The sequence below is a fragment of the Crassostrea angulata genome, chromosome 6 (assembly GCF_025612915.1).
Source record: "Crassostrea angulata isolate pt1a10 chromosome 6, ASM2561291v2, whole genome shotgun sequence".
Taxonomy (NCBI): domain Eukaryota; kingdom Metazoa; phylum Mollusca; class Bivalvia; order Ostreida; family Ostreidae; genus Magallana; species Magallana angulata.
Window position 1 is genome coordinate 49,940,477 of NC_069116.1, and position 135,277 is coordinate 50,075,753.

Below are 135,277 nucleotides of genomic sequence, written 5' to 3' on the forward strand. Positions count from 1 at the left end.
AGATTTACTACGGCTTCGTCCGTCCTCCCCTTCGTATTGATCGCCGGGCTGGCAAACCAAGGAACCAACACAACTCCGAGCTATGTCAAGCATGCAAAGAAGGTCTTTGTCGAGAGGAATGGACATTCACATGACCTAGATTAACCAGTTAGAAAGACGCTTATAATCAACACAAGGGCCCCGCTCCGGCGGGAAATTTGAAAAAAACCCTGAATCAGAGATCATTTTTTTAGTTAATATATATATTTTACACTATGATTTATATGTTTGTTGTTTATAAAATCTGAACGTCTGACGCCATAGGCGATATGAATCCATGCATAGTGTTGTGTTGCAATCAGTCTTATTATTATAGTTCAATTTAGAACAGCGTCTCAGATGATTTAGGAAGGAAACTACTGAATCAACTATATTTTGTCATGTAACATTACCATGAACAAAACTGTTGAGAATTGATTTCATTTTAACAGTTACTTTTTATCGCAATTCCTTATGCATCACATCTGAATGCAATGTCACAATTATTATATATCTTTGCAACCTGTAAATGCAAAGTTATTTTTAAAGTGCTATTTTTATATGGCTAAAACTTTTTACCTGTAAAAAAAATAAAGAACTAAAGCCTTAATTGATGTATGTATATGCTATATAATGTGTTCCTGGTATATTTTATCGATATATTTTTGAATCTGTGTATAATTGTTAATATTTTTGTTCCTTTTAGCTAAGTGTCCACTTAAAGGTTATTTCTGCATAGCAGCTTATTGTTTTGTCTTGATATTTGTTTTTGGTGAAAGTTTTTCTTCTTTTTCAATTATGATTGAATCACCCTTCTCAATTAAAAAAATAATACACTTTTGCTTTCTGTAGATTAATAGAATTATTGTTTTTCATTTCTAGGTATTAGGTTTCTTCATTAATTTGATTATTTCCTCCGTTTGATTTTGTCATTTTCATGTACATTTAATAGTTCACATTCCATAATTTTATTTGTCTCACTAAATTAATATGTACTTTGTATCATCTTGTTTATAAGGGCTAAATTATTTCTATAAATGATGTCCCAGCGGAGAAAAGGTTTCTCCAATCAAATCACGTGATAGGACCGGCAGTGATGATACCGAAATAGTATTTATTAATTCGTCTTCCACAAATTCTATCAACCTGTCATAATATACACTGTATTTTTATTTTAAAAATATTTTGAATAAAATTATAAAAACTTTTGAGATTTTCTTGTGATTTTATTATTCATCCAATGAGAGATATAATTTACTATAATTTACTAAAATTCAGTTTCGCAATAAAAAAAAAACCCTGCATTTTTGATTGTCCACAGGACAACAAACGGAATGTTGAGCATTCGGACACACTTTAAGTTTCCATACAATTAATATTACCAAAGAAATGATTAAATTCTATAATCGTGGCTGTTTTTCCCTGAAATGGTAAGGATTAACAGTAAATTATCACAGTTGACCCCTTTACATAAGACGTACGTCGGCAACGCTCGAGTTTGCCTTGTACGCTCGTGAAATCGTAGCTATGGCATGAAGGAATATAGTCCGGCTCAATTTGAGCTGAAATGTGATTCGAAAACACTATATAAACAATAAGAGATAAGACAAACACTATACACCTGATTGATCATGCTTGCCTCGACAAGAGAGACAAACACAAGAAATGAAAGGACCATTTTAAAACTCTGTAATGTCTATTTTTAACTACCACCATTTTTTTCTATTTGAATATTACAAAATCAATCAGAGACTATGAATTTACGAACTATGGCGTTATACATGTGAACTGTTTAAATAAACTGTTTGAGCAGAACTGCATCTAGAAAAAAATATTGTCTGTCTGGCTTTAAGCGAGAGAGAACCCTAACTTGACGGATAAAAGATATATTTTATGCATATGAACTTTAATAATTTATTTTACGTAGTTAAGAATATACAATCTAATTATACGAAAAATTCCGTGCTTCCATATTTGCTAATTAATTTCAAACAAGTTTCCTGAAAGTATACATGTACATGTACATGTTCTATACCGGGTAAATTTTGGAGAGCAGTGAGGATTGTTCTACTAACTATCAAGTACATGTACCTGACTTACATTGTACCCTCCCTTACATCCTTGGCCTCCGGACCACGGCTGATACTGTTCCTGTTTACTACATGTACTAGTATATGCATGCCACCGAAAAGTGGATGTAGAGTGTAAAACGTTTATTTAACACATGAACTTGTGGACAGGGCCGTCTTTCGTCCCTCCTTTTAAAGCAAAATGTTTGTAAGAGAGTTTTCTCATGATTTACTATTAATATTAAAGCGAACGCAGATCTAGTATTTTCCTCCAAGGAGAGGGAATCACCCCCTCCTCTTTTTAACTTGCAAATTCGGAGCGCACGTATGATGTGAAGTCGAGACCTGGGAGTCTACAATCAATGTTACCAAGTAAGAGAAAACTGGACAATTTTACAAAAAAAGACATTTTTAAAATATCCCCAGTGTCATTTTCTCATTCATGTCCACTGTAGTTGATTTTCACCCAGAATTATGCATGGGTTGCATAAATAGAGCTCATGGATCTTTAGGTCAAGATCTTGTAAATGAAAGGTGCCTACAGGTTTATAAGATTTAATATATGAATTCTTTTAATGATGCTTCATAACAGTAGCTTTGTTTGATAGGGTGTACCGGGGCCTTTATGTTTGGTAAACACAATGAAAAGTCATGTTTTAAACTGTCATTTTCAATGAAATATGAAGGAAATAAGGAACAAATTTCGGAGTTTTGCCCATTTAAGACTTATAAAATGATGTTAAATAGAATATAGGGATTACTTTTTTCATAATTAATATATAATGTCAAGAAATTATTTACTTTTCTAGGGGTAAAAGATTTTTCAAATCAATTATGACGTCATAATGGTTCTAGCACCAAAAATACACTCTGGAATCATTTACTAGATCTTGACCTTAATATGTACATGTAAGTCCTGTTTTGATTCTCTGTAACGCATTTTTTGCTACGGACCTTTTCAGCATTTCTAAATTAAAGTCTAAACAACTATACCTGTTGGTAAATCTAAATTATGTTGTAGTTGCTATTGTCTGTTTTAGAACTTAACTAAGAAAGATAACCCTGAAAAGATGAATATAATAAGTGACATAATATGCTAAATTTGATTCAGCATCATTTTCTTTTATATAGATACTTCTTGAATACAAAATCATTATCTATATATGTTTCGAATGTCTTTAATTCAAATGATTTTACAAGCGAAGGATTTTTTCTATTGTTGAGAGCAGGGTCCCTGTGTATAATTCAATACTCCCCTACAACAGAAAAACATACAATCATATATACTAGGCAATTTGAAATGAAATTAAGATATCTGGTATACATACATTTACTGACTAACATTTTTAAATTTTCAATGAGTTAATTATTCATGGACTTATCGACAATTAAAAAAAAGTTTATTAGTAAAAGACATGTATCAAGGAGGCTGCGTGGTTAAACATTACATGTACCCGTCAGGTCTACAAAATTAATGAACAATGAATTTTTTAAAAATACCCATTCAAAAAATCCTTATAATTTAGCTTAAATTTTTTTAATTTTTCAATATCTTAATTCAAAGGTCTTCTTTTAAAAAAGATTAATTAAGTCTAAAAACGGCCATGATCATCCAGCCCCTTTAAGTGATTAGCCCGACCTGCACTCCGCCAGACATTTGTTTGCGTATGTGACACCGTTCTCTCCACACACGGGCCTCAGGATCTTGGGACATTTACAGAGGCGGACGCACTTCCCCTCGTGTTTGATATCCACCCCTCTGGAGAAAAATTTTTTTTAGTTCAACATTGGTTTTGAGAACGAGGTGAATTTATACATCTGGCTTATTACATGTAAATGTAGCCATTCAAATCACGTGTTACACCAGGTACAAGAGACAGAGAAAAAAATTAGAATTGTATTATTTTTTACAAAAAAAAAACATACCAGGCATAGGAGAGTCAGACGGGAGTAGTATTCAAAATTTTGTTGTCTCTTACAAAAGATCAAACCGTACACACGCTATAGCTTTGTTTGAACCAAAAATCTAATGGAGTTTGAATGTCGCTGCTTTTTAAGGTGATGTTATACTGAAAATTTAAAACGGGTTTTCATTGCGTCAGAATATGTTTGATGCGTCGTGATTCAATCCTTGGTAATATGTGTCTTGGGCGCTATCTTTTGAAGAAAACTATAGACTTCTTACAGTAACTGTTGCATTTGTAGTTTTAAGGATTACGTTTACTCAAGAGCGAAAAAAGTCCACTAATAGGAACGAAAAACTTCTTATTGTTCATTGTAACCCTACTATTGTAGTGCTATTTTTTTCACTTTCAATTAACTAGGTCAATGACCTACTTTTTATGCTAGTGACCTCTAAATGTTTATTGTTGTGGACTATATATGATATGGGCCTAAAATGGCCCCCTAAAATGAACATCATCATTTTACTGTAATTCTTTGATTTTTCAGTTCAGATATATATGTGATGTGTTTAAATAACATTCATTTTGATTCAAGTGCCCACAATATAGAAATATGGCATCGTAAAGACAACCTTTTCCCGCCATTTTTGCATTTTTAGCATAAAACAGCTTGTTTTCAAGCAGTTTTTCTTTCAGAAAACATAGAGCGCATGCTTGAACAAACAAAATATTTTAATCAGAGATGTATCTAGCCAAGACTAATAAGTGACAAAAATTTTTATCTTGTTCAAGCATGCTTTCTATGTTTCCCTTTCGTAAAAAGATAAGAAAAATGTCAATTTGATTGAATTCTAAAAATAGCGTTACTTCTGACGTCATATACTGCCAGTGAGTGCAAATAAATCAAATAAATATATGAAAAATATATTTTATATCAACTCTTCTAAAAAATAAGTTAACTTTTTAATGTACCCGAAACACTTAAAAAATGGCGAATTATGGGGGCCAATTTTAACTCATATCGTATATAGTTCTTTGTCAAAATTGTCCACCCTTTCCAATGTTTTCTTTATTTGGCAATTATAAGAAATAATAAAACAATTTGTTGGTTGGAAAATAATAAAATACGAATAGCTTTTCTAAATTCATATTTCAATGACTCATAGTTTAGATTTAATTTAGTCCGAATTTCCTCTATCAATTTTCAAAATTCTACCGATTTTTGATACCAAAAAACCTAACTAATAGGAGCTCCAAACCATTAGTTGCAAAAAACTTTCTATATTGTCTGTATTCTGTTGATATTAACATTACATAAGGTCAATGATCAAGTTTTTGAGATATTCTATCTTGATTAAATTTGATGTAATTTAAATACCCCCCCCCCCCATTGCATGCCAGACAAAGATATAAAATTATATACGATATAATACAACCAATAATATGTAAAATGATATGAAAAAAAAATAGAAAATTTTTGCAATTGCATTGCTACAGAAGTTTTAAGATGAAAAAATTCGTACGAATTTCCTCTGTTTCAATTTTCATCCATCTTTGTCGTAGCATATCTTCCTCAAATAAACAAAACATGGAAAATAATATTTATATTAGTAAATAACATTGCTATTTTAAATTTGTGCTTTTAAAACAACTTTTGACCATAGGTATTGAACTTTTTTTTTGAAATCTCAAACCCTGAGAAAACGTAATCCTTAATAGGGGTTTAAAACTTGACTTTATCTTTAGGAATGTGTCCCCGTTTTGTACTTTGATTACTTCAAAATGAAGCTATCCTTATATTGAAGAAATAAATTCAATCTAATGATATTTTATCACAGAAAGCCAATATATTGATAGCGTAAGGAATCGGGGTGTTTTATTTTTAGATTGACCATCAAAGAAAAACAACCATTCTTTGCAAGGAGTGGAATAGTCAATATTTTTATTAATTTTTTTAATGGAATTAGTAATATTTAAGACTTTTCCCATGACTTAGAAAAGAAAGTGTTATATTATATTTGTATCTTTTTCTAAATTGTTTCAATGAACCATATGGATTTTTTCTGTATAGCTTTCATACTGTCGTTACAACAATAAAGTGTTTCCCAGGAAAGGTAAGATAAAAATTGGTAAAATCAAAAAGTTGCTGTATGTCATTGGAACTGTCGCATTTGTATGAAACAACATAAAATACATAATTCATTGCATTGTTTAAAAATTCGAACTTAAGCTGGTTACATACGCCATTTCTGCTTCACATTTGTTTTTGTAGGTTTGATCGTCCTGCCCACAAACCGGTCGGTCTTCTGACGAACAAGGACCATCCATTGCTGCCACTGTGAGGGTCACAGCCAACAGCAAACACAGGGCTTGGTAACAGTCCATTGCTTTAAATAAACGTGAAATGCAATAACCAAATACCCATGAATTTCACATCACATTGATATCCAGAAATATCAGTCTTTTTACCCTTTTGTGCTTCGACGCTGTTACTGTCTAATGTTGAATCAGAGAGGACAGTTCCACGCAGACTGCTATTGTTTTATAGGCTTTTTGTATGAGTTGCATTGTGTGATGTTTTATTATTGAATTGATTTACAAAACAAATTGCTGGCCATACCAAAATCATCACACAATCTAGAATGAACTCCAGGATACAGTGTTATTTCCCTGTATGAAGTGTAACGTAACAGTTGGTGGAACTCCATCTCTGATTGCCGTAGAACTCACGCTACCAAACAGTAATCACAAATCTATTGGATTTCGCTGGTGTTATGTTGAATAAGAGCATGCTTATGTCTCTTTCATGTCATGGTCATCTATAGTTACTGAGTTTTCTAAATCTAAATAATTCATTTAGTGACTGCATATGCTGTCACTTATGTCGTAGATGATGTTTGAAGATGTAATCTGTCTACATTAGCCAAGAATGACTCTTTGTCACTCAAACTTTGACATAGCTGCTTAATTATGTAGTAACCTAATCTACTGAAAATCAGAGAGAGAGAGAGAGAGAGAGAGAGAGAGACTTTGCATTTTGCAGCGAAACTATTTAATAAAAAGATAATCACTAATTTCATTCACATGTTATACTATGGTTGTACAATCATGTTACCCTTCGAGTAACATTTCTTTATTCGGAAAATAATGTCATATTGGGATATGAAAAACATCGAAAAATACATTACAAAGCATGTCCATGACAATGACTTTCTAACCTTGTTAACAAACATATCTTGACAAAAAAGGTCTTTGGGTTTAATTTATTAAAACAATTTTCCATGTATTTAAAAGCGCAAACCAGAAGGCTGTCATCAATCAGTTCTTCTTTCTGAAAAAAAAAATCCAAAAAAAAGTTTTCATTCCCGTTAATATCTGGGGAACTTGTAGAATGGCTCAAACAAATTAAGATTGCAAAAGCTTAGTATTTTCTTTTTCATTTTTGGTGGTTTTAAAATAATTTATTCCTTTATTCCTGTGTATGTACTTACTACATGGTCCTGGGAAGAACATTACCCCTCTGAAATACAGTATAGATCATAGCAAATGATAGCAATGCTTAATGATAAAATATCGGTATCTGTACAAATGTATAACTTAAGAAGGCTGTAATATAAAATATAGCTACTATATAATATAACAAATACACACATTATATAGAATGTGGATGTGTACGTTTTTTAATGAACATCATTTTAAATGAACTTATCCAAAATGCTCACGCGTGCATAGACTGGTTTAATCATTGTATGTATTTTGACATAAAAATGTTTGAAGTACTCACGCGCATTCGGCGAGGCATTTGTTATCGTAGGTCACTTTGTTCACTCCGCATACAGGTTTCATAATCTTTGGACAAGGGCATTTTTTGCACTCTCCTGGTTTAGCGATCGGAACCCCTCTAGATGAGAGAAAATGTTAATTTAATTGGTTCAAATCTATTATGTCATATTTTTGCAATTTCTTTTTTAAAGGAATTTTGTGATGGTTTTAATATCACGCCTTTGGCATAGAAGGTAAAGACATGATTTTAAGTTAAATTTTGCACTGGACTGTTAAGTTCTTTAGTTTATTTATTCAGAAGTTAAGAGGCTGGGCGGTCAACACATTACCCATTAGATTTGCTTTAAAATTTTAAATATGATATTAAATTTGATCATTTAAACAATAAAATGCTTTCTTTGTTGATTCATTCGGGAAATGAAGATAGCGACATTGCAGAAAAAATACATAACCCGCTAACGCGGGTTTTGTAATTTTTTTTCTGCAATAACCGCTTCCTTCATAACCCGAATGATTCATCAAAGAAAGCATTTTATTGTTTGAATTAACATCTTTCTTTTAGCTAATTGATAATGAAAAGTAAGTAAAATTCACTGTTAATGTACGTAAGTACGTTAGCTAAAAGAAACAGCCAAATCGTGACTGAGTCTGACAACATCATGATTATTTCGCGCAGTCCGTGATTTTCCTAGGTCGTTGTAGGTTTGGACCAATCGACAAGCAAGGCGTGCCGATATCTATCCTGTCATTTTCTTGTCAGTTTCAGCCGCTGTAGATTTCGACCAATTGAGAAACGGGGCGTGTAGATTTCAGTCTGGCTGTTTCTATAGAGCTATGAATTAACTATAAGTTTCCGTAAGAAATAGAGGGAATCTTACTTTGTGGATGTAAATATAGAACTATTAACTATTGAAAAAAAAAAACTTCCAAACATTTAAGATTTAAATTTTTTAATCTTTTTTTAAGATTTTCCTATACAAGTATCTTAATACATACTTCTTTATCTAAAGGAGATTAACATGGACAAAAATTACTACGACTATCTAGCCCTGTAATCAGTAAAATCAATCGTATTATTTTCTTAAACTACGTATATATAAGAATGGAAACGGCCGATCTTTATTGAGTTTGGAATCTGCATGTCTCCATTGTTATTGTTGATAGAAGATATGCACATTTAAAATTATGAGGTTTATTTTTGTTTTAAAAATTAGTTACTTCTTTTCTGATGTCAGATGTATATTTCTATCATTTAACATACGTACACCAAGTTTATGTCTTATCCATTTGCTTTTCCAAATTCATGATAATATAATTTAATTCTGGTTGTAACGCGCTTTCTGATTGGCTAAAAAATTATTTTATATCGTATAAAGAATGTTGCCTACGTCATAGTAAGACTAACGTCAAAAACGTATCAATACGCCTGACGTTACGTTTGAATTTTGTACAATTTTACATCATTTTAAAGGTCAAATGACCGTTTTTATCTACAGTGAAGAGTAAAAAAATTAAATTATAAGCAATGAATTCAATATTTATTAGTTTTATACGATATAAAATGGTTTGAAACAGTTTACGCTTTTTTATAAACCGCTTCGCGGTTTATAAAGCGTAAACTGCCCCAAACCATTTTATATCGTATAAAACAAATAAATATTGAATTCATTCCTTAAGTATTTAATTACGTTTTATGGAAAAACAGTTTCAGTGTAATATATAATGTTTGGCTTATTAATCCCATCTCGTTTAAAACTCCATTAAAAAAAATAAGAAACATATAAAAATATTGAAATTGATCATGAGTAAGACAATAATATGCCTCAAACCTCAAAATGATTATTGTACTCTATTTTTCAATTTTGAATCTTTAATTATTAATATTGCTTATATATATATTATATTATTATATATATATTATTATATATATATATATATATATATATATATATATATATATATATATATATATATATATATATATATATATATATCAACATACTTAGCTTTAGCCATACACACGTTGCCGTAGGTTTTGTTGTCGACTCCACATACGGGCTTCCAGTCAGTAGTGCAGACTTGAGGTCTTGGGGGGCTCCTAGCGTCACACAGTGCGACGGCGGCCAACACAGCTCCAACGATTATCAGTCCGGTCTTCATATCTGTCAAAACGGAAGAATGGAGCAAGAGTCATAACTAGCGTGTTGTCATTACTGCTGTTGAAATAGTAACACTGATTTGTACCGGCATAATTTTCGCTACTATGCTGTTTGAAATTTGCGAAATTTTCTTGCTTACGAATAAGATTTTGCATTGAATTTTTACTGCAATTGAAACATAAGATTTCCTACCTGTATACACTTGTGTGAACGAACAATTGTGTGCTACATGTTTACAAACTGTCCATATTTATAGGGGATATATCCCATTACGTGATTTTGTTCATAATTGTCCAACTACTGCCCAAGGCTAATAATTGAGGGTCATTTTGTGACATCTGGAAATATTATAATTATTATTAAGCTTTACAGCTGCTGTTTTCGTCAATGAATGAGAATCATTTTTCATTTTAGAGTAGAGTTTATTTATAGGCGTGTATCATATGCAGACCTATTTACATGTATGTATCTAAACATGCTTATTTCACAGATTTGAACCAGAAGATGGCGGTCAAGGGAAATATCTATTATCTCAGAGAAAACCAAGACGGGATCTATTTTATTTTCAAAAGTCACTTAACTTTTTGAAAATGATATTACTTTACTAATGCAGATTATATTATAGCATTAAAGCTATACACGCGATAAAAAAACCCCTAAGTGTTGGGCTGTAAAGTAGGATTGCATGAATTGAGAAAAATGTTGAGTCATGAGTAATAATACTCTTCACAAAGTACTGCATACTAAATCATTGTAATTATACATTTCCCTCCTCTTACATTATATTGCAATTCATATGTTTGTTTAAAACAATTCAAATATTATTAAGATGCTGACCCTCCACTAATCTAAAATTAGCTCTCAACGCCACTTGATAAATTAATAATAAAAAAGAGGAATTTCTTTCCAGGCAGGAAATTTAAAACTAATATTGTATTTCTTTTTAAGGGGGATGTGTGGCCATTTTGTACATTTGAGGATAAGATTTTAAACATTTCTAGAACTGGCTTGTTTCTCCCCAAAACTTACCAAAACTGTTGCCAAAAGATATAAATGCAATAGATATGAGATTGTTTTGTATGCAAATTATGCATACAGGAACAGGACATTGCCTTTTTAAATCACCTAAAACAGCAGTCGAACTGCGCAGCTACAGACTTATTTTGAAGATTTAAAAATCTAAAAAAAATATGAAGAGGGTTCACTGGTGTCCTATCTAAAGAGTAATAGGAAAATCGTAAATCAAGTACAGTCGTTTTACTGGTAACGAATATTTGCTAGTAACGAATAATTTTTAGAAAAATTATTGGTGAAAGACGAAGTTAAGTTTCAAAAAATCCTAGCTAGGTAATTATAAAACAGAAATAAATATTCTATCAGTGTGTGAAGTTGTTTGACATTTGCACGATTATTTACCGTATTGTTTACAGATTAAAAAGGGGACCCAGATATATTTACATCTACCATGTATAATTTCCTCTTTTTTCTTACGGAAAATACAGTCAATTCATAGGTCTATAGAAACAGCCAAACTGAAATTGACACACCCCATTTATCGATTGGTCGAAATCTACAGCGGCTGAAAGTGACAGGACTGAAATTGACACGCCCTGTTTATCGATTGGTCTGAATCTACAGCGACCTAAGTAAACTCACGGACTGCACGAAATAATCATGATGATGCCAGACTCAAAGTCTCACAAGAGACGATTTGGCTGTTTCATTTAGCTAACGTACTTATGTACATTAACAGTAATTTAGTGAATTGTACTAACTTTTCATAATCAATTTATTAATTAGTTAATGAAAGATGTTAATATAAACAATAAAATGCTTTCTTTGATGATTCATGCGGGTTATGAAGGTAGCGATCATTGCAGGAAAAATTAACATAACCCGCTAACGCGGGTAATGTATTTTCCCTGCAATGTCACTACCTTCATATCCCGAATGAATCACCAAAGAAAGCATTTTATTGTTTAAATGAGCTGCCGGAAGTGCAAGGCAGAAAAAAACGAAAGTGTGAAAACAATTAAGCCTAACTAAGAAAATAAGTTTGTTATTGGCACCTATCTAGTGGATCATTATCAATTATGATCCATTTAATAAGATTATGCATAATATCAAATAATTATTGCGCTTTGAATGAAATTACGACTTCAAATAGAACCATAGGTAGTTTTCCTAGTAACGGTTCATTGCGATAGAAGCATCATTTGGCTGATAAATAAAACAAGATTATATTGCTGTTTTATCGACTTCAAAAAAGCATTTGATACTGTAGAGCGTCTTAAACTTTGGCAAAAACTTGATATGTATGGTATCAGAGGAAAGTTATTAAATGTTATACGTTCTATGTATGAAAATATGAAATCCTGTATTAAGACACCAAGAATGTTATCTGATGTTTTTGAAAACTCACTTGGTCTTCTTCAAGGGGAGGTATTGTCCCCCATTCTTTTCTCATTTTATTTTAATGATTCAGAAATGGAGTTCATTAAGAATTGTAATGTCCCTTTGCAAGTACAAGAGTTAAATCTTTTTACGTTAATGTATGCTGATGACATGGTGTGTTTTGCAAAATCTGTACATGAACTTCAACTAATGTTGAACACGTTGTATGATTACACTTTAAAATGGGACTTGGCCATTAATACGGATAAAACAAAAGTTGTAGTATTTAGAAATGGAGGTAAAATCCATGAAAACGAAAAATGGCATATACATACTGACCATATAGAAGTTGTAGATAAATTTATGTACCTTGGTGTTTTATTGAACTATAATGGGAATTTTAATGTAACACAAAAACAATTAGCCAGTCAAGGTAGAAAAGCAATGTTTTGTCTAAGATCTAAGGTTAGTCAATTGAATTTAAATGTGGAAACTATGTTCTCTCTTTTTGACACTTATGTAAGTAGTATATTGAATTACGGATGTGAAGTCTGGGGAAACCACAGTGCGGGTGACATTGAGAAAATACATTTAGAATTCATAAAAAATGTTCTGTGTGTTAGAAAAAATACAAATACGTCTATGGTGTATTTTGAAACTGGCAGGTTGCCTTTGAGGATTGTACGCTATTTTCGGATTTTTAAGTTTTGGTTTAAATTATTACAAAGTAAAAATTGCATTTTGAGGTCATGTTATGATAAAATGTTAGAAGAGTGTGAACACAAATTGAAAAATGTATCAAACTGGGTGTCAAAGATCAAAGACAAATTGTTTGAAATTGGTTAAGGCTACATCTGGGCTGACCAACACAAAATATGTTATAAAAGCCATTTTTTACTTATTAAGCAAAGAATAATTGATACTTTTGTGCAAACTCTTTTTGCAGATATGAATAGTTCATCTAGATGTATGTTATATAAATATATTATTGACCATTTTTCACTGCAATATTATTTGGTGAAACCCATTCCTTGTATTTACAAAAAACAACTCAGTAAAATCAGAATGTCACATGATTTATCCATAGAAAGTGGACGCCACAGAAATATTGTGCGAAATAACAGAATATGTGAATTTTGTAGATCCGAAATTGAAGATGAATATCACTTTGTCTTAATATGTCCACGATACAACAATTAAGAGCCAAATATATAAAAAATTACTATTGGAAAAAACCATCAATGTATAAATTTATACAGCTATTATGTGTAAACAATGTTAGAGAACTCTGTAACTTAGGAAAATTCTTGCATCATGCCTTCAAACTACATGTTGACTAATATACTATTTTTATAACAATTGTTGTAATTAAATTGATGTGTTGAATTGACATTCTCCAATGCTATCATCACTGTATTACATATGTATTGCTATTACCATTTGTTAGTAAATCCATGCAATGTGCTGCACATATTAATTATAAAAATTTCATATGCAATAAGATGTATGTCTTACGCAATTAAGAAAGTTGAAAGGCTGGATATACAAAACAAAGGCAAATGACAGTTACTTATCATCAATTACTATTATAGAGTGTTTCTATGAAAATTCAATTTCATAAAGTAACGCAAATAAAAATTCTGCAAGTCCAGTTACAATTTGACTGTAAAACGGTATGACAAAAATAACGATCATATTATTTGTTTAAAAGACATATTCCCACATTTATTTTTCCTTCTTCATTTATAAGTCTATTAACACGTACCTCTAGTATATTTTTGAAATTAATTCGCCTCAAAATATTCGGTCATAAGTAATATAGGGCACTTGATTCGATACAGGAAAACGAATTCTAAACTAGGAAAATGGAGGGGGTATTGAAATTACTATCTCCATAATTCATCCTTTATATTTTCGGAAGTTTAATACTACAGTTTAGAAGGACAAAGGTACCTGATTTAAACAAAAAATAAAAACATTTGGAATTCCGTTGATATTAGTCGCATGCACGACGAAACCGCATACTGGTTCGTTACCGGTAAAACGACTGTACAGTGATATTGAAAAAACGAGCTGGCCATACAATATTTTCTCCAATGGTATGTTAAAAATCTGAAAGGGTTTCATCACTAACCCTATAATCACTTCATTATAAAAAAAATTACTTTGCCAAACATTCAATTATCATAAACTTTAAAATAAGCATAAGGTGTGGGATTATTTTCTCGCACCGATGTTCTAAATTGTCATACATGTATTGTTTTTGATAAACATTACTAACGTATTTTATTTTTACATCATGTTTGCTTAAAAGCACATGCAATTGAAGACAGTTAAAAATTTTATACATTGATCTCCAAAATCAATTTATATTAATCAATTTCGGAAATCATAAATCGTTTCTGGCACAGCACAATGTTCCAGATAAGTAATAAATTTGACGCATACATAAAAAGAACAAGGCAAAGCGATGCAGTTCATAGTATATTTGGATAATAACAATATTCCCAGTTGTTCTTTATTTGCAAATTTTCAACTACACATGCTTCTGAGAAAAAAAAAATTTTTAATCGAAAAACAGCTTATCAAGTTAGCTGAGAATGCATTTGGGTTCTTTTATAAATTGCTCCCATTTTAGCTTAAAACAACTACTTGTTATAAATTATGTATATTAAAGTATTAATTATTTCGACGAAACCCTGAACAATTATTCTTCGTCACCAGTTACTATATTTGGATACGTGTTTTGTCTATGATTAAATTTGGGAAACATTTTAAGCAATTGCTTAGCGGTTTGTTAAAGTACCCGTTTTTGTCATCTGTCAATGCGGTATCAATCTGGCATAAACCTTTCAAAATACGCTTCAAAATAAAATGCATCCACGATAATTATTTACCAACATCTTTACAAATCGTTTATCTGCCATCACTTTCAATTATTTCCTTGGCTTTTAGACATTTGCCTTTTCCTGTTACAGTCACAGGTCGTCGAGGTTTTGCTGCAACTTTGACGGACTTTGAATGTTGTTTCTTCCCTACGAACTGTCTCATAAGATGCATGTACTTTATCAGACCCATTAACTTTCCCCGATCACCCGATTCAATAAAAATCTTCATCACCGAATAACAGAGTTTTGTAAACTACATATAGATTCAATTATAGTATATTGTATTTTCAGGTGAGTAAAAGTATGATTTAGTACTATCAACATACTCGGCTCTTGCCAAACATGCGTTGACGTGGGTTCTGTTGTCGACCCCACACACGGGGTCCCAGTCTGCTGTGCAGGGTTCAAGTATTGGGAAGGCCCATTGCCTCGCTGAAGGCGACCGCAGTCAACACTACTCCAACGATTATCAGTTCGCCCCTCATTTCTGTCAAACCGGAAGAATGGAGCAAGAGACATAGCTTCTGTTGAACAAAACTGCAGCTTGAATAATGAAACTAGTTCGCGGCGGATACTTTTTGCGACTATATGAGGTACGGTAGTCGCAATCTTTGCTAAATTGTCTCGCCTGCAAATAAATTTTGGTTTACGGTATGTTTATATTCAAAGTTAGCATTAAAGGTTGTATGGGACACTTCCATGTTGTTTTTCGGAAAAAAAACATTAAAAAAAAATATGTAATTATATAAGTACATGTAGTTTATTTCCCAAAATCGTCACCTATCTCCGTAGCGCAGCGGGTTAGAAGGTTTACATCAAACCTGTAAGTGATGAATTCGAATCCTGCTGGAGGTTTTACAATTTTTAACCCTCTAAATATTTTTAAAAGCTTTTTTTTTTTTTGGTTAAATATTGTTCAATTTGAAAAATCTAAACCGGTTAAAGTATTTCTTAGATCCTGATTATTATAGGCAGATGTCCCATACCATTTTACCGCGAAAGCGGTTCTACAATGTCATAATTTCAATTACTTTTGTTTGTAAATTCAATTTTTAATTGAAATTTCATTTTGTTACTAGGAAACATAAGAACTCTTCCCCGTATACACCCAGTGTGAACGAATGTTTGGTACATGTATATATATGTTAGCTAGCCGTCCATTATAAGGAATATATCCCATTGTACGCGTTTAATCTTTGATTGCACGATGTCTTTAATGGTTTTTAATTGGGGGTTATAAATTTATATATGATCATTCTAAGAGGTGTCGTAAGTTGGGACAGCTTCGAGAAACTCTCTTATGACTAAGATGTGTCCTAAGATATATCTCGGATACGTCTCAGTCTGAAGATAGCTTCATGGACATTGCCCTCTGTTTATTCTCGAGCGTCTCCGTAGAATTTTGCAGTAAAATTCCATGGAGTCTCCTAAGTGCATGAATAGTTATACGATATTTTGACTGTTAAGACTTAACAATATCGAATATTATAATTATAATGAGGCATAAAGGAGTCTACTTTATGATTTTAAGGATGTTGAATGTTCAACAAATTAACCATCAGATCTACCTTTTTAAGATATGCATTTGTTTAGCTTTAACTATTATTTAGTAAATAAATAGTCAACATATTTCACTGTATGTTTTAAGTCATGGTTCTTTCTTTATTCTAATATTGAGCTTGTAATAAAAATGTATTGATAACAGGTTTTTTTTTTAAGAATAAGCGAAATGTTTTTCTCGAACATCTAACAAAACAAACTAATGGTACATATTAATTTTTATTTGTATCATGTTGCATATATAAGTATTTTACATTCACACTTGTACATACTACATGTAAATCTTAAAAATATTGCTGCTTGATGAGTCATCGTTCTCCATTGTCAAATGCGGAAAAATTCCAACTTTTTGCAATATTGTTATCTGGTTCCTGGAACGACAAAAATATGTTTATGATGAATGCCATGGCTTCAGACTTAAATACACGATTAAAAAATAAAACGTTTAAATTTTTTTCCTTTGCGAGAAAAATGTGGTCTTTTTTTTCAAAAACGTTTTCCTATGAGGTCTTTTTTTAAACTTAAGCAGCGTGCAATTAATATATTATGTTCATATGAATATATTTTTTATAAAAAGAAAGACCATTTGATAATGTCAGAAAATATGAGCAAATGTATTGACTTGAAAAAAAAGGAACTCTGTTGGATTTTTGCAAATGAATTTCTAATTATTTACAACACGTCTCAAAATGATACATACCGCACGATCCGGGCCTAAAGCCGACCAAACTACAAATATAAAAGTACAATTTATCTCATCTGTGTTTATTCTTGTACAGATTTTAACATATAACGCGAAACTGTTCTTTTTTTTTACACAGTCTTATTTTTAATGTCTTATTTCCTATAATGTGATCTGACTCATGAACGTGCTGCATTTGTAAAATGTAGCGAGTTATATCTGGGGGAAAAAATCACATCGTGTAAATAGGTCTGTAAGAAACATTAATTGTACATTTTTTTGTTTTATTAACTTACTCGCATTTAGCTAAACATGCGTTGTCATATGTGACACCATTGGAACCACAGACTGGATGCATGTTTTCTGGACATGCGCATTTGCACTTCCCTTTGTGTGCCACTCCCACGCCCCTAAAAAGGAATTGTATAACGTCTTTAATTGTCCGTTGGTGCTGTGTTTTACTCTAATGTTCCCTGGCTGATATATTTTACTAGATTGATTTTATTAGATTTCCTTAGTTTCAAATGATAAAATCATGCTAATAAAGCGTTTTCATTTTAAACATGGCGCGGGACTGCTTCAACAGATGTAAACTCGCTCGTATACATGGTCAAACTTCAAAACCTGATAGGGGAAATTTGATACAACGTTTAACAAATCAGATACAGTAAATGAGTGATAACTCTGTCATTTCTATGATATATCGCATAACCTTTTGATTCTCGGGAGCTCCATTGGGACAAATGGTTATACGATATACTTGCATGTATTATATACACATGCACTCGTTCCTTAGTATATATGTAAATTATAGAACTCTTCTTCTCCAGATTTATAAAGTCTGAAAATTACCACGAACGATTATCTAGCCCTCTTCATTACAAAAAAATTGTTTTGTTTATTCAAAATGTTTGTACATATACTGTATGTAAAAAAATAAATTGATTATATTTTCACTTTGTCGGTACATTGACTGTACTTACGCCGAGCGAGCCAGACACTCATTGTCATACGTCCTGTCGTTTCGTCCACACACAGGGCTATAATCCGCTGTACACGCAATCTGTTCCGAACAGACCATCGTCCTTACGACAACCAAAACCACTGCCAAAAACACTGCCATTCCTCTAGGCACCATCGTTAGATATGGTGGATGTTAAACTTATCAAATAATGTAAATTCCTAGAGACATGAAAATAAACATGCCCGACATCAAAATAAAATTACTTCCTCGAATTTTTTTTTTTTTTTTACATCTAGGCTTTAATAGATATTTTTGAAGTATCTGAATATACATATGAACAAACCTTTTCCAACTGCAGACGAGAGTCTCTGTGCACTGCGCGTTTACATCATATTTTGGTCATGTAGTCCTGAATAATTGTCTGTAATTATACATTTGAACTAATTTTATCATTATAGAAGTTGATTTCAATTTGACCCACATATCTCACTGTTATGCCACTGACAATGTAAACGCAATAGTTAATGTTCAGCCGTTGACATTTGGTGATGTCGACTTATCTAAATTGATATCTGGAAATGATCATCATTCAAGCCTGCGATTTGTCAACAGTATGTGTAGATCTATTGGCTGATCACCCATTATAGATTTAATTTGATATTATATAGGACTTTCTCAAACAAAAAACACCAATATATCCTATATTGAGTTGATTGTAATACGTACAACTATTGTATAGATATTGTAGATATGTGTATATACTAATATATTGTAAAACATGCAACTGTTGTATTTACCAGCATGCCTTGTTTTATCGCGATCCTGATCCAATAACTTGTTCACCAGTAAATGGGTTGTTATGATAGCTACTCTAGAGCTGGGAATTTTACAATATAAATATCAAATATGTGTTATAAAACATATCAAATTAAAATCTTTCACAGGTCATCGCAAACCACATTTCTTGCAGGGTTTTTATGTAAGCATCGGCACCGTGTTTTAAATGAATATTGTCATCAATAATATTATTTGATTTCAATAATTTATATTAAAATTCAGTCGGTACAAATACAGTTTGCGTTTAAAAAATAATAATGACTAAATGTACATACATAATATTTTTGATTAGCAGTAGCATGCAAATCAATAGTTTATAATTTCTCTATATTATTTAGTAAGATGTGACAATCTATGCAACACTTCACATATTCTGAATATAATAAAGTACATCTATTTTAAGCGTGCGGTCATCTAACTCAATAAATTGATTTGTGTTTCCGAGACCAAAAGTTGTTTGTACCCTGATTTCAATGACTTAAAAGAAATACAATGTTAAAACCTACACAACCACTATACAACCTAACACTGCAGGTATGTAGCTCCCGGTCTGAAAAAATTCGCAAGGACGACCCAGGTCGTCTATTCGAATTTTTTTTAGACCGGGAGCTACAGACCTGTATCTATGTACAACCTTTTCCTGAACTTATTAGCCGAATGAAGGGAACTTTAGGGATGATAAGTTCGTGCAGATTATATAAAATAAAATTAGTTGATCTCGATTCTATTGATAATAAGTCTACTACATGTAACTCAACTCTATTACACAGAACCTTCTTTCAGTTGACGCAGATGCTGACGGCCCGAGGTTCTCAAAATTAAATTATCATTATTACATTTTAATTGACCTATTATCTACATGTATGAATGTCATATATTTGTGGTCCATCACCAACATGCAGCTGTGGTTTAATGGTAAATAAAGGTATCAAAGTGGGCATCGACAGGTGCGAGCCAGCGTATTTAGTCATTTACTTAAAATAAACAAATTATCGTTAATTTTCATCGAATATGACGGTTCCACTTATGTAAATGGAAAATGTAATGTTAACAAAATTAAACACAGCATGTTACCTTTATAAATATAAGCATCAGATATACAATTCGGCATTGCTACTATATGTACTTGAGCTTAGATATACATGTATATTTATAGTTTGGCATATTAGTTTTGTATTTGGTTGCTTTATAATGAAATACAGTTTAGTTTTTGATGAAGAAAATAAACTTTGGCAAGTCAATCCGCATGCGCATTTCCAGATTTTTTTTCCGAGGGAGGGGGGGGGGGTAGGGGGTCCGAGCATATTTTTGGTAATCTTACTACTAGCTACTAGTATGTAAATTTAAGAAATTTGAATTTTCCGAGGAAGGGAGGGGGGCCGGACCCGACCCCCCCCCCCCCGACCCCTACTCCTTCTACATTCTCTTATCTTGTTGCAGAGGTACTTTTCTGAATTAAGCTTATATTCACTAAATTCGGTACATGTAAAATCTTCACAAATTTCGCTCGCTTCGGATATAAAATATCTTCAAAAGACACACTGAAATACAAACAAACGCTCTAGTACGAAAGCCCAGAAGGTTCATTCGAAATACGATCGATAGATTTGGACAAAGTACATTGACCAGCTGAAGAAATAAATATATCTTAATGCATTCGTGTATTTTAAAGTATTTTAAATGTGAGGCGGAGCTTTTAAAAGTCTACAGAGATTTAATATAAACAGTGTACCCCCACCAAAAATTTATATCTCCCGTGAAAATGTTTTTTTTCTTCGGTATGAAAAAAATCTATAAGAGTACATAAATCAAAGATAAAGTACATGCAAATAGAAAGAAAAAGCCAGAATTTTTTTTTCTTATGCCAATACTGGGGTCTGTATTTTACATCATCCTTTATCGTGAACGTACGTCCCATTGCTTATCTCTACTAAAATTTACCCCCCCCCCCCCACCCTAGCCATCCACCCCCCCCCCCCCCCGCAAATTAAAAAAAAACCCAAAAAAAAATACACACAAAAAAAAAAACAACAATCGAAGCATACAACAAACATATTTCATTTTTGCGAGAAGGGTACAGTTAGCTCTATTTATAGCAACCTTTCTGTTTGTGTATACATGTAGGTTAGATGGTCCATCTCTCTCTCTCTCTCTCTCTCTCTCTCTCTCTCTCTCCTCTCTCTCTCTCTCTCTCTCTCTCTCTCTCTCTCTCTCTCTCTCTCTCTCTCTCTCTCTCTCTCTCTCTCTTATTCAGTGCAAATACAAAACTTTAATTTGCCGACGACAAACGGACAAATGTTTAATTTTTATATATGGTTAACGTAATTTTAAATTCTAGGAGTCTGACGAATCAGATGGGGATCCAAAAATGTAGAAAAAAAAATTAAATAACATGCTTTGAGACTTGTTTTACTTTGGAAGCTGTAGTGTATTTGGAAAGCAAACTTTCTTTTCATATCAATATATTTACATCTACCGAGTATGATATACAACTGTATCCTCTTTTTCTTACTTTAGTTAATTCTTATCTCTATAGAAACTAACAGGACTGATATCGACACGCCCCGTTTATTGATTGGTCGAAACATACAGCGACTGAAACTGACAGGATATTGACAGGACTGAAGTCTACACGCCCCGTTTATCGATTGGTTGAAACCTACAGAGACCCGAGAAAAATCACGAACTGCACGCAATTATCATGATAATACCAGACTCAAATTCCCATAGAAGATGATTTGGCTGTTTCTTTTATCTAACTTACCAATTAACATTAACAGTAATATAGTTAATTTAACTTACTTTTTACAATCAATTTATAAATTTAAAAAAAAGGTGTAAAAATAAAGAATAATATGATTTCTTTGATGATTCATGCGGGGTATGAAGATAGCGATCATAGCACAAAAAAAACTATTATATTGACGGATTTTGTTAACAAAACTCATTATTATAGAGTTCTTATATGATAATTCACATATTCATCGACGTTTATTTAATATGAGATAACGTGTCTTTTATTTGTAAGTCAGAGATTGTTGGGATTATATTTCTAGTTTGGTGACGCTGGAATACAGGATTCATATGTATTATTTGATTGGTTGATTTAGATATAAAATCTTGAATTTCGAATTTCGAATGAGCTTTCTGGGCTTTTGTACTCTAGCTTTATCCTTTAACATGATATCTAGTCGTATGAAAGTCGTAAAAATAAACTGATAATCAAGGTTTTCTGCATTTTATTGCTTTGCATGAATTGAAAACATTACCTTTTTCCTAAATCTATTACTATATATAATACGTTTCAAAATTCTACAGCTAAAAAGCAATCATCATGCTAATATTCATTCCTGCGCTATATTTGATAGTGTTTAGACCAAAGTTTAAGCATTCGAAAATTGATTTTCAGATCGCGTTTTGGCTTTGTTGTTGTTACAGAAGGGGTGTCAACAGTGGTATCTTTGGACTGCGGCTGAAAGTTACGGGAGATAACTCTGCCGTTGAGGGGTTGAACTGGCCGGAAGTTGTTGATAAGGTAGTGCTCGCTGTCCGGTTGTTGGTCTTCGTGAAGAGCCCGGAACATTTGTAACTGAAAAAAAAATGTAGTTTTAATGCTGAATGAAAGAAGTCAGATTACAATCATGACTTACACGAGACTGGTTGTTTTTTGTATAACAGTACTATAAACTAAAGTTGTCAATTTTAAAAATTGCATAATTGAGCTGAGTGTTGTTTATTTTGGAGGGTTGGCGCCTTGCGGATACATGTGTATTTCAATATTAACCAATCTGTCGTTTTTAAACTTGATACAATTTTCTAAACGTCTATAGTTTGGGATAAAAATTGTAATAACTGATTAATTCTTATGTCCCACCTGTTGCTCAGAAATTGGAACTGGGTGATGAAACACTGTCCAGATAACACTCTGAAAGCAAGGGGGAGTGGTCAAACTACCGGAGTACCGGAAGTAGTGGGATTCTATGTAGTCGTCGTGGATCGGCAGCAGCTGACCAAGGTTAACTCCGGACAGAACGACGGACGACCCTAATCAAAGACACAAATAAATTATAGCAATGATACAGACACAGAGCAGCTAGCTACACCGCTATTTTCTACACAAAGACACCGAATCAGAGCTACATTAGTATTATCTTAACAGATGTATGCATACTGGAACCGACACGGAGCTACATAGGAGTTGCCTATAGAGAGCTATACCGGTATCATTTAAACGAGCTACACCGGTTATTACATAAACAGAGCTACACATGAAACCGACACGGAGCTACGCCGTATATATTTACCAAAACAGATTAATGTTATCAAAATGGAGCTATTTTACCAAACATATTATCATTACCAAAATCATTAAAGAAGACAGCATCACTAAATTAGAGAAAATACTGAGAGAGTCCAATGTGGCCAAAAGATAATAATATTACCGACAGAAAGTTTCACTAGATATCACATTAACAAAATGATACTTGACCGAGTAGTACCCTGGATAGTATCTTGACAGAACCAACTTTGACAAACACGTAATCGAGGTATCACCAAAACAAAGCCAATACTAGTATATCACCGGAAGGGAATCTGTGCCAATAAATATGATTAAAGAGGACTGGATGGCCGTACACAATTTATTGGTCTTTTTTTAAAAGATATCTGTATTACATGTATGAAAATGCTACAATTTTAAAGCTAGAGTACCAGTATATGAATTTTTTTCATCCAAATACTAGTACTGTACACAAGGCTATTTTCGCCCTTTCCACTTGCGAACAGTTTTGCCCCGTCTTGATTTCGCTCTGACAAAGTTGTGTTTTAAAGGAGATAATTTGAGTTCATGCAATTCGCCCAGTCTTAAAGTTGCCTAGCTGCAGGTCTGTAGCTTCCGGTCTTCCTGGACGACCTGGGAGCTACAGTGCCTCCCATAGTAAAAAACTGCAATTTACAGCGCACAAAAAAATTCTGAGGTCGAATGGCATGTTTAAGAGATAGTCTGAGGCAATTAAAGTGAGGATATCATTAGTAAATTGCATGAAAATGGTACTTACTGTTATATCAGAATTTGTGTGAGAATAAGGTTAATCAGTCCAAAACTAGCGCAATTTTTTGTGCGCCGTAAATTGCAGTTTTTTACTATGGGAGGCACTGTAGCTCCCAGGTCGTCCATCCGAATTTTTTCAGACCGGGAGCTACAGACCTGCAGCTAAAAGTCGCCCAAATACAAGGATGATGAAAGGGCAAAAATAAAACAGGGCGAATATTTCCCTGTATACAGTGATCGATCATATCTGAAAATGTAAGGTAGATGATCTGATGACTAAGCTGACCACACAGCTTCCTTAAAATAAAACAAAGTACTACAGAATTCAATGTTCACAGATGAAAAAATATACATTATTTATGGTATAAACAATTCAAGGAACTCGTAAAAAAGGCAAAAAGGCTCAAGCCATTTCTCACCATGTGTCTTAACATGGCTCAGCTGTTCAATGAGAGGCAATAAGGCGTCATTGTCTTTAGTTGCCACCTGCAATATAGGTTTAAACAAACTGTTAATGCATTCACATAAAGAAGCTAAAAAATAAAGGATTTAGACTTCAATTAACTCACCTCAAACCAGAACCCCAGCACGGCCAAACCGTCCCTTTCCTTGGAGGCCGCATTTGAGAGGTCACCATACTTCTCATTGTAATTAACGATGTGGAGCTGAAGAAGAAAAAATCATAATAAATCAAACGCTATCACGAAACCATGCCATACAAGATAAATAAGAATGATTTATGATTTTTCAATTTTATAATTCTTCAACTGTTGCCTTCCTATACCGAAAGAAAACAGCTATATACTACATTAAGGCATGAGTATACAAGTAGAAGTGACTAATCAACGGTATTTGAATAATCACATATTTCATTTTCTATTCATTACTTTGTGACTAGTAAATCAATGGTTTTTTACTGGTCAGTCAATGACCTCCGACTTATGTACATCAATGATTTGTGACTAGTCAATCAATGATGTGTGACTTATTATTCAATGATTTGGACAAGTCAATTAATAATCTGTAAATAAATAAAAATGATTTGATCTGTAACCATTCAATCAATTAACGATCTGTGGCTAGTGATCAATGATACGTGACTAGTCAATCAATGATTTGTGACTAGTCAATCAATGAATTGTGACTAGTCAATCAATGATATGTGACTAGTCAATCAATGATATGTGACTAGTCAATCAATGATATGTAACTACATGTAGTCAATCAATGATATGTAATTAGTCATATGAATTGTGAGAAAATGATCATCTTTTGTCACTCACAAATGTTTTGAATCAGATAAATTTAGCAACATATCTGTTTGTAATGATCCTTTATACTAAGTACATGTATTAACTTAAATTGAAAAGATATCCGTGCAATTTGGATTTGGTTTGGATTTGAATGCTCTGAATTTGGATCAGGCAATCAAAGTTGTCAAGAGATGGTAAAATTGGTTTTGTCAATATTTTGATTTGACATGAAAGTACACTATGGAAGATATCTTTTGAAGCAAAGATTTCTTAAATTATAATGGTAATCAACCATTATAATGGGGAAAACATAAAAATAACCGATACGGCACTGAATCTCGTAAATGAATCCAAAAGCATGCAATGATTCAAAAAATGTGTTAGAAGATAAAGTAATTGCCTCCAGGGGATATCGGCGTCCATTCAAGGTGTGTTCCGAGCCCCCACTGTTACTGCGGCCCCAGTGGAAGTGGAACTGAGCGGTCCGGAACCTTCCCGGAAGTCCCCCGCCTTCCACGAACAGCTCCCCGCTCGTCACCTTGATCACGGCTATAACAGACAGAACACTGCCGGGGAAAAGTTTAATGTTGCGTGTACATGAAAAATAAATCAACAAATTTACCATCAACCTTGTGGTTTTATTGGAAGGGGTTTTAATTATTTTTTAAGACTTTAGCGACAATGCAAAACCTCAAATAACTTTTCAAAATAACACATATTTAGTTTTGTTACCTCTTCTAAAAGGTTTAACATTCGGATCTATTAATACCCACACAGCTGAAAATAATTCTTATTTTTTCTACCTGTATGTCCATTGTTTACAAGGGTAAGTCCATAACTGCTGACGTCATCAAAGCCAGTGAAGCGAAATGGTACCAGTTGTGAGTCATAATGCATGTCCTCCACCTGAGGGAAGTCGATCGGAGACTGGCGATCCTTACTACATATTGGGTAGTCTTCATACCAGTGCGAGGTCCCTGACAATTTATATTATGATGATTATTTTGACTGATAACTTATCATAATAATGTGCGCAATGGTTTCTAAAACGTGTTCGAATAGATTTTGAGTTTCTTAGTCAAAACGAATGAGCGTGGCACTCTAAGCTTGCTTGCTGGTTGGATAATTTGCAAGGATTTCAATATACTCATAGCATGGCAGAAAATGAGGTAGAATATGGTGACATTGAGCTGATAGAATGTTGCATAATATAATATTTTGTATATGAAATAAAAGAGGCGCTCGCGAACAGCTCTCCTTAAGTTTTTAATTATACTTGTTGTTTATTCATGTAGCACCTTATTGTTTAATATTTGGACGAACGAAGTAAAGGGAGTTTATAAATTCATAAATTTACAAATTGATTAAACACTTCAAATCGCGTTATACAAGAAATGAAATGCTCTTAATGGAATTTGATATACTTTGGATTTTTAATTGTGACACTATTTTTTCTTACCGTGATCTCCAAAATAATGCCATTCAACTGAAAAAAAAATGATATTGCTTAAAATAAATGAAATTAAAGCAAAAAGATCAAATAATTCTTATACGCTGCTTAATGACTAATGATGCAAGCTTAAACATTTTACGATCGATCTGGTTCACTGCATGCTCAAATCATTTCGTAAATTTACTAAAATCATAAAACCACTAGTATTTGAATACACTTGAATAAAACTAAAACAAAAAAGGGGGGTTGACAAAATAAGCGTACTCCAATATTTCAAAAAATATTGATGATAAAAGAAAGGGGATAAGAAGAGGATGTGAAAATAGGAAAGTAAATAGGATATATGCATAAATACACAGTTTTAGTGGCTATTGTCAAGTTACAGTAATCAATTACATATACTGTAGAGAATACGCTATAGCTAGTACTGTTTCAGTTGTGTTCTTTCTGTTTACTTATACAGCGTGGCATCAAGTTCATTGTTTACATTTGCCAAGAAACTGAACACCATTATAATATTTACCCTATACGAAAAAAACCTGAACAATTATATTGTACATAAAGAGATGAATTATTATGAATTACTTTTATATTAAAGTTTTTTTTTTATAATTGTATAATAATTAAAACATTACTTTATTAGGACTAAAATTTATCATAATTTTTTTTTCAAAAATTATCAGCAAAGCTTATAATAAAATAAATAACAAATTATGTTATGAAAATAGCACAGACTATGAGACACATTAAAATACTCGTATATATAACTCATTTCATGTACTGTGGAATCATTACAATTCGTGGTGGCTCAATTTTCTTGGTATTCGTGGGTAACCCATGCCCACGAATTTACATCCTCAACGAAATCTAATTTTAAAAGGTTTAGATTACCTACAGAAACTGAAATCTGACTCATCTTCGAAATCACATCCCCATGAATAAGCAAAAAATCTAAAATCCACGAAAATTGGCCCAACGAAATTAAATGTTTCCACAGTATTCACTTTTGTGTCTTAATGCATGCTTTAAAACTTTTGATAAAAATACAATTAGATATTATAAATTTTAGAATCTGATTACCTGCTCTTGTAAAGAGAATAGCCGAGAATAAATACAGCCAACTAAGCATCCCTCTGGATTCCAGGACAGCACTAAGTAAATCAAACTGAGGCCCTCCGATCTAACCAAAAACCAGCATCCACCCCCTTTTATATAAGTACGTTTTCTACAGGGGCGGGGCATTTTCATTGCTGTTTGCGACCTTCAATCTTTTTTTACCCTGTCAATATATTGACAATCACACACCAACGACCTTTTTTAAAGGACATGTATGAAAAAACGCTTACGCATTACTTCTGAAGCATCTCTTTTTTATTGAACTTTTTTTTAGATGAGTGTAAATCGGATTCTGTAAATTTGAAAAAAATAAAAACATTATAAAAAATTTCAATAAACAGATTATGTTAAGGTAGTAAGGGACATATGTCAATATTAAGGTAGATTAAAGTACATTACAATCAAAATACAATCATCGATTTAGAAACTAAAATTTTACAATATCTGACCAAAGATAAAAATTACCAGTGAGATTCAAACCCATGACTTACAGATTCGTAGTGAATGCTTTAACCCATTGCGCTGCGCTGTTAGGTAACAATTTTGAGAAAGAAAATATCTGTAAAATTGTACTTGATTTTATTGTTTATTTCGATAGGAAGTACGACACAATATGTAGGTGTCCCATACAACTTGATTTTATTGTTTATTTCGATAGGAAGTACGACACAATATGTAGGTGTCCCATACAACCTTAAGTTGAATGAAATGATTAAACTAGATCGGGTTACATGTGTTTTTCTAGATGTTCTTGGTCATCATTGAGTTGAACAAGTTATTTTATCTCTTTGGTTGTAACTGGCAACATATAGAGAATATAACAAATATATACAATTTACACTGTAGCTGGGTTGATGCAATATGTAGAAGAATATAATGGACTTCATTGTGAGTAAATATATGTACTGTTTGTTGCTTACTTACTTATCCTATACGTGCCTCGGAGGACATATATAAGAGGACGTGTAAGAAAAGACAACGACGGTCGCTGGCCACCTCTTTGTACTGGTTGTACCAGTGGTTCCACTGGTGGGTCTCTACCCGTTGTCGTTGTTGTTGTTTGATTAGTGTACTATGTAGTGGTGCTGAAGTCTCCGTTTATGACTGATCGATTGATTTATGCAAGTAGATAGATTATTGCGTTGACTTTTCGGTCGTAAGATTTCATTCGTTGACTTGTCTCAACTTCAAATTGCTCTGATCTCTCTCTCTCTCTCTCTCTCTCTCTCTCTCTCTCTCTCTCTCTCTCTCTCTCTCTCTCTCTTGTATATATAAATACATTAACATATTAGCTTACATTCCAATAAAGCACAAAGAAAGCAAAATATGAGCTGCAATTCTCATGACGGCAAATTTCTTGTAAAATTGTAATATAATCCTTGAACGACGATAAAGTATGCATATACTTCTGTTAATCATGGTTTTGTGAGAAAAGCTATTTAGAGGTCCTGTTAAAAGCAGGATTACATTATTGTTATCCTGCACAAATCATTGACTTGCTATATTTATGTATATATATTCCTCAGTATAGAGAAATATTTCATTTTATGATAATCTTTTCTAAGTTACAAACACGTAGGATTGTCTTAATAATAGGTTTTTACAGAAAATAGTTTGTTTTTTTTTAAAAAAGGACAGCTCACATTGCACCTGTATTTCATCTACAAAAATCTCATTAACAAACATCTGGTTCACAAACATCTCATTCAAATATTGTCATTGTAAAATAAATGGCTTCATTTAAATTTTAAAAACGGTTACATCTATTTACACGCTGTAGTAAATTATAACTAATTATGCAGTATGTGTGGTATTAGACGATGTACATTTATCAAATGAAAGAGGACTCAAGCAAACGTTCAAGTAGTTTTTAAGAGTTTCATCCGCTCATAGTTACCATGGACACAAACATGTGAAACCCAAGGACGCTCCAATATTAAGAAATTCATATATATCTTTATTTGAACACATATTTTGCATTTCTAGCTACTGATTATAAAACCATTTATATATACTATACATTTTTTTACTCAAAATTGATATGTTAAATAAGTTTTTCAAGATGATATAAGTATTTATACAATCATAACCCCCCCCCCCCTCGTGCGTTCTGTTTTTCGGAAACGACCCCCATCCTACATCACCGTTACCTCTGAACAGATAATACCCCGATTACCCCTAATATTATTTAGAATTGGTTTTTTTGCATTTACAAGGATGATCATTTGTTCGACTGTTTCAATTGTCTGTAACCCAAAGCAAGTCGTTTATTTTACAGTTCATGCATGCATATTCTGAGCATGTGGTTACCCTGAATTTGAAATCTGCCAAATAGTTTCGAAGTGTTTGAGACAATTAGACGCATACGTGTATATAGAGCACCCGGACCAAGGACCAACAGAAAGTTTGACTTCGCGGTCTTCCGTGCGGTATATATGTTTTGGAAATTCTTTTTATAAATATCTACAAGAAGCATGACCTTAATTTTTCCCGTTTCCGATGCGGAGAAAATCGACTACCCCCCCCCCCCCCCCCCCCATACTTTTTGTCGACTCCCCCGCGTTAGGGGTTGTATAAGATGATAAAGGGTAGTTCGATGGAAACTCCATATTCTTGATAGTTTTTCTCAAAATGTTTAAAAGTGTTTAGATTATCATTAGTTTGTATCATTTTCACTGTATAAGCGTGTAAAATTCAAGAACGTTCCAAAAATAAGATAAACAATATCAATGGCAATTCGAGAAAAAAAAATCATATTCTTGTTAAATACTTTGTAAAATGTCTAAAAGTAGGATTTTTGTATCATTTTTGTTTTGTAAACATTTAAATTCAAGGACGTTCAAAAATAGGAAATTGAACAATGTAAAGGGCAATTTGAGGAAAAACATCCGAATTTTTGTTAAAGTTTTCGCAAAATGTCTAAAATTATTTTGTATTATTTTCACTTTGATCAATGCCCGAAAATCCAAGCATTTATCTAGAACGTTTTTCAATAGAAACACATTTTCTAGGAGTATTGTCCTCATTTATATTTTAAAATCATACACAAAAATATAAGCCTAAAAGCTTAACTTTTTAAATGTATATCTATAAATGTATTTTTTAGAGTGGAGTGATTGCTTTGATTTCATACTATGCCTCGCTAGTCACCATATACTATCTTGTCGGGTAAACATCCAACTTAACAAAGGTTGTATCATATACACTACCCACAAACAGCTTTACTCCTTCACCCCCATTAATTTATCAGCGCTACATCAACAGCTAAGTGGTATCAATGCTTCCGTATAATGATATATAATCCCCCTTTGTACAGTTGCGCGAATCAAACTTTCCACAACACTGTTCATACGATCTAAACAGAGGGTTTAAGGTTCACCGTCAGGTCTTGGGGATACATCGCAAGGGTGGTATTGTCAACAGTTTGATATTGTCAACTTTTTACTGAATTTTTTGCACTATGATGATCAGAATAAATATGCTTGATGCATGATGTTCGTTATACTGTGAATATGAAATGATCTGCAAACTCAGCCATTAGTGCATATTTTAAGAACATCTTTAATCAAATAAATTCATTTCTATTCCATTAAATGCTTTTTGAATGTGCATTTAATTTAGGACATAAATTTTATCATTTGCCTATTTTTCACAAATTAACACTACTCGTTTAATAATTAAATCTTCAAAAAGATAGAGATCTACATTTAGCTACGGACCCCCCCCCCCCCCCCACCACCACCACCTTTTAGATGTACGTTCATTCGACAATCCTCGTTGATGGTTGATCCTTGTTTTCATTTTTAAAAGTCAGCTACAGCATGACTTGATGTTTGAACTTCCTCAACATGACAATATATTTCACAAAATATTTCCCCGGTGTCTTAAAAAACATTCTCATTGTCTTTGAATTACATTCCTTGCTGTATTTCTTCTTTAATATCTAGCTTCCACAAAATTTCAATATTTTAGCATCTCGTTAAAAAAAAAAATATCTTTAGGAGTTTGTTGTTTTCATTACTGATCCACGAGTGGGTCATGGTCATCTCCCTTTTGGGCATATCGTGGCTAAACAAACTTGAATCTAAACTTAGAAAGGAAAGAAAGCTAAACTATTAAAGTTTTCATTTAATTTACAAGATGTTTGGTTATTAAAAAGTATGTAAAAACTATTCCCCCATTTTTAACCGATTTCGAACACATGCGCGGATCTAGAGGGGGTTGGGATGGATGGGTCCGACCCCCCCCCCCCCTGGAAAAATAAAATATTTCTTTATTGAATATATATATTAAATTACCGAAAATATGCCTCGGAACACCCCACCCCATCCCTACCTCAATCCCGGGCAAACTAAACATATCCTCTTGGAAGGGGAATGACCTTCATCTAAACGGAAGTTTGGTCTTTGGATGTCTAGACTTATACGTTTTAACAAAATGGCATCCATTTAATTTTTGACTGTATGTTATAAGACCTATTAAGTGCAACAACTGATCTTTAATCGATGCCCTGTTACAACGCACTTTAAAAAAATTATGCACTTTGAATTTTTTTTTGAAGTGCGTTAATTTTGGGACCAAGTCAACGAGCTTTGGAAAAAAAAATATTTTTTTTCAAATGCGTTGATATCGTCGATATTAACGCACTTTGAAAAAACATTGTTCAGGGTAAAGTCGAATAATATATAATTTTAGATACAATGAATAATTGTTTTAGCCTTGTGTAGCTTAATGGGATATATTTTAGAAAGAATCCACAGTCCACTGCATTCTCAGCTAACAAGATAAACATTTTCTCGATTAAAATTTCTTTTCTCTTTTCACATAAGCTTACGTAGTTTGAAAATTTACATAAAGAACAACTCGGGAAATTTGAATTATTCAAATATGACATACACTGCATCGCTTAGCAACTGCATTTTCCTTAATTTTTTTTGTACATAGTGCTGTGCCAGAAACGAAGATTATTTAATTTATTTATTGATAATGGAGATAATGTATAACATATTTCAACTTAATTGCATGTGCTAATAATCAAACATGATGTGAAAAAGGGATAAGTTAGTTATGGTTATAAAAAACAATATGATCTTTTAGAGGATCAGTGCGAGAAAAAAAAACCTCACACCCTAATGTTTATTTTTAAGTTTATAATTTAATGTTTGTTTATGTACATGCAATTTTTTTTTATAATGAAGTGATTTATTGGATTAGAATTTGAAAAGAGTGTCTATGTTGAAACACTTATAGATTCTTTAACATACTAATGGAATAATTATTGTTTGACCGGCTCGTTGTTTTTTTTCAAAAACACTGTACTTTATTTACAACAAAGCGTATTTATTCACCCCATTTACTCAAAGTTGCTGAATATCATATGTTTGGGAAGGTAAGATGAGGGGTAGGGGACCTTCTTCTTGTAATCAATGAAATGGGGCACTGGTATATGACCTGTATCTTTGGTTAACCCCCACCCCTATTCCCGTTTTTAAAGACGGTCAATAAGATTCATTAGTGTTAACAAATCATCATACTATCAACAAATAAGGAATTTATATTAATTCCAGAATTTGTGATTCATACATATTCCATAAAGTGCGTTAAGTGTCTCGATACTATTAAATGTTGATGTACCTTAATAACACACTTTGAAAAAAATTTCAAAGTGGGTTAACTTGGTCCAAAATTTTACGCACTTTGAAAAAACTTTTCAAAGTGCGTTGATTTTGTTAAAAATTTAACGCACTTTGAATTTTTTTTTCAAAGTGCGTTGCCCAATGCCCTGAAAGTATGGTCATCGACTTTGTGGAAGACCTTAGAAAAACATAATGTAACACCTTCTTGTATAAGTGACCAATGTCCTGCGAGTCGTTTCTTTCTTTCATGATCAGATTTAGCTAGCCAGACTCTTATCCTAAAGAGGACTCGATGGCCGTGGCATTCATTGATGAAGAGATCTGTGTAAAGATATAAGAAAATTTTCAAATTTTTAAACTAAAATATCTATATAGATTCTTTCTTTACTAAATTGTTAATTAATGGCTAAAATCACGTATATATGAAATGTACATGTAGATATGATAGGTATAACTTGTTGAGCATATACTAGTAAAATACAACCCCATTAAAAATTTGATGAATTCAGCTATGTGCAAAGCCTTTTTGTGCATATATTTTATGTAGTTTGCAATGCAGACACTTCACAATAAATATTCGTGTACAGACACCCCCACCCCCACGAAAAAAAAAAAATTCTGGATCATCGGATCCAGATTTGTTTTCATGGGGGTCCGAGGGCAATCTAGCTGTCAATAAAAAAAAAAAATTAGACGATTCATCTCGAACGCCCTTGTTTTCTGCTTGTCAAATGATAACAAAAGGCAATATGAAAGGCCTAATATTTTAATCAAATATGGCCCATATAATTTTGTTTTGCGCGGGAAGGAGGGCGATGCCTTTCCCGTGTGTATGTAAACATTTTTAAGATATAGCCTATATAACCCCCTCCCCGTCTAGACCCGCACACGAATAATTTAAATGCTAACTAACGCCGGATTCGACACGTTTTGATTTTCATCTATTGACCCCCCCCCCTTTCCATATTGCTTGATCCGCCTCTGTAGCTCTACTATTATGCTGGTCAAAATCGAAACAAACTGGTTCAATTTGATGGGAAGATAACTCGAATACACATAGCAAACAACTGAAAGTTTAAAACAGATTAATTACGGTGATGCATATTTTGCAGAAAGTTCCTCGTCTGTTAGCAAGGACATCAAGGCTTAGTCCTTGTGTGACTAGGTCATTTTATATTTATTCACCGGAGCCATTGCACGCACTGCTGGGAAAGCAACCGACATGGAAAACAGCAGACCAGGCTGTCGAGGCCATTCAGTCTGGTAAACAAAAATACGTACACTGACTCCTGTCCAGAAACAGTGTCAACTCGGTCTTCCTATTTTTTGTTGCTCTTGAAAAAGGTTGCCGATCGTCTGCAATGGGCTTTTTGTCATGGATGGCATTGCATGTATACAGTTACGATGTGTGCGCAATTATTTTTATGTTGTACATTCTATGTGTGTATTGTGCGTAAAGTTTATACTTTGATACTTACCACATTTGTTTGACTGCATGAGTCGATGACATTACAATTTTTCACTGGAAATGATAAGATTTATCAATATCTCAAGATTACTATATACTAGTTTTCCAAGGAAATGAATTGTGTACTGGTTTAATATGACCATTTTATTTTTATTTTTTTGTTTTTTTTGTTTAAATCTCTATAATAGATATAAATGAGGTTGGTTGTCCTTGGGTCAATCTGGAACAGGATAGGAGAAAATTGACAGACCAAATCCAACTTTTGTCCATCTGTCATTATTTCTTCCATCCCATGGCGTGCGACCAGTTCTTGCAGAGTACCATTTCTCGCCAGTGCATTGTTACGTCATTTTATCAACACATAAAATAATATACAAAAAATTACGTAGCCATGCACTGGGGAGAAATGGTAATTGGCGAGAACTGGTCGCACACCAGTATAGATATTTCATAATTGCGATACTTATAAAACTGCTCAATTGCAAGGAAAATTGATATATGTAGGTTGGGGTCATAAAATATGCAAACTTAAACTTTGCCAAAATCCATGAATTTTTTCTAATTTGCCCCGCTAAGAAGTGGTATTGCAGTCATCTTAATGTTTCTGTTTATAGTTATGTTGTACATGTACTTCGGATCAAGCAATAAATATCCTAGAGATTTGCTAGAAAAAGTCCACTATTGAGTCATGAAAATAAGAACAGACACGTATAGTACTTAACAATTGTTTTTACAGGTCAAAGGATATACATCCAGGGTGGGGCCTCTAGTCCTCAGTCATTGGTGGATGCTATGTGTTCCTATGCTGAGAAGGCGAAGCTTAGAGAAATTGAAGTGATAGAGGCTCCAATACAGGCAAAGGCACCATACACAGACCCCAAGTATGAAGGTATAGCTGTAAAATCACATTGCACGTATTTACTATAGCTAGGACTGTGGTCGATTGTGATATAGCTGACATACCTGTACATTACACACATCAGGGACTACATTGTTCAATGTTGATATTTTTATAACTTTTGTTATATATATAGAGTGCCTGAGTCATTGATACAGTGGTCATGGTTAAGTTCCTTGTCTAATGATATCCATTTATTTAATTTTTTTTATTTGTGGTTTCTTGATGCTTTAGAATGAGCCTGCTGCAATGCTCTTGTGCAATTATTTGAAGAAAAAAAAATGATAACATGTAACCTGACAGTTAATGAGGACCTTAACTATTTTCATCAACCCACTGTAATTTTAAAGCACTGAGGCTGATTTTGCTGGAGAGAAAAAAAAAGAGATAAGATAAAATATACTTGTGTTTCATTATTGCATTTCCTTTGTTTTATTAACTCTGAGTTACTTTGGTTTTGCAGGAATTTTCCGCCCAAATTCCTTCTTTATTAGTGCTTCAATAAGGAAGGCGGTGGCTGAGGGAAGAGCTGACACCATTCCAATCTTCCTCAGTGAGATTCCGCTGTTGTTCCGTCGTCGACTGTTAAACCTAGACGTGGCAATGATATCAGTTAGTCCGATAGACAATCATGGATTCTGTTCATTAGGACCAGGTGTAGACTGCACAAGAGCAGCTGTCCAAAATGCCCAGTTTATTATAGGTTTGAATAATCCCTTATCTAATATTATTTACAAAAATTTAGCATTGCTTTTATTATGTATTTTTAAAATGAATCAAGTTAAAGAATACTGAATCAAATATTATTTTGAATTAAAATGTTAAGAAAATAAAGTTTAAAAAAGGGCACTAATCATAGTGTACAGGTGTACATATAAGGGCCAGGTAGTATATTCCATGTGTTGAAAAAAACTAAATGAAAATTAGTGATATTTAACATTCTCTATTGTGTTTGAAAATGTTAACTGACATGTAAAATTACTGCAGGTCTTGTAAACAAGCAGATGCCGCGTACTTTTGGGGACGGCCTGGTTCATAGCTCCCACATCGATGTTCTGGTAGAGGGGGATGAACCACTGGGGGAAATCCCCCCACCCTCCCTCACTCCAGAAATCCATGAAATTGCCAAGCTGATTGCTGACAATCTGGTAGAGGATGGGGCCACCATTCAGACAGGTAAAGGGGACACAGAAATGCAGTGGTCAGGGGTTCAATTCTCAATCACTCTCATATTTTTTTCCTTTTAGTTATATACAATGTAGTTACTTGATTTGAAGACTGCAATTTGCAGAAGTAAATGAAATGAATAAAATGTTACATGACATAAGGTGGTAAAACATGCAAGTTATTTTTTCTACAGGTATAGGTAATGTACCAGCAGCTGTGCTACAAAAGCTGCAGAATCACAAGGATCTAGGAATTCACACAGAGATGTTCAGTGATTCAGTGGTGGATCTTGTGGAGTGCGGGGCAATTACTAACGCAAAGAAAGCTATTCAAACTGGAAAAATTATCAGCTCATTTGCCATTGGATCAAAGAGATTGTATGATTTTATGGATGACAATTCCTTTGTTGGTAAATAATTTCTTCTTAAAAATTTTATTTTAAAGCTTTGTTAGTGTTTAATGAATAGTGTTACTATGAGATCCTATAGATTCCTTATTTTAAGCTAGAACTTAATCCTGCGATTCAACCGTTTCAATTGAATTGCGAGAATTTAAGCATTGAATGCTAAGCCTTATATTTATTCATGTATTTGTGTATCGTCGCTTTAAAGCCGTTATATTCACTATTAGTCAGGGTTATGAAACATACACGGAACAGCCATATTAATATGTTATTAAGTTAACTTCCGGGAATTAAAATATAGTGCTATATACTTTGTCAAAAAATTCTTTTTATTGATGAAAAAATATGATTTAACAATTATATCTCATTAATACATATCAAATTGGTTATGTTAGTTTGAACATTTTATTTAATCTTACTATAATGAACATACTCAAAACACATGAAGACGTTTATATTTGTGCTCATGGCGCATGAATTAGCAAAGTGTATTCACAGGAAATTAAACGTAGCAGATTTTCAATGCAAACATATTAAGGCGAAATATACACTGAATGTAAATATACAAAAATTGCAAATGCCAAATTTTGTTCAAGTTTCATGGAGTTAACACATATCTGAAAAATAAAAGTGAGATTTTAAAATCTGCAAGATGTGCCTCTTGTGATTTTATGCAGATATTTATTATTTTTCGTTTTTAATTAGGAATCTTAAGTAAATGACACCTTGAATTTGTTACTGTGGCCATATCACAGACATATACAGAAGGAATAACTGAAATTCTGACAATCAATGCCTTGCATGATTTTCTTATTTATCATTTAGTGTTTACCTTTAATTGGGATAACGATGGAAAGAAAGTTTATCTTATTTTTATTGCTCCAGAGCCAGATTCGGTTCAGATCCAAGAACCCAAGGGAGAGTGAATGATGCGTTCATATAATCTATCAATTTCAAAACAATTCCCTCCCATTTAATACTTTCCGAAAGTAATTAATTTGGGTTGAAGGAGAAAGTAAGATATTTTGGTTTCTTCCTTTGTACAGCTATGTGTGACTGCAGCTTCACCAACAATCAGTCGATCATCTGCCAGAATCCTCGTGTGACTGCCATCAACACCTGTCTGGAAATTGACATCACAGGACAGGTGTGCTCAGACTCGCTAGGAACATACATGTACTCAGGTAGGTTGAAAAACTAAGTTCGCAATGTGCTGAAGAGCAGATGCAATCAGCGTGTTATAGTTTTAGAAATTTTGATGAATCATATTTTTTTATAATTTTACAAATTATATACTAAGTTATGCACACTTAAAGATTAAGTTATCTCATGCATGTGCTGATTCAGAAGTAAACATAACAAAATAAATCCCGCAAACTGATGTTTTCATTGGTTGATATTTCCAGGTTTTGGTGGACAGATTGACTTTATTCGGGGGGCCGCTGTGAGTTTAGATGGGGAGGGTAAGCCAATCATTGCATGTACCTCAACTGTCCACAGACACACCCCCGACGGAAAAGCTGTGGAAGAATCCAGAATTGTTACCAACCTCAAACCAGGTAAGAGAGCGAGTGCTTTAATTTAATTAATTGTCAATTAATGTACATTTCAATCATGTTGTCTTGATATTAACCAGAATTCAAGATATTATCTGGCAGTGTAATAGAGCTTTGATATTATGTATAATTATTTTTAAAGTACTTTAAAGAAACATATACTTGTGTGATATTTACTTTGATCTAAGTTACATGTGTATGTATATATGCATAATAGTACATAATGCCCTACATGATTTTCCTCAAAACAATATGGTCCTCTCAATTACAATTCTCCATTTTATGTAAATTGGGGGGGGGGGGGGGGGGGGGGCAACATTTCATGGTATGCCATGTAAGGTAAGCAAGCAAAGTAAAAGATGAATTGAATACCAACAATTAAGGTTAAATTGTGATTCTGAGAAAATTGATGGGGAATGATTTTTCTCCAGTTTTGTTTTTCTTTCTCTATTACCGGGTATAGAGGTTGAAAGAGGTCACAGGATTGGATAATTATCACATTCCCATTGTAATTTTGTTGAGATATGTGTACCTTAATATAAAATATTTCAAATGTTATAGTTTTACAAGCTTTTGACTCAATACCAAGTTTCTATAACTCTGTATATGTACAGATGTATTAATCTTTAAACTCATGTAAGCCAGAGACTCCCTGCCCACTTTGCATTTAATAGCATCAGTAAAAAACAACCAGTAAATCAGGCTTGGGTGAAATCAAATCCATGGTTTTATTGAATGAGTAATAAATTAGTACACATAGTAGAATATCACACAGTTCACGTGTACTACATTTTAAAAACCAATGAGTAAAATAAAACCATACTCGTACAAAGCAAGTAAAGTGACCTAAAGGTCATCATGCGTATAACAATATAGCAGTAAACTCCGAGTGCAGATGTGCAAATCCATGGACGAGAACTAAATCTAATTTAACTAATTAAGCTAATCAAAACTAATCAATGTCTAAGAGGAGGGTAGGTGGGAGAAAATTTTAAGGAAAATGGCGTGGCCTTGCCCTTCGACTAATTCTAAGAAAGTGAAGAGAGAGAGGGAAGTGGGCGCAAATTTAGAATTCCCTCACGGCCTCTGATTGGTTGGTGCCATGCCAACATGCCAAGATCCATCGGGACCCCTTTTAAATATAGAAAAAGTGCCAAGGCGACCCGATGGAACTAACAACTCATGGTTACGTAATATTACCGCACAGTATCCCGAGACTAGCGCTGCTGACCAACCCAATAAACAAAGGACCCCCCGAGGCAAATAAACAAAGCCGGGTGGTCTAAAATTAGCAACTACGGTCAGCAACAGGCACTGCAGGCGGTAACAAAGTGGCAGGGTAGTTTTATGACACATGTATAGAATACATGTACGCAATTGGAAGAACATACGTAGACATTAATAATAAATTAAACAAAAATTTAATTAACTAATTAATCTTTAAACTCATGTAAGCCAGAGACTCCCTGCCCACTTTGCATTTAATAGCATCAGTAAAAAACAACCAGTAAATCAGGCTTGGGTGAAATCAAATCCATGGTTTTATTGAATGAGTAATAAATTAGTACACATAGTAAAATATCACACAGTTCACGTGTACTACATTTTAAAAACCAATGAGTAAAATAAAACCATACTCCAATCACCCAAGCCTGTAGGGAGTAGATATATGTAGTATATAAATAATAACTTAAACATTAGAATTCAAAAAGTAATGACTTAGTAACAAAGTGTTGTACTGTTGTAATAAGTACTTGGCACATGATAACATAAAATGGTTACAAGATAGTCTGATGATGGGTCACTGCCATTGGAGGGAATTAGGAAGTCGGACACACGGACGGAAAGGACAGGAACAGTTTCCGGACGGACATCATCTGGCCACTTAGACAGAGGAACAACAGTCTATGTGCGCGCATGGTATACGCAAAGTGTCCGAGCAGTGTAAGAGTTGGCGGCGGGCTGATCGCAAGTCTGACCAGATCACCAAGTGGACATCCATCGCAGGACATTCACAACGGAAATACACACACATATATGTAAGGTGTACTCTTGGCAAGATATATCACAAAATATAGTAAAATACAAGGTAACATATATACAGTGCAAGGTGCCAGCAGCATGATCAAATACATCTAATTATACATCCTAATGTACATTGCGAGGATCTTAACTAAATGTATATACATAAGGCAACTAAACAGCTAAACTGTGTAATAACCAACACATGAGAGTTACACAGTTAAAATAACTACAGTACTTTGCCTATTGCTTGTCCTAAGGTGGTTGCTACTTGTTGTCGGAAGGAGAGAGAGGGGTCAAGGTAGGTTTTATAAACATCACTACGCCAGTCCCCTTGAGTTTGAATTAAATCAGGAGGCAGTCCACACTGTAAGGCAAAGGATGCCCCACCTCTCCTGAAGCTATGAGCAGAGTAACGACTAGGGTTGTAACCCAGTTTGTGCAAAAAAAATCTAAGTCGTGAAACAAAAATATCATATGTCATTAATTTGGTAGCAGTTTGTTGCCTAAATACAAAAGCTGGCACTGATTGAATAGAGCAGGGTGTAGATTTAAACAGCAGCATTAAGGCTGTGCTCGGGCAGAATGGAGAATTAGGAATCAGGGGTAGGGGAATTTCTAAGGATCTTTGACTGTACTGAATGGTTTTAGACCAGTGGACAGTAATGATAACCCCATCAGCACCGAACTTGATATTGGAACGACACAGGTGTTTGTTAGGGTCAAAGTGACCCCATGATGGGGCTAAAAGATTTGACTTTCTAAAAAATGAGAAAAATGCTACTAGACAAGCTGCCCAAAAACAAATGTCATGCGGGGAAGACAACTCAATGCAGGAAAACACTTGCTTAAGTATGTCAATTGTAATAGGTAACTTGGGTTTGGAGACTTCCCCTAACACCCGCCGGGCCCCTTTTAAAATGCTTGAAATGTAAAAGGAATCAAGGGGGTTGGGTTTTCCTGCTTCTAAATGCAGAATTCTAACAACTGACAGGTAATTCCGTAATGAACTAAAGGACAACTTTAGAGATAAATGAGCAATATATCTACCAAGATTAGCCGAGGAAATTGGCACAGGTGCAATATTATTGTCTGAGCAAAACTTAAGAAAGGAGTGTAAATATGTTAGGTAAGTACGACGTGTGGAAGCTGCATAGGCATTAGTCCTCAGGTGCACAACCCTAGAATCCAGAGAGTGGGTTTGAGATTCCGGTGAGGTGCCTAGACAAAAGAAATGACAGTGAGGCTGGTGACATATGTAGTAGAAATTCGGAAAATGGCATAGGGCAGGGGTATTTACTTAAGAATCTTATGAATGATGAGCGCTCGTGCAACCTAGAGATTGTGTCAGCCCTATCATTATGTGTACCCTTAATATGCCTAGCTGTGATATGAAAGTTATACTTTGCTGACAACCAAAACATATATCGCAAGAACCGCATAACTGTATTATTGCGAGATGTACCCTTATTAAGGGCAGAAACTGTGACTGCATTGTCTGAAAAAATAAGAATGCGTTTATTGGCCCAATGATGTGCCCAATAATGTGCAGCAAAGGCCACAGCTAAAACCTCTTGCTCATTTATATGCAAGTTCAGCGCATCTGGGCAATCTACTTCCCAGTTAAGGTAAAACCAGCTGTGCCCCCAGTGGCCCCCAGCACCTGCAGAGCAGGCATCTGTATATACTGCAGTAACAGGGACCTTATCAAGGAGCAATGATTTACCATTAAAGTGAACCATAAATGAGTGCCACCAATGCAAATCTTGGGACATATGCTGACTTATGCGAAGTTTATGGGAACTATGTTTAAGGGAGTTCATAGCATTTATCAAGCGGCGAAGGAATACTCTCCCACCATAGACAACTGATGAAGCCCAGTTTAGTTTCCCTATTAAGGATTGCAATTGCTTTTTGCTTGCACGCTTGCGCGATTTGAACTTTGCGAGTTCTTCCTTAATTTGCCCTAGTTTGTCCCCTGGGAGACATAACTGCATGTCAATTGAGTATATCTCAATACCCAAGAATGTGATAGATTGAGTAGGATCTATGACCTTTTTCCAATTTATCATAAACCCAAGTTTGCGTAAAAGTCTAATTAATGTGCCCATAATAGAAGCACATTCTTCTCTACTGGGTGCACATATGAAAAAATCATCCAGATATGCAACAATACAATTGAAACCCCGACGAGACATCATGCGAACAACAGCCTGGGAAAGGCGATGAAATATACCGGGAGCTAAACTTGAACCAAAAGGTAGTTTACAATCATAAAAATACCTAGTCTTATCAGGGAATTCCCATCTTATACCCGTAACTAGTTGGCTCTTTGTACTAATAGGAACACTGCGATAAGCGCTTTTAAGGTCAACCTTAGCCATGTAATATCCCTTGTGTACTAACTTAGATGCTGAGTCAACAGAGCTATATTTATGTTTGTCTTTGTTAGAAACATAGTCATTGACAGAGAGACCCTGAGGTCGGCTGCAGTCATGAATGAGTCTTACACCCCCATCAGGTTTTGGGATGACACCCAGGGGGCTAATTATCACAGGTGGCTCATGTGTTTCTATATAATTGCCATTTTGAATTTCTATATTTATTTGTTCAGTAGCCTTAGCATAAAGGGGGCTATTAGGTTGAGCACTAGGGTGATTATTACAACTAGCCTGACTAGGATCAGCATTTGGGTCAATAATATCAAACCCATATTTGATACCAGAAAGCAAAAAAATTTCCTTCGACTAATTCTAAGAAAGTGAAGAGAGAGAGGGAAGTGGGCGCAAATTTAGAATTCCCTCACGGCCTCTGATTGGTTGGTGCCATGCCAACATGCCAAGATCCATCGGGACCCCTTTTAAATATAGAAAAAGTGCCAAGGCGACCCGATGGAACTAACAACTCATGGTTACGTAATATTACCGCACAGTATCCCGAGACTAGCGCTGCTGACCAACCCAATAAACAAAGGACCCCCCGAGGCAAATAAACAAAGCCGGGTGGTCTAAAATTAGCAACTACGGTCAGCAACAGGCACTGCAGGCGGTAACAAAGTGGCAGGGTAGTTTTATGACACATGTATAGAATACATGTACGCAATTGGAAGAACATACGTAGACATTAATAATAAATTAAACAAAAATTTAATTAACTAATTAAAATCTTGTAAATTGGTTTGCTTCTTTTAAATTGTAACAAGCAAACAGAAAATCAGAATTTCAAGGATTTCAATATATATCACAGAACTCAAACTATTAAAATTTTAAAAAGAAGTGTATATATAGATGTGATACACTGTAAGAATATCTTTTTTCTTTAATCTTTGAAGGAGCTGGTGTGGTAACGACAAGAGCCCATGTGCACTACATTGTGACAGAATTTGGCATCGCTTATCTCTTTGGAAAGAATTTGAGACAGCGAGCATATGAGCTGATCAAAGTGGCACATCCAAGTTACAGAGAGACATTAGAAAAGGCAGCCTTTGAGAGACTAAAATGCATGCCATCACCCTGAGTGTAACTCTTATACATGTGCCACCATTGCAATGTAGTACGATTTTTAACCCTTGCAATTTGCTTTTGAATTTGTGGCTGTGAAATAGAGTTTCATTATTTTTATGTCACATTAGTTGCAAAAATACATGTATATAGTCTTTTTCACCAAGTCTGTTTTACATAAGCTTGTTTTATTTTATTCAGTTTAGTCAGATACATGTGTTGTTGTAATTGAAGGTTTTTATATTTGTGTAATTAAGGTATGTAAATGTTATATATGACTGCATTGCAAGTAATTGTTAGTGTTTTGCAGTATAATCCTTTGCCTGATTCCTTGTTATTGTATAATTATGTTAAATATTTAGACCAACATGGTTGTTAAAATTGTGGCATATGTGTTTATAGCCATCTTTGAGGAAAGATGTAGGCTGAATCATACTCAAAATATTGGGTTTGCTCAAAGCATTTATATATGTAAATGCATGTTCATTTTCAAATAAAACACTTAACAGAATTTTTCTATGATAATTTGAGTTATTCAAATGGTCAAGTTGGTAAATTAAGATTTTAGAAAATGTTAGATATCTTCATTGATACAATATATTTGTTTTTGTTTGTTGAAATTGTCTTTACATGTTCATAAATAAAAACAAATGCCATTCATGGTTACAAGATGTGCAGAAGAAATCTCATTTAATACTAAGTATTGCTTGGACACCTCAAGTTTGTGATATACCCAGTACTTCCTTTTTAAAAATAAATAAAATTATATTATACCTTAGTATCTTCTCTTTAGTTTGTCGTCCATTGCGCATCGTGCATTGTCCACTAACAATTTTACATTTTAAACTTTTAGTGGAAAGGACTAAGTGCGGTTTTATGCAATTTTTGCCCCCCAAAATCAAAGTTTTAGAAAGAGCTTTAAAATAAGGTGAAAGATAGTTAAAATCATATTGGAAATAAAGGTGTAAAAGGTTATCACCACAGTGACGTCATAATGTAGAAATGACGTCATGAATATTGCATTATTTTGATAAATTGATGTTTTGTAGCAAAATATGGGTGTTTTCCAATGGTTTTTCGACTGGGAAACATCGAGTGCAGGCTTGCTCAAGTACCATATTTTAGTATAATGTGTATAACTATCTGAAGAAAAACATATGTTAAAATCGCACTTGAGCAGACCTGCGCTCTATACTTCCGAATGCAAAATATAGAGCAAAAATGAGAATATTTTCATTTGTTTGCAAATTTGCGGGAATAGGGCCATTTAGGTGACGTCATAGATACACATCGAATGAGCAATGATGACTAAAATCATTATTAAAGTTATAAGCATCCTCTATACAATAATTTGTGAAGATTTTATTTTTATACGATACTGTTTAAAAATTGGTTGAAATCGGGGGCAGATATTTGACCATACCGCACATAGTCCTTTACAGGGCCAATTGTTACCATTTTTGTTGTGAAGTATCTCTAAGGTTAGAGAAATGAATTAGTGAAATTCATGGCTTTACCATCCCCGAGGCCAGGTAAGCATGGCCAAATATGCCAAAAAGGGCCAAATTATGTGGGCAAATCCATGGATATAATATCCATGAAGACCTCTATCAAAATTGTGAAATTCATGGCCCCTTGGTCAGCTGTCCAGATCCTTGGGTGGAGCCAATAAGGCCATGTGTGAAAATGCAATAAATCTAAAAAAAAAAAATCTCTACTCCCATATACATTTTAGAAAAACAAAATGCATGGTTATGATATCTATGAAGCCCTCTACCTGAATTGTGAAAATCATGACCTTTGGAACAGGGGTTCGTGTTCTAGGGTGGGGCCAATATAGCAAAGCATAATAGTGAAAATGTATTTTGAAAATCTTCTTTATTCCCATATTTCTTGTAAGTAAACTAAATGTATGCATGGTTTTGATATCCTTTACCTAAATTGTGAAATTCATGGCCCCTTTTAGTGCAAGATCTACTGAACCTTTTTGTCAAGATACTCTGAATTTGCATACTGTAATGCTGATTTGATCAGTTATTGCTAATGTTGCTCAGGTCAGCAACATGCCCACTGGGCCTCTTGTTCAAACATCAAATGATATAAGTGGGGTAACAGTCAGGGGAGTCTCAAATTAGGGTTTAATAGACTTCAATATGAAGCTTAAATTGCAAACATGATACTCTATGAAATGCTAATCAAAGTGTTATGGTATCCAGGTGACTATCAGGGCCTGTGGGCCTCTTGTTTTATTTCTACCAGCAACTATTTTAGCTCACCTGAACCCGCAATTCAACTGTTCAAATGAGCTTTTCTGTTCACCCATTGACCCATAACCTGCGATATGTCTATTCACCTTTTACATGTTTTTCAACTTCCAAAGAAAACTGTCATTGTGGGTAAATCATGAGGCTATATGTTCAGGGTTATGTGGGATATGTTAATTGTTTGTTCATGCAGTGTACCAAACAGTTGTCAGAGTATATACCAACCACTTTAGATCAAGGAAAACACTTTTTGAACATACTTTTTTCAATAGGGTTCATGTTTATTGATCAATTCTTTAAATTACTTCAATTGCATTGATCTGAAGACTGTTAAATTATTAAATCATCATCTATTATTAGTAGATTAACTATTGCATTTAAATCAAACACTCCATGGCTAATAATATTTTTTGTGCCTGCAGGTATCAACTTATAAGCAATACCTTATGATTTTCTTTCATAAAATAAAATACGTCTATGCAGCAATGTTACAGCTGTGTAAAAATGCTACAACACTGACTGTAATTGCCTAATTTTTACAGTCAATGTTAATTTTCTTTTAAAAGATGTGCAAGAAATTTTTTTTATAAAAAATCAAAATCTAATTAATATTTTCACGGAGTTGCAGCAGCTGTATTTGTAAATTATTGGATGCTAGAATGAAAAATTTTGTACATGTACTAAAATTCAATTAAAGGTTGTTATAGTATAATTTGAAAGAATTATTAATTTAACTTCTACAGTTAAAACAAAAGGATTAAAAGAACAGAACTGTATTAGTAAAATTCTACAAGAATCACAAATGAATGATAAGAACTTGTTAATGATATATTCTGAAAACCTACACTTTATATTAGCCTGCAGTTTCATATTGTCCTAGTTGTGTTACACCCCAGGATCATGCATATTCACAATGTATAGTTCATTGTAAATTTCTTTTATAAATGGCCAGGTCTTAATTTTTTGTATAGATCATTGATTCATAAGAAAAATATTTAAAAAATTTTGAAAAATTTCAAATTAATTTGTTACTTCATTTATTTTGTTTCATTTCTATTCTATTGTACATCTAAATTAAAACACAATTAAAGCATTATACAGTTAGAAATTGTGTAAAATCAGGCCTACATATACATGCAAATCAAGACATTGTGACACTTGTACAACAGTCATGTTAAGTTAATCAGTAGATAACATCGCAGATAGTCGTCATTTATTAAATATAAATAAATCCATGCACTATCCCTTTCCTTACTTAAATAAATAATTCTCTATCTGTAAAATCTTCATTTAATATCAATTTGATATCTTTATATAATTTGTTTTTATCATGCTTCATATCAGCATTAATGGCTATGTCTTAGATGTAAAATTATTTTTTTAAAAGTGAAATAACTTTCAAATTCCTCAATTTTAAGTTACTGTTAGTACATGTATAAGCAGTCGCCATAAAATAAGAATTCGTTGTTGCATTCCCTCACCTGTTTATAAGAAATAAGATAGAACTGCAAGGAATGTCTACAGAATAACTTTGTTTCTCCAATATACAATGAATTAAAGTTCATTTGGAAAATATACATCGCTAATACTTCAAATATCAAGCACAGTAAAATAAATACCTGGTTAACATAACCTGTTAAAAAGACATTTAAGTTTTTTGTGAAACATTTAGATATGACACTCAAGCAGAACAGGAATGTTTTGACATGTATATCACATGATGTACATGTATACATACAGAATTTCTAACAGAGGGGCAGCAACACAAATATGGTATGTCATAAAGAACAAAGTTTTTGTATAAAGATATTAAGCTATTACCCTAGCTATATCATCACATATCTCTGTCATACACTGCACGTAACAACTCAAAACAACAGAGAAATGTACGGTTTTCATGCAACCATCATTATTTTGTGAACAAATGAGAGATCAAAAGACATAAAATATGAAGACACAGATATATAAATAATCTCATAGCAATGGAGACTTGTTCACTCACTCTCAATGACCACAATCATTCTTACTTCCTTCAAGCATTTCGATTTTTCTATTCTCTCAACATGAATTTCAAGACAATCATATCAGAAGCATAATATGTAGACATTCATCCAAGTACAAAATGACAGCAATTTCAAGTGAACATAAACACACATGAAAGAATTTGCTTAGGATTCTACAAAATTGTATCAAAAGAACCTCTAATGGTGCAGATTCTACAGGTTACTATCAAAGTTTCCATATCAATTCATTAATGATTTCTATACTATGCCACAGTCAAGAAGAAAGATGAGGTTTTGAGGAACCTTAGCATATCAACTGATATCAAGTTTAAATTACAACGAAACCACAAAATATAGATCATGTATATCTAAGACTATCAATTAATTATGATTTTTATCTTAAGTGCACAACAGGAACAGTAACTCTATGTCGTCTTTCAATCATTGTACAAAGGAAGATCCAAAGTCCGAGTCCATGACCTTGACAGCAGAGCGAGTCCTGTTTGTGATCAACTATAATTCATGATTTACTAACACAGGTGTCATCATTCTTTTCATTTCATAAAATCAACAGAATTGTAATCTTCTACACACCAGCGAAATGGAAAATTGCAGCCTTGGTGAACCGTTCTATACATAAAATATCTTCACTTTGGACTTGCTGACTAGGAGATCACCGTCGAAAAAATGTGTCTCTATGATTACATTACCCCTGAAATAAACAAACAAATGGACATAATATAAAATGTTTAAAGTACAATTATTATCAATTTATTACTAGAGCAGTTTCATATCTACAGAGTCAAAAAAAATTATTTTCATTCTTAAAAGCAAAATGATGGCCTTTTAATATCATCATGTCCTCATACATTAATTCAAGGTTTTATAGATTTTGACAAACATCGATTTTGAGCCTTTGACATAAATGTTTTCCTGTAACCTCTCTACATCAATATATGACAAGTGAACCTTAATTAGTTGGAATTTCAATTTCATTATGCAGGTTTTAAACCAAATGAACCTCTTCTCCAGACTTACGTTAAAACATTTGCTGGCATCATTTGACTCTCTGGGGCAGCTTCTATCACAGACTGCCAAGTGTTAGTGGAACCAGGTATTACAAAGCCAAACTCAAAGAACCATTCTAAAAACAGACAAAATATTACAGGAAAAAGCTTTCAAACAAAATATCCAATTTCATGTTTATTTTGCATCACCACTTGTGTCTTCATCAGGTTGGGGCCAGTTGCCCAAATGGGATATAATAACCCGTTTTGGATATAATAGCCCAAATGGGATATAAGTTTTAAGTGCAAAAAATAAACATTTTTGATTTTTGAAATTTTTGATATACCGGTAAATCCGCATTAATGTGTATCAAATGCAACAACTTTTGGTTAAGAAGTTTTTCTAAATGTCTATAGATAGTAAGATTGATCCCCAAGAAGTTTGGGATATACTGAGGGATCAATCTCTGTAACAGTACGGTTCCAGAAAAAGTTGTTTACCAAAAGTTGTTGCATTTCATCTATTCTAATGCGCATTTATATCAAAAATTCAAAATCATAATTTTTTATTTTTTACACTTAAAATTTATATTCCATTTGTGTAGTTGTGTAGGTGTAATTTAAATTTTATGTACTGTGCGTATTATACTTAGTACCTGATGTTTTTTCGCCATATTTGGGTCAACATTTGGGGTGCGTATTATACACGAGTACATATTATACACGATACTTTACGGTAGGCAGTGAGCAGGTACTGTGGAATCATTTAAATTCGTGGGGGCCAATTTACAAGGATTGTGACTTTTTTGCTAATTCGTGGGGATTTAATTTCGTGGACGTGTTGGTTACTGTTTCAGTAACAAAGATAACTCTTTATAAAATTGTTTTCGTTGAGGATTTGAATTCGTGGGGGAGGTATACCCACAAATACCACGAAAATTGAGCCACCACAAATTCTAATGATTCCACAGTATTCTATTGCAAGATTTGGACAAGGGAATACCTCAACTTGATTTTTTTAAAACAAAATATTTAAAATTGAGTAATTCTCCTTTTCAATGAAAATAATATTGTTCGATGCAGAGGCATTTGACACAATGAGGCTGTGCCTGAGAAACTTAGCATTCTTTCATTTTGGCCTTGACTGGGCTACATATATGTTCCCCATACTTTTTCTATACAGTCCACTGCATTGGTATAAGTTTAATTTATTACAGGTTGAAATGTTGCAGGTCTGAACATTCATCAGGGCAAAACATCCTTATGGAGAAAAAAAAACCTTGCCTAGACAATTAGAAAAAATTTAATTGTCATATTATTCTTATTGAAAGACAATTTATGACCTAATTCATTTTAGAGACTAAATTCCCATCAATGTGTATCCATCCATTAAATATGTGTCATGTGATCACTGTGCTTGTCAGATAATTTTCAGTTTGTGTACATTCATCTATAAATATTCTTTTATAAAATGAATTGAATCAATACAATAAAACCATAATTGTCAAAGCTCTTTACCTTCTAGACATTTTCCTTTAAATAAGACTCTCTGCTCTAATCTGAATTTATCCATGGCTTCCTTAGACGAAAAATTAATTTCCCGAGAAACTGCTCTACACTTTAATATTTTCTTTGGAACTCTTGCTGTAACAAGATCATTTAACATTTAAAAGTGACAAAATATCCGTATTAAATATTTCATCAACAAACACTCTGTATATTAGACTTCTGAATTGAAATAAAACACAAAATGCTTGTTGTGCTGTCTTTTTTACATCATAATTCATGTACATGTACTAACATGTTCCTTCTTTTAATTACATCAATATAAATTATGAATACATATACAATATTTCAATAATAATTTTGATCTACATTTACCTTCATGGTCTTGCCCTGGAGCTGATCTACAATTTTATGATGTAAATATTAAAAATAATGATATTTAAGATCACAGAAAAATGTGTTTCCAGTTAGACATATGTCACATAATATACCAAATGAATACAGAGAATACTTACAGATCATCACTTGACTGCCATAAAATTTTGCCATTGTCAGCATCTCTCAAATTCATCCAATTTCTTTATCATGTTAAGGATGGTATCAGTAGTATTAGTGTATAATGAATATACACAGTAGCATTGATTTCACTTGCATTTCTGAAAGCTTGCATAAACAAAACATATTGGGATTTGATATTGGGCATGATTTGAAAAAAAAAATTATATACTGACAATTTCAGGTCTGACATGCATATCATTGATGAACAATTAAAATCCCAGATTTCTTTGTTCATATGTCACACCTTTATATCTTGAAAAATTGACAAACATGAAGTTATTTGCTATAGATTATTCTAAATTTGTTTTACGTAACCATATTTATCATTCTTCACAACTCATTTTAAAGGAGTATTCTACAGATTTTTTATCAGTTATACTTTGTCTCAAGATAATATCCTCAATTTACATTTTGCGTAATTACTCAATAATCATAAATACCTCGGGGTTCATATGATATTCAAAAGAATGAACAATTTCCAAAATTTCTCCTTTGAATCACCCCCTCTAGTTATCAGGTTTAAGTACATGGCTAAAAAATGAAGGCGTCTATGGGGTTTTTGCATTGAACAATCTGAATAATACCTGAATGATAACATTGAAAAATTGTACATGGTATTCAGAGTGACTTCAGAATGAAGAAAAAATATCAACATTTTCCATTATTAATCTTTGTAAGAAATCTGTTTTGTTCCTGTGATTGTTTTGAAGTAAAAAAATGATATTAAATGTAAATCATTAATGAATAAATGTATCTTGAATATTTTCCCTTTCATTGATTTCAACTGTACTTTTTTCACAGATATGTGTATTTTAATTAAAATTGTCCCAATGCAATGGAAACAATAACATGGGACAGACAATAGATTTATATTTGGACATCAGGTTTATTTTATTTGAATGTGATGCCAAACATCTTAAATAGGACACAGAAGCTAAATTAGTAGGGATGTGACGATCCACCGATGCACCGGTGCATCGCGGTATTTATTTTGACGATATTTGGATCGATACATTTACCATTAATACAACGATACCTTACCGAACTTTTTTTATTTTTCAAAAATATCCGAGCTTCATATATCGGCTATTTGTAGTCCGCGCGCCTGATATGAAAGTACAAAGATGGCGGAAAACCTCGCGTTAAGTTGTCAAAACTGTTAGGAAGCTAAATATGGAGTGTGGAAAACTTTTGGAGTACTTGTTTATGAAAAACTAGTGTACACGAGACTAAAGTAATTTGTAAATTGTGCAACGCTCATTATGAATATAACAAAATAACTTTGGACATGCGGTAATACATCGGCAGGTTGAATAAATTTTAAACTTTTATTCATGTTTTCATTTAATTGCAATGTATCGTGATATGTATCGTATCGCATCTCATGTATCGTGATATGTACCGAATCGGCTCAGTACAGTATCGTCCCAGCCCTATAAATTAGTATGATGATATATGGAAATTGCATCTTCGCTAGCCATGAACGAAAATATGTTTTAATACCAAGCGCAGTGAGAGGCGGAAGAAGTCTGCCTTGCGAAGGCTTAATATATATAAGAAAATCTGTGAAAAAAGTTGAATCAGGATACTAGGCTGAAAAATTTTCTTTCGGCTCATTTGCGCCACCAATTTAAAGCATAAAAAAATCTGCACTCGGCTCAACGGTTACGCCGTTTCACATATTTTAAAATTCAAAACTCTGAGAAGAGTTTCTATGGAAAACAACTGAAAACTATTCTCTACATCTTTCTCAGTATTTCCTGAGAAGTTGCGAAAAAGCTTAACTTGAAAACAAATCTAAATGTTATTTCAACAATTACATTGTTATAGCGCTATATTCAGTCACTGAATAAACCCTTGGTGGGTTTTTTAAGGTAACTTACTACGATTTCACAATCTCTGCGAGTTTGATCAGGAAATATTACCATTTTCACATGTCAGTTATCATTTAAAATCAATATGAATGTATCATTTTTCTATTCTTAAAAGGATACAGTTTAAAGCCTTTCATGATGTCTTCTGCTTTTGCTGGCATCTTGCTTTTCTGATGTACAAAAAAACTAATTTCGTAGGCAAGAAATTCCTCACCAATGTCAACAAAAACCAATATGGTGAAACACTAACTTCCGGTGCCCCAAAATTGTTATGATAATGCTAATTACCATAAAAGTCCTTATTAATATGATAAAATTAAGAAATGTCAATGACTTTGTAGAATTGTGATATTGAAGAAATATTCCAATTTCATTTTTTTATACTGATTGTTTTTAACATATTGCATTAACTTATAAAATTTAATGGTATTCAAGAAGTAAAACAAAATGAAAAATAATTCCATTTGAATGAATATTTGATATTAATAGAAAGATTTCGAATATATCGAAAACTAATATTATTGGTTCTTTGTTTTTATTTTTTTTAATTTTTTAAAAATTTAATTCTTAAAACAAATGTCTCGGATTTTTGTCGTTCCAATTTAGAAGATTCCCGAACCCGATAAATTCACAGAACGTAACCGGTGTGTGACACGTCGTGAGAAAACACAAAGCACAAACACACATTGTGACTGCACAAGTCACGATATGTCTGTCGTGCGGACCATACTGTTTTTGGGTATAATAACCCATGGCATTTTAGCAACAGAGGAAGACAAAGAAGTGTACAGAGCTATAGTGGAGGTATTTCACATTTGAACTGTCTGAGTATCTCTGTATTGGAAAATAGTTTTACAAAATGTTTTTTTTTGAAATCGATTACCTTAATTTTTTTTCTTCTGTTTTACAGAGCTGTGGTGGATGACGTTTAAACAGGCTGCCAGAGGTTAAGAGGTTCATTTATGAGGATCTCCCTCTGTTGTATCCTTTCTGAAACCTAACTGTTGGAGTTGGTTTTTGTCTAGAACAGGATGTCTTCATTCCTCGAACTCTTTACTTTCGATTCCTATCATCCGGCAAGTGAAAAACAATTGCACCCAATCAAAAGAATGATTTCTAGATGCATGCCATCTCCTAATTTTGAAATGGAGGCATGTACGCGCAATAAAATAATTTTCACTAAAAAGTACTTAAAAACTAAGATATCAAAATTTTTTAACTTTAAACTAATTAATGACTTAAGGAGGGCGAGTACAGAACGAGTAAGCACGCTTTCGCGCAGCGTTTCATTTGTATTGTGACGTCATCTCTTTGCTTTGTTGGTTTCCATGGTATGATAGTTTCAACTGCAGATATTCAGCGAAATTTGTTGAAAATAGCTCGTTTTATGCGTTAAATTGATATGATATTGTGGAATAAACATAAATGTCTCGAAGTATAAGCTATATTTGGGCTCAGGTTGAAAACGTGAAGAGGGTTCAGCAAGCCTAGCCCTCTGCCACGTTTTCTTAACCCGCCTAAATATAGCTTACTTCATATATTTCAAAACAGTAACCATGTATTTTATATTAATGACCTTAAATATGTGATGTTATATATTTATTTATTACTAAACTATGTCTAAATTTTTTAATAATACTATAAAGATCACCATTTTCGTCTTTGTCAAATAAAAAATGGCCATTATCTGACAAACTGGGAAATTGGGCATACAAAAAACAACTTTGATAAGACCCCTGGAACAAACCAGGAGGTAAAAGGTTTTTTAGCTCACCTGAGCTGAAAGCTCAAGTGAGCTATTCTGATCACATTTTGTCTGATGTCCGTCTGTCCGTCTGTCCGTAAACTTTTCACATTTTCAACATCTTCTCAAGAACTACTGGGCCAATTTCAACCAAACTTGGCACAAATCATCCTTAGGCAAAGGGGATTCAAAGTTGTGAAAATTAAGGGCCACACCCGTTTTCAAGGGGAGATAATTAGAAATTAATGAAAAATTTCGAGAATTTTTCAAAAATCTTCTTCTCAAGAACCAGAAAGCCAGGAAAGCTGAAACTTGTGTGGAAGCATCATCAGGTAGTGTAGATTCAAAGTTGTGAAATTCGTGACCCCTGGGGGTAGGGTGGGGCCACAATTGGGGGTCGAAATTTTACATAGGAATATATAGAGTAAATCTTTAAAAATCTTCTTCTCAGAAACTAATCAGCCAGGAAAGCTGAAACTTGTGTGGAAGCATCCTCAGGTAGTGTAGATTTAAAGTTGTGAAAATCATGACCCCTGGATGTAGGGTGGGGCCACAATGGGGGGTCGAAGTTTTACAAAATTAGACCCGGCCTCGTTAAAACCTTGTACCTTTGGTATTTTTTTAACAATTTGACTGACTTTAATCGCAGCATTTTACTAAATTAAAAGCACGCATAGGCCTCCATACCTAAATTGAGCTTTCAACGTACATCAGTAAAGATCACTGTTTTCATTGGCTCCAAGTGTTTTTCACTTGTCGGATGATAGGAATCGAAAGTAAAGAGTTCGAGGAGTAAGGCCATGTTGATTTTTAAATAAAATCGATCTTTTTGGAAACAAAAATAATTTGTTTATATGCGACTCCCGGGATGCATAACATTTTCATCTTTTTCTAAACACCTGTGCGGAAAAATCGACAAAGAATTTTTTTAACGAGTGTATTATTATGAAGAAAACATGTCTGAGTACTAGCCCCGGTGGTAAATATGATGCGCTTTTTCTTCAGAAAAATGTAATCCACGATGAACGAAAAATGAGTCCCATTTGGTAGGTAAAACAGGTATACCATTTGGGCATTTAACCACCAAATGGGACTCAAACCACCAAACGGGGGGTTGTGCCGAACCTGTAGAAAGAATAATCTAACTGTGACCAGGCTACACTCAGGTTAAACCAGGTCCGTAGGACATCTGTCATTTTAACGATAGAACATTCTACTTAGTTTTTGTCAGATTGTTTTTAGCAGTAACTAAAGTTAAACCACAAATCCACTCCTCAATAATATGCTTTACAAGTGTTTATTGTAAGAGTGACAAGATGTTTCACCTGGATGGTTTGTGCCAAGACGTTTTGCTGCTTCCAAAGACATTTTGTACTATGACGTTTCACCTCTATGTAGGTTTAGCTGTCAATGACATTTATGTTAGCCTCCAACATCTTGTGGTAGACTCCCGCGAATTGGCTTATAAATCGAAAATTTCCCACACCCAACCCATGAAGAAGACTAAATTCTTTTGCAAACATATTTGTTTGCCTCTTAATTTTTTGTATGTATCCTATCAGCAGTGATTATGGTGATTATGGTTAAAAAATAATTATTCTTTTTTCATTATTGTAAATATTTAACTATATTATGCATGTACCAAATCTAAGAACTGACACCATTTTCTCTTTGTATTAACCAGTAACTGAGGATAAACACTTAAAACATGAACAGGAATAATAAACCGTACATATATAATATATGATTTTCCTTAAAACACTGCAGTCATAATGTAGAGTTTAAGAAGGTTGGAGGAGCTCCCCCCGAGTTGATCCTCATAGGGAAAGGTGGAGAGGAACTGGAGGTAATAAAACAATAAAAAAAAAAATGATAATGTTTACTAAATGGCTTTTCAAGTTATATTTTTCATTAACTCTTAAGGTTAAATGCTACACTAAAATGATTCATAATCATTTAATTTGTTATTGAAAATTGTTTTTCTTTGGACTTAAATGTTGCAAATTCATAGGATAAAACTTTTGATTGGCGTCTACACATTTCTATAGTTGGCAAATAGCAAATACTGTAAGAACAACTTTTATTTGCGTGTGAGAAATTTTCATGTGGTTTGCTAGAGTCTCATTGTTGCAAATATTTCTCACGGCAAACCAATTCTTGCCACGTGAGTATAATAACAACACATGTTTGGATAAGGCATGATCACTAAAATACGTCACAGTGACCCAGTTTATTTCTGGTCAATTGCGAAATAAAGATGTTGCAAATAAAAGTTGGTTTATAGTCATAGACTGCAGCAATATGGAGGCTATAACAGCAGTTTTTTATTTTATATCTTTCCTCATTTTTTTTTTAATTAATATACAAAATGTTTGTCTTGAAAAATTTAAACTCTTATTAAGTTTGCTACTGACTAACGGGTTGTTAAAGTACATAGAAGGCTCAGCTTTGTCTTGGATTCTTTAATTTTTACATTTAATAATCATCTCTGAGCCACACTTTCACAGAGTTTATAAATATGATATACATTTTATGTTATTAATATTATATACTTGATATTTTGATAAAATTTTATTATTAAGTTAAAAAAAAATTAAAAGATCATTTACAAGAGATTGAATGTGATGTGCAAATAATATTTCTGATGTTGTTTGTTATTATGGAATTATATTCTCAATAATTACATTTGTATTTTATTTGATGCATTGTCTATTTGATTAGTAAGTATATTTTGAAAGATAGCTATGATAAATGTTTTGATGGAATGTTGTTTTCAACAGAGGATTGAGTTGGAGCACAAGAACCGTGAAGAATGCAACCAGTTATTGACTCAGAGAGGGTTTTATAAGAAGTCAGAGGCCAGTGAAGAAGTCCCAGAAGAGTTTAGACAGGGTCCCTACAAACTTAAGGAAGAGCTTTAATTATGAAAATATAAGTTTTATTTATTTGTGCCATTTTTGTAGAAAACACAACAGCAATATTTTTTACTCATGTTTGGAAGATTTTCTTGAAACAATTCATGTACTAAATGTATATTGCTTTTAGTGCATTATTAAATTTAATTTTCTTAAACAAATACATGTAAATGTATATGATTTTTTTTTTAAAAAGTCAGAGAATATTATTTATTTTGAAATTTGAATTCATTTTTAAATATTACTTTGCTATTTTATACAAGCCACAAATGACAGCAATATTTTCTACTATAGATTACCGAAGTCTATTTTTTTTCGTTTTTTTTTTTCATTAAAATTTATAATTAAATATTATACATACTCTGATCATTTTTTTTTTGAGAAATGCTTTCATAAAGATATCTCTTCAAATATATTATTTTTTGAGTATATCAAAGTAAAAATTGCTTTAAGATATTCAGTGAAAAAAACCCACTATGCATGTTGACGGAATACTGTAAATATACTGTATCTTGTGTCATAGCTTTGCTATAAATGGATTGAACTAGTTTTAAAGACTAGATATCTTCTTTGAATTTCAAACACAGACAAGATTTTATGAAGTCTTTGACCAAAACTTGTGCGGTCTCTGATGGAACCTCAACTTTCTAGGTTTAGAAGTTCAATGATTTTGATATTTAGTTTTTAAACTTATTAGTTCAACATATTGTGATACTGAATTTTATCCTTTTATTTTCAAATAAAGATTTTACCGTTTACCTCTTATTTGATGTTTTCTGTTCACTACTTAAGGTTGGGATAAATGTTAACGATAAATGGATACTGCGTCCTCCCCTGCAGGGGATAATCTGAATTCTGAAAACTTGTGAAGCAACTAAATTACCATGTATAACATATTGGGCTGTCAAGTTTGGTTATATCACCAGAGTCAATGTAATTTATTATACTTTCATGTTAAATACTGAAATCTGATTGGTTTAGGCGCAGTTGATAATCCGTTCTTCTATTACCCTCAGCGTTAGCAACACACTTTGCAATGGGTAACACAACGAATTGTTACATGCGCGTAAATTATGCACGTACGGTTTGCCGTGGAATTCACGTCATTTCTGTATAAAAGCAGTAAAACAAAATCTCTAAAATTAAGACATTCAGTATAATAAAATAAATAGTGCCTGTTTGGGAGGATAACAGTTGAAATTGACACCCCTCGAAAACTATTGTCAACCTCCGCTTCGCGTCGTTTGACAATGGTTTCCCCGGGGTGTCAATTTCAACTGTTACCCTCCCAAACAGGCACTATTTATATAATGGTGACCAGAATATGGGTATTTTTGGCACTATAGTGAACTGGTAGTAAGTACATGTATACTCAGGAAAATAACAGACGGTTGTTATATGAACTTTCTCACAAGAGAACAATGGACCAAATAGTAAAATAAACCCCCAATATAAGACTTTTCCCAGTGTCTTATTCGTATTGCGTTACATGTATAAATGTAACAAAATGTTTATGTGAAACATGATAGTCGTCTTGAACACCACTATTTACTTTACGAAGATAAATAAAATGACGTTAATAAAAAGCGATGCCTCGCACCAGTTACTGCTCTTTATACTGAAGCAAAAACATACCAGCAATATTAATAGATATGGGGAGGTTTTGCTCATACATTTAAAAAATGATAATGATAAAACAAGACTTAATCTATAAGACTATTAATTTAAAAAAGTAGATTTTTAATCCAATGATACTTCATCGCGTCCACAACTACTTTGTAATATAAAACAAAGGAACAGTTTCATTATCAAGCTCTTCAGAGAAGTTGACAGACTATATGTAGCTATCATCCATTTAAAATACAAGGAATGCAAGCTTGAATGTTATCTGTACACTTTCATGGGATATATTTTTTTAAACTTAAGTGATATAGGGAGTAAAATGTGACAGTTAAATTTCGTCATTTTTTGCGGAAGTAAAAAATAATGACATACTTTGAAACTTTTAAATTTTAAACTTTTTGTCTATCCAGGAGATTGACGTAAGATAACTATTTAACGTGGCGCTTACTTTATTAGTAAACGTCGTAGTAAAGATATAATTATGTATGACAAACTATGATCAGTTAAAGGGACACCCTTGCGATTTACGCTAAAAACGTATAAATTTCATTATAACTGATTTTTTTTATATCGTTTATGTAATCAAAAATGCTTTTTTTGGAGGGGGGGGGGTATTTGCTAATGCTCGATCAAAAATTTTAATAAAGTAAGTGAGATGCAGAGTTACGTTAAAGAATTCTTTGTTTTGCAATCAGGCTAGCGCTCGTTTGGAAAAAAATGGCATGGACCACATATTAATTATTTTCTATATAGACTAATCCTAATTTGTCTTCACATTTATTGTGTTGAGTAATATAAAACACATCCGCTTTTAATTTTGAACGTGGTTTTGAAGTGCGTTTTCAGGCGAAAATGTGCATTTTACAACTTAAAGCAATATGAGCTGCAATTTTCTTGATGAAATTTTTTTTAACGAAAATGTTATTTTCTACTAAAATGACAGAAATATCATGGTTTTTAAATTTCTCATCAAAATTTTGTGATAAGGGCAGTTAAGGAGCCTTAATTGGAGCAAAATTGAATTATTGTCGTCCTGTACAAAAATTTATTTGCTATATGTTCCTTAGAAGAGATATCTTTCCTCTGTAAAAAATTAATGATTTTTTCCAACCTTATTCATCATAAAAGTTTAAGTTACATGCAGACTTATCATATTAGCAGGTTGTTACAGCAAAATAAAATTCTAAAAAATACAGCTCATATTGCTTTAATTGTCTGAAATACCGTCATCTGCGTCGACCACTGTGTTGTGTAGTGAAGTACATGCGTACTGTAACCAGTGTATGTAGTACCATTAAGTCTCAGACGGTTATACACTAAAATAGAAAGGAAGGGAGAGAAAAAAGTGCAGTGAGATGGACTGTACAAATCTGTTTTTAGTCATTTTGTAAGTGGTTTACATGTATTAAGTTTTATTTAAAGAACCATTAACGGCTGTCAATTTATGGGGCTATTTAACAAGTAAAAACTTTAGCTGTTGTTTGATTTGTTTTCATTAAAAGTTTACAAAGTTCTTTAATTGCATTGCTGTTTAACAGACACCAGTATACCTAAACAAATGACTCCTTCACATCAATCAATGGGTTGCTCGATTTTAATTATTTACTTTATAGCAATGCTGTATTTACATGGACTGTAGATACTTACATATGTAATAGATATGACCTCGTAGTTTGATTGTAATGAATACTCGATTATAACCATGGACATTAAAACATTGATATCAAAGAAATTAAAACAGTGCACTAATATTTATTTACAACATACGAGTTCCAGACGAATTAAGGTGTTTTAGTATAATATTTGTTTTATTCCATGCACTTCTCACAGTTGATATTGGTGTCATATCTCACAAGTTATAGCATTGATATACTGTTGCAATTAAGCAAAAATACATTAGAAGGATTAAAAACACAATCTTGATAAAACATTAGGTCTCTGCAAACAGGAACATCGATCACATTGTACGAAGGTTAATACACTGAATGTCACTTTTCTTTAAGGGGGATGTGCGGTGTAGCAACCTCTAATGACACACCGTCCACTAATGATATAATGTTGCATTAGTGGTCAGGATGTTGACCACTAATGATATAATTTTATCATTAACGAAGTACCTAACCGTCCGCTAATGATATGACTGCCGTCATGAGAAAAGGGCTCTTATCTTTTGACGTCACAATGCTCAGAAAACGACGTCAAAGTTGCGGCATTGTAAACGCATTTTTTTTTCTGTTTCTATTTTTTTTCTGCGTCTTTGTTGTATTTTCTGTATAACTAGAGTCTGGCCTTGTTTTAATAATACCGCGATTAATATTTTTTTCAGTCAAATATTACATGTTGATTTAAAAAATAAACATTTGATAACTGAAATATACATATGTATCGTCAATATCTACACATTTCGAACGCTTAATATTGCACCCAAGTTGCTGCTGAGACGTCATAATATTGCTGCTTTTGCATCCGCTATGAAAATTAACCACCACGTTTTAATTCTAGTGTGTGATGCAAATATGCTCTAATTGGGAATTCACTTTTTTATAAATCATTTTAGAAACCAAAGACCCGTCTCGCATACGCGTAAAATTGAATGCGAGACTGGTCGTGGATTTCCGATGATGATTTATAAAGTAATCTGAGTAAAATTATACAACTTCAGTTTGCATGACCAATATATACATGTGTGATTTAATAAAGTAAAAAAAACTACAACTGCACACTCGTTGTTGATAAAACGGGTTGAAGGCTGAGACATACCGAATCGATGCAGAGCAGTATTGTTATAATACCGAATTGATGCAGAGCAGTAATGTTCAAATCTAACAGTTATCTGTGCAGTAATTACTGTGAAACAATACAAGTCAAATATTTCAAATTATAAGTTTGGAAGTTTATCTCACGGGAGGCGATTCTGCACTTTTTTAATTAGTCGGAAGGAAAACGAGAGAAGCGGCTATATCTCAATTATAGTGCTACTGCCGACATACAAAATAAGTTCTTGCATATTCTATTACAATTTAAGAATTTGCGATCAAATTTTGAAATTTTTTAATGAATTAAAAAGCTATAACTAACGGATTAGAAGAGTTTGAGAAATATTTTGACAGCATAAAAATCTACTCTGATATATTGTATTTAATTTCATGGAAAAATCTTAATCTTAGTGACATTTTCATGTAAAGTGCCTTTAATGAAGCAACATAAAAGTATATACATGTATACCTGTACGAATGAAAAACTTGTTTATTTTTTGAGCGCAACATATTTTGTTTACTTGTGCAATTCAACTACCCAAATCCACTTGTTGTGTGTACTTTTTGAGCTAACGTACAGAAAAAAAATCAGTCATAACATGCCAGAAAACTCACCACATTTTCATGGATTTATGGCATTTTATATGATTATATTCATCTCAAATCAGTTACGTGCATGATTCAAAATTCCTTAAATGAAACAGGTTTGTAAACGCAATCATTATACTACTATGTACGTTTGATATCAAGTCGATAAAATTGCCGTTTTAAAAATCAATTCATGTTTATCGATAAATATAAACACTACATGTGCGACATTAACAATTAATGACATGCATGGCCGTACAATTCACCTTCATAGTCGATGGTTTCTCATCTTTTCTTTTTTAAACAAGGAAGAAAATTTCGATGATACTGAAGTCAATGTTTATGTGTATTTGTTACAATGTACAGCAATAAAAAAATCCGAGAATCGCGATTTTTCTTTAAACTTCGGAATACCGTATGCAAATTTATACACTCTATAAACGTCTATCATTTAATTTGTCATTTTGTTTAAAATTGATAATCACTTGGCCGATATTTGTTGTATTCAATGAGAGAGAGAGAGAGAGAGAGAGAGAGAGAGAGAGAGAGAGAGAGAGAGAGAGATTTATCACATCATGTAACATCGATAATAAGAAAATTAAATTAAGTCAACATGTAAAAATATTACTTCTCACTGAGTATAAGCTACGTCTATCGGCAATGTACTACCAATTAGTGCAAAAGAATGGACATATTTAATGCAGAAGCCTAATTGAAATTTACTTGCAATCTTGCATTTTGAAAAAAAAAGTGAATATTGCTTATATATAATTAATTATTTCAACGATTATGGTTTATAAAAATCGCATCACAACAATACAACGGTATGCGTGAACTTACAAAGCGATTGAATAGAAGTGTAGATTCAGAACGTGGGGTGGCTTTTGTATTTTGTTGGTCTGTCGTATTTGATACACTTTATTAGGTGTGCACGAGTATAATTAAACAATAAACATAAACAAAATGTAGCGATCAGTACCGAAAAAATTAATGTAACCCGCGTTCTTAATGTGGCTATCTTTATAGCCCGCATGTATCGCCGAAGAAAGCATTTTATTGTTTATATTTACATCTTTCATTTAATAAATTAATGAATTGAATTGATCGAAAAAGTAATTAAAGGTCATTAAATTATTTTTAATGTACACCAGAACGATATATGAAAGCTGTAGCCAAAGTGTCTTATACGGAAATTTGAGTTTGGTATCATCATGATTAGTTCGTGCAATCCGTGATTTTTCTTAGGTTGCTAAAGATTTCGACCGATCGATAAACTGTATGATTAGAACTGGGCCGAGTAGATTTCAGTTCTGTCTGTTTCTATACAGCTATGAATTACAATCAATTTCGTACGAAATAGAGGGAATCATACTTAGAGGATGTAAATTTTAATCTATAAATATAAGACGCCATTTTTGTTAAAATCTTTTCTCTCAAATCAACTGTCCACATTCTTGTAGTTGTAATTATTTTTCAGTGAGACAGTCGAAGCCGATTTTTTCCATCAGTCATTTCATAAGAATTAAGTGTTGATAACGTATAAAAGAGAAGAGAAATCTTGACAATAATTTAATACCATAACATCCGAGTTTCAAAAACAGCTATAATTGATTTTAAACTTGCTTCATAACTATGAAGATACTTAAAAAGTAATATCAGTAAATATGCAATAAAATTTCCGTGCAAAATGTCAATTAAAAAGAATAAACATTTCTCTTTTTGAGAATAAATTCCTGAATGCAATTTGACAATGCCCCGAAATTGTGGAAACACAGGCATCGAATTTGACCATCTTTATGTTTGTTAAATGTTTGCTTTTTTGCTTCTCGGCAGCTTAATTAAATAACTTTGATGTTTTCAAAGGTTGGGGAGAGGACTGATATTTGTTTTGTTTTCCCTAGATATCCTTTATATATCTATCTATCTTATGTTTCGGGGGGGGGGGGGGGGGGGGGATGGGGGTTATTGCATGTGGAGTCATCAGAAGTGTGCAGAACTTTAACTATATCTGGTTATTCAAAATGTTTTGATCGCTTTTGTGAAAATTGTAAGATATATAGAATTGTAAAAAATTATTAATTAATCCTACTTCAAACAATTAAAGACGATGAAAGGAAGTATAGAAGAAAAAAAATAATGCCCAAAAAATTTGACGTTCGTGACGTCATGACGTTTTCGACGAGCTACGTCAAAGTCGTGTTAACATCTCTTACTAAAATTGTCATCAAATGCTTAAAATACAAAAGATCTTGGATATCTTTGTATATTTGTGTTCAGAAAGAGCTGACTAAACAGAACTGACAAAAAGGTTAGTTTGTGAAATTTTGACCTTAAGGGCCCTTTTCTCATAACGGCAGTCATATAATTTCAGATTTGTATCATTAGCGGTCAAAAATCGTAACCTCTAATGATATGGGAAAAAAATGTGAAATAAGTGCTACCTTGACCACTAATGATATACATTTGCACACATTTTCAATTGCATTAGAGGATAGATTTGCAACCTTTAGTGATATATCATGATATAATATAATATACCTGCGCTCTATACTTACAAAGGCAAAATATCACATTTACATTTGCAAACAAAATTTACTTAAGTGACGTCATAGATGGACAGGTCATAAACAATGGTGACTAATGTTGAGTCTAATATGTTAGCCAACCTCTGTATAATGTTGGATAAAGATTTGATTTTGATTCGATACTACGTAAGAATTTGTTAAATGGGGGGGGGGGGGGTTAGTTCAAGTTATTTGATCATATATATAGTCCTTTATTGTAATATACACCATTCTGACATTGCCTCTGACATTTTGCTGTTTTACTTGAGATGAAATAGTCACATACAGACAAAATACATACAATTTATGACTTCGTTTGTTAACTTCAAAATCCAAATTGATCATCATTAAACAAAAATGAGATATTTTTAGTAGAGGAAAAATTTAAAGAAAAGCAATTTTACGATATCAAAAATTTATTGTAAAACTTTAAGAGGGATTACATTAACATAAAAAGGTCCAATTGATAAGACTATTTGCTATTGTGGTCTGTAATACAACTGAATCACTAATCTGTTGTTAAGTTGAATATGTGGGTTTGTTTACATGTATTATAGATAAGAACAACAAAGAATATCAATTAAAGTTGGTTGAATTAAATCTACTTAAAAACAATAGTGATCATGTTGGTGTAACAAAGAATATTGACCCGGGTTGAAAATTGACCCGGGATAAAATTATATCATTAGTGGTCAACATCCTGACCACTAATGCAATATTATATCATTAGTGGACAGTGCATCATTAGAGGTTGCTACATACCACGTTTTCAATCTAATGAAAAATTAAATGATTTAAGTCGGAAAAATCAACCTTTGAAATGTCAAATCACATAAGTCGGCAAATATAGCTGACAGTATGAAAGAGTTATAAGTTTTAACTTTAAAGTACATACATGTACAGTTAGACCATGAAGAGCAAGTTACACTTCTGTTCAAAGACAGTTTAAAACTCTGAAGTCGGATTCAATTTTCAACAAGGTCAATTTTCAACTTGTTGATGTCATAAGAGGTTTGAAATATATTTTTCAAGCTCTGGAAAAACGACCCCGGGTATAAATTGCACGACTTTTGGTCTCGAATTTTCGAAGTTTTACAATAATTTTTTAATATTATAAAATCGCTTTTCTTCAAATTTTTCATCAACTAAAAATATCTAGCACAAATTCTTTTTGTTAAAGGTTTAGCGCGTTCTTTTTCCCACGCACACTGGTTCTTAGAGCTCGCTTCGCTCACCGGCGCTACGCGCTATAATTTAATTTTTCTGTAACTTACTGTACAAATTAAGAGCGTTTATTTTTTAAAATGATATTAATCTGTTCAAAATTTAAATGTAACGTCAAGCGGTTTAGTACGTTTTTTGACGTTGGTGCATTGTGACGTGTCTTGTGAGGTGCAAAACAAAATAACTAAATTTTTCTATCCAATCAAATGCCGCATTACAACCAGAATTAAATTATATCATATTATATCATTAAAGGTTGCAAATCCATCCTCTAATGCAATTGAAAATGTGTGCAAATGTATATCATTAGTGGTCAAGGTAGTACTTATTTCACATTTTTCCCCATATCATTAGAGGTTACGATTTTTGACCGCTAATGATATAAATCTGAAATTATATCATTAGCGGACGGTTAGGTACTTCGTTAATGATAAAATTATATCAATAGTGGTCAACATCCTGACCACTAATGCAACATTATATCATTAGTGGACGGTGTATCATTAGAGGTTGCTACAGTGCGGCCCGATGATCTTGTACATTTGAGGATAAGAATGTAAACATCATGAACTGGCTTGTTTCTGCCCGAAACTGACCAAAAATGTTGCATGAAGATATAAAATCAATAAATATGAATTATAGTCCTTCATGTCATTTTGTTTGAAAAGTATGCATACAAGAACAGGACAATGCCTTTTCAATCACTCAGAACAGCTGTCGAACTGCGCAGCTGCAGACTTATTTTGAAGATTTAAAAATCTGAAAAAAAATATGAAAGGGGTTCACTGGTGTCCGCTCTACATTTGTTGAGAAAAAGTTTGAATTTTGCTCATTTAAGTTGTAACTTAAGACCACTTCGATGTAACAGTGTTTTATTGCAAGTATGCTAGATTTTTATCTGTTTACGAATGTTAAAGTCATTAAAGCTGTGATCACAAATACATGAATGATTAACATTGCACAGAAAGCTAAAACATCAACTGCAGTACACAAAGCTGTCCAATCTGTTTCCTCTGACGACGCCACTTCCGATTTAATTTCTATTTCATCCTTGTCGTCTGCGTTTTGGGGGGATTGGTATCGTCTGTAGCACGTGACTCGCCTCGATAGATCGATCAGCTTACGATGGAATCTACTGAAAGGTGTTGAAGGGTTTCTGTGACAAATTCTTATCTGAACTGCAGTGATTATTAGAATAAAGACGGAAACGGTTAGCTCAATTACAGACAGAGAAAAGACGTGTTCTCAGAGTTCTCAGGAAGAATGGAATCTAAAATATTCAGAAACACGGCGAAAGAGAGGAACAACGTGATGGCAAATGCTACCTTTTCCTCACTTTGGGTTGGGATTAAAAAAACGACAAGGTTCAGATTTCCTAAAAAGAAACTGGGCAAAATCAGTGTCAGAATATAAAATCCGGGTTTTCTGCTGAGGTTAAAGGTAAAGGTTACTTCTGATTCATCGGAACTGGTATTTACAAAGTATGAAGTTGAATCGATGGCCCATAGTCCGTTCGGGTAAAACTCGTAAAAGTTTAATCCGTGGTTGCTTTTGGAAATGTTGACTTCGTAAACTGTGTGTGTCCATATTGTTAGTGTTATGTTGCAAATTTGTCTATCAAATTGGAAGTATGTTATGTCAATGTGGCATTTTGTTTCAAAAACTTGAAAAGGCCACCATACAACTAGTCCAGTATGATCAACGTATAGATAGAAAAAAGAACCTCCCATTTCGCGAAATGATTTCAGTCCATTTTTCAACACTAAATCTGGCTTCCAAATGTCGTTTTGTGGCAAGTACATTTTCGTTATGTTTTCGTAATGATCTGGGTTCCAGGTCAAATAACTGTCATACCACTGTAAAATAACGTAACCCGAAGTAGAGAAAATACCTTTCACGTCATCCAGTGAGTTGATGCACAAAAACTGTAAGCTGACATCTAAATCAAGAGTGTCCCCTTGATGTACCACTGGTCGAATTCGTTTGTCATATCCATCAACAACAAATTTATCATAAATTAACCTTTTTAAACCAACGGTCAGTTTTCCTTCACACATGGTGGCACACCATGTAACCAAACTTGACGCAAAGAGGACAAAGGCTACTTTCCCGGTCATTTCAATTCGCTTAACTACTAGGCTTTTTTTTCATTATTTTTTGATATTTTTTTAGAAGTTGCATGATTTCACAACGCATAGATTTGGTGTCACCTGCCGATGAGAGGCCAGTTTTTATTGTTAATCAATGACTTGGTTAAATTCAAATAGTTTTTCTGTACATTTATTGCTTTGAATTACTTGACAAGGTATGCTTAAATGTTATCCAATAAATACGATTATATTGAATCAATATTTTTCATTTGAAATATTTCATGAATGTGTTTTATGGAGTATGGAAAACTATTCCTATATATATATATATATATATATATATATATATATATATATATATATATATATATATATATATATATATATATATATATATATATTAAAACTTTAAAACACATTTTCAAAATATTTCGACCGTGTTACCGGTCTTCATCAGTCGGTGTTTATTATTCATTGAAAAAAAGACTTTGGATATATATATATATATATGTGTGTGTGTGTGTGTGTGTGTGTGTGTGTGTGTGTGTGTGTGTGTGTGTGTGTGTGTGTGTGTGTGTGTGTGTGTGTGTGTGTGTGTGTGTGTGTGTGTGCTGAGCACAGCGCTTTAATTATAACGCTTTGCACGATTTCGTGGATGATGATGCTCTTGCAAAGTTTATTATACATTCAAACGATATGAACACAAAATAAACACGACCCTTCAGCTCCATACAGTTTTAAACTTATAGTCATTTCAATAGAGTCAGTCGTTGACCATTGTTGTAAAAATGGTTGGGAAACTGGTTAAGAATATTTAATAAATCAGAGCTTATATAAAAATTCTGACAAACTTCGGTCGTTTGGAAGTGCAGGAATTTTCGGATTTAGGGGATTAATGTGTCTGATGAGGTATCTTATGAGACTGTTCGTGGGTGGAGACAGATATTTCTGACCGAGAAAGAGTCCGTCAAAGAGGCAGCAAAATCTGACCGACTTGTGACTGACAGGGGCAATTAAATGCAAATTTCTCAAAGTCATGCAAATAATTTAGATTGATATCAGATGAACGATTAGTGATAAAACCAATGCTGTTGGCGTATGGCTTTCACTGAATCATTTGATTTTGAAGTGTATTTTTAAAGTACAAAAAAACTTCTGCCACATCGATAATCAAATATTTCTTTTCCACGGATGACCATGTAAACACGGGTACGAGTACAAACTGTTTATTGTTAAAATATTTCCCAAGTTCAATCAAAGAAAATTTGCAAATACTTTACTGGTGACAAAACAGAGCCTCTCTATTTCTAGCCAGTAAGAAACAATTAGAAACAAAACACGGCTCACTAAAGACGGTAGAAGACATAAAGTACCGATCAGACCCAACCTAACACCAGAGTAAACCCCAACTAAACCCCGGGTTTACTTTCTGGGTTTATTTTGGGTCCACTCGGGGTTTACTTTGGGTTTACTCGGGGTTTACTTTCGGTTTACTCGAGAATTGCTTTTGGAGTCAGCTATACGCACTGAAGTGTGAAGCAGACCTGTATTTTATCTTATCATCCTACTGCCTGTAATTCCTGCCCCTTGTATATTGCGACTTCACATGTAGCGTCTGCTTTCAGGGTATTCTTCTGATCGGGGTTTACTCTCTGTGTCCACTCTGGGTTTACTTGGGGTTTACACTGGGTTTACTCTGGGTCCACTCTAGTAAACCCAGAAAGTAAACCCAGGGTTTAGTTGGGGTTTACTTTCTGTTAGGTTGGGTCTGATCGGTACTGTATTGTTGCCAAAACAACCATTAACACAAAGACGTTTCTTTATTGCATATTCTTTTAATATGATGGTTTAGCCGTAGAAATTTCGGTGCCGAAGGACAAAAGTGTTGCAGATCGGTATTACCGAAATTAATTTATAAAATATTTTAAAAAACTCAAGAAATATTATCATAAACGACACCCTGTGTCAGTATTTAGACTTGTTCGTCTACTTCATGATAATGCGACATTACATACATCTGAGCTTGTGAAGTAATTTTTGAAGTCGAAGAAGGTTACCGTCTTGCCACACCCACTATTTTATCCAGATCTAGCCTCATGCGACTTTTTCCTTTTTCCCCAAACTTACAAAGTTTTATTTGTTCCCGAAAAGCCATTAACTCAGCCATCAGTCAGTGCCCAAGGGGTGTACCTAAATCAGCGTACCATGACACATTTCATAAAAGTATTTGTTGTTTGTTATATATTTCAAACCGTGGCCAATATTTTGAAGGAGTGTAACGTTCATTTCACTATTTTTGAGTTGGATGCTTTTAAGATACTATACAATACATAATTATCGAACAACCCTCGTATACGTGTATTTAGAGAAGGGCCTTAAACGACAAGGCTGAAAAAACCCCATAATGATACCGGCATGTCAACGGTCAGATTTTTCCACTTTTATATATAGATGATGTAAACTTTTGCACTGCCTCATTGAGATAAAACATATTCTAATTATTTTTTTTTCTCTTTGAAAAATGGTTTGATACAGGTCTTGTTCTATGGGTTTATTAAAAAAAATTAATTGTTGTGAAAAGAGTACAAACCAAGATAAGTTTGTTTTCTATCGCATTATAATTATAGTAGTTAAGCTTTGAAAAATGTCCTTTAACATCAAACTAAACCAATCAGTTCGATTTAATAACGAACAATTGTTAATTCCAACATTTAAATATTGTTCTCTTGATAGTTATACAAGTATATACATTTTGTACTTGCTGTAAAATGCCAACCCTAATCGATACTAGTCCTTATCTGAATATACGTTACGTTAAAGTCATACGAGCTGTTATCAATAATAAATGAAAGAAAAAACATTGCACAGACATATAAAATGTCAGCAGCAGTGCATTAAATTAAACAGTCCGTAGCCTGAAATTACGTTACTTCTGAAACTCTTTTCAATATCTTTGCCGATTTTGGGAATGGCGGTATCGTCTATAGCACGTGAATCGCCTCGTGGATTGAATAATTTTCGATAGGATTTTTTATAAAATTTGTTAGAAGGGTATCTTGACTGCAGTGATTATTAGAAAAAAACCCAGAAACATCAACAGAAAAAGCGTGTTCTTAAAGCTCCATGAAAAACAAAAATAAAATCTAAACTAATCACAACACGGCAAAAGATAGAAACAATGCGATTACATTGTATATCTATGTTGAATTTTACTTGTCATGTATGTTCTATGTATTGATAGAAAAAAAACTTCTCTTCTCGTTAAATGATTCTTTCTTCATGATTCCAAACTCCATTTTTTTTTTTACACTAAATATGGTTAAAAAGCATCGTGTTTTTTGCAAATATATTTTTATATTTTCAAAACGGCATTGATCCCAGGAAAAAAAACTTCGTACCATCGTAACCTAAGTAGACGTAACCCGAGGAGAAGAAACCACCTTAAATTAACGTCATCGACAGAGTTGGTGCCCTATAAGTGTAAGCTGACAAAAAACAAGCGTGTCTTCATCGTGCAAAACTGGTCGAATCTGTTTGTCATTTTCCTTTACAGCACATATATCATTAACTAATTATAAACTTATTTCTAACAAAAGGCCAGTTTACAATCGCATTTAGTTGCTGACCATGAAACCAAACTCTACATAACATAAAATACCTGTACTTTTCTCATCATTTATTTTTTACTTACGAACTGGATGGCTATGGAACAGTTTTGTTTTGTATTGTTTTGTTTCTCTGTCTGCTTGTTTTATTTTTCGTGCATAGTATCATAAATGAATTCTTAAACAACCATTTTGAATAGACCAGCTTCATGCTTTGATCATATCTAATATTAGAAAGTTTATGAAGGTCTTCTTGTTGTCACCTTTGACATAACTGCATTATGTTTAATGGCATAAGGTAAGAGTTTGAGTCTTGGTCAAAGTACCCGTTTCTCAAACACCCTCCTCTCTCTCTCTCTCTCTGTCTCTGTCTGTCTCTCTGTCTGTCTCTCTGTCTCTGTCTGTCTCTCTCTCTCTCTCTCTCTCTCTCTCTCTCTCTCTCTCTCTCTCTCTCTCTCTCTCTCTCTCTCTCTCTCTCTCTCAGTTTTAAGAATGATTTTATTACATGTATTTATAGTAAATAATATTTTTACTTATAAAAATCAAATTTTTGAAGTCTGTGGTAATCCGCCTACTTGAGAGCTGCAAGAAATATGTCATGAACAAGAACTCCAACCTGACAAACTGGCGATTTTTGGCTGGTTCTCACATGAGTGAGGTGTGCAATACTACACATAGATCATAAAATATAAATTCTAGTGTCATTTTAATTCAGAAAGAGAACAATTTACCAAACAAAAATTATGAGACTTTGCCAAACAATAAACTTTCTCTTTTGGAGAATCTCTAAAGAATTTCCTTCGACATCAAATTAAACGAAGTTCGATTTCAGAAGGGTTATCTGTTCTTTTACATTTTTTTAAAAATACGTTAAATAGTAAATAATTATACTTACATATACAATTTTATCTTTCTTGGATTTACAAGACCAAACTCTTCGAGGATTTGCTGCATTCTAAACATTTACATAGAACATAACAAAGAATACAATTATCAAAAAGAACTCAAATGTTGTCATTACAATCAACATCATTTTGTCAATAGCAGACGACAATAGCGTCCAATCAGTATCCCTTACGTTGAGTCCTCTGTTGCATCCTTGTAGAGATTTCTTCTTGAAAAGCAGTATCAGACGCATTTCATATCGCGAAAATAGGAGGTGTTTTTCTCGATTACAGATTAGTACCTGCATGTTTACAATGACGATAAGCAAGACTCCGAGAGTTAGCTGAATCACCATATATAAGCAAACCAGACAAACCGAGTCCGAATTTTCAGGCAAAGATGAGGTGAGCAAGTTCAGAAATACCCCGTACGATAGGAAAAGGGTCACCGCAAATGAAACCTTCTCTCCACTTTCAGCAGGAACAAGGAACGCAAAGATCTTTAAAAATCCCAACAGAATTATAGGAATAACTAGACACGATCTCGTTGCGAGCAACGAGGAGGTCTTCCGTCTGATTTTAGAATTTGAGATACATGTTCGATCTTGATTTTGCTATTTAACAGCTAAACATGATTTAGAATAGAAAAACGGGGTCTACATTCTAAGGGCCCGATACTATTTTGTTTCAGGGATAAGAGCATTGTTCAACAAATGTTTAGAAATTTGTCACCGTTCTTAAGATATCTGAGAAAAAAAAATTTAGGGGCCAGTCCCTTACCTCCTTATTGGAGCCACTGAACCAAATTTTAAAGGTTGCAAAGTACATCATTTTGAGCATCTTTTCTTCTACACTGCATTTCAAAATATTTTCCTTTTTGAGATATAGGTGGTCATAGTTTTTGGACTCTTGACCCCTAAAAAATCCTTATTCCATAACACATGAATAAATCATTACATTACTTGGATACAGACCTGTAAGATAAACATATTTGCTGCTATAGCCTTTCATTTAATTTCCCTCAGTAAAGAGCTACAAATGAAAACTTTTAGAGCCCTTAGGTCCCCTTATTTTAGGGGCCAGCCCCTTTTTCTTGATATCAAATAAAAGGTCATTAAAATCTCAACACATTTTGTTTCACAACTGTTTAGAAATTCGTTACCGTTCTTGAAATATATGGGAACGTACATTTTAGGGGCCGATCCATTAACTCCTTATAGGGGCCGTTTAACGAAATTTTGAAAATAGCATATTATTTAGTACATCATTCTAAGCATCTTTTCTTCTATACTGCATTTCAAAATATTTTTCCTTTCTGAGATATTGGTGATCAAAGTTCTATAATGTTGGCCCCTAAAAACCCCTTCTTATGTAACACATGATAAAATCATTACATTGATTAGATACATAACTGTAAAATGAACATATTTGCTTCTATAACCGTTCACAAAATATCCCTCAGTAAAAGGCTACAGATAAAAGACTTTAGAGCCCTTTGGTCCCCTTATTTTAGGGGCCAGCCCCTTTTTCTTGATATCAAATAAAAGGTCATTAAAATCTCAACACATTTTGTTCAACAACTGTTTAGAAATTCGTTACCGTTCTTGAGATATATGGGAACGAACATTTTAGGGGCCGATCCCTTAACTCCTTATAGGGGCCGTTTAACGAAATTTTGAAAATAGCATATTATTTAGTACATCATTCTAAGCATCTTTTCCTCTATACTGCATTTCAAAATATTTTTCCTTTCTGAGATATATGTGATCAAAATTTTGGACTTTTGGCCCCTAAAAACCCCTAATTACGTAACACATAATAAAATCATTACATTCCTTGGATACGTAACTGTAAAATAAACATATTTGCTTCTATAACTTTTCACAAAATATCCCTCAGTAAAGGGCTACAGATGAAAGACTTCTGAGCCCTTTGGTCCCCTAATTTTAAAGACCAGCCCCTTTTTCTTGATATTAAATGAAAGGTCTTGTAAATATAAACTTTTTTTGCTTTACATGTGTTAACAAAATATTGTTCAGAAAAGAGATAAACTAAGAAATCCATGAAAAATTACGACGTTTTTTTAGTCTCGATTTTCGGGACAAGGCGAGCTTTAACGCCGTTTGAGCATGACAATTATGAATGCCAAATAGCACATCTACAATCTCTTGTCTACAATCCCTGAAAGTTTGAACTCAATATCGTTTACCGTTTAGGAGGAGATCCCTGGACAAGCCGACCCTCTGAAAATCGCTAAAACGTCATTATCTAAAGAACGGAAGTGACGTCATCAAAATAAAAAAATGTGTTTTTAGTTCAAATAAATATCTATCGGATCTAAAAGTTTTATGAAAATCGATTGAGCGATCTCCGAGAAATCGCCTGCACAAAAATGCGTAAGAAAAAAAAACAAGAATAATAATAGGGAAAAAGAAACAAAGCAATAACAATAAGGTCTTCCGTTGGAAACGGAAGACCTTAATTAAATTCCAAAGATAAAACCAACTCTTCCTTTTCAAGGTAAATGAAATATTGAGCTGGCTGTATTCCCCAACTTCGTCAAGCTCTAAATAACTTTTGTTTTCTGCAATAGACCATATTCCGTTTTCAAAGAAATGGTATGTACCCACGTATTTTTCAGTTTTTGCAATGTTCACTTGCTTATACTTATGGTTCCAAATAGAAAACATCAGTCGGCAGGTTTGAGTATCAAACGGGAAAAATGCGACATCAACTTGGCAGTGAGCATTAAAGACCGAGAACGGCCACCACATAACGTCGCCCGTATAACTGACGGGTAAATAATAGAAATCTCCACCTAAACCAGTTGCTTCTTTTACCCCATTCCTGAGAAATAAGTCAGGTATCCAAATGCTATCTTGGGGTATGGTAAACGAAGACACGTTGTTGTATAGCTTAGGCTCCCAAACAAGAAACTCATCTCTCCAACGTACCAAAAGAAAACCTGTTACGGAAAAAACCCCGGTTTTCTCATTCAGGTAATTTATCCCTAAAACAAACAAAGAAACGCTGACATCAATTGATCGGGACTCGTTTCTCACAGGGCGTATTCGTTTGTCGTATTTCTGTGTTTCGAATATTTCGTTTAGAATATTTTTTAAATTTCCTGTTTCCTGACACTCAATAAGATTTAAGCAATAGAAAAAGACGAAACCACAAAACAATGTTCTCACACGGGTCACTGTCATAATAATGATTCTAAACATTCCGTCGTATTCCTTTATAAAAATGCAATACAAGTATTTTTATAAAACTAGCGGAACATCCATATCTTGCGTAAACTGTGTTTAACTCTAGTCGACACCTAGTCGTAATCTGAAAACACGTTATATTTAAGTCATACGAGCTGTTATCAATAATAAACTAGATGCTGTCATTAGACAGTAATACCCGCACCATGTGTTTGCCCCTAAATAACACTGTTTTGTACCAGTTTAATTAAAAATGAAGGCTACATGTGTAACCGAGCAGTCAAGCAAAACGAAGATGGTGTACTGTGTATCTGATGACTTTTTATTTTGAATATATATAGAGGCATTGACCTACAAAATAATACATAATATGAGAAAACTGACAAAATGAAAGAAAATACATTAGCTATAAGTTACCACAAATACATTATACGTTTCATAAAAAATCAATTACAGTGCGTACTGTAAAGAAAGCTAAACTTTGAACTTTACAGACACAAAGTATTATAACTTTAATTACAAAAATACACTTTAGTATTGACAATGCAATTAAAATAAAACCAGAGACTAAACATTTACACTGATAAGTAAAACATAAGTTAATATGAAATTTACATACCATAAGATGCAACAGATATCAACCGGATGGTATTTTCTTGAAACTGTATACTGCTCTAACTTAATTAGAATTATTGGTAACTTATTGATACACCTAGCTTCAAAATAATTGGTTAATATTATGAACCAATGAAATTACAGATAGGAAGAACTCAATTTACTTGCGCAGTTAAACTTTGGCTGATATAATTTTAAGATTCTATTGAACAAAACGAAAAATAGAAAATACAAAACGAATAAATACACATAGACATATTTCTCTACTATCACATACTTCCCCAGAACTTTATTAATCTGTCCTCAGATTACACAATTTAATATTAGTATCAAATAAATACACATAGACATATTACTCTACTATCACACATGCAAACTCCGGTAATACATTTAAAAATTATAATTTTCATAACTGAAGGATGAGATTCCTGCCCATATGATAATACACATCGTGACATGAGCAGCACTTTATGTGCAATTTGGGGTAGAACTGTTTGCAGTGAATTTTCAGTTAATCAATAATCTTAACATTTTATGTCATAGGAAGTATAATGGTCTATATAATTATTACAAACAAAATTAAAAATTAAATTATGCCCCCTCCCCGTGGCGGTTGCCGGTTTTAGATTTGCTTCTGTGTGCCTACATGAACATCATCGTGTGCACAGATTTAGAGAAGGGGTGGGAGTGAGGGGTCCAGACCCCCCCCCCCCCCCCCCCATGAAAATTCGTAAATTACCAAAAATACACCTTGGACCCCAATGCTCTTACAGACATGTAAACGCTCTAACCCATTGCGCTTCAATGTTAGGTAACAATCTCAATAGGAAGTATACATGTACATCACAATATGCAGGTGTCCTGCACCACCTTAAAGCTGTTATTTACCTAATAAAATAGTGCAAGTGGATTTGAAGAATAGGTCATAAAAATACATGCATGTTACAAATGACTGATCTTTGTCTGAAGTTACGTACACAACACAGGTCTGCATGTCTCATTAGCGGGTACTAGTTTTACCCAGCTCTTCGATTAGATGGGTTCACGTGTATACATACATGGGTGTTGCTAAAACGCGGAACGGAAAACGGAACGGAAGAAAAACGGAAAATGTTATCTAATGTTATTTACCTCATAGATTTGTTAAGTATGCTAAAACGATATACTTAATGTACCTTTTTAATTTTTTTTGAAAGATTAGCAATATTAGATTATTTATTCAAGAATATTTATTTCCTCAAAATTAACAGTACATGCATTGACCACTATATTCTGTCCCAAAATATCCTCGATTCACTTTTTGCTGTATATTTATATATACCTTAGGGTTCAAGCGATTCTCTTTTAGAAGCATTAAACATTCTCACAATTCTTTCTTTAAAACGTCCTCTCTAGCTTATCAGCTGGAATAAATACACGGCTAAAAATAAAGAAGTCTACGGGGTTTTGCATTTTAACAGACCCGGATGATAGTGTTGAAAAATTGTGCAAGGTCTTCTGAGTGACTTCCAAATGGAGAAAAGATGTCAACATTTTCCATTATAAATCGTCCAAATGTGCTGCATGAATATTTTGGGATCGACAGACTATAGTCCCAATATATAATCGGAAAATCAAACCAGGCCACGTCTAGAGCTCTCTATTCGGATCATATGTATATAGCTGCTGGAATAAACAACTGCATGCTTTGTAATGCAAACGTAAACAAAATTGCATTGCTAAAAATACTAGTTTCACAAATTACTAGTTTCACAAATTACCGGGTATTTTAATGTTTACTGTATTTTAATTTTTTAATGTCGTCAGTCCTACAGTTTTTTTCTTCCATCTCAATGATACTGTATCGTCTGTATGATAAAAGATCGTCTAGAACACCGAAAATTCAATTTTGATGTAAGTATATACATGTACATCATATTTGAAAATAATATAAAAATACTCAAAACACGCATAAAACGCTTTCACTAACTGAGTACGTTACGCTAATATGCCAGCAATACCATATAAGAGAAATAAGTAAAAAGTTATAGCTAATTTGCTCGTTTAATCATGTTAATGTTTCACAATTCCTATATACATTTGATTTTTCCGTTTCGTACTCAACTAAAGCCGAATGAATACAATGCTATAATTGATAGACATTCATATGAATATTGATAAAATAGCAACATGTTGATAATCATTCATTAGATATAAATAAAAGATACAAAGTAAATCGTTTCTGGCCAGTCTATACCCTTTTTAAGCGATAAACGTGATGATATTTTCCATTCCGTTCCGTTTTCCGTTCCGCGTTTTAGCAACACCCATACATACATGTACATGTCTGTGTTTTCCGTATGCAGAAAAAGATTACGATAGTTAAGATCAGCTAAAGGAATTCATTATTGTGTTTTAATTGGATTATCATTATGATGTTGACCAATTTAGGTAAGCATAATACATGTAGTAGCAGTAGCACAATATAATAAGATGCCAGCATGGGATTCCTGCCAGCATACATACACATGTATATAAGTTCTACTTTCACTTTCTAAATGTAATCTCCCTTTGACAGCATACTGTATCATCATCTTTTAATATTTAAATAATGTATTAACCAGTAACTGAGGATAAACACTTAAAACATGAACAGGAATAATAAACCGTACATATATAATATATGATTTTCCTTAAAACACTGCAGTCATAATGTAGAGTTTAAGAAGGTTGGAGGAGCTCCCCCCGAGTTGATCCTCGTAGGGAAAGGTGGAGAGGAACTGGAGGTAATAAAACAATAAAAAAAAAATGATAATGTTTACTAAATGGCTTTTCAAGTTATATTTTTCATTAACTCTTAAGGTTAAATGCTACACTAAAATGATTCATAATCATTTAATTTGTTATTGAAAATTGTTTTTCTTTGGACTTAAATGATGCAAATTCATAGGATAAAACTTATGATTGGCGTCTACATATTTCTATAGTTGGCAAATAGCAAATACTGTAAAAACAACTTTTATTTGCGTGTGAGAAATTTTCATGTGGTTTGCTAGAGTCTCATTGTTGCAAATATTTCTCACGGCAAACCAATTCTTGCCACGAGTATAATAACAACACATATTTGGATAAGGCATGATCACTAAAATACGTCACAGTGACCCAGTTTATTTCTGGTCAATTGCGAAATAAAGATGTTGCAAATAAAAGTTGGTTTATAGTCATAGACTGCAGCAATATGGAGGCTATAACAGCAGTTTTTTATTTTATATCTTTCCTCATTTTTTTTTTAATTAATATACAAAATGTTTGTCTTGAAAAATTTAAACTCTTATTAAGTTTGCTACTGACTAACGGGTTGTTAAAGTACATAGAAGGCTCAGCTTTGTCTTGGATTTTTTAATTTTTACATTTGATAATCATCTCTGAGCCACACTTTCACAGAGTTTATAAATATGATATAAATTTTATGTTATTAATATTATATACTTGATATTTTGATAAAATTTTATTATTTAGTTAAAAAAAAATTAAAAGATCATTTACAAGAGATTGAATGTGATGTGCAAATAATATTTCTGATGTTGTTTGTTATTATGGAATTATATTCTCAATAATTACATTTGTATTTTATTTGATGCATTGTCTATTTGATTAGTAAGTATATTTTGAAAGATAGCTATGATAAATGTTTTGATGGAATGTTGTTTTCAACAGAGGATTGAGTTGGAGCACAAGAACCGTGAAGAATGCAACCAGTTATTGACTCAGAGAGGGTTTTATAAGAAGTCAGAAGCCAGTGAAGAAGTCCCAGAAGAGTTTAGACAGGGTCCCTACAAACTTAAGGAAGAGCTTTAATTATGAAAATATAAGTTTTATTTATCTGTGCCATTTTTGTAGAAAACACAACAGCAATATTTTTTACTCATGTTTGGAAGATTTTCTTGAAACAATACATGTACTAAATGTATATTGCTTTTAGTGCATTATTGAATTTAATTTTCTTAAACAAATACATGTAAATGTATATGATTTTTTTTAAAAAAAAGTCAGAGAATATTATTTATTTTGAAATTTGAATTCATTTCTTAAATATTACTTTGCTATTTTATACAAGCCACAAATGACAGCAATATTTTTTACCATAGATTACCAAAGTCTATTTTTTTTCTTCTTTTTTTTTCATTAAAATTTATAATTAAATATTATACATACTCTGATCATTTTTTTTTTGAGAAATGCTTTCATAAAGATATCTCTTCAAATATATTATTTTTTGAGTATATCAAAGTAAAAATTGCTTTAAGATATTCAGTGAAAAAAAAACCCACTATGCATGTTGACGGAATACTGTAAATATACTGTATCTTGTGTCATAGCTTTGCTATAAATGGATTGAACTAGTTTTAAAGACTAGATATCTTCTTTGAATTTCAAACACAGACAAGATTTTATGAAGTCTTTGACCAAAACTTGTGCGGTCTCTGATGGAACCTCAACTTTCTAGGTTTAGAAGTTCAATGATTTTGATATTTAGTTTTTAAACTCATTAGTTCAACATATTGTGATACTGAATTTTATCCTTTTATTTTCAAATAAAGATTTACCGTTTACCTCTTATTTGATATTTTCTGTTCACTACTTAAGGTTGGGATAAATGTTAACGATAAATGGATACTGTGTACTCCCCTGCAGGGGATAATCTGAATTCTGAAAACTTGTGAAGCAACTAAATTACCATGTATAACATATTGGGCTGTCAAGTTTGCTTATATCACCAGAGTCAATGTAATTTATTATACTTTCATGTTAAATACTGAAATCTGATTGGTTTAGGCGCAGTTGATAATCCGTTCTTCTATTACCCTCAGCGTTAGCAACACACTTTGCAACGGGTAACACAACGAATTGTTACATGCGCGTAAATTATGCGCGTACGGTTTGCCGTGGAATTCACGTCATTTCTGTATAAAAGCAGTAAAAAAAAATCTCTAAAATTAAGACATTCAGTATAATAAAATAAATAGTGCCTGTTTGGGAGGATAACAGTTGAAATTGACACCCCTCGAAAACCATTGTCAACCTCCGCTTCGCGTCGGTTGACAATGGTTTCCTCGGGGTGTCAATTTCAACTGTTGCCCTCCCAAACAGGCACTATTTATATAATGGTGACCAGAATATGGGTATTATTGGCACTATAGTGAACTGGTAGTAAGTACATGTATACTCAGGAAAATAACAGTCGGTTGTTAAATGAACTTTCTCACAAAAGAACAATGGACCAAATAGTAAAATAAACCCCCAATATAATACTTTTCCCAGTGTCTTATTCGTATTGCGTTATTAATGTAATAAAATGTTTATGTGAAACATGATAGTCGTCTTGAACATCACTATTTACTTTACGAAGATAAATAAAATGACGTTAATAAAAAGCGATGCCTCGCACCAGTTACTGCTCTTTATACTGAAGCAAAAACATACCAGCAATATTAATAGATATGGGGAGGTTTTACTCATACATTTAAAAAATGATAATGATAAAACTAGACTTAATCTATAAGACTATTAATTTAAAAAAGTAGATTTTTAATCCAATGATACTTCATCGCGTCCACAACTACTTTGTAATATAAAACGAAGGAACATGTACAGTTTCATTATCAAGCTCTTCAGAGAAGTTGACAGACTATATGTAGCTATCATCCATTTAAAATACAAGTAATGCAAGCTTGAATGTTATCTGTACACTTTCATGGGATATATTTTTCTAAACTTAAGTGATATAGGGAGTAAAATGTGACAGTTAAATTTCGTCATTTTTTGCGGTAGTAAAAAATAATGACATACTTTGAAACTTTTAAATTTTAAACTTTTTGTCTATCCAGGAGATTGACGTAAGATAACTATTTAACATGGCGCTTACTTTATTAGTAAACGTCGTAGTAAAGATATAATTATGTATGACAAACTATGATCAGTTAAAGGGACACCCTTGCGATTTACGCTAAAAACGTATTAATTTCATTATATTAACCATTTTTTTTTTATCGTATATGTAATCTAAAATGCTTTTTTTTGGGGGGGGGGGGGGCGGGGTATTTACTAATGCTCGATCAAAAATTTTAATAAAGTAAGCGAGATGCAGAGTTACGTTAAAGAATTCTTTGTTTTGCAATCAGGCTAGCGCTCGTTTTGAAAAAAATGGCATGGACCACATATTAATTATTTTCTATATAGACTAATCCTAATTTGTCTTCACATTTATTGTGTTGAGTAATATAAAACACAACCGCTTTTAATTTTGAACGTGGTTTTGAAGTGCGTTTTCAGGCGAAAATGTGCATTTTACAACTTAATTGTCTGAAATACCGTCATCTGCATCGACCACTGTGTTGTGTAGTGAAGTACATGCGTACTGTAACAAGTGTATGTAGTACCATTAAGTCTCAGACGGTTATACACTAAAATAGAAAGGAAGGGAGAGATAAAAAGTGCAGTGAGATGGACTGTACAAATCTGTTTTTAGTCATTTTGTAAGTGGTTTACATGTATTAAGTTTTATTTAAAGAACCATTAACGGCTGTCAATTTATGGGGCTATTTAACAAGTAAAAACAGAGCTGTTGTTTGATTTGTTTTCATTAAAAGTTTACAAAGTTCTTTAATTGCATTGCTGTTTAACAGACACCAGTATACCCAAACAAATGAACTCCTGCACATCAATCAATGGTTGCTCGATTTTAATTATTTACTTTATAGCAATGCTGTATTTACATGGACTGTAGATACTTACATATGTAATAGATATGACCTCGTAGTTTGATTGTAATGAATACTCGACTATAACCATGGACATTAAAACATTGATATCAAAGAAATTAAAACAGTGCACTAATATTTATTTACAACATACGAGTTCCAGACGAATTAAGGTGTTTTAGTATAATATTTGTTTTATTCCATGCACTTCTCACAGTTGATATTGCTGTCATATCTCATAAGTTATAGCATTGATATACTGGTGCAATTAAGCAAAAATACATTAGAAGGATTAAAAACGCAATCTTGATAAAACATTAGGTCGCTGCAAACAGGAACATCGATCACATTGTACGAAGGTAAATACACTGAATGTCACTTTTCTTTAAGGGGGATGTGCGGCCCGATGATCTTGTACATTTGAGGATAAGAATGTAAACATCTCTTGAACTGGCTTGTTTCTGCCCCAAACTGGCCAAAAATGTTGCATGAAGATATAAAATCAATAAATATGAAGTCCTTCATGTCATTTTGTTTGAAAAGTATGCATACACGAACAGGACAATGCCTTTTCAATCACTCAGAACAGCTGTCGAACTGCGCAGCTGTAGACTTATTTTGAAGATTTAAAAACGGAAAAAAAAATATGAAAGGGGTTCACTTGTGTCCGTTCTACATTTGTTGAGAAAAAGTTTGAATTTTGCTCATTTAAGTTGTAACTTAAGACCACTTCGATGTAACAGTGTTTTACTGCAAGTATGCTAGATTTTTATCTGTATACGAATATTAAAGTCATTAGAGCTGTGATCACAAATACATGAATGATTAACATTGCACAGAAAGCTAAAACATCAACAGCAGTACACAAAGCTGTCCAATCTGTTTCCTCTGATGACGTCACTTCCGATTTAATTTCTATTTCATCCTTTTCGTCTGCGTTTTGGGGGAATTGGTATCGTCTGTAGCACGTGACTTGCCTCGATAGATCGATCAGCTTACGATGGAATCTACTGAAAGGTGTTGAAGGGTTTCTGTGACAAATTCTTATCTGAACTGCGGTGATTATTAGAATAAAGACGGAAACGGTTAGCTCAATTACGACATACAGACAGAGAAAAGACGTGTTCTCAGAGTTCTCAGGAAGAATGGAATCTAAAATATTCAGAAACACGGCGAAAGAGAGGAACAACGTGATGGCAAATGCTACCTTTTCTTCACTTTGGGTTGGGATTAAAAAAACGACAAGGTTCAGATTTCCTAAAAAGAAAATGGGCAAAATCAGATTCAGAATATAAAATCTGGGTTTTCTGCTGAGGTTAAAGGTAAAGGTTACTTCTGATTCATCGGAACTGGTATTTACAAAGTATGAAGTTGAATCGATGGCCCATAGTCCGTTCGGGTAAAACTCGTAAAAGTTTAATCCGTGGTTGCTTTTGGAAATGTTGACTTCGTAAATTGTGTGTGTCCATATTGTTAGTGTTATGTTGCAAATTTGTCTATCAAATGGAAAGTATGTTATATCAATGTGGCATTTTGTTTCAAAAACTTGAAAAGGCCACCATACAACTAGTCCAGTATGATCAACGTATAGATCCCATTTCGCGAAATGATTTCAGTCCATTTTTCAACACTAAATCTGGCTTCCAAATGTCGTTTTGTGGCAAGTACATTTTCGTTATGTTTTCGTAATGATCTGGGTTCCAGGTCAAATAACTGTCATACCACTGTAAAATAACGTAACCCGAAGTAGAGAAAATACCTTTCACGTCATCCAGTGAGTTGATGCACGAAAACTGTAAGCTGACATCTAAATCAAGAGTGTCCCCTTGATGTACCACTGGTCGAATTCGTTTGTCATATCCATCAACAACAAATTTATCATAAATTAACCTTTTTAAACCAACGGTCAGTTTTCCTTCACACATGGTGGCACACCATGTAACCAAACTTGACGCAAAGAGGACAAAGGCTACTTTCCCGGTCATTTCATTTCGCTTAACTACTAGGCTTTTTTTTCATTATTTTTTTTATATTTTTTTAGAGGTTGCATGATTTTACAACGCATAGATTTGGTGTCACCTGCCGATGAGAGGCCAGTTTTTATTGTTAATCAATGACTTGGTAAAATTCAAATAGTTTTTCTGTACATTTATTGCTTTGAATTACTTGACAAGGTATGCTTAAATGTTATCCAATAAATACGATTATATTGAATCAATATTTTTCATTTGAAATATATCATGAATGTGTTTTATGGAGTATGGAAAACTATTCCTATATATATATATATATATATATATATATATATATATATATATATATATATATATATATATATATATATATATATATATATATATATATATATATAAAAACTTTAAAACACATTTTCAAAATATTTCGACCGTGTTACCGGTCCGGTCTTCATCAGTCGGTGTTTATTATTCATTGAAAAAGAGACTTTGGTTATATATATATATATATATATTTATATATATATATATATATATATATATATATATATATATATATATATATATATATATATATATATATATAAATATATATATATATATATATATATATATATATATATATATATAACCGAATGTTGTCACATAGCTGCAAACGAAACCGTCTGACGTGTCATTTAGGTGCCAACGGGACTTGGGGCGAAAAAACGGTTTGCACCTATGTCCGATCGGGTTTTTTAAATCGCTCTAACTCGGCGAATCGCGAACTGACACCAGGTAAACTCTAATCATGATAAGGAGAGTTCTTTCAGACGTTAAATTTCAGTTTTGAAATAATTATTTGATACAAAATAACTTAAAGCCAGTAAATTTTTTGAGGGTACCCATTCAGGAAGTATATATCTCCGGCCGAGCGATTCCGTCTGAGATGTCATTTAGGAGCAAACGTCGGTTTTTTGAAGATTTCTTTCTAAAATTTGATACATATGTCAACAAAAAGCTCAGAGTAACTGGCTAATATTATGACTTATTTTTTTGAGGTACTGCGCTACGCATATGTATCTAGTTTTCAAAAGATATCGCCGTCGACAGAAATTTTAGTGCTCATTTTCAGCTGTGTTGTTTTTGTATATAATTTTAAGCTTCTACGCATGCTTGACCCAATAAAGTTATCGAGATGGAAGACGAAATGGCGATCGAAATGTTCGGCTTCTTGTGATTTTTACTGATCTGTTACAATTGCGGAATGTTATAAGGATGTGTGAAGAAAGTGAATGCAAGGGAGTTGTGTTTTAGATCAACGGATTTGTGTTTTTTTAGATTTAGATTCTGCGTTGGATTACAAAAAGGAAAAACCATTACGTCCTTACAGTAAGTAAACGTTGTCATTGTTTGTTTAAATGGGAGAAGGTATTGAAAAGTTCTATAGAAAAAAGATTTGGGAGCTTACATTATTTTAATGGTACTCGGCAGAAACTGAACTTATCGAACCAAGCGGGTTTCATAACACAAAGAGAAGTTAAAAATACCACATTTTTATCGCTATTTTATTTTTTTAATTCTCTAAAATGTTTTTATTATGATCTCATGTACATTCTGAAATCCGATACATAAATACAATTAAACCAAAAATCGTTCTTGTATTATCACGTCCTTATTCTTTTAAATAATGTGCGTAAACATACAGGTTCATTAACATATCTCATGTATCTCGTGCTTTAGAACGACATGATTTTAGATTTATCGAGACACAGAGTTTTTTTTACAAACTTAATTGTTTCTTGAATAAGGATCAATACAGAATGTATTTACTATGATTTCTTGGCCGAATTCTTAAGCAAGAGCTTTTGTTTACATTATGCGGCTATGGTAAAGTTATCTTCTCTTTGTGGCTGATAACGTAGCTTAGAAAATAAACATGTGGAAAACACAGACAATCAGAATTGAGAAATGCCCACTGATATCATTACGACTGAGATCTAGAATGATGTTTTTAAAAACCCACGAAATGTATTAATTGGTAAATGAACGTTAGCTTGTGGTAAACATTGTTTCTATTTTCTCTAAATTCCTCTGATGTTTCAAAGTTCTTTCTTATCTTAAATCCAGATAGCTTAAAGTAAAGCAACCATAATTTTTATGGGGTATCTAGGTTCAAATCCTAGTCTGGATTGTATTAATGAGAGACAAAACATCACGTAAATGATCCTTAAGTTCGGCATTATTGGTAAACTCTTGATCTTGTTTTCATCAATCATAATCTTGCATTTGTACACCATTTGTAAATACTTTTGGGGTTTGTTTTTTTTTTTTGCACCTCAGGTTTAAGAAAATTAAACATTCATTCATTTACATAACAAACTATGTATTTGATTGATCTGAGAATAAAGGTTCATTTATTTGTTCAAATTAATACTGGTAGGCTTAATTTTTAATACTTTATATTACTATAGTAATAAAAACTACATTCATTTAATAATTTTTTTATCCGTAACAATTATACATGCAATCAGCAATACATAACATATCTCGGCATATCCATTGATTGAAAATCTCTCTCTCTCACTCTCTCTCTCTCTCTCTCTCTTTCTCTCTCTCTCTCATTGTTTACATTCCACCGTCTGTACACGGTGACCCCAATGAGTTACCTCCTCTTTGACCAATGGAATTTTGGTAAGATGTAGTGAAATGAGACAAAAAGAAACAAATTCTAATCTTGGTAAATATAATCAACAATAGTGAAACATTTTACTTTAAGATACTTAGATACTTTGAAAAATGCCTAAAATATAATTTTAAATATTCTATTATTTTATTCTTAGGGACCAGGCAAAATTTATAACAAAGATGGGACCTGCTGTACAAACAGGCATGGGACACCGACTTTTTTCATAAAGGAAAAGCATGGGACAAAAACTTTTTTTAGTATTTAGTACTCATGTGATGAACATTTTTCAAAAATGAGTTACAGTTGTTATCTAAAGATAAACATTTATTATTTTTAAACATATTTTATTTTTATTATACTCCCCTTGTTAACCGAAACTGTCCTTTGCTACCTCTAACTTACACTAGCATTTTCTGAAAAGATACATTGTCTTAGAATTAGAAAGATTATGCAATTCTTAGAAAAAGTATGCCTCATATTGCCAATTTCATTGAGGTTTAAGAAAAACATGACCATTTCAGTGAACCCACCATTTCCATTTTCCTCTATTTAACCCAGCATCACAGAGCTCTCCTTCAGTAAAACATATTTACATGATCTTTTTGAGGTCAGTTGCTGTTCAACCTATTTTAATAAGAAACCTTATTCAATACTACATACATCTACATGATATTATCATGATAAAAGCATCACATCACTTAGAAATAACCTTACATGTATACCCTCCCCCTATCTTTGGATTTTCATAAAAAGCATTTATAATTTCAAATATTTTACCTGATATCATGAAACTTGTAGAAATTTCCTTAAGTCATTTCTCACATATATTTTAAAATATCATCACTGATGCTAAGAATTGATCGCTCTTTTTAGGTAAATTGGATGATTTTTAGCTTTTTTTAAATACAAATAGCACGTGGTTTGTTGTTTCCATGAACAAGGAAGCTAGCAATCATATTTTTTGAGTATTTTATCTATTCTGGTTTCTAGTCCCCTTTTATCAAACAATGCTAAAACAGTAAAACCTACAAGTGTGAAGCCTGCCTTAAATTAAATTAAAATTCAAACACACCAGGGTAGCTGGAGAGTGGAGACCAATAAAAATTTCATGAAAAATGTTAATATTTTACATTGTTAATGCATATACTAGTATACAATAAAAGGGTAAAAGATGTTGATTCTTGTTCTTTTCAAAATTAGTAATCATAGCAGATGTTATTTGAATGTTATTAAATGTATATATTTACACATCTTACACGTAGTGTTAATGGAGTCAATTAGAAAAACAAGGGGGGGGGGGGCATTTTTCAACTACATGCATGCATGTAAATGTAGGTGTTTAGAGATTTTGTATACTATGGTTACTGCATTTGTCTACATGTAAACTACATCTGAAAGAGAAATATTCTTTCCAAAAAAATGAGTTTATTAATTAATTTGGTTGCCTAGTGTCATTTCATAAAATCAGACAGCAAAATTGCTGCAAATTTATAAATTTAATGATTCAATTCATAAAAACTGTTTTAAAGCATTTATTCTTATCTCATTAATTAACTTAAGGCTATATGATAAATATTGTCATCAGAATAGGAAATTCCTACTTTCTATGCCAATTTACTCAAGTGGTGGCCATTCTGTACAATAAAGAGGGGGTTACATGTACTCCCTTCCATGTACATCTACATACACTGTACTAATAGAATAGAGAAATAATTGTTTACATTATATTTTTGGTAATTTTTGTTGCTACAATCTCATGAATATCCATGGGAAAGTAACTTTTTTAGCACGCAGGCATGGGACACAGATTTTTTTTAATGTGAAAGCCATGGGACATATCAATTAAAATTTTCTTTTTGTACCGGTCCCATCATTGTGATAAATTTTGCATGGTCTCTTATTGCTGTATCTGCTAAAAATTGGCGTTGAATTTTCCATTATTAAAAAGCTTTTGTAGTGGATGTTAAAGCATAGATCCCCCATCCGCTTAGTTCTTTTCCACAGAAAAAGGACCCTGTTTGGAGTATCTCTACGGGCGGAAAAAGCACCCCAGTATATTATTCCCACCTCTGCACAAAATTAGCTTACTTTCCCTTGGGCGGTTAAAGACCCCCTCCTGTTACCGGATTACAGTATTAAAACTGATAACAATTACCTTAATTAAAAACACAGACGCTCTCTCTCTCTCTCTCTCTCTCTCTGTCTCTCCATTGCCCCAATGAATTACCTCCTCTTTGATCTACGGTTTATTAACATGTCTGTGATAACACTGCGAATCGATTTTGTATTGATTCAATTGACGTGCTGTTGGGGTGCAGCGGGGTTTGAATAATTAAATATGTCAATATTCTACATGTAATATTAACTATTATCGTACAATTGCTGAAAATTTTATAAATATAAGTAATAAGGAATCATTTTGTGAGCATTATATATTTAAGATCGTAACTCCGGTCGGAGCGTGATCATATATATCATAAAGCTTTTCGGACTTTATCGGATTTGACCACGCGCCGACCAAAAGTCATAATGCTAGAAGAATGATTCCTTATTTCTGAAAGTGAAATGAAACAAACATAAATAAATTCCAATCTTAGTAAATATATTCAATGGAAATGTAATATTTTTATTCACAATACTAAGATACGTCGAATAGAAACTAAAATACATTCGTAATTTCCTTAATTTTATTGTTACACATATATGTATCATTTTATTAAAAAAAAAAACGTTTCATTTCCATTTATAAAAAGTGTTCCACTATACTACCGGTAAATCCACCTCTGCAATTAATTAGTATAGCTAGAGTTTCACCCTTGTGGTAAAACAGATGTAACGAAGAATATTGACCCGGGGTCATATTTCAACGTTGATTATCGATCCGGGATGGGTTTTTTTTTTGTTGAAAATTAAAAGTTGTTGAATTCATGCCCTCGGTCATTTTTCAATAGCTTTCTACCCATTAGAAAATAACATTGTTGAAAATTGAATACCCATATTTGTTGTTTAAGATAACAAAGAATAGTAAATATGTGTACCTATGCAAAAGTCCAGGTATCCTCTTGTAAGGCCATTTTTTTCAAGAGATCAGATAGTCGGATTGACACTATTTGTAAAAGTTCACATGAAATGTTAGCCATCACTTAGCTTGTTTCTGTGACTTTGGTGAATTTTTCCGTGTACCGGAGCAATCGCGTTTTCTCGGGGCTCTGAGATCGCTGAGCATACTGGAGATGGCCTGCTGGGAGCTGTCTTTGGACATTCTCGGTGCTGAATTTGAGCGCTGAGTGGTTCGATTGTCTTTAGAATGAGATGTAGCGACGATAGCCAGAATTTCTCCTTACTTAATTGTTTTGACCGGGCCAGGCAGTGGGATGGGTGTGGATCGTTCCCTCTTTGTCAAGGCCGGACGCCCAGAAATCATCGTAGGTTGCCTCAACGAAGATTGTTGATTTTTTTGCTTTGACCAAAGCCTAACGGAAAGCCGATACCTGGTCAAATTTCGCGTCTATTATTTCTGTCATCAATGCTAATTTTTCTGATTTGTAACGGTAAGAGTTCGAGATGGTCTTTCCAATTTTATTTTTTTTTTGTGCATCTAATGCAGCAATCGCAGACTGAATTGCGTTTGCTTTGGGAATATCGCTACTTCGTACAGCTTTCACGTATTGAAACGCGTGTTCTGACGATTTGTGAGTAATACCAAATACTTTTATTTCACATGGGGAAATTGGATAGGGTATCAGAAGCCCCCGCAAAAGGTACAACTTTGGCTAAAGGTGTTGTGTAGAGGTCACAAGTATCGTCACCCGGGGAGTGTCCGCCCTTCTTACAAACCTTACATCTGGCCGAGTTAGGGCAGTCTCTTTTATAGTGGGTAGCCTCCCAGCAGTTAGTACAAAGTGGGGTGCGTTTATTTGAAGGTTGACCGTAGTGCATGATATATGAAACACTGCAACCTTGCGCATTTGCATTGACGGGGCAGAAATTTGCCGTCCGGAAGAGCGCTAACTTAGATGAAGTATTTACCATTCAAAATTCCTGTCATTTTTCTTGTTTCGGGGTGTCTAATATTGTCATACTTTAAGCCACTGGTGAAATTTAGATCAAACTGTTTTACCATTTTCATGATTTCATCATCATCTACGGACAGAGGGACTCTTTTGACCGTAATTTTGAGCACCTGCTCAGACGGTTCATTGGTACCTGCGGAGAAGTGTCATATACACTAATGTGCCTAGTTTTCATCTGCTGTTGGACGATTAGACCCGTCAAAGACCTCTGTTTTTTTTAATGCATTGAATATCATTCACAACTTTGCTTGTTGCTACAGAGAGTTTATAATCAGAAACACGATTAGCTTCATTTGTTATAATCCCGTGGATCTCTTTGTCCTTAAAATAAAAAGGTTTCAGAAGCTCCAATTCTAAAGGAGAATCAAAGGACAATCAATGTAACCGTTTGATTCCCGTTATGTAAAAGAGTTTCACTCACAACACTTTCGGTGATCGATTCGTTGAATACAAATCACAATGTTGTACACAGGTTGTTTAAAAAAAACCGGTCAAAATAAATCCAAAAGTGAAAGAAAATGACGATTCAAAGAAATATTATATACACAAACACAATATATACAAAATCTGCGAAGAAGATTCAGCCAAAAGCCTTTAAATCCCTCAAAAATTGCCAAAAACACGGAGCGTGGAACAAACACGTCCTCATGGCTCAGCGTCACGTAACTACACCTACCGAGTTTTGAATTGTCTTTTAACTGCGTGGAACTGCATGCTTTACACGAATTGAATGTACTTGAAATTACTTTTCGGACATATATTCGTGGATATGTTAATTGGGCGATATTGAATTTCCTCCCTGTAAACTTTTCTGTAAATTTACAAGGAGGATGTAAATAAAATATATGAAAATTACAATTTTATATAAAACATACATTATACTGTAAAATGTGTATTTGCACCCACCAAGAACATTTACAATAAACAGTATGACAATATCATAGGGACATTTAAATTTTCGCGCGTAGAGCTTTTAGCACCATAATACGTACTACATTTTAATTTGTTATCCTTTCATGTTAAATACTGAAATCTGATTAGTTAAGACGCAGTTAATAATCCGTTCTATTACCCTCAGCGTTAGCAACGCACTTAGCAACGGGTAACATTACAAATTGTTAAATGCGCGAAAATTATGCGCGTACGGTTCGCTGTAGAATTCACGTTGTTCCTATATAAAAGCAGTAAAATTTTATTAAAAATTAAAACATTCAGTATAACAAAATAAATAGTGCCTATTTGGGAGGATAACAGTTGAAATTGACACCCCTCGAAAACCATTGTCAACCTCCGCTTCGCGTCGGTTGACAATGGTTTTCTCGGGGTGTCAATTTCAACTGTTACCCTCCCTAACAGGCACTATTTATATAATAATCATTTCTGTAGGGGGAAAATGTTACAATACATAAAATCTCTGAACTAGCATCTGCTAAAACAACTTTAAAATGATTCATTAATCTGAATTTATTTAAATTTTTACTTCACCGTAGATTTAAACCTGCTTAAGAATTCTAAAGAAAGTTAAGATTATGGACACATTTATGTTTAAGTGGTGTATGACTGTTTATATGACTGGTTATAAAAAATCATGAAAAGCATTTTTCATTTGTTGAATGATAATGACTTGTGAAATTGGTTTTGTATTCTTTAATTTAATGTAAGTGATCTGTACGTTGTGACTATATGTTTATCACCGGTTACGTCTTTAACTATATGCATATTGTGATGTATTTGCAAAACTTGGTTACTACTGTACATATTACTCAGGTGACGATTTTGGAAGCTGGAGGTCGTAAATGATTTTGACGATATGAATTAAAGCTTTAAGTACATTGTATACGTGTCCTGCAATGGCATATTTTAAGATATTTACCATACAGCGTTCAAATGAACGGTTCATATTTTAATATTTGTAATGCGTCGCATTTGTGACCGCTTAATCTGTGTGATAGCTAAAGGCCTTGTCACACCAAGTTGCGTTCCCAAGCCGTGTTCACGGCGTTGTAAAATTCATGGAATCGCCGTAGGATCGAAAGGAAAATTCAGAACAAATGTACAATTTTATTTGAAAATTTTACAAGTGGAGATGTAACGGCGTCCTGACGGCGACCGAGGCGTTCTTACGGAGCTCCCACGGCGTGTAACTGCGTTTCCACAGAGTTCTACTTGGCGATTGACTGCGCTCTTGCTGGGTACTAGTATTCGTCGAGCGCTCAGGACGTGCTAGGAGTTTTTACCGCGCGTCCACGGCGTGCTCTGTGCGCTGACTGCGTGCACAAGACGTTCTTTGCTTCTTGGGAGGTTAATGTTAATTTGTACATTTGTATGGAAAACAACCAAGAATTTACAATTAGTAAATAAATGATAAAAATGTTTTGTTTTGATGAATAGGTACATTGTAATTGAAACGTAACTACTTCTAAACAATTTGTGATGGTCTATTAAAGTATAGTCAGATCTACAAAAAGGTCCGTTATTAGTTGTAAGAAAACATAGAAAAGATATGAAAACATCAGCACCAAATGGCATGAATTTCATCTACGTCATTTGATATGTCCTGGAATATTAGCAAATGCTGCTTTTTACATAATCATCCACATTACTACATCGCTTGTTATTGTACACCAGCCATTGTTCGAGTTTTCGTGGTCTTGATGACAACGCACTAGAAACGCAGGGGGGCGCGATACAAACGCTAATAAACGCATCTAAGAAACGTCAAGAGAGCGCAGTGAACGCAGCAACAGCTCTTTGGGGTCGCTGTGTGAACGCAGTCAAATGAAAAAAAAACTTGTGCAAACGCTGTGGATGCGCAGTGAGAGCGCGATAGAGGCGCAGTGAGATCCCAAAGGACTCCGAGAGTTCTCTGTGCAAGCGCAATTGACTTATCCCTGCGTCTACACTGCGATTAGCTGCGTACCTTGAGCGCGCCAACGGAGCTCTCGTGGCGCTATTGGAGACCTCATGGCGCTGTCACGGCGACCCCACTCTGCTTTTACGGCATGTGTATTAGAACGCAGGCAACGGCGCGTACTTTGTGCATGTTCAAAGTGCGCGCCGTCACATGGCGTTCTAAAATGTTCTAGGGGCGATCCCACCGCGACGAACGAAGTTATGGCGCTGTAAGAGACTCTACTGCGTTTACTTTGGCGTTTTACATTAATTAAGGACGCAGCGGGATCGCCGTGAGAACGCAGCCCCGGTGTGACAGGGATTTTAGAGACACACATGTGTTTCATCTATAAGAACCTATTGGCTTCAGCCTATTCAAAGAGCAACATTGGTGTAACTATGAATATGAAGTAAAGAGATTGTTTCAAATCTCGAGTATGCGTGTTTTTGGGAATGATAAAGTTTATAGCAGGACAGATTATCACAGCTCTATACATTTTGATTACGACTAGTCTTTAATAATTTATATCTATTGATATGAAAAAAGAGTTGTGGTAGGTTTTATCCGATCTTGACTTTGGGATGCTTATGCTATTTCATATTTTAGGAGCATTTTAATCAGAATAAAATAAAATGGCTCCTATTGAACAGTAACGTTTTGTCCTAAGTCATTTATACTTGTATGGTTTGTAACTATGTATATGAAATAATGAAGTGTCAATGTGTGAATTCGATTGTTTACAAAAGCACTACTGGGGTATATACTTGTTTCGGGCGTATTTTGAAAATTATTAGGGCATCTAAAACTACTTTTGATTTAATTACATATCTTTAACACATCTTTACGCACATATGTGTAAATAGACAAATTTACCATTAAATACAGAGTTGCTTTGGTTTTTATATTGCCATCATGTAAGTGACAATATACCGTTAAATATCTTAATTTCAACATGGTCAAGTCATCCAACCACACTCCTATCCTCCGTCCATATCGATCAAATTCGCCGCCCTAATATAGAATACATTCCGACGCCCCTGTTTAAACATAGCATGTCCAGCCTTAGCTACGTAGCATGAAATTGAAAACGATTGATTCTTATCCGATAACTACCCCAACCACCAAAAATCACCCAAAACTGAATACTTAAAAGTTTGTAAAAATAATTAAATTCATGGTTACGGGTGCTGGTGTTTGCTTGTGGCTCCATTTGTGGCTGTAAAATTATTCCTAATAGATGTACGAGGGTTCACCGTAAAGTTCGTGTAAAACCTTAATAAAAACGGGAAAACAGAAAATAAAATGTTTTTTCATTCAATTCATGTTTTATTAAATATACGAATTTTTATCACAAACAAAGAATAAATAGTGATAATTTCAGCAAATGCAAAAAGATACTGAATTATACCCGGAACATCAAATCGAAAATTTGTGACGTTACCCAACCCCAAACATATTAAGCCGCGCGAAATTGACTTCATGTAGGGGGAATACGGCAAAGTCCATTAAGCTGTATGGAAGATGCTGAAGGCAATAGAACCCCAGTAAATCAATCTTTTAACCTGTTTTATCTTAAATGTATGGCTGGGGGCAATATTTTTGTGAAGTAAAACTTGATCCAAGTGAGCCGCTAGGTATGGGCACTTCTTTCCACATGCCTGTACCCACTCTCTCCTATAAACCTAACAAGAAAACAAATCACTGCTAATACCACATCAACAATTTAAATAACATTTTATATTTCTAAAATGCTAATTAATGGAATGTAAATATTGTTTTAAATAAAGTGAAACATTTTATTTGCTACTTATTTTATTCAAATAAAAAGTAACAATTATTATTATAATTTTATTTTCAAAAGTTTAAATTACCTTGCAAAAGTGATTGGAGTTTACTTCTCATGTCTCTGGCCATCGGGTACTGCGGGTACTGCGTTTCTCCAAAAGGTTTAGTAACTTTCGCTTTTTTCGGTGGAGAAGAGTTCGTATTTTTCCATTGGTCGGACTGTTGTTTTGTTTCGGGATCATAGTAGTGGAACCAACTTTCATAAGTTGTGACAATCATGTCCAAAAAACTTCCGCCTGCCTCTTTCTCAACTATTCTACTCTCTTAATTTTTCAAATTTTCAATTGTCAAAAGTGTTAAAACTCATCGTGTACAGACACGACTCATATTCAAATCTTGAGTTAAATGTCATGTGCCGAAGTCTTTGAAACTTTGCGTTTTTCTGTACCTTCACTCACAGATCACCGTCAATAACGTCACGAACTTTACTTTTCACGGCTCCACTATTTCAAAATGATGGTCTTCCCTCCCGCACATCATCCATTACATTCTCCCTTCTGTCTGAAAATCTTATGGGCCACTTAAATACTAGGGAACGGCTTACATTCCTGTATTTTTGTGACTGTTTCAGAAATTATTGAGTCTCTGTAGGAGTTCATTCGATTCGATGTAGAATGATGCGGTATGCAGACATTATGACGTTACAGATTCACCTACTACACGTTCACGTTCAAATGCTTATTATCTCTTTTTAGATATAACCACATGAATGAATTGAAAACATTGACCATTGCTAGAACTTCTGTTATTCTTTATTAATGACAGAGTGCATTTTTTGGTCTAGTTGGTCCATTGTACATATGTTAACATATAGAGTTATGTTTACTCCTAAATTAAATTTAATTAAACTCGTTAGTTGAGAAATGGAAATTTTATGATTTTACTTTATCATACGGTATATTCTAAATGGAATACAATAGTCGCATACAATGACAAGTAAGATCTGAAATGAGGAGATGTGGAAATTTTAACGAAGTTCAACGTAATGCCTGTTTTCTTGTATATTTGATACAAGTGTGATGATTTCTCTCTTACAAAAAGAAACATCGCAGATAAATATACCTCGGCTGATAGAAGAAGCGACAACTGCTGGATGAAACCGAATTTCCATAGAGGATTTAGCATCGACATTCCTAAACTACTTCCCGGTCACCCACACCCTGCCCCCCCCCTCCCCCAACAATAAATCTTATACCCCCCCCTGTACACGCACAGAAAAAAACACCTAAAAATTTTCTCGAAAAAGAAAAACTTATTTCGTGGAGAGATAGGACAAACTATTTAAGTCATTCTGTAGTTAAGTGTATTTATTGTTTATCAGTGATTCTTAGGCATGTGTAATTTAATCATTATAAGTACACTATACCTATAATTATACCACCTATCCATCTGCGCGTGTAACGGATAAGTAATAAACTAAGGGAAAAATTCTTTCCTAAAGCCTCGATCACAACTGGCCGTACGTAAATGTGTTTGGTGCGGGCACGATTGATTTTGCCAGTAGTGACTCCCTGGCTGATCGTAGCGTTAAAATTCCCGTTGAAGTTACTAAGAGTGCAACGTAAGACAAACAGACGTTTGACGTGCAGGTCGTAGGAGTCATGTACAATTCTGTTTAATAAAGACGGGTTGCTATTTGCTATATGCGATGCCCGTAAGAACCGTACTTCCGTCTTACATTTATTGTGCTCAAAACGTACGTTAGGCTTGCGAACGGGATAAAAATCATTAATATTATTCGCGTCGTAGATCACTCGCAAGTCAATCGTACCGACATATGTCTTTCTTTGCCTCACGGCGGCTGCACCACATACATGTACAAATATTATTGTTTTCAATTAAAAAAACATTTTTTCTTTGGGCATCTATATACTGAAATAAATACTGAAACGTCAAAAGAACTCGTAGAAAAAGGAGACTATTCTCGTGCAATTGCTGTTTTGTGACCAGACTAGCTTAACACTAGACGACACAAATGAAGAATGTTTTGAAAACATAATTTAACTTTCCAACCTGATACCATAGATATTGAAAACTTCTCTTAAATATAAAAGGAAGTCGGCGCAAAAGTCTAACATCAGCAAATTAATTATCAACTGATAATTTTCCTTGCCAATGTAATAGTTTAAAAAGATTTTACAATTTTGTTTACTCTTTGCTGAACTTAACAAGATTTTCGAAAAAGTGTTCACGAAACTTTCAACTGAAAGTAAAAAGCCACATCGAATTCGTTTGCTTTTACATATGTTATTTCTTAAATACACTTCATTCGTTTAAATAACAAAATCTACAAATTCTTTTCTTGTATTCTGATTTTGATACAATTATGAAAACAGTTTTATAAAGTTTTAATGGTCATATGAGATGATAATCAATATTTTCAAAATGGAGAAAATACTCTATATACAATGGATAAACATCATACTCACGAAAACAACACTTTTCTGCAGTAGGATGTGTTGAAGTGTTTTGTGTAGTTGATGATAGTGAAAGATATCGTTCTGTCCGTTAATATCATTTTTCTTCTCCTTACTCCGAAAATGTGTATGATTCTATCCTAGCACACTTGCAAGTCAAGTGATAAGGGAATCTTTTACCCTTTCTCCACAATCTACTTCAATATCCAGTTCCTTATTGTTCTATTTTCATTTCTTTGCCATTCTATTTTCTTTCTTTTTTTGGAGGGGGGGGGGGTGTACTATTTTGTTTTAATTTTGGCTTCTAGAGAGTCGTTACTAGAATCTTTGATTTGATTTCGATATTTATAAAAATCTTGTTTATGAGCGATTCGTTCGCACCACGAGCAATTGGTGCACGCATGACGAAAATGTGACGTTTGTTCAATGTGCGTTCAATTTATATTGAAGATCGCACCCGTAGAAGCAAATATATTATTTAGACATAAGTATGCTTTGTTAAATGGAGCTCAGGTCACACTGTCATTATTTGGAGCTACGAGTTGTGGCCAGTTTAAACTCACCACAACTCCTCAGGTATCGTGTAGGACTCGAACACATATATGTTCATGTCAAATAAATGTCTAAATATGTCACCAGTGCTCGCCAATTAGCCACCGGGAGAATTTCACAAGGTTATGAGTTCCCGCGCATGCGATTTTTAGTATCGAACAAATATCGAAGACATATTGAATTGATGTCGTCCAATCCTGTGTGCACGTCGGCGATAATTCGTATTATGTCGGCGCTTCTCGCCGTGTGAAAAAGTAGTTAGACATGTTACGAGCTGCGTTGCTAGTTCCGAGGACATTTATACGATCTCTACGCGACATGCGCCCGGTATGCAACGAGTTTGAAAGATTTCTGCTCAACATTTGTACGAATCTGTACATGTTCTGAGCTGTTTTCTTTTCTTTTATTTTATCTCAGTACTTTACATGGATGATCATAGGATCATCTTTAGCAACGTCTACCACCATTGCATAGGTTTTTGAACCTTTTTTCGGGCCATAAGGAAAATTATCAATGAGACCCAACAAACGAATGAATAGCCAATTCGTAATACGTCGTATACACATATATTTCTCGTAGAACAATCTTCACAACTCGTACAAGAACTCATGCATATAAGCGCTCTCCATTACAATACTGTCGATCTTTTACTTACGTGTCTTGTGTATGATTTGTTTAATAGATTGACACCTTTTATGATTAATTTAGAAATCTCGGATTCTTAATTTTCTCTATAACATTATAGGCCCTATTAAACTCTTAGAACATTTTTTCTGGATCCTAATCATGAGGAGTTCTTAAAATCTAACTGTTATCATAATACTAGTAAGTCATTTTTTTTAACAAGTAAAAATTACTTTAATTATTTTATTACACTAACGTTGTTTTGCAATAAAATCGTTTTATTTACGATAAGAAAAATTTCTTAAAGAACTCATGACATAAAAAACCCAACAATCTCACATCCATCCTTGTATCCATCTAATAACAATATGCAAGTTTCCTGCCTAGCTCTTCTACTACGATGTGCTGATAAGACGCATGACCTCAATGTACACTCAGTGAAGCTCAGGGATATACGTGAATGAACGATACTTAATCCTTCTAATCTTAATTTTTCTTTTTTAATCGCTGGAGATGAATGAATGAAGTGTACAAAAATAAAAATTAGAGTTTATTTGTGAATTTTCTTTCTTTAATAACTTACGTTTTTTTATGGGGAGGGTTTACAAAGACTATGTCTGATACCCAATTCATTTGAATTTGAAATCGTTATGTTTAAATCAATAAATTATCTTCATAATTCTGATCAATATCTTTTCTATCAATTAAAATGTGATTTAAGCATTGTTGATATTTAAAAATACATGCAGCTTAATACTCTTATCAAAATTTTACTTTGAACATTTACTTAGCAAAATCATTTCTGGTACAATCAATCGATTTAAACGTTTACGATAAATATGACAATTTAATTGATTGTTAGGAATTTATTTAAATCAACACTAATTCACCAGAAAGGGTACTTTGTGATTTAAGTTTACATAAGTTCATAAACAAAATGAATTGCACAGCTTATGAGGATTTGATTGCGATTTAAGTTGTCAGACTATGAGTGTGGTTCAGGAATGATGGAACAAACCTTAATTGTTGTCTCATTTACTGATGCAGTTAGATTAGATTTGTGTGGAAAAGGGGTGAAATCTACTTGTAGTTCAAACATTTTCATACGATATATATGCATTAGTTTCATAAGATTTGCAAAATAAATTGCTTCAACACAGAAGTTAGAACTGATTCTATCTTATTTAGCTGCAACAGTTTACATGAATCTGGAGGAACTCCCTTTAAATTTATTGTCAAGACTAGCCAAAGTTTCAATGACGAATCCTGTGTACCAGGAGAAGAGGGTCTTAGGGGGTATCAAAGGGGATTGTTTTTTTTTTATTATTATTAAGCGGATACTTATTCCTATATTAACTTCCCTCGATAGTTAATAATTATAAAACTGATATATTCCAACAGTTTTAAGAATACTATTATACGATATATTGTCACATTGTTGTTGTTTTTTTTTTTTATTTTCCCCGTAAAAGCCAGCTTCCAGAATGCACATGCGCAATTCTTTTTCTAGATGAGTCCTTTCTGATTTAGAAAAAAACCGAACAAGGACGCCATTTTTTGGAAGATTTTTATAATTCCTATTTTGCAAAATATTTTATAGAAAAGCTTTTTATTTATATTTTTGCAACCATATACTTTTTATATAGCTTTGTATTGCACGTTTTTAGTTCAGCTTCAATTGTATGATCTTTTATAATTATTTTTTGTTTGCTTTTTTTGTGAACGTGCTTGTAGGAGGGATTTTGTTTTTCTTTCATTGGATATTTCAGTGTAACATTCACTCCAGGACTTCCAAAAGGTAATACGGTCAATCGATCAATCTCTCTCTCTCTCTCTCTCTCTCTCTCTCTCTCTCTCTCTCTCTCTCTCTCTCTCTCTCTCTCTCTCTCTCTCTCTCTCTCTCTACAAATCCCCTTTTATGTTCCAGATGGCAATAAGCAGAAAGAGAGCTCAACAAGATGTAAGTATAAAATTGATCTGATTTTCTTGATCATTATATAGAAGATATTTCATAAATAATTACTCAGGTGACACGTTCTTCATTTTTTTGGTTGAATTAGGTAATTCCATTTGCTACTGCAAAAGAGGAAGCAATGGCATTCATTTACCGGGGAGAAGACAAGCCAGGATGTGCCGAAAAAGACGTCAACTCAATAATCGGTGAGTGTGTGTGTGTGTGAGAGAGAGAGAGAGAGAGAGAGAGAGAGAGAGAGAGAGAGAGAGTCTTTAATTAAGGTTATTGTTGTCAGTTTTAATACAAAATGTTTGCAAACCATTGCTTGTAATAATTATGTATGTACTTTAAGCACATGTATAACTTTCTATACTAAATGTTTAATTTTTTATTTGAATAAGCCATATATTTAAGCAGCTAACATCGTTTTTATTCAATTCATAAAAATGCAGCTCTTTGAACAAGTATATACTAGTATTGGTGTCGTTTTAAAAAAATGAAAAATTAGAATGCAATTAATATTTTTCTGTTTTTCAACAACTTGCAAATTATTATTCATAGTTACCGTTGGATTCTGACAAAAATATAACTCTACATGTAGCTTTGTAGAGACAGGGACAAAATTTTAAGATTTATAAAATTGATTCGTCTCATTATTTATTTCATCACATGGGGATTTCTGAATGAGCAAATATTTTAGACAAATGAAGAACTTTATCAATACTTTTAACAACTTTTTAATTTGTGCTAAAACTTTTTTGATTTTGTTTTAAAATCTGCAACATTCTTTCTTTTGTTTTCCCATACTGCAAGCGACTTGTGGTAGGCCCCTACGCTAATCAAGTCTAAGCTGAATTAGATCAGATAACTCACACATTTGGCTCTTCACTATGTGTCACATAAATTTGAAAAACTATTTACTAATGAGTCAGTCGTGGGTTTATTCCTCGTGCAAGCAGATAATGAAAAGCATCTGTTTTTATCCAAAACCTATTCTTGATTTTGAGGAACATGACACACTTTTTGAAAGGGGTGGTGTAAGCGTATGTCTTAATTGGTATGAAGTCTCATATTTATAGAATCTATTAATTCATAAAAGCACTACTTAGAGCACATGTATGATTTTCACTCATTTTTATTACGTGCCAAGCTCTGCCCCAACCTCTGACATATCTATTTTTTGTCATGGTCAACCACTATCAGAAATATTTCACTCAACGTCAGAATTTCCTTTGAGGTTGTTTTGAGTATCACATGTTGCACTTTGCTTGAAGTTAGTTTTTAAGGATGCAAAAAGTATTGAACCTGTAAATGATAAATACCACAGTACATAAAAAAAATCAGTTCAATATATCATGTAAATATGAATAGAAAAGCAGCTTGTATGTTAACATGAATATTAATCTTAATATTCATGGGAAACATGCGAGTGGAGAGGTTTTAATTTCTTGTTCCAAAGAAATAATGAGTGTTGAATTCCCTGACATCTGTACTATATCTAAAAAGCCAAAAGTACACGCTGTCAATTTCAGTTCTGCTTCAAATGTAATTTGATCAGTGTAAGTGTAAAAAAAAACCACCTTTAGAGATTATTTGAGTTTTGATTTTGTAGATTGCGATGCTGCAGCTTCATTTTTATCATTTTTAAAATTTAATACAATGCTATATATGCAAGCGGGTTTTACAGATTTCCTTTGCATTAAAATCAAAGTAAATATATTTTTTTTAATTCTTGAGATTTTAATTTGACTGTCGTTCCCGATCTAAACTGTACGTGCGTATCAATTTTCTTAAGAATTTTTTTCTCTCTCAACAGAACTAATTTCTATTTTGCTTATGGGGATCTTGAACTTTTTTTGAGTTGTTAAGTTTGACTGCTTTTTAATTTCCTTGAATGAAATATTTTATTATTTAACCTCACCTTCAGCCTCTCTCTCTCTCTCTCTCTCCCAGAGAACGATATCTCACTGCTCAGGTCTGCAAGTTCACAGCACTTCCCACATGTGCACTAATTAATTTGTTTTGTGAATCTCAGCACCTTGGCTAATCCAAGGTCAGTCTTATTAGTTAGTCCATGTTGAATACCGGGACATTGACATTCTCCACAGGAGGATACATCTTGTCTCACATTTACTTTTAAGGCCTAATATTGATGTGTATTTTGGGGGTGAGAATTAATCTTGACGTTTTCCCTGAAATCTTTGATTGTAGATCTTCACATTATATAGACTGTATTTCACTGTGTGTATTTGAAAGTGATTACCGATGTGACCGTGATCTCCCCCTCACGTTTTAAAAAAAAATGCTGTCTAAAAAGCCCTAATAAATGAGTGAATGAAGAAATGATTGAATAAATAAATATATATTAATAGAGTGCGAAAGCCTCCAGTATGGAATAAAAATGAAAAATAGAATATAAACTGATTTCTTTGGCCTTTTTTGCTACCTTGGAGATGGAGATTTTCACTCCGTGCGAGCACTGTTCTATATTTAGATACACGCGACTACATCAGTAATGTGCTCGATCTACAGGGACACGATGTAACCTGATACGACAAATTGTGAAAATGAAATTGCGGAGTGGTAGGCCTAACGTTGGTGAATTTCACTTGTCAATAAGCAACATTTCGTTTTCTCAACAGGTCAGTTTAAATTCTTGTCGTAATATGGGAAGTCGCCAAGATTCCGGGTCGTCACTCATGGTTGGTTTAAATTCAAGCAAAACTACTTATTTTTTTAACACATCAATCGCGAATGAAGTCAAACCCTTATTGCGAGTCACTTGACCTGAGACAAAATTACGAGAGAGAGAGAGAGAGAGAGAGAGAGAGAGAGAGAGAGAGAGTCGGTCATTTTATTTCTTGTTTGCTTTTATTTTATTTGTGATTATTTCATTACTGTCATTTATATAATTTAAAAATTGCCATGTTACATGACCATCAACAGCTGATCAAGTGGTATTCCTGGTCTGTGGTATTTTTTTTTCAATGCAGCAAGTTATATGGTGTTCTGTGACTCTGATACTCTGTCTTTTATTCAATCATTTGTCTGCAAAAAATCAAAGAAAGTCTAGCCTGATGGTTTTCAAGATTTCTTTTTTGTTCGCAACTATACCCAATATTGCTGAGTACCTATTATTGCCGATTGCTATAAAAACAGCAAGATTTCCTCTATCTATTTGTTATTTTTAGCTACTAACAAAAATAAATAAATAATAGAACTTTAAAGACACTTTAAGAGTTGGGAATGAAGAAAATTTACTTCAAACATCTCGGAACTTACCTTAACAAAGGTAAGCCTATGGAAACGTATCACATTTGTATCCGTGCGATGACACATGCCATTGAATGTTTGACTTGTAATCCACTTTGATGACAGGGCATTTTTTGGTTAAGTCCAAATTCGAAGTTACTCGTGTTATGATATTTGACAAAATTAAGCAAGATATCATTTCTACTACACAATATTTAAGAAAGAAAACAGAGCGTCTGCTTGCTTGTAAGACGCCAGTTTGTTTCCAACCTGAGGCAGATCAAAGATTCATCCACATGCACCTTCGGTGTAAATCAGAGGTGTTGCTATTAAGTTTCACACACATTATTTCTTTTAATGGACACACTAAAACTTATTTAAAAAAGCTTTTTAATAAATAAACAATGCATTAATTTAATTTTTAATCATTTTCCCAAGACATGTGAAGCACATGTTCCTCAGTTTTTGTGCATGTGGCTGCAGGGACATCGAAAAGAATATGGCTTATAATATGATTAAATTGCATTTATGATATAATTTTTTAAATTATACTTTCATGTTAAATACTAAAATCTGATTGGATTAGATGCAGTTATTAATCCGTTCTATTACCCTCAGCGTTAGAAACACACTTAGCAAAGGGTAACACAACGAATTGTTACATGCACATAAATCATGCGTGTACGGTTCGCCGTAGAATTCACGTCATTTCTATTTAATAGAAGTAAAAAATTCTCTAAAGTTAAGACATTCAGTATAATGAAAAAAATAGTGCCTGTTTGGGAGGATAACAGTTGAAATTGACACCCCGAGAAAACCATTGTCAACCTCCGTTGACAATGGTTTTCTCGGGGTGTCAATTTCAACTGTTACCCTCCCAAACAGGCACTATTTATATAATGTTATATTCTTACATTTTATCTTATTTTGTTAGATTCATTTAAAATTTTGACCTTTTACCGATTAATTACTGGAAAATAACGAAAAGATTGAGTGGCAATAATAGGTACTCAACTTCCTGTAAATCGAAGGTCATGGACAGGGTGTAATTTTAGCCAGAAGTAAGTCGGTATTAATGAGAATAAAATAAAAATTATTCCTCAAATTAAATAAATGAACAGTGCAGAGATTTGCCTAGAAATTTTTACATGACACTTACATGAAGAGAGTAATAGAGAAAACTTGTTTATTTTTTTGGCAATAATGGGTACTCGCACGTTACTAATTTGAAAATGACTGTGAGGCTCTGCTATATAGGTATCTTTCTTTTCGACCAATATTTTAATATTACAACAATTTTAACACAAGCTTGGACTTTCGGCAGTACATGACAAACTCCAAATTGATGAAGGCAGGGTCTACTCATGGTTAACTTTCCTGTCATTGGCTATTGGCTAATAGATATTAATACATTGAATGCAATGACAGACTCGTCTGACTTCATCTAGTCAGAGCAGATCTTGGCAAACAACATTCTGATTTTGACAGTCTATAAATATTGATGAGCTTCTCTTAGCAAATTGGAAGAAAGGAGGTCAATACTTGAATGAACATTCACAATTTTGCAGCAAATGTATTTTTGTCCAATGTTGGCTTGCTATTCATCTAAAGAAAATTAACTTAATTTTGTTATCAGTTAGAATAATCCAAATGATATGCAATGAATACAAACTTATTTTAGTTCATAATGAAGTTTATTGCTAACTTTATTAATTATTGTTGATTGTATTGATTTTTTAATACCAAGAACCAAACAGTGCATAGTTTTGTAGGTAATAAACCTAGGTAAATTAATTAGTCAGCCCACAGGCTGACTAATTAAGTTAGGATGAAGCTTCAATTGTGCTTGCGTAAATTGGAATTCTGGGAAGGAATTAGACAGTCCATGTTAGAGAAATTCATATAAGTTATGAAACAGGTCAGTTTTTTTAGGTCAAACTGCGCATCATCGCTTTGGAAGACTTGTCCATGGGTATCGTCCGCAGTCGTGGCCCCGAGTCCGCATATACTGGTATATCTTCCCGACTCTCATAGCTAGATAAGAGAAAACAGTGGTTTGCGACGGGACTATAAAATTCAGAGAGCAATCTTTGCAAAATTACAAATTTAAGTATATGTAGATGTGCAGTTATACTCTATACACTGTATGTACACCCCTACATGCTTGTCTCCTCACATACAGCCTTAGAAAATAAAGGTGTAAACCAAATGTACATCAGTCCTGTATATATAATGGTTGTTCTGGAAACTGTATATCTTCTATTTTTATAGGTTAAATTGTGTATTAACTTTTGTCCTAAAATTGATGTTCCGCTGACTGACTTCCTTAGCTTTTTTAAAAGCTAACCTTGTAAACTAATACTGGTAGTTCCAAAGTCAATCACTATGGAACACCTTAGCAGTCAACTAGCTCTTGGGCGTTTACCAATGTTTTGAACATGTCTTGATGAATTTTGCCGTGTAAGCAAGAGAGACTAATGAATTAGTTTTCTCATTCCCACCTCAAATTATCAATTTCCCTTCAACATTGTAGTCTTGTCAGTAAGATTTGTTCTTTTGACATAAGTTAAAAAGAATAATTAGATTTTTTTTTAGAACAGGAAATCTCATTTCTTCATTAATTCCAATCCATAGTCTGTCTTAACTTTTGATCAGTTTCACTTTAACCAAACGGAATTTAAGTGGAAAATTGAGACTGAGATTAAAAGTGATTGAGCTTCATCATTAAAGTCTTAAGGCTCCAAGGTCAGTCCAAATCTGGGCTTACCTAATGAGCACAAGTTATAGTTTGGGAGCAAGGTGCTTTGTGAAAAGCTTAAGTGATTTCCCCATTATTTCGCCTGCACCCATGTTTGAAAGAAAAGTACCTTTTGGATGTCCATAAATTCAAGAAAACTGCATCAAGAAATGAAAATTAAAAACAATGTTTATAAGTTTAATTGATATTCTAAACTAAGGCGAGAGAAATCTAATTTTTAGTTTTACGGATCCGCCGACCCAATTTTTTCGATTTTGAAAAAAAAAAAATGAAAAAAAATTTGTATCTTCGGAAATTTTTCTGGAATTTTCAAGTTTGACCAATCTTGGTTTTAAAACTACTCTATCTTATTTGAAATCTGCAAAACGTTTGACAAAGGGAGCTTTTAAATTCAGGTGTAAGCATCTCTATAACATGGAGTATTTAAGATGGAGGTCAGCCATGCATGGTTTGGCTTAAAAGTTTTCATGAATAGCAAAGAAAATGTTATCTTGAACAAGTTTAGTAAGGTTAATACCAATGATCTTGAAACAAACACAAAGTACACAGTGGATAGTGGACAAATTAAACTTAATATTATAAGTTCAAGCAAATAATGTGCAATTTTGATTAATAAAAGTTTGCCCACTGGGTTGTTTTTTTTTCCCTCCTTCGACCCAATTTTTTTTACAACAAAATCCGTAAAACTAAAAATTAAATTTCTCTCGCCTAAACTAGAGTGTTAAGTTTTATTGAAGAAACCTGTTTATATTGGATGTGCTCATACTCAGTATTAATACAAAAGGATTTGAACATTTTTTAGCTCTCCAAAACCCAGCATTTTAGATACATAAATTTAAGCTTTCTTATATCCTAGCAAAAATATATTTACTACCGGGGTTAATCAATCCAGCGACCACAAAACCAAAACAACCATGCACTACCGCTAGGCCACACAATTACAAAACATTTTGTTAAGGCTACAAATATATACTTCTCTGTTTTTTAAAATCAGAATTTGAAAATGCTTTTCACATGTTAAAGTAGCCAATAATTTTGAGAAAAATAATTTGTTAGTGGATTGAAAGTCAGTGCTTGCTTGCACCAGGCCTAACATGTAAAGCTTGTATAGTTTGCAAAAGCATATGTCTTTTTGAGGATTTCTGGGTGTTGTTCTTTTTTTCACTGTTGCTTTACTGTGTCTTCATTTGGTTTCAGGTGTCTAAAAAATAAACTCAGAAATAAATTAAAAAATTTTATAAAGAAGTTTAATTCATAAAATAATAGATAATTAAACAAAGAGGACAGACAGCCTCCATTTCTAATTTTTCAGATATTTCTAGACAAATTTTGTTGACCATTTTGTTGTCTGAAGGTTTATGATCAATCCAGGTCAAAATGTAGGCCTAGCTGGTTTGACAATGAAAAGCTGCTTTCTTTGGTGAGACATACCTGTTGTGTCATGTAAAATGGCAGCAATGCATTGGCAGAATGGCCTTCATTGGTTTCAAGTACCTAAGCCCTAAACAATAAATCAATCAACAAGTAAGCTAATAAAAAATATAAATAAACATAAAAATAAATAAAAACAAGTACAGCCTACTCCGGATATATTGAAATTCAGAGGACCATGCAAATTATTTTAATATATCCGTATTTCAATATAGAAGGTTCCGCTTAATCTGATAGTCTGTTTGTCAGGCAAAAATTGTCAGATTAACCGATTATCAGATTAACCAATTTAGCGTTTTTGTGGTATTTAATTTTGGTATAGAATAAAATACAACTTGTTTCAATACATAATTTATCAACAAAAAGATATAATCTGTTTCTCAATAGTTTATAATGAAATAATTTACCTTGCATTTTGTTAAGGCTACAAATATATACTTCTCTGTTTTTTAAAATCAGAATTTGAAAATGCTTTTTACATGTTAAAGTAGCCAATAATTTTGAGAAAAATAATTTGTTAGTGGATTGAAAGTCAGTGTTTGCTTGCAGGCCTAACATGTAAAGCTTGTATAGTTTGCAAAAGCTTGTCTTTTTTAAGGATTTCTGGGTGTTGTTCTTTTTTTCACTGTTGCTTTACTGTGTCTTCATTTGGTTTCAGGTGTCTAAAAAATAAACTCAGAAATAAATTAAAAATTTTTATAAAGAAGTCTAATGCATAAAATAATAGATAATTAAACAAAGAGGACAGACAGCCTCCATTTCTAATTTTTCAGATATTTCTAGACAAATTTTGTTGACCATTTTGTTGTCTGAAGGTTTATGATCAATCCAGGTCAAAATGTAGGCCTAGCTGGTTTGACAATGAAAAGCTGCTTTCTTTGGTGAGACATACCTGTTGTGTCATGTAAAATGGCAGCAATGCATTGGCAGAATGGCCTTCATTGGTTTCAAGTACCTAAGCCCTAAACAATAAATCAATCAACAAGTAAGCTAATAAAAAATATAAATAAACATAAAAATAAATAAAAACAAGTACAGCCTACTCCGGATATATTGAAATTCAGAGGACCATGCAAATTATTTCAATATATCCGTATTTCAATATAGAGGGTTCCGCTTAATCTGATAGTCTGTTTGTCGGGCAAAAATTGTCAGATTAACCGATTATCAGATACTCTCTGCTTGTCGGAGATTTACGGAGACAGTCGATGGTTGAACGAGACTTTATTGAACTCTTGCGTATGAATACATACGATTGCAAAAAATATCTAAATTGTCCGTACTATTTAACACCTGACTATTTTCAAGGTATTCATAAATAAGTTTCTTAAAAACCAATGCTTCAAGATACATTACATCGAATTTATCGATTATTTTCAAGAACTAAATCTTGTCAGCGATGATGATTTGTGCTTAGGTCCAAACACTGTTTCCCTTTCGGTTTGCCAGAGTAACTGCATAGGAGAGTTGATTAAAATCAACTCCCAAAAATACTAATAATAGCAGACTAATCAAAATAAAAATTACCCCGCTCCACGGTTGTCACTGAGTACACGTTTCACAAAACGTATCAAAAACAGGGGAACGGATGAAAGTTCTGATTTTAAATAGATTGAAATACATTTGTAAAATATCATATAAATAAACAAAAAAATTATTATCATATGTCATAATTACCACCTTGCTGAAGTAGGTCAGGCAAAAACTAAACGAAATTATATCGAGAAAAATCTAAGCTTCAGGTCACGCCTACCTCATTAATAAAGCGCGCAAACCTTTCACAAAGCGTGCAGCTATTTTTAGCAAAGCGTACCGTGCAAGAAGCGAACAGCTCCGTTCACAAAGCGTACCGTACCGTTCACAAAGCGAACCGTACTGTTCACAAAAGGAACTGTACCGTTCACAAAGCGAACCGTACCGTTAAAAAAGTGTAACGAACTGAACCGTGCAACTGGTGTAGTAGCACGTTTCAGGGTCTGTAAGTCACATACCTCTTAATAGTTATAATAAAAGTATTTCGCTGAAGATGTCTCACTTGTGTGGCCGCACATCTTGCCTGGTCGTGTTAATCGGTCACGAAAAATTATCAAATTAAGAGCACTTTTTAAAGCCAGGAAAGTACTAACATCAAATAAACTGATCAATGCATTATTTAGTACTTCAGCTTAAATTTTTATTTTGAATGTCCTACTCATCTTCAGAATATATGTAGTCTGTAATATATGTAACCATCATTTTGAAAATAAGGTTTATGAACCACATTGCTTTCTTCTGAGAATTGTGATACCTGATATGAATATCCCATGAAAATACACAAGGTTAGTTTACCTTATTTAAGGTTCACAACTACCATGGAGAATTATGCAGTTACCAAAAAAAATGATAATCCTCTTTCATGATTGTTTCAAGGATTTTTTAGTTGTTGTAGGAATAGTTTAATCTTGAACAAATAATTCTTAACCAGTATAGTGAATTTTAATTAATTTGATTGAGGTCCTTGATTTAAATTTTTTAAATAAATGTATGTGTGCTTACTGTATGTGACTTGACTACCTGTGAGTGTGTAATTTTGATACACAAGTGGCAGGGCTTACAGGCAGTAAGGAACATGCAGGTTTGCTAATTTTACTTCAGTGCATAAAATGGAACTTAAAAGCTGACCAAGAGCAAACCCAAAGCAAATTGATATGATGCATCTTTGGGGTAAGGGGAACATAAATTGCAAATTTCATGACTCTTGCCCCATAGGGACTCTAGGGGCAAGGCAAAAATCTTCTCTACTCCAACACATCTGTGAAAAATTATGTAGACCAGGAAGCCCTCTCTTCATAGTCTCTGTACACTATATCTTCCAATCTTGGTAACCGCTATGTCCCATGGCCTGTTTCTCGACTTTGTTGGGACTGACTTGATAGTTTCCCTCACAGGTCTGTAGAGCTGTAGTTTGTTGTCATCAAAACTCATCCAGATACGCGGGTCGTCATTACTCTGAAATGACAGACAAGACACATTGTGTAACTCATTTGTGTCTCCATATTCTGTGTCTAACTATGAAGATGCGTTGTTCATCGATTAGAGGTCTGTTGGAAAGATCCTGTAGTTACATTTAAATGACGACAGTGAACCAATCTGTTCAAAAAGCTCCTCTGTTTTGATCTGATGATGGGTAAATCTTGGTAGAGAAATGTTGAGCATAGGAGGAAAATTTTTGAATTCTGAATTTTTATACCCCCGCTCCGAAGGAGAGGGGGTATACTGTTTTACCCTTGTGTGTCTGTCTGTCTGTCTGTCTGTCTGTCCGTCCGAAACAAACATTTCTGTCGCATTTATCTCAGCAACTATTTATCGCAGATGCTTGAAATTTTAACACAGTGTTTGTTAAGGCATGCCATATCGTGGGATATATTTTTGTACCAATCAGACGTCAACTTCCTGTTAAATGACGACTTTGTTAATTTTTGCCAAAATTTTCAAACAAATTTTTGTCAAAGATACCTCAGCAACTATTTATCGCAGATGCTTGAAATTTTAATACACTATTTGTTTTGGCATGCCATATTGTGGGATATATTTTTGTATCAATCGGACGTCAACTTCCTGTTAAATAATGACTTTGTTTATTTTTTGCCAAAATTTTATAACAAATTTTCCTCAAAGATTTCTCAGCAGCTATTTATCGCAGATGCTTGAAATTTTTACACAGTGTTGGTTAAGGCATGCCATATCGTGGGATATATTTTTGTACCAATCGGACGTCATCTTCCTGTTAAATGAGTACTTTGTTTATTTTAGCCAAAATTTTCAAACAAATTTTCCTCAAAGATTTCTCAGCAGCTATTAATCGCAGATGCTTGAAATTTTAACACACTATTTGTTTAGGCATGCCAAATTATGGGATATATTTCTGTACCAATCGGATGCCAGCTTTCTGTTAAATGTCGACTTTGCTTATTTTGCATATTCACATCAGAGCGGGGGTATCACTAGTGAGCATTGGCTCACAGATATCTTGTTGGATTTGTATGTAGAGATCAGTCTTACATCACTGGAGTTTTCTTCATATTATCATCAATGCTCTTGTGATTCTTGAAATGGCCTTGTTGATTCTCCTTCCCTGTCTATAGACATGCACCCGAAATTTTGGCATCCATCTCATAAATACAAATGTTGGATAGTTTTCTCTGCTTTTATCAATACTAATTTTTAATTTCTGCATTATTTTAAATAATGTGACATATACTTCATATTATATGATATACTTAATATTATGTGTTATAGAAAAATGTCAGATTGATGCCTGTGTGGCCGTTCTAGATCTGCCCTTTGATTTATATTTAGCACAGGATCCCTTCTTTTCCTGCTTTTTAAACAGCCCACTTTGTAATTTTTTAGCTTACCTGAGATGAAAGCTCAAGTGAGCTATTTGTCAGGTGTTGTATATGACCCCATAAAGCTGATTTCTTTTTGGCTATTGTTGCTCAGGTGAGCAATGTAGCTTATGTGCCTCTTGTTTTTTATACAAGTTACTGTAGTTGGGGTAGGTATGTGTGTCTTCAGAACTCTGTAACTAGAATTTCCTCAGCTCCCACTCAGCACAAATACCTTTAACGAGGCCGAGTACAGTTCGAGTGCGCATGACTTTGCGCATCAATTTTACAAATATATCGGTGGGCACTGTATCTAAAACTGTCCCTTGCTACCATAAGATTTTGAGCAGATGCCCTTTGATTGCCATATCTATATCTAAGTTATTACTTGTCCTGTCTTCACCTAAATTTCATGGCTGCTGCATCTTATGACTGGTAGATTCTTCGTCTTCATCAAATGATCTTTTTTGTTGTATGTGGGTATAGTTGCCATGATTTGTACATGATTGTTCATAAAAAATATACAATTAACTTTAAGCATTTCTGTAAACTGTTTTCGTTATTTTATCCGTCCATAATTTTTTTATGTGCTTCTTGACAGTTCCTTAGTTTTTCATATTATATGTTTAATAACTGAACATCCTGAAAAGGCAAATATTATCTTTACACAAAATAATAAATAAGTAAATGAATAAACAAATAAATAAAATACATATAGAGTAATTGATTTTAATATGCTTATTAGTTTGATGATGTCTGTCCACCAATTATTAAGCAGACTAGGGTTGGGGGCAACATTGATTATGCAACGGAGGGCAATGACTTTGTCTGTAAGGGGCTTAATTACATAATTTTTGTTGTCCATAAACATAGACAACAGTTCTTTGTCAGCAGATGGAAAACTACATGGTATATTAGGATCTTATGATCATAATATTATTATGATCTTGGCATTATATTCTGCTGTTGGTTTGCAGGTGTTTTTTTTACTGACTTCTTATTGGCATTTTTTCTGATGTTAGCAATATGCATATATGAAGTAATTTTAATCTTACAATGTCTTCTTTTTTTTCAAATATTGTATATTGGTCCTCTGGTGTTAAATATGTTGCTATTTTCTTTAGAGTCCTAATGTATGGGCTGATCAATAGTAAGTGATGTCCAATATCTCAGCCATTTTGATTTGTTTAGACCTGTAATATATTTATTCAAAAACAGTCTTGAGGGTAGCCCAGCAGGGAAGAGTGTTAGGGATATGGCCTGTGCATCATAAGGAGGCATTTTGAGGCAGACCTTGGGTAATTGGATGCCAGGATTCAGTATTTTGAAATGTTTTATTTTCCCGTGGGCTCACCGTGCGTTCATGTGCGCTCACTGTGCGTTCACTTGCGCTCTCCGCTCTGCTCCGTTCCCGCTCATCGTTCACAAAGCGCTCACCGTGCGTTCACCATGCGTTCACATATCGTTCGCCCTGTGCTCACCATTCGTTCAGTGTTCACTTATTGTTTAGTCAGATAATATTATATTTAGGCTAATAACAATACATACATGTAGTTTATTGTTATTATTTCCTGATTACCAATGAAACACAATGTAACAATACCTCCCAGGGCATTCCGAAGAAATCGTTCATCTTGTGTTCACACAGAGTTCAAATATCGTTCACTGTTCACTTTGCGCTTCCGTTTGGGCTCTGCATTCACTCATAGTTCACTGTTCATAAGCGCTATTCAAATTCCACTCTGCGTGAGCTCACTGTTCACGAACTGTTCCAGTGAAAAATAGAACCTTTCAGGGACTGTGTATATGTAATGGATATACTGGTATGCCGAAAGCAGTTCTGTATGAAATAATATAAAACAGTTTTGAGGCCCGTTAAAGGGCCGAGAACTGTCTAATATTTTTTTATACAGAAGTGTTTGACGTATATATCGTACTTAAATCACTGCTTGTTGATTTCCCTGAGACAGCCCAATTTTAAAGACTAACAGTATTGTAACCACTGGTAACGGTCTGGTATTAAGAAGCTCACTAATATATCGGACTGTCACAAATAAAATTTTTGACTGCTGGAACAAGGGAATGACATTACAGCAGTGTTTTAAATGAAAAAAGAATAATGATTTCTTTGAAAATATTTTAAAATCTTTAAATCTTTTCCTATAAATACCGTAACATAATACAGCCTACTCCGGATATATTGAAATTCAGGGGACCATGCAAATTATTTCAATATATCCGTATTTCAATATAAGCCATTTTTGAAAGTTCAATCCCGATGTAAGCATAGAAAACCAAACCCAAACAAATTATTAGATCATCATTTATCTATTACAATAAATGGATTACATGGAACATTAGTCCTTGAAAGTTTGAATAAAATTATATCCGAAAGTTTTGTAAGTTTCGTTTTGTTGCTATTTTAAACCTCATCATAATCTCGGATCGCATTCTTTTACGTTTTAGAAAAACGTTAGAGAAAAATCACCACACTCAAACGCTTCAAATATTGCTGAACGCTGCTTGTATATCATCGTAAGTGTACACGCGATAATCTCAAAATCCTTAGCTATTTCGAATTTAGGCTTTGTTCTTTCATCAATAGCCATAACTAGTTTGTATTTAGCGTCCGGAGATAAGGTATGTCTTTTCCGTGGGGTTTCCATATTACGTCTAGCCTCAATACATCCGTATTCGTAAAAACAAAAAATTAAAGTGAATAAATTTTACTTTTTGATAAAAGTATAAAAACACACATAATGAGAACTTATCAATTCACACCTTTGTATATCAACCGGTCAGTCTGGCATAATTACTGTCACCAACCGTGATGACAGCCGCCAGGGAGAACTTCAATATAACCGTTATAAAAACAACTAATTATCACCTTTGGGGACCGATCAGTGGCTTCAATATAAGCGATATTTCAAAATAACCGATTTCATTATATCTGTAAAATCAATGCAAGGTATATGAGAGGTAAAAACTGGGGATTTATTTCTATTTCAAAATAAGCGGAATTTCAAAATAAGCGAGTTCAATATAAGTGGAGTAAGCTGTATTTACATTTCATTTTTTCTAGTGATATTCATGTCTTTTGAGAATTGTTATAAAAGACAAACTATCCGTAAATGTCTTGAGAATCAAGATCATATTTCAGAGAGAGAGAGGGAGAGAGAGAGATGGCTTACTATTTTGAAGGGAAGATAGGTTACAATGAACATTCTTATTTAAAACATTTGATTTTTTAAAGCCAAGCAGTAGCACATGAATAATGTCTTAAAATGTTTTGAAAAGCTGGATTCATAGCAAGCATGTAGAATTTGTGTTATCATATACATGATATAGATATGTATTTAGATTTGTAATGAACTTGGCTGCAAATCAATTTTTTTCAGAGGGTAGGGGAGGGGGTTGAAACAATCTCTCTGCACTCATCGTTGTTTTTTTTAAAGAAAAGGGCCCGGCATTCTGAATTTTTTTTATATGCCATGCAAGACAAACATTAATGAGATTTAATACGCATAACGTTAAAATAATCGAAGATAATTTCAATCGAGAATTTTATAGACAAAAGTCACCAGTGTACACACATTTAGGATGATTTTTTATTTTATTGGACAAATTATCAACAAAAACATCATAATTAGGATTAGACTTTAATATAGTGCGCATGCTGATAATGTATTCTATGCTGTGTATACCAAAAGCCGCCTTCATCGAAACGGACACAATTGATCTTTGGAAAAGGAGTGTAAATGCATGTAACGGTTCACCAGATATACATTGACCACGCGACGAATCAACACTGATCAACATGTGGCTGCTCACGAAAAGACGTATGCATTGGGAATTAAATAATCAAGTTTTTTGACGGAATAAGTTAAGTTTATCATATATATACATGTTTACAAGTGATATCCACTGTCTTTCTCCCGTGGTATTCAGAAACACTTGTGTAAAAAAAAAATCGCTTGCATCTTTCGTTTTGTTTAATGCATTTCACTGTTTGACAAAAAAACCCACAACTAGCTACTTATACAATATGCTATCACTTACATGTATTCTACATAAAGGTATAGGAATATATATTTACTTACGAAAGTACAATGTTAACATTGCCATAATTTATTTTTTTCTGTTTGTTAGCAATGTTCATGTATCTCATATTCTGCTGCAATTCAATACTACCGTGGTACATAGAAATAATGCTTTAAAAAGAACTCAAGATTCCAAGTACAGATTCAACTGACGTCGCAAACGTCAAATTATGATGTCATTGATGATGCACGATGTAAGCATGATTACACAGTATAAAATTACTAGATAAAGCATTTTAAAGTTCAGTTTTTATACATTTCTTCCTTAAATATTAAATAAAATGATGATTTTGTAAATAATCACAAATAATTCTTTATCATTATTAAGTAAATTCTGCTATTTTAATAAAAAGTAAGCAAATAACTACCCTAAAACAGAGGGGACTGTTTTATTTTCTGCTACTTAAGTTTTTAAAATTTGTAAAATACACATTGGCCACACTTGAGTACCTCTACGAAATTTTGCAGGCAGAAGCATTTATGCAATATTTCTCAGTTTTAAAAGTTTCAAAGAGGTACTCAAGTGTGGCCACATTCAAATTTGGAAAATAATTTTATAAGCATAGAAGCAGAATATTGTGCCCTACATTATAAGTAATTACAATTTGTATTGTTTCAAACTTGAGTTTTAAGGCACATTTTGATGCTTCCTGGCTCTAGCTCTTTGATGTAGGTTTATAGATATATTAACAATTGTTTAAGATCTTCTTGAGAACTGCAATACTCAATGACTGTGAAGTCACCCTGTTACAAAAGGGGCTCAAAGATTGAAATAAGAATATCTGGAGAAAAATTAAAATCTTTTTTTTGCAGGAACTTTTTTGTTTCATAGTCCAGATATTTTGTATATATGAACCCATAAATCTGTCTTCATTATGGCTATTGTTACTCAGGTGAGCAATATGGCCCATAGGCCTGTTGTTTGGGTGTTGCTTCTTTTTTAGCTCACCTGAGCTGAAAGCTCAAGTGAGCTATTCTGATCACCTTTTGTCTGTCGTCCGTCCATCTGTCTGTACGTCTGTAAACTTTTTACATTTCGAACTTCTTCTCTAAAATCGCTTATCCAATTTCAACCCAATTTGACATCCTTCTGGGAGGGTGAATATAAATTGCAGAAATAAAAGTCCGATCTGTATTCAAAGCGGAGAAAACTTTGAAACTGTAGAAAAAGGGGGGTGCATTTTTTAAAACCTTGTTCTCAAGAACTACTGAGTCCAATTCAACGTAGTTTAGCATAAATTATCCTTATTGGAAGGAAAAATAAATTGCAAAAATTAAGGAATAATTCTGTTTGACCCAAGGTCATTTGGGCAAGGTCAAGGTCACTGGTAGAAAAAATGCAAAATTCGTATCCGGTCCATATTTTTCTTATGGAGAAACATTGGAGGTTCTTACTTCACACAAACATTGCTTATTATCTAAGGGTGAGTCATTACCATGAACTTAGGTCATTCGGGCAAGGTCAAGGTCACTGGCAGAAAAAATGCAAAATTCGTGTCCGGTCCATATCTTTCTTATAGAGAAACATTGACATTGAAAGTTCTTACTTCACACAAAAATTGCTTTTGACCTAAGGGTGTGTAATGACCTTGACCCAAGGTAATTCGTGCAAAGTCAAGGTCACTGGCAGAAAAAATAGAAAAAATACAAAATTCGGGTCCGGTCCATATCTTTCTTATGGAGAAATATTGGAAGTTCTTACTTCCCACAAATATTGCTTATGACCAAAGGGTGTGTTATGACCTTGATCCAAGGTCATTCATGCAAGGTCAAGGTCACTGGCAGAAAAAATGCAAAATTTGTGTATGGTCCATATCTTCCTTATGGAGAAGCATTGAATATTCTTACTTCACACAAATATTGCTTATGACGTAAGGGTGTGTCATGACCTTTACCCAAGGTCAATTGAGGAAGTTCAAGGCCATTGTTTCAAAAATGCTAAATTTTTTCATTTCTTGTGTTAATGGAATTATTAGAAGCTAAAATTTGACACAAAGCTTGCTCTTCTCAGGCCACATAAAATTATTTTTAGATTTTCATCCCCATCTCTCTGAAAATGGCCAGCCCCGATGAAATTTTTATTTGGAAAAAAAAATGTGTGGAAAAAAAATTTCGGAAAAAATCGGGCTCAGTATACCAATAATTCAAAATGTTTAAATATTAAATGGCTGCTTGGCATGTGGATTACGTTTGATTTGAGTCATGGTTGTTAAAGGAAGGATGCAAATGTCCTCATGTATTAACAGTTAACTTAAAATAAAATGGAATTAAAGGATATTAATTGGTTTGTTTACTCCCATTATCATTAACAGTTTTAAAAAATAGAGCAGTTGTTATTTATAGCATATGGTCAGTGAAATAGATTCATCTAATATTTTCTATAATAGCAAAAATACACGCGTTATGATTTTTTTCTTGGCGGGGGGTATCAGTTGTGAGCTTCCTCACAGTACCTCTAGTTGTATTCGCTGTAGATATTGCTGCAAAATAATGCGTATTTGGAATTGACGATTGCCGATCTGCCACGGCTTTTATTTTGCCACGGCCCCGGTTTGCTACCCATTTTACCAAGACTCGTATTCCATACTTCAAAAACGAGGTTCTTTGTTTAAAGCAGCCATGACATTATACGAAAAAGGGTCAATCTGACTGATGAATTTGCTTGTTATGCAACAGTTTGCGTATGAAGGGAAATTTTTGAAACATGCAAAATATATTGGTGCCGATTTTGTGAAGTAAATTGAGGCTAAATATTTCAATGCGTTGACAGTTTTCTCACATGACGTTGGTTTTAGCTTGTTCTGATTTTCGTTTCGTTTTTATTATTTATGTTTTGTAACCTGGGAACTATCGTCTGTATTTCGTGATTTTTATGTATCAAATCAAACAGAGACTTCGGTAAATCAAACAGTTAACTGTTTACCTGCAAATTAAGCAAAATCTGATGTATCAAAAAAGTACTGAAATACAATTCATTCTATCGGTAATTCGGCATTATCTTTTGCGTAATGGTAGATTAATGCATAGGTATTGTTAAGATGCTCGGCATTTTCTCGAGTTTACTCAGTTTGAATAGAGTTTGATACCGCTGACAGAAATATGTAGGTATATATACATGTATATATATGATTCATTTCGAAAAAATAAATTGTGTTTTTTATTTGTTCTAGTGCATGTTTCTTGTGTTTAATTGTTTACAATTTATATTTACTAACCATATTTGAGTGTTAAGCTTCGAATTACATGTATAAGCAAGATACAGAGATTTGCTCACAATTCTATGTTTGAACATAGATCTTAAAAACTAAAGATTAAAAAAGTAAAGAATTTGTCAATATTTTTAAAGAAAATTTTCAAAGTCTGTTCTTCCAGAAACCAACTTTCACAACTTATTGTATTGTAAACTTAACCTTTTTTCGTCATTATTACTCCTACTGTACATGTGATCCTTGACTGTGTTTGTGTACATTTGTATAAACTGATTTTGAACCTCAAATACCAGTAAACTGGTCTTGAGTGAATAAAAGAATTGAAAATCTTAGGCCATTCTTTTTTTCCATTTTAAATGCTGAATAGGAAATACCAAGTTAAAAATCTTAAGCTGAATGTAATAAACTCATGTGAACAAAATATGACTCAAACCTAGGCGAACTGTGAGCTCTGTATCTTGCTTATAATTCTACGATTGACGCTGAAATTTTGGTTGAATATTAGAAATTCTATATGAATTAGAGTACCGTATTTTTCGGAAATTAGGTCGATACTTTTTTTCCCCAAACACGTGGACCTTGCCCTGTTCATCGCTTCGCCCAATTTATGTTTTTTTTTTTTTGGTTGGAAAATTTGATGTGAAATTTTGCAAAAATTTATGCAACCTTCCAATAAAATCATGAGTGTTTACTATAATACTGCTTGAATTTCTGTGTAAAAATCGTATGGATTTTAATCAATATACTGTAGTAATTTATCATTTAAACAAAATTAAATGTAAATAGATTTATTTCTTCTTACATTTCTTACTTTGATCACTGACTGAATCTTATTTCGATCACTATTATATGCTGTCATGCATTTTGATCGTGTGCTTACGATAAACAGGAAATCGATTTCGCGCGGTAAAAGTAAAATGAGAACCGTACAAAGGGCATTTACGGGGAAAAAATATCATCGGGTAGAAATAAAAAAAAACAACAATTTGTTTTATAGTAGAGAACAAGTTTTTTTCTGTATATTCAACATAAAACTTTCGATGAAATTTTAGCCAGGTGTCTCTGAAATCAGTCTGGGTAGTGCTTATACTTTGTTTATACACAGTTGAACTTTCGGCATGTGCTACTCATGCCCGCAGGCTTCAATAAGATCAGAGGTTGACTCGTGTGTATATACACAGTAAAGAGTCACACAGAGACACGGGGTGGCATGTGCTACCGTAGTCATGCCTCCAGGCTAGGTTACTATCCCCCGGTTAACACCAGTTTGTACACATGGCAGGGAAGTAATAAAAAACGCTCTTAAATTAAAACTGGCCGTACTGAATTAATTGGTTTGAAAATTTTGAAGCAATTTCAGACATTTTCTTACGATGTTTTCAAGACATAGATTTTATTTCCCTTTTGTTTAAAACTGTGCAATAAGATTAAAGGCTACCATATGATAACGTTATTGGTTTAAACCATTCATTCATTAGAACTAGCGGTAGTTTTTGACCAATTCTTCAAAGTTGACCTATTTATACTTTTTTTAATTTTTTTGCTACAAACGGCCTCCTTCGCCCAATAAACCGTATCGACCTAATTTTCGAAAAATACGGTATGTTAAATACTTGTACAAACAAAATAAAAGAATGATATTCTGTATATACCTACTCTCTGGGGCCATCTCTTTATACAATAAATAATGTGAAATGTACATCAATTTTGATAGTTTTTCAGACACGAGTAAATAAAAACGACATCTTTAAAACAGTTTCCATAGTTCTGACTGCGGGGATAAAATAATTATTGCTATTCCTAAGAATATTTATTTTTTGTTATTTTACCGAGGGACCATATGGCACAATATCTTTTGAATGCCCATTGTTGCTCAGGTGAGCGATGTGGCCCCATGGGCCTCTTGTTTGCTGTTTGCTTGTTTTACAGGACTTGCCGCACTGCAATGAAGAATATCGCCATATCTAGTCTTTTTAGTAAAATGGCAGCAATGCAATGCAAAAACTGGCTCTAATTTGGTTTTAAGTGTCTAAAAAGCTTTAAAAAATAAATAAATAAATATTAAGGATATAGATAAATTTAAAAAAATCAAAATTGATGTGTGATGGCTGATATTGATAGTGAATTGATATAATTTTTGCTTCCTTGGTATATGTAGACTTTGCCGATGCTGGTGACTTCATCATTCTGTTTATTGATATATTTTAATAATAAATATTAAATAAAATTTGATAATGATATTATAATGCATGTAATAAAATGATAAAATAGATACCGTAGTAATATAAATAATCTCTACTCATACATGAAAAAAAGCAAATATTAAAAAAAGATAGATAAAATGAATGAATAAATTAATAAATGAAAATTAATGGGGAGTTCATTGAAGTACTCATAAATAAAAAAAATTGGTAAAAAGATGAATAGATAAATTTAAGATAAAAAGCAAATTATTATTAGAATCCATCCCTAACTTAATAAGGACAATGAATACCTAATCTTTGTCTAGAAAAGTGTGTGTAGCATGTTTTGCCTTTCTGACGAAAGAAAAACAAAACTTTCAGGCATCTTCAGTTTTAGACTTCGAAAGTTTTGATATTTCCTCTTAGAATCTGACCTTTTCATTTGAGATCAGAGGGTGGGCATATTCAGGTAATTTCTACCCTGGACTCTGTTATATATTCAGGTACATAACGTGCAAAACTGTAATGTATGGAACAAACAACAAATTGTGAAATTTGAAGGACCAATTGCAAACAGCCGTACACATCAAATCAAACTATGGTCAGAATTACAGCATTTCATGTTCCTACCAACCTAAGAAGTAACTATTTGGCTTCCCTCTTCATCTGAGCTTATTAATTGACTTGGTCATGATTTCTTGACTTCTTATTTATTATTTTCCCATCACTGAAACACAGATATCCATACAGCAAATGGAATAAGAATAAAAAACCTATAACACTAATTATATCACTTCAGTTAAACAAATCTACTCAAAAATAAAATTAAATCTTGAAATACAACTTAGTAATAAAATGGAGCTAAGTAACTGTCCTCTTTTTAATAAGTCTTCATCTTGGAGAGGCAATTCCGAGACTGTCCTCTTAAGGTTGGCTTTCTTCATTGCTACAGTCTTCATGTTTGGCTGCTGTAGTAGTAAGCTTCAACTTGAGACTCTACCACAAAAAGGGGTAGTGTATTCTCTACTTAGTGCTAGACAGCACGTATTAAAAGAACAAACTCTGTGATGATTTAAGATTCCATATAATTTCTAAAAAAAAAAGCAGATAAAAAGACCAGTGAGAAGGAACAATAAATCAAGCAAGAATGTGGTCTTGCATGTTGTCAAAGACATTAATACTATTATTTTTAATTGAAATCAGCAGAAATAGCGCCATAAAGGGTGCAAAACAGTTGAACATATTCTGTGTCTATATTTGTGATGATGCACTGTTCTCGATTAATGGTCTGTACTGAAAAGATCCAGTAGCTACATTCAAATGCCAACAGTGAATCAAACTGTTCAAAAAGTTGCTCTTTTCAATCTGGTGATAGGTGAATCTTGTTGAGCATGGGAGGAATTTAACATTTTTGAATTCTGAATTTTAAAGATTCAGGAATTAACAATTTTCTTCATGTTTTCAATGCTCTTTGTGCTTCCTGAAACAGTCTTGTTGATTCTCTTTCTCTGCCTATTTAAGATATACTTATTATAATATTATGATATAGAAAAATTGCAGATTCACGCCTTTATTGCCGTTGTAGATTTTGCTTTATATTTAGCAAGTGATTTTGTAGTACAGTAAAACTCGGTCAAGCGAAGTCCTAGGGACCGATAGATTTACTTCGTTATATCCGTAATACGCTATATCCGTATAACAAATTCGTAATAATAACTACCGTAATGTCTCGTGTATAATACGCACTCGTGTATAATACGCACCCCCAAAGTTGATCAAAAATTGGTCAAAAAACAGCAGGTCCTATGTATAACACGCACCCAAAAAATGACAAAAATCAGCGACTGCCATTCCCTCCAAAACTATCGATGTTAAATGATAATATTAAAATCCAAGCGTAATTTCTGTAATTTTGTGATCAGAACATAGCACATACAATGAAAATCGACGGCCGCCATTTTCCCAAGAACTATCGATGTTAAATGATAATATTAAAATCCAAGCGTAATTTCTGTAATTTTGTGATCAGAACATAGCACATACAATGAAAATCGACGGCCGCCATTTTCCCAAGAACTATCGATGTTTAATGATAATTTTATAACCCAAGAGCAATTTTTGTACTTTTCCCACAGAACTATCGATGTTTAATAATAATTTTATAACACAAGCGCAATTTTTGTAATTTTGTGATCGGAACTTGGCCCAAGCGATATTAGTGTCAGTGTCTCATCTTAAAAAAACACAAGCCGTTTTTATCGTAATGAAACCCAAGCGCCATTACTGCAATTTCGTGATCGGAACTTAGCCCAAGCGATATTAGTGTCAGTGTCTCATCTAAAAAAAACACAAGCCGCTGTTATTCATAATAAAATGGGCGGAGTTACAAAATATGAATTGTTTTTCGTTCTTACAATTTAACATAAATATGGGGGTATGATTTACATCGGTATCAAACATCATCTGAGAATTCAATGATGGATAAAGAAAGAGTTTCCTACACGACGGCGGAGAAGTTAAAGATCATTAAGTATGCTGAGACGAACGGCAACCGAGCTGCGGGTAGAGAATTTAAGGTCAACGAGGCGAACATCAGACAGTGGCGGCTGAAGAAAGACCGGCTTCAACAACTCCCAAAGAAGAAGATGGCAGAGAGAGGCAGAGAGACCTTCCACCCACAGATGGAAGAACAGCTCAACGCCTGGATCCAGGACGTGCGGCAGCAGGGGGTTGGCGTTTCCATGGGAGAAGTAAAGATCAAGGCAAAGATCATCGCCAAACAGATGAAGATTGCGAACTTCAAGGCCTCCCAGGGATGGTGTTACAGATTTTTCCGGCGACACAATCTGTCAATGAGAAGAAGAACGCACATAGCCCAGCACCTGCCTGAAGACTACGAGGACAAAGTCACAGAATTCCAGCGGTTCGTTATACAGCAAAGAAAAAGGAACGACTACGCCCCTGATCAGATCGGGAATGCTGATCAAACGCTACTTACCTTCGACATTCCCTACACCACTACAGTCGCCACCAAAGGAGACAGAACTATCAACATTTAGACAACTGGAAATGAAAAGAACAGATTCACGGTCATGCTTGCATGTACAGCCGATGGAGGGAAGCTGCCGCCATATGTCATCTTCAAGAGGAAAACCATGCCAAAAGAGAAATTTCCTGACGGAGTGGTAGTTAAGTACACGAAAAAGGATGGATGGACGAAGAGCTGACGCACGACTGGATCTGTTGAAGACTGTATGGGGGAAGAGGACGAGACCCAGCGAGCCAAGCCTCCTTGTACTGGACGCCTTCAGATGTCACAAGACAGAGAAGACAAAGAAATTGCTAAAGAAGAAGAAGACGACACCAGCGATCATCCCCGGAGGAATGACCAGCATACTGCAACCACTAGATGTGAGCATCAACAAGCCCATGAAGAACAGTCTACGGAGAAAATGGAACGAGTGGATGCTGAACGGGAACCATAGCTACACCAAAGGGGGACTACGCAGGAAGCCAGATCTCCCTACCATATGCCAGTGGATTCTAGACGCATGGTTGGAGCTTCCTAAGAAGATCATAGTTAAAGCCTTCAAGAAGTGTGGGATCTCCAACGCCATGGACAGGACTGAGGACAACCTGCTTTGGGATGACAAGAGCGACAGCGAGAAAGAAGAAAACGAGGGTGAAGACGAGGATCCTATCTACACAGACAGCGATTTCCCATGGACAGAGGAAGAATACGAACATCTATTTGACAGTGACAGCGAGTGTGAGAAAGAAGTATTCTACGGATTCACAGAAGAAGACGTGGCGATGGGTCGACAGTGAAATAAACGAAATAAATGTTGAAAGTGTATTAACGGTACATGTACATCAAAGCTAGTGCTGAGTGTTTACGAGTTACATAATGTTTGATTGTGTCGTGTATTATATGTATACAATCAAGATATCCCTTGTCTTACAGTGTTCTTATTGTGCTATTGTTATTGCTAAATAAACAATTATCAAGTATAACGGTGTTCTATGTGAAGTGGAGCGTATAATGAGTCCCTATCAGTGACACTGTCTATTTAATTACCGGTAAACGTTTTAAGTTGAACTCATTATTCAATAAGTTAAAAGAAATCGAACACAAAATGGGAAACACAATTTTATTTTAAAACTTCTTTTACCTTACTTACCAAAGTTCATGTATATAATATCACTATACTACATTATATCGTCGGGCACGAGACACAAAATATGCTACCGGAAATTGTTGCGTAACTATTGATCACGCATCAGGTGCTTTGTCAAAATGGCGATCTTGAACATAACACAGGAATACAATTACAATAAATAACAAAGTTTGCTAAATTTATTTGTTAATGTACGTTTATTTAAAGGATTTGTAAATAGTTTTAATCGACCCGATCGTTAATAAGATGTTTTAATCGACCCGATCGTTTTGTAAACGGTAGATCACAGTACGTGACATGATATGGGTTGTCTTACTGTGCTAGGGATAGTCCTGAAAAAAACGGGGTAGAAATTAGGTCCTATGTATAACTTGCACCCCCCACTTTTGAGTAAATTTGGGGTGAAAAAAAGTGCGTGTTATACACGAGACATTACGGTATAGCGAATTCACTATATACATGTATTCTTAGACCAGACTATACTTTTTGCTAATTGAGGCTTAGAATAACATTTTAAACATTACTTTGATACCTTTTATAATTGGATTGTAAGTCGAAAAATTAATTTGAAAATAAATTCATTCAAACTATCATGTTAAAGCTAGGGTAGTGCAAACGTTTTTAAAACTGTAAAGGCATTCGTTATAAAAGTGTTAAATTTCGTTATAATTCACCTCTACGGGACTCAAAATCAGTTCGCTATATCCCTAAATTTGTTATATCCGAATTCGTTTTAACCTAAAAAATTTGCTTAGATTTGTAAAGAATTTTACCGGGGACTTAAAAAGACTTCGCTATATCCGAGAATTTGCTATATCCGTGTTCGTACTAAACGAGTTTTACTGTATATGCACCTTCTGATCCTTAAACACCCTCAGTAGTATTGTTGTTACAATTGTGAAAACATGTTGCTATTTGCTGTTGTCTTGCTGAATATGCTTTGGTATGTATTTTCGTTCGGGGTGTCATTTCTTTGGCTGAAGTCTTCATTCATTGGGACTGAAGCCGTGTGTTGTTGACAATGTTTACCGAAGATTTTAGACCTCGGAAGGAAAATGTTGTGACAGCTTTAATTTAATGACGATCTTTTGAGGATTACGGATTATTACCGTTTGACTGCAGATGGTTAGTCGATGCCAGACATATAAAATTAACCCCTCAAGTGAGATGTACAGTAGCATTATACCAGAAACACTGCGTAATATTAAGTAGTAAATTATCAAAGAAATAACAACAATAACTGAAAGAGAACAATAAGAATATGAAGTAGCAAATTATCAAAAAAAAAAAGAGAACAATAAGAATATGAAATTAAAACAATATGAACAAATAAAAATAAAAAAAACTAACCATTATTTAATTCAATTATATAAAGTTATTTATTATGTATATATACACATTCACCCAGTTAGTGAGTTAGACAGCATCTACTACAGTGAAAACTGGTTTAACAGGAAAACTAAGTTAGTGATCAGGTACTATGCCTGATTCTTGAATTTCAGGATTTATTATCCTCTTGTGCAACTTGTTGCGAAGGGGATATAGCATCGCTGCTGTGCGTGTGTTTATTTGTGTGTGTGTTCAGCTTGGAAGCAAGTTTAAAAGAAATTAATCAAACTTCGTACACTTATTTGGCATGGTAAAAGGACAAACCTTGTTAATTTTCAAATCAACTAGTTAAGAACTTTTTAATATATCGTTAAAATAACACAATTTTAAACAAATTTTATGTACGACTTGACAATAACTACTTCCGCTTCTCTTCTGTGAAGCCAAGTGAAAGTAGGCAGTTCAAATCAACAACTTGGTATTTTTTGGATTTAGATCTAGTCTAAGTAGTTTTGTAGGGTTAGTAGAATGTGGTCTCTTCATTTACATAACTATATACTAGACTTTGACCCGTGCGTGCACGGGTTGACATTGCATATCAGACATTTACGAAATAGGTACATCGACACACCTTATTATTGTCATTGACATAGCAAAGCTACAAGCCTACAGTAATGCTATTAATTTCACTACACTTTCCTTAGTTTGAATAACCTAACTGTGTCTCGGGAAAGGTCCTCCCTTATACCCGTAATGTAGCAGAAAATTGCAGAATCGCTCCGGAACGACTTTGGAGTTGCCTTGAAAATAACAGTCAAATACATCACAACAAACCTTTTTGAGACTGCAAATACCTTTCAACTAAAAATTTTAATCCATAGAATGGAAGAATTCAACACCTTTTCGCCAACGTACACGTATTTTCTTTGTAAAACTAGGTCTGTAGGACATTATTCATTTTTATGATAAAACATATTCTATCTTCACTCTCCTAACAAATATACTGTAACTTTTTTGCATGTTATCAAATATGTATTGTCATCACGAAGATGAAAGTACATTTGTAAGTACTAAGTTGAAATGTATATTTATTATTTTATACTTTCTCTCATAAGAAATCATTAATGTAAATGAACAGAATATATAGCAAAAGTCCAATGAAAATTTACCCGTATTTGTATTATCATTTCTGAGTTTATTCATGCAGATGTGATATTGTGGAAACATAATTAAAGATCCCGTTAGCGTGAATGTATTGCGCAAGCGCAAGATTGTAAAATCCAAAAAATCCAGGTGATTTCCGGGATTTTTTGAGGAATTTTCGTTGATTATTTATTAGCGAAGCTTAAAAACAAATTGGTAATCTTCAAGTATCAATGATGTTTAAAATATATAAAACAAAAGACAGTATTCTTCATATTTCTCGGTATTAAAGACTAAAAATTCGAGTCTGTTATTTTAATATAGTAGTATAGATTCCTAAATAATGCATCCTCCACACAATAACTGATGTCGCGAGGAGATGCTCCGCTTAGCGGAGTTATAATAACTATTACAAGTTCAAATAATTCCTTGTTTCGCTAAAAAACCTGCCAGTACTTTCTGCTGTTCTAGACAAAAAAGTAGATATAACGCAGGCAACTCTCAGCGATCGATTTATTAAAAATTACTCTGATCGATATGATGTCAAAATTAGCAGCATGATATCATATTTTACTCAAGAAACCTGTCAATTTTAACTTTATCTCTGGTCAAAATTATAAAAACTACAGGCGTAAAATGTCACTGAAAACTCTTCTAACTGAATATATTTTCGATTTCTCTGTATAAGCGATATAGTCTTCATTGATAACAGCACAAGTATGTTTGATAAAGTACGTAGATCAATGTCGGGAGGCAAATCATCGGAATGCCAGAATAAGACTGATCTAATACAGATACCCAAGAGTTAGATAAGTGTCATTTAGGATATGATAAGGATAATGCAGGCATGGTTATTTTGTTTTATCAGCAAGTGTTATAAGGTTATAAAGTAGATAAATATTTATGTGGCTTGACTGGCCTTTCTTCTGTTTGTGTATACAAAAAGGACAAAAGTGTAACACTACCACACATATTATGAAAGATGAATTTGGCAAATATCAAAAGCATATGACCTTAAATACTTGAAAAGTGCTGCTAGAATCCTTTGCTTTGGAGTTGAAAATGAAAATTGCATAGTATTTTCAATGAAATTTAAAACGTTGATGGGTTTTCGATAAATAATAATAAATTATGCGATTAACAATATGATTACAGCAGCTATACTTATAAACATGAGCTAATTGCTGAACGAATTATTATATCCTACAAACAAATGAATTTTTGGGTAGTGTTATACTTTTGGATTTTTTGTTAAAGTGAAAAAGTGATATATTTTTACTGTCATGTGATACCAAGGCACGAAGTTTCAAAGATTGACTCTATTCCGAAGTAGAAGCATTTTAATATCTTAGTGAATACTCTCACTTCATATTAATGTTCAGCATTGTTTTTATATAAATAAACATTAATTTTTAAAATGACCATAATATCAACTATCATTAAACTCGGAGTTGCCTTAACGTACTCGGGAACTTCCTCTCTTTAGGTAGGGTAAGACTTTTCACGTCTGAGCCCTTCTTTGCAACTGATGAGGTCCCCAGAATATTCCACAATAAACTCTCCTTTCCAATAAGCTTTTTCAGCAAGCAATCCCTTTCCTTAAAGACAATTAAGTTTTAACACCTCTCAGTGATTTTGCTTTTCCTGCTTTTTATAAACAGCCCCTCTTAGTGGTTTTGAGCTTATCTGAGCTGAAAGTTCACGTCAGCTATTCTAATCATTTTTTGTCCAGTGTCGTAATGACTCCATAAAACTGATCTCATTTTGGTTATTGTTTCTCATGTGAGCAATTTGGCTCATGGGGGCCTCTTGTTTTTCTATACAAGTCACTGCAGTAGTTGGGGTATATTACGTGTCTTCAGAACTCTGTAACTATAATTTTCTCAGCTCCCCTTTAGCACAAATACCTTTAACAAGGCAGAGAATAGTTTGAGTATTGACATGTGTTTTATCAGGAACTGTCCCTTGCTACCTATTGTTTTTTAGCAGATGCCTTTGAAGTTATTACTGCTGTTCCAATCTTCACCTAAATTTCATAGCTGCTGCATCTTTCTTCGTCTTCTTGAAACAACTGATCTGTTCTCTTTGTTGAATATGAGTATAGTTGCCATGGTTTGAGCATTATTGTTCATTATACAACAAGCGTTCTGTAAACTGTTTTCTTTTCTTTATCTGTCTATTTTTTTTATGTGCTTCTTGACAGTTCCTGAGTTTTTCATATTTTATGTTTAATAACTGAACATCATAAGGCCAAAAAAAAAAAAGTAAATAGACAAATAAAAAAAATTAAGTTGTTTATTTTAATATGCTTATTAATTTGATGGTGTCTGAGCAGACTAGCTAGGGTTGGGGGCAACATTGATTATGTTAATGGAAGGCAATAATTTTGTCCCAAGGGGCCCTAATTAGATGTACGTAATCTTTGTTGCCCCAAAACATAGCCAATAGTTCTTTATTCGTAATCTTTGTTGCCCCAAAACATAGCCAATAGTTCTTTGTTCGCAGATGGAAAACTGCATGGTCTAAGTGATCTTGTTGGCATTATATTCTGCTGTTGGTGTGCAGGTTTTTTTGTTTACTGACTTCTCATTGGCATTTTTTCTGATGTTAGCAATATGTATATATGAAGTAATTTTAATTGTTACAATAATATGTCTTTTTTTTCAAATATTGTATATTGGTCCTCTGGTGTTAATTAAATTGCAATGTTCTTTAGAGTCCTAATCTATAGGCTGATCAATAGTAAGTGATGTCCAATATCTCAGCCATCTTGATTTGTTTAGACCTGTAATATATCTATTCAAAAACAGTCTTGAGGGTAGCCCAGCAGGGTAGAGTGTTAGGGATATGGCCTGTGCATCATAAGGAGGCATTTTGGGGCAGACCTTGGGTAATTGTTGTGTATATAATGGTGATGCATTGTAATCATTGAATTTTTTTAAGTAATGGGATGTAATTTGTAACAAGTAACTGTAATGTAATGCATTACTACCTTAAAAATGCCAGTATTTTATGACCATTACTTTCAATTACAATTGAATTTTGCCTATTTTCTAATTTTATGAAATTACGTGAAACTATTGCAATGAATGATACATTGAGATTATCAAATACTTATTGTTTACATATATTTAATTGTAATCTTGAAATTCTTTTCACTACATTCTGTTACCATTACTTTCATATACTGGTATATTAACTTATTAATTAGATTCCAATTACTTTGCTAAAGAAATGAACTATATTGCATTACACATCACAATTAAATTAATACACATCATTAAAAAGTGGTCAGAGCTATCTTAAATTATGAAATTGAACAGGTTCTTTATATAATTATGATTACCCCCAACAGACCTGGGGTCAATTACTTTGAAATATACGGTACTTCATTGAATTACAATTGCAGTTGAATTTAAGTAATACTTTGCAATTTCCATTTATTTATTTCTGGGCTATTAAAAATAGCAGAAAAACAAGCTCAAATTTATCAAATCTTTGTCTATGATTACAACTCCCTCTTTAGATTTTCACTCAGTACACCACATTGGTCTACACAAATTCACAAATGCTCACCACTTTTATTTAACGAGTTAGATTAAAGTTTTCTATAGTAGGTGTTTATATTTCACACACCTTGGTATATGATGATAGCACAATGCATTAATAGCCTGTGTGGTCAACAAAATTTCCCATGTCAGATCTACCTTAAATTTTAAGATATGATATGTTCAACTATAAAGGGTTATTTAGTAATTTATTTAGAAGGAAAATTT

At 33.4% G+C, this 135,277-nt stretch overlaps 7 protein-coding genes, 1 long non-coding RNA gene and 3 pseudogenes across 9 annotated transcripts in view; 5 read left to right on the forward strand and 6 right to left on the reverse strand.

Moving 5' to 3' along the window:
• Positions 1-1,226, forward strand: part of LOC128189418 (receptor-transporting protein 3-like) — a 9,255-nt gene extending 8,029 nt beyond the window's left edge. Inside the window, exon 4 of the mRNA XM_052861022.1 lies at positions 1-1,226. This exon is cut by the window's left edge and continues 31 nt beyond it. Within this exon, the coding sequence (XP_052716982.1) occupies positions 1-134 (134 nt within the window). The 3' untranslated portion in view covers positions 135-1,226.
• A 2,025-nt stretch (positions 1,227-3,251) lies between these two features.
• LOC128187586 (four-domain proteases inhibitor-like) lies at positions 3,252-18,893 on the reverse strand. Its single transcript, XM_052858002.1, has 11 exons — positions 18,765-18,893; positions 18,441-18,639; positions 17,754-17,867; positions 17,476-17,504; positions 10,126-10,173; positions 9,777-9,936; positions 7,776-7,892; positions 7,483-7,511; positions 6,234-6,378; positions 3,727-3,846; positions 3,252-3,343 (listed from the first exon to the last, which is right to left on the reverse strand). Exons 2-11 carry the CDS (start codon positions 18,593-18,595, stop codon positions 3,301-3,303), a joined length of 960 nt encoding a protein of 319 aa, XP_052713962.1. The 5' UTR covers positions 18,596-18,639; positions 18,765-18,893; the 3' UTR covers positions 3,252-3,300.
• Positions 18,894-22,480: 3,587 nt separating this feature from the next.
• On the reverse strand, positions 22,481-28,227 carry LOC128189332 (carbonic anhydrase 2-like). Its single transcript, XM_052860897.1, has 8 exons — positions 28,095-28,227; positions 27,021-27,047; positions 26,365-26,538; positions 25,962-26,110; positions 24,878-24,973; positions 24,728-24,794; positions 23,133-23,302; positions 22,481-22,847 (listed from the first exon to the last, which is right to left on the reverse strand). The coding sequence occupies exons 1-8, from the start codon at positions 28,141-28,143 to the stop codon at positions 22,614-22,616; spliced, it is 966 nt and encodes a 321-aa protein (XP_052716857.1). The 5' UTR covers positions 28,144-28,227; the 3' UTR covers positions 22,481-22,613.
• Positions 28,228-34,808: 6,581 nt separating this feature from the next.
• Positions 34,809-45,508, forward strand: LOC128189906 (4-hydroxybutyrate coenzyme A transferase-like). Of its 2 annotated transcripts, none has more exons than XM_052861701.1 (8): positions 34,809-35,029; positions 35,971-36,123; positions 36,596-36,835; positions 37,120-37,308; positions 37,493-37,708; positions 38,749-38,886; positions 39,109-39,261; positions 44,612-45,508. In XM_052861701.1, exons 1-8 carry the CDS (start codon positions 34,864-34,866, stop codon positions 44,794-44,796), a joined length of 1,440 nt encoding a protein of 479 aa, XP_052717661.1. In that variant the 5' UTR covers positions 34,809-34,863; the 3' UTR covers positions 44,797-45,508. The 2 variants fall into 2 exon arrangements, with proteins under 2 accessions (XP_052717661.1, XP_052717662.1); XM_052861702.1 differs by lacking the exon at positions 34,809-35,029 and adding an exon at positions 35,127-35,172.
• A 2,556-nt stretch (positions 45,509-48,064) lies between these two features.
• Positions 48,065-54,270, reverse strand: LOC128189596 (retinal rod rhodopsin-sensitive cGMP 3',5'-cyclic phosphodiesterase subunit delta-like). Its single transcript, XM_052861256.1, has 6 exons — positions 54,113-54,270; positions 52,076-52,138; positions 51,936-51,961; positions 51,573-51,698; positions 50,086-50,191; positions 48,065-49,759 (listed from the first exon to the last, which is right to left on the reverse strand). Exons 1-6 carry the CDS (start codon positions 54,151-54,153, stop codon positions 49,678-49,680), a joined length of 444 nt encoding a protein of 147 aa, XP_052717216.1. The 5' UTR covers positions 54,154-54,270; the 3' UTR covers positions 48,065-49,677.
• Positions 54,271-54,603: 333 nt separating this feature from the next.
• On the forward strand, positions 54,604-59,414 carry LOC128190815 (selenoprotein M-like; annotated as a pseudogene).
• An 8,886-nt stretch (positions 59,415-68,300) lies between these two features.
• On the reverse strand, positions 68,301-69,664 carry LOC128186744 (acetylcholine receptor subunit alpha-like; annotated as a pseudogene).
• A 4,204-nt stretch (positions 69,665-73,868) lies between these two features.
• LOC128187587 (acetylcholine receptor subunit beta-type acr-3-like) lies at positions 73,869-77,194 on the reverse strand. The gene is made up of 2 exons (XM_052858003.1): positions 76,456-77,194; positions 73,869-74,517 (listed from the first exon to the last, which is right to left on the reverse strand). The coding sequence occupies exons 1-2, from the start codon at positions 77,192-77,194 to the stop codon at positions 74,057-74,059; spliced, it is 1,200 nt and encodes a 399-aa protein (XP_052713963.1). The 3' UTR covers positions 73,869-74,056.
• Positions 77,195-80,487: 3,293 nt separating this feature from the next.
• Positions 80,488-82,404, forward strand: LOC128187588 (selenoprotein M-like; the record flags this gene model as incomplete). The annotated part of the gene is made up of 2 exons (XM_052858005.1): positions 80,488-80,577; positions 81,509-82,404. Coding segments are annotated over 2 exons (231 nt in total), but the record flags the coding sequence as incomplete, so codon positions are not given.
• A 2,917-nt stretch (positions 82,405-85,321) lies between these two features.
• On the reverse strand, positions 85,322-86,732 carry LOC128190778 (acetylcholine receptor subunit alpha-like; annotated as a pseudogene).
• A 16,526-nt stretch (positions 86,733-103,258) lies between these two features.
• Positions 103,259-103,751, forward strand: LOC128186921 (uncharacterized). Its single transcript, XR_008244007.1, has 3 exons — positions 103,259-103,395; positions 103,525-103,557; positions 103,658-103,751. It is a non-coding gene; the product is annotated as an uncharacterized LOC128186921 (long non-coding RNA).
• The last annotated feature ends 31,526 nt before the right edge of the window (positions 103,752-135,277 follow it).

Bases quoted from the DNA above. Each gene is read 5' to 3' on its own strand.
- LOC128189332 (XM_052860897.1), bottom strand. From the start codon at position 28,143: ATGCTTAGTTGGCTGTATTTATTCTCGGCTATTCTCTTTACAAGAGCA. The intron at 26,111-26,364 runs GTAGAAAAAATA...TGTCTGTTATAG, and splicing joins TGTAAACAATGGACATACAG to CCGTGATCAAGGTGACGAGC. The intron at 24,795-24,877 runs GTGAGTTAATTG...CCTATATTGCAG, and splicing joins TGCTGGGGTTCTGGTTTGAG to GTGGCAACTAAAGACAATGA.
- LOC128187586 (XM_052858002.1), bottom strand. From the start codon at position 18,595: ATGGTGCCTAGAGGAATGGCAGTGTTTTTGGCAGTGGTTTTGGTTGTC. The intron at 17,505-17,753 runs GTAAGTTAATAA...TTATATTTGTAG, and splicing joins GCATGTTTAGCTAAATGCGA to TTTGGTCGGCTTTAGGCCCG. The intron at 3,344-3,726 runs GTCGGGCTAATC...TTTCTGTTGTAG, and splicing joins AAATGTCTGGCGGAGTGCAG to GGGAGTATTGAATTATACAC.
- LOC128187587 (XM_052858003.1), bottom strand. From the start codon at position 77,194: ATGACAGTGACCCGTGTGAGAACATTGTTTTGTGGTTTCGTCTTTTTC. The intron at 74,518-76,455 runs GTTTCCAACGGA...GATCGTGTCTAG, and splicing joins GAATTTAATTAAGGTCTTCC to TTATTCCTATAATTCTGTTG.
- LOC128189906 (XM_052861701.1), top strand. From the start codon at position 34,864: ATGCATATTTTGCAGAAAGTTCCTCGTCTGTTAGCAAGGACATCAAGG. The intron at 37,309-37,492 runs GTAAAGGGGACA...TTTTTTCTACAG, and splicing joins TGGGGCCACCATTCAGACAG to GTATAGGTAATGTACCAGCA. The intron at 37,709-38,748 runs GTAAATAATTTC...TCCTTTGTACAG, and splicing joins GGATGACAATTCCTTTGTTG to CTATGTGTGACTGCAGCTTC.
- LOC128189596 (XM_052861256.1), bottom strand. From the start codon at position 54,153: ATGCCAGCAAAAGCAGAAGACATCATGAAAGGCTTTAAACT. The intron at 51,962-52,075 runs GTAAGTATTCTC...ATAAAATTGTAG, and splicing joins TGGCAGTCAAGTGATGATCT to ATCAGCTCCAGGGCAAGACC. The intron at 50,192-51,572 runs GTAAAGAGCTTT...GTCTGTTTTTAG, and splicing joins TAAAGGAAAATGTCTAGAAG to AATGGTTCTTTGAGTTTGGC.